The 116953-nt window shown below is 53.2% G+C and overlaps 6 protein-coding genes across 11 annotated transcripts; 3 read left to right on the forward strand and 3 right to left on the reverse strand.

Annotated features, from left to right (window-relative positions):
• Window positions 1–7524: 7524 nt before the first annotated feature.
• Window positions 7525–31626, forward strand: RASA4B (RAS p21 protein activator 4B). 4 transcript variants are annotated; one of them, XM_045204621.3, is made up of 21 exons: window positions 7525–7720; window positions 12462–12518; window positions 14061–14174; window positions 14665–14726; window positions 15950–16079; window positions 17925–18006; window positions 18546–18677; window positions 18916–19004; window positions 20313–20430; window positions 20684–20834; window positions 21143–21207; window positions 21521–21633; window positions 21863–22055; window positions 22299–22472; window positions 23026–23170; window positions 23429–23598; window positions 25280–25417; window positions 26544–26679; window positions 27650–27770; window positions 30766–30830; window positions 30991–31626. In XM_045204621.3, the coding sequence occupies exons 1-21, from the start codon at window positions 7656–7658 to the stop codon at window positions 31110–31112; spliced, it is 2442 nt and encodes an 813-aa protein (XP_045060556.2). In that variant the 5' UTR covers window positions 7525–7655; the 3' UTR covers window positions 31113–31626. The 4 variants fall into 4 exon arrangements, with proteins under 4 accessions (XP_045060556.2, XP_071075269.1, XP_024427328.2 ...); XM_071219168.1 differs by having other exon boundaries at window positions 22299–22436; window positions 30937–31626; XM_024571560.4 differs by having other exon boundaries at window positions 22299–22436.
• A 4578-nt stretch (window positions 31627–36204) lies between these two features.
• POLR2J (RNA polymerase II subunit J) lies at window positions 36205–40108 on the forward strand. Its single transcript, XM_024571541.3, has 4 exons — window positions 36205–36330; window positions 37513–37602; window positions 38915–39089; window positions 39879–40108. The coding sequence occupies exons 1-4, from the start codon at window positions 36278–36280 to the stop codon at window positions 39912–39914; spliced, it is 354 nt and encodes a 117-aa protein (XP_024427309.1). The 5' UTR covers window positions 36205–36277; the 3' UTR covers window positions 39915–40108.
• A 333-nt stretch (window positions 40109–40441) lies between these two features.
• Window positions 40442–47516, reverse strand: LRWD1 (leucine rich repeats and WD repeat domain containing 1). Its single transcript, XM_024571481.3, has 15 exons — window positions 47294–47516; window positions 46587–46821; window positions 46385–46501; window positions 45770–45910; window positions 45428–45532; window positions 45038–45160; window positions 44843–44957; window positions 44294–44403; window positions 43900–44107; window positions 43339–43411; window positions 43099–43239; window positions 41335–41426; window positions 40998–41153; window positions 40805–40917; window positions 40442–40707 (listed from the first exon to the last, which is right to left on the reverse strand). The coding sequence occupies exons 1-15, from the start codon at window positions 47371–47373 to the stop codon at window positions 40567–40569; spliced, it is 1950 nt and encodes a 649-aa protein (XP_024427249.2). The 5' UTR covers window positions 47374–47516; the 3' UTR covers window positions 40442–40566.
• Window positions 47517–47563: 47 nt separating this feature from the next.
• On the forward strand, window positions 47564–54463 carry ALKBH4 (alkB homolog 4, lysine demethylase). The gene is made up of 3 exons (XM_024571480.4): window positions 47564–47739; window positions 50111–50308; window positions 53567–54463. Exons 1-3 carry the CDS (start codon window positions 47617–47619, stop codon window positions 54152–54154), a joined length of 909 nt encoding a protein of 302 aa, XP_024427248.1. The 5' UTR covers window positions 47564–47616; the 3' UTR covers window positions 54155–54463.
• Window positions 50825–69060, reverse strand: ORAI2 (ORAI calcium release-activated calcium modulator 2). Of its 3 annotated transcripts, XM_053930323.2 has the most exons (4): window positions 68046–68177; window positions 64372–64658; window positions 59756–60291; window positions 50825–50869 (listed from the first exon to the last, which is right to left on the reverse strand). In XM_053930323.2, exons 2-4 carry the CDS (start codon window positions 64594–64596, stop codon window positions 50866–50868), a joined length of 765 nt encoding a protein of 254 aa, XP_053786298.1. In that variant the 5' UTR covers window positions 64597–64658; window positions 68046–68177; the 3' UTR covers window positions 50825–50865. The 3 variants fall into 3 exon arrangements, with proteins under 3 accessions (XP_053786298.1, XP_045060400.1, XP_053786300.1); XM_045204465.3 differs by lacking the exons at window positions 50825–50869; window positions 68046–68177 and adding an exon at window positions 68994–69060 and having other exon boundaries at window positions 59752–60291; XM_053930325.1 differs by lacking the exon at window positions 50825–50869 and having other exon boundaries at window positions 59752–60291.
• Window positions 69061–76800: 7740 nt separating this feature from the next.
• Window positions 76801–96129, reverse strand: PRKRIP1 (PRKR interacting protein 1). Its single transcript, XM_024571646.4, has 6 exons — window positions 95950–96129; window positions 95124–95202; window positions 93654–93754; window positions 91587–91672; window positions 90360–90427; window positions 76801–77263 (listed from the first exon to the last, which is right to left on the reverse strand). The coding sequence occupies exons 1-6, from the start codon at window positions 96073–96075 to the stop codon at window positions 77163–77165; spliced, it is 561 nt and encodes a 186-aa protein (XP_024427414.1). The 5' UTR covers window positions 96076–96129; the 3' UTR covers window positions 76801–77162.
• Between the last annotated feature and the right edge of the window lie 20824 nt (window positions 96130–116953).

Consider the following 116953-nt stretch of genomic DNA (forward strand, 5'->3'; position numbering starts at 1 on the left):
ATCATTCCAGCCACATAGAGGCCAAAAGCAGGCAAGACTAACGCACGGTGATCATTCGGGAGAGAGGTTATCCCTGAGGGTGGCAGTGAACCGACAGGGGCATGAGGGAGACTGATGGGGGCTGGACATGGTCTAGATCTTGATCTAGGTGACGGTCACTCAGGTGTAGGCATGTGTGAAAGTTCAACAAGCTGTTCACTTAGGATTCGTGTGTTTTACTGGAAGAAGCGCAGTCTGTTTATTCAGCAAGCATCTATGGAGCACCCACTGGAGCCCACCGTGGCCACACACTGCGAAGAGATAGAGGTCCCCTCCCCCGAGGAGCTGGGAGTGGGAGGAGCCGCCTGCCACCTTGGGACGCCTGGATCACCGCACCACTCACACCACCTCACTCAGGCGCAGGCCAGAGAGATGTGGGTGAGGAAGAGACTGTGTGGGGAGGGCGCACAGTCATACCGAAGATCTCAGGCAGAGCAGAAGCAGAGAGACCCTAGGAGGGACTGTGTGGGCCCTGCTAGAGGCAGCCAGGGCAGGGGGACCCCAGTGAGCTGAGGGCTAGGGGCTCCCAGAGGCCAGGGCCCTGAGTACCCACAGGGCACCTGGAGCTGTGGAACTGGAGAAGGGATGGCGGCTGTTGGGTATGCAGGGCGCACAAGGGCTGTCTGAGAGCAGTCAGGCTGAGGACCAGGACCCACCTCCACCTCCCGCCCTCCTACCCCGTGGCTCCAACTTTCACCCCAAGGCTCCTGGTTCCTGTCACCCCAGCCAGGGTTCTGTCTGGAGCAGGGAGGCTGTGGCGCCAGGAGCCGGGCAGGTTTACGTTCCAGCTGCAGCTACAGCTGCGCTGGCCCCAGGCCAGGTCCCCTGTCTGGCACATACATCCTTCTCCCCTTGGAGCCAGGAGAGCCTCAGCATGTGAATGTGCCTCCTGAGCTCTGGCGACATCAGCATGGTCTCTTCACAGCGACTCTGTGGGGTGCAGCCACAGTTGCCCCACTTTGCATATTAAGCATATGAGACCCAGAGAGATTGAGTTACTTGCTTGCAGTCATACAGCAAGTTCTATTGTATCAGAGGAGCCACCATTTAAATTAAACTCAGTGCTTTGGGCCCTGCCTAGGGTGGCCCAGTGGATTGAACACCAGCCTGCGAACCTAAAGGTTGCCGGTTTGATTCCCAGTCAGGTCCAGTCCCAAGCTGAGGGCGTGCAAGAGGCAACCAATCGATGTTTCCCTCCCTCTTTGTCCCTCCTTTCCCTTCTCTCTAAAAATAAATAAAATCTTAAAAAAAAAAAAAAAACCCTCAGTGCATCAGCTCAATGGCTCACACTCTTCATTGCAGGCCTCAGTTTTATTGTTTGAAATTGTATTTAATCCTTTCTGCTGCAGTGGAGCAGGTAGGGGATCAAGTCAGGCAGGGCAGGGGGACCTGGGCGCGGAACCCTATCTGGCCTGTGAGTGCCTCTCGGCTGCCCCTCCAGGCCTCTCACAATTGACGAGCCCAGACTCCTTGGCACACCGCTGTCACTCAGCCCGGAGCCTGCTGGGGCTCTGTGTGGTGTCGGGTTTGGTGCACACTCCCGTGTCCAGTGTCCACAGGTCCGTTGCTGGGCCCCTCTGACCTTGTGTGGGGGCTGCCGTCGAGGCTTGGTTGGCCCTGGCAGGACCGGCACTGGCTGCCGCATTCTGACGGGGGAGGCTGGGAGGATGTCATGAGAAGGCCTTTCCTCTGGGCAGGGACCAGTTTGCCCAGGAGGCCCCATGGGCATGGAGCCTCTGGCTCATCAGAATCCTCGGGAAGGGTGAGGCATTGGCTCCAAAATATTAAAACCACAAAATGTTTAAAAATAGTAAATGTTTATTTAAATGTCTTCCAAATGTAACACCACGTCAGCTTCACCCACTGTTAGATTTAGTGTTTTAAAGCGTGTCACTGCATGAAAACAGTTCATCGTTGGTCACGGGGTAAGAAATCCACGTTCCCAGGAACGCGAGATGTTCGTAGAGAAACCAAGGCCGGCAGTGAATCAAACCAGTTACTTGTATCCAACCTGTATAACTTAGCTTCAAAAGCTAAGTCCTAAAAATCTTTTCAAATATTTTTACATATAAAACTCACTTATGAAGTTGGGGTATATTTGCAATTTTGTGGTAAAAAACACATAATATAAAATTTACCATTTTCAAATGTATAGTTCAGCAGAGCTACCCGTATGCGCGCTGCCGTGGAACCCACCCCCAGGACGTCTTCCTTCTGCGAAACTGAAACCTAGACTCTCCATCCTCCCTCCCTCAGGCAGCCACCTGGAGCCCTGGCAGCCACCGCTCCACTTCCTGTTTCTGGGAGTTTTCCTGCCCTCGGCATCACGCGTATGGGGAATCAGGCGGCATTTGTCTGGTGTGCCTGAGTTGCCTCCCTCGGGACAATGTCCTCAAGTCTGATCCGTGCTGTAGCGTGAGCCGAGGCTCCCTCCTGTTTTAGGGCTGGGCAGCGCTCCTCTGTGTGTGTGTTTCACTGTCTTTGCACATCCTGCCTCTTGGCCATTGTGAACATGAGTGTGCAAATATCTCTTCGCGTCAGAAGTGGGATTGATAATTTTTAATATTTTGCGGAAGCTGACATGGGTGTATTTTTATTTATTTCCAGGCTCATTGAGATATAATTCATGCACGGCATTGTTCGTCTCAGGTGTACGACACGACGGTTCGACGTGTGCGTGCATCGGGAGATGACCGCCACCAGTTTAGTTAACGTCCATGACCTCGTGTAGTCACATTTTTTCCTCGTGATGAGAACTTTTGAAATCTACTCTTTTAGCAGGTTCCAAATACACAATACAGTATTTTTCACCATGGTCGCCGTGCCGCACATCACAGCCCCAGGACTTACTTGTAACTGGAAATTTGTAACTTTGGACCACCTTCGCTCATGTCACTCCCCCCTCCCCAGCACTTCTAAATGTCTGTTGGGTGTGGAGTGGAGCCCCGGCTGCTGGGCGAGGGGTGCAGTGCACAAGCGCGGGAGTGCCGGGACTGACACTTTATTTTTCTATCATTCAATCTTGATTGAACCTTCATTTCTCATCTCAGGCAATTTGGCCTCTGACCCCCATCCTGGGGTAGCACCCAGGGGACTCCCCCTTCTCTAAGGCTCTTTCCCTGCCACCACCCCCCACCCCGGTGGAGGCTGAGGGGAGAGATAACTGGTCCGTCCCAAGCTCCTCCAGTGCTCAAAGACGCAGACTGTGCAACTCAAACACTATTTTCTTTCAGCATTCGAGTCTGCCAGGAAGCTCAGCGCTCATGCGGAAACTCAGGAGCTGCTTCTGCCCCGTACCAGGGAGCGCTACGATGTTCACGAGCGCTGGGCGCTTTATTTTTATCCTCACCTGAGGACGTTGAGAGAGGACGGGAGAGAGGAGGGGAGAGAGAGAAACATGGGCCAGTTGCTTCTCATAGGTGCCCGGACCGGTGATGGTACGTACCTGGACTGGAAATTGAACCTGCCACCCAGGTATGTGCCCCAACCAGGGATCAAACCCACAGCCCTTCGGTTATGGGATGACGCTTCAACCAACGGGGCCACACCGGCCAGGGCGGCTCCAGGCACTTTTGCCTGGTGTGAATCAAGATATTAAACTTATATTTTAAGGCTACTTTGATATAAAGATGAATTGATGCAATCCAGGATGGATGCATCGTTACATATTCATTAGTTGGTATTATATCCATTTTTCCCTTCTGCTTCTAAAATAAGTGAAAACATATTTGTGGGTCCCTAAACAGACCCTATGAGAAAGGACATTCTGGTCAGTTGACCACGTGGGAGAGGTGCACAGGAAGGGGGGCTGGGAGGAGACGCACGCGCCGACACTTCGTAATGTCAGCCCACTGCACAGCAGCACCCAGTCCATCCCTGTCACTCCTCTGTTCAGCCCCGCACGGGAAGACATCCAAGCTCTTTCCTGGCGGTCCGGGTCCTTCATTGGCTGGTTCCTATCTGTTTTTCCAGCCTCAGGTACCATCCGCTTTCGAGACCTCCTTCTTGGATGTTTCCAGAACACCCAGCCTTCCTCACACTTGCACACCTTTGCTCAGGCTCCTCCCACCTTGACCACATCACGCACAACCGCACCCTTCCAGTTCCAGCTGGAATCACTTTGGCTCTGGAGATCCCAAGCCCCCTCTCTCCTCTATATTCCACACTTACCCTCCCTGCTACCTCCATCTGTTCCCTTCAACGTCGGACCCCTTGAGGGCAGGAACCGTGGCTGGCTTTTTCCTGGATACCCAGTGCCCAGCACAGGCCTGGCACACAGCGGGAACTCAGTGAATGCAGAACACACCAGCAGATGACTGAGTGACTGAGCGAATGGATGAATGAGGTGAATGAGGAGACAGAAAAGGAGGGTGGTGGTCTGCTCAGCAAAGGGGTCCCCTCTGGGGACCAAACCATTGTAGGGTCTAAGTCGATGGTGGAGCCAGCGCTTCCCTTCCCTTCCAGACCTGCCCGCTGAGTCACCCTCTCCCCAGGGGCTGGTTTCTGAGAATGTGCTGGAAGCTTGGCTCGCCTGCCTGGCTGAATCCTCCGTGTTGATCACGTTCTGCCCCAGGCATCTCTGTGCTTCCAGGCCACAGGGTCAGGGATGGGCAATGCAGAGGTTAAGGGCCTTGAGTGTCAGCAAGGATGAAATGGGGGCAGCAGCATGCACCACCGGCAGTCCCCCGGGGGGCCTCCTCTCTTTCTTCTGAAGTGGAGTTCATGTAGGATGCTAGAGCCTCACGGGAACACCAGAAAATGGGGGTGGCTGCACCTACCTCACAGGTTCTCATGAGAACCAAGTGAGAAAGCCATGGGGGGGCCTGGAGTCCAGGTGGCATGTAGTGGGTGCTAACGAACGTCATCTGGGGTGCAACACGGAGAAGTTCAGGGCCCTCACGTTAGTACTGTCTTTCTGGAGTGCCCAGCACCAGAACCCCTTTCTCTGCCTAGGCCCCCTCCCGCCTCCCCACCCGGTTCTGAGGTCAACCCCTGCCACAGAGGTGCTGATACGCTGTCCCAGCCTGGAGCTGATGGGGGTGCAGTAATCCAGCAGTTGGAGCGGCAGCTCCTGGTGTCCAGGGTCAGTGTGGCATGAGGGGTCTGTGGCCAGGGCTGGCACCAAGCCACATATGGCATGTGATTTGGGGCATTGTTCCTGGCCGGGGTGGCCTTGGGGCCTGGTTCTTCAGCCCTCTGAGAGAATCCGTGACACAATCCGTAGGCTTCTAATGAACCCCTTCCTGTTTAAATTAGTTGGAGCTGGTTGCAGTTGTTTAGGGCCAGAAACCAGGGAAGCATGGCCCAGCAAAGCTAAGGGGATGCGGTGGCATCGTGAAAGGTCCAGTGCCCAGAGGAAGAAGGGTTTAGTCTGCTCATGTCTGCCCTGCACAGCACAGAGCGCAGTGGGGAGGCCCAGCCCCCAGCCTCACTCTGGAAGCTACGACATTCCTGAAGGGAACAGGAGAAAGCGGAGGCTCGCTAGGGGACAACGACCAGGTCGGTGCGGGGTCTAGAACTCATGGCAGGGCAGGGGAAAGGGACACGGAGCTTGGAGCTGAGCAGGCTGAAGGCTTTGGAAAGAACAGCCACAGTTTAGGCCCCAAGGGCCACTCTGGCAGCTTTGTGGGGTGGGGTCCAGGCCTTGCTCACTGCTGGAATATTTTGAAGATAAACAAAGTTGACTTTGGAGGAGGTAATCTCCTCAGCACTGGAGGTGAGCAAGGACTGTGTCCTGAAGTGGACAGAGAAGCCCAGCCTGGGCCTCCCTGGCTTGGCCCACCAACCATCAACCAGACCTCATTAGCAGGGGTCACAGGCGCCATGCTGCTTTGGGGCAAAAACTGCTGCACACTCAGCGTGGTGTGGGCAGGTGTGTACATAAATCACCCATCATGAAATGGGCAAAGATGTTGTAAGTCTTCAAAAAAAATTCACTGAAGCTAAATGCCACCTCTCACAACAATGCCAGCTGGTACACTGATACAGATGGGTTCCTAGAACACTCACCTACTGGGGGAAGCCTGTGCTACAAGGGGCTGGCCTTCCAGAGGGTAATTCTGGTTTTTTGGCCACCCCCCCCAACCCCCCACCCCGGGTATGCTTACTGAGGCAGGGCGGACAGTCTGCTTCCAGAAGGCACAGGAACCAGGGATAGTGGACGCTTCAGGGGAGGGAATTGGTGTGGCTGGGAGAGAAGAGAGACTGCACTTTTCATTTTTCAATGTAAACCTTCAGTTTCTTTTGAATTTGGTAAAGTGTGCATGTAGTGTATAAACAACAAAATAGGAAAAGAAAACAGAATGTAACAGGAAATAGAACTTGTGCTGGCCCCCACTCTCCCTGCCTCAGTGTCTGCAGGGTGTCTTGGGCGGGTGTTAGTGCTCCCTCTTTGCAGGTGATGGAAGGGAACCAGCCCGCTGAAGTTCAGAAAGCTTCCCAGTGTCACTCAGCAAGGCAGAGGCGGACCTCTGTCTGAAACCCAAGTCTGCAGTCACGCTGGGGGCAATGTCCTCCTGGGAAGCCAGCGGCCCAGCTTCAGTTACCCCCGTGCCAGTCCTAGGACTGTGACCTCTAGGTGGAAGAGGCAACCAGGAAGGGGTGCCATTCTAGAAACTCAGCTCTGGGCGCCGTCTGGGAGAAGAGTCGTGCCCCAGTTGGAAAGGCCGAGGTCCTGGAGTACTGGGGAGGCAGGCCAAGCCCAGCAGGGGCCGGGGCCAGCTGTGTGACCTCCAGCAAGTAATTTCCCTCTAAACCAGAGTGCCTCCTCCAGGTTCTCCCTGTGGGGGACGTAGGAGGTGTAAATGAGTGATAACTGTGAAAGCCCCCACCTCCCAGGGAGGTTCTCAAAAATAATCCAGGTCTTCCAGGTTCAAATGCTTGGTCCTCAAACCTCTGGGCTGCCTTTGGTCAGGCAGCCTCCTTCTGGGTCCAGGCGGCGCCAACGCACACACTCATACCGTTTGTAAAACTCGTCCAACTGTTCATTCAGAAGACACCTAGGCAGGGCCTCCCACGCGCCGGTCTCGGGTGTCCAGGGCGGTCCTCCTGGCACGCCACAGTCCAGCGTGTCCCTGTATAAGCCCACGCCTCCGGACACACACACTCGAGCCCACAGCCCCCGCGCGCCTGGGTACTGGCACTCGGGCCACGCCCGCCGCCCACACGTACCCATGGCGCAGGCCACCCGGCGCAGATCATCCCCACTATCCTCGAGTGGTACCCCTGGCTCACCGTGCCCGCAGGGCGCCAATGCCTCCCCACCGGCCCCGCCCTACCCTGCCATAAGTGGCCAATAAGCGCCGCAGCCCAAGCCGACCCAGCCTACCCTGGGGAGCCCCAGGCAACGATTGGCCAGCCTGGGTGCAGTGTTCCCCGCACGTGGGGCGGGGGCGGGGGCGGGGGCGGGGGCGGGGTGAATGAAGTGAAAACGATTCCTCCGCCCCTGCGTTTACCTCCCGCCCCGGGCGCGGCCCGCCCCTCGGGCGCCCAGTCCAGCGCGTGGGCACCCAGTCCAGCGCGTGCCAGCCCGCTGGAAGGCTGCCTCTGCACCGGAGGTCTGACTCTACCAAGCGTCTGACTCTACCGGGGCCGGGACCCAGCGTCGCGGACCCACGATGGCCAAGCGCAGCTCGCTGTCCATCCGCATCGTGGAGGGGAAGAACCTGCCGGCCAAGGACATGTGAGCGCCGCCGGGGGTGGGAACCTCAACTTTCCCGGGAGGGGCGCTGCCCCTTACGCCTGACCTTTCCAGGGTCCACATGGCCTGCCCACAAGTAGAGCAGAGGAGAGGGTGTGGCGAATGTGTCCTCAGTAGGAGACAGGCAGAGAAATGGGGACACTGAGATTTGTTGCAAGCAGCTGACAGAGGGTGACCGAGTAGGGAGGGCCGTGGACTGGGGAGGGGGTGGGAATCTATAAGGGGCGCACGGCAGCTCAAGAGGGGAAGGGACTTTGACAGGACTGGAGCTGGGCGTGGAGGCGACGTCGCAGGGGAGACCTTTCCGTCAACTACGGAGGTACCGGTCGATTGCTGGAGGTGTGGCTGGAGGGGGTGGAGGTGTCCCCCCTAAAAATCAGGAGCCTTCCTTGTAGTTCCTGAACACGTTGTGTCAGTGAGGGTGCACGTGAAACAAGCCGGAGACCCAGGGGCTGTCCTGGAGCTTCCTGCTGTGCACTTGGGTCGGGAGGTACTGGCGTGAAGAGCTGACCTAGAGGGCCGGAGGCCAGGAGCAGTGCAGGATGGAGTGGCTCTGGAGTAGCTGTTGCTTGTGCCCTGCGCTTTCTGTGAGCCATCGCCTTTAATCCTACAGGCACGCAGCACTGCCGTTCCCAACACAACAATCCACAGAGGAGGAAACCCAAGCTCAGAGACGGGAAGTGCTGGCTCCGAGTGCAGAGCAAGGTGTTGAGTCTAGGGCTCCTAACAGGCACTGGCGTCCAGGGCTTTCGCTGGTCCCTGGCCAGGTTTCAGGAGTTTTCAGGGGTCCCTTGCCCTACCTTTCTCAGTAGGTCCCAGAACGGAGCTGCCCCACTTGATCCCTGGCTCCTTTGTGTGCAGCCCTAGGTTGCTTGCTCCCAGTCCCCTAAGCCTCAGTTTCCCCTTCTGCAAACTGGGGGAAGGAATCTCAGATATGAACGAACAGTGGAAAGCACATAGCTCCAGGGGCTCTGGCTGCCTGGAGGTGGGGGCAGAGGAAGGGGAGCCCAGAGGCAGCAGAGTCCAAAGTCTGCTGGGCTGGAGCCTCCCCACGCCCAGGCTCTTCACTGGGCTCCTGGATGCAGAGAGGTGGCTAAATGACGGGGGTGGGCAGTACAGGAGGAAGGGGTCAGGGCACCTCTCCTCCATGACCCATGGCCCCTACGAGTTTCCCAGCACACTCAGTGCCAGGAGCAGTTCCAGTTCAAGGCCCCCTGGGCCTGATGAGGCTGGGCTTCTGTTGCCATGACAATGGGTGAGGGAGGGTGGTGGAGGACCATCTCAAGGTGGGTTTCTGTGCAGGGGGGGTGGTAGGGTAGGAGCTGGGATTGTGGTTTCTGGGGTGGGAAGGCAGATGAGCTCTGAGAAGGGTCTCAGCCTTCAGGCCAGGCCTCTGAGCACCCCCACCCTCCACCCCCTGTGCTGGCACTGATAAACTAGGTCAGCTTGGCCTCCTCTGTCTGGGAAGAGCAGCTGGGAGGAGTGGCCCCTCTGTCTGTTGCCTCCCTCCCCATCCCGGAAGCGCTTGCCCTCGTGCCTGGCTCCAGGCTCTCACCAGCCCAGGGAGGTAAAGCTGTGGACTGTGCCTACCTGGGAACCAAGGTGCCCGGTTTTCCCTCACAGCTCTGGCTGAGGGATGCTGGGCAAGGTGCCTTTATTCCCAGGGGTGGGGCCATCCCTGGTTCGGTCTTCAAAATGTCTTTCCCTTGCCCTGCCCCACTTCCTGCCCTGCTCACCTCCCCTCGCATCCTTTCCTCTGCTTTTCCTATAGTGGCTGGTACACGCAGTTCTAACCTGTCAGCTATCTCTTCCATCCATCTATGACCTCCTCCCTCAGCCCCTCACATCTGGGCTTGTGCCCTTAAGAGCCCTGCTTCTGTGCCTATTTGGGGCCTTCCACTTCCAAGCACTCTCCTTCGAGTCCTCTCGAGAAACTTCTATTCATCCTTCAGGGTCCCTCTAAACTTCTGTCCAGGGCTTTTACCGGTGCCCTGTGCAGAGTTCCTCGCCCTTGTTCTGCACCCGGTAGCGCTTTGGGTCAGCTGGAATTAGGACAGAGCCCTTGGTAGCAACTGCTCCTTCCTGGGCTGCCTGTGCCACATGACTGCGAGGGTAGGGACTGTGACTCATTCGTCCTGACATTCTGGACGCCCTGGGGGACACCTGGACAGTAAGGAGTGTCGAGGATCTTCTCACTGAATCTTCTCATTAGCCCCATAAAGTAGATATGCTCAATTTGCAGATGGGGAGACTGAGGCTCGGGGTGTGGAAGTCATTTGCCAAGGCCACATAGGTAGGTGGAGAAGCCAGGACTCAAACCCACTCTGCCGCTGGCAGGCCGGGAATCCCAGCAGGGCAGAGGTTGCTGTGGCTGGGGGCTCGGTGGGGAGAGCCTCTCAAATGCCAGGCAGCGCATTTGGCTCCAGGATGGCAGGGGTTTGGAGGTCACAGGAAGGCCTCACTCAGTGCTGGAGGCAGAGGTGCTGCGGAGCCTGCCTCATTGTGCTCCATCAGCCTCCATCCTGTCTCCTGAGCAGCATCCCTTCCAGCCAGGCTTACATACTTCTGAGGAGAGGGAGCTCCCCACTTGTCGTAGTGGCCCATCTTGATGGAGACAGCTCTGAGGGGGGAAGCCCTTTGAGCGCAGCTGCCACCTGTCTCCAGGCCTCTTCCACTTCGGTGTTTGAGTCCCCGTAAGGGCACAGCTCTTGCAGCCCATCCGTTCCTGTCACGCCCCCTCACACTGTCTCCCATCCTTGGGGGCCTGGGTCAGACAGACAGGAGCAGAGTCTCATGGTGACCGCTGACCCACTGGCTCCCATGCCCAGTGACCCTGGGGACAGGCCCGGGGCTATTTCAGGGTTTGCCCTGATCCTCTCTCTTCCACAGCCTGGGAACTGCCAAGGCCCTAAATATAGAGGCCCCACAAGCAGCCGGGCTGGCCCGAGCCGGCAAGTGGTTCAGGGAAGGAGAAGTGGGAGAGGGGATCAGCCCAGGGGAAGGCATGGGGCAGGGCACAGGTCCCAACAGCTGGCCAGGGACCACGATTGGGCCCGGGTCCTTCAGCGTGGCCTTCGCCTACTCTTGACACTGTCCCCTTCACATCCCTTGATCTAGCCTCCTAGTGCATTGCTGCCCCTGCACACAGGGTCTGATCCTGCCCCTGGGCCTTGCCCCCGCTGCAGTCCTGCCTACAACCGGGGCCCCAGACCTCACTGCGCATTCACCATTCACCCACTGAGTGGGAGCTGCGCGGTGGGTGGTGCTGGGCTCACAAGGTTACACCAGAGGTTTCCTACCCCCGGGAAACCCCAGGGCCCCCAGGGCAGGAGGCAGAAGCAGGGCAGAGAGGGACCTGAGCAGGGGGCAGCCCACAGAGCTCTTAGCCCACACTGACCTCTCTCTGGTTCCGCTGAACTTCTTGTTCAAACACTTGTGCAGCTCCTGGGCCCTGTGCCTACTCCAGCCCCCGGGGTGCACAGGGATCTATTATGTGAGGCCTGGGGTCCCCTTGCCTTGGGGTGGTGGGATGCAAGCCAGGGTGTTCCCAAGGGGCTCTCTGGAGGAGGGGGATCTTGAATGATGGCGGAGGGGTTTCGGGCAGAGAGGCAATGAGTCCAGGGCAGGGCTAACAGGGATTAAACACCTCCCAAGGGCCTGGCCCTCACCTGTGGGGGGACCAGGGCCGCTCCCCAGGAGCTGGCGTGACACATCCCACTTTACGGGGAAGCTGAGTCTTGGCAACTGTTCTCTGTTGGCGTCCGTGAGCCTTCGGAGATGTTTGTGTCAGGTGGTTTCCTTTAGAAAAGAGCCTCTTTTGAGAAGGGAAATAGGGCTTGGAATTCCCCAGCCTCCAACATGAAAATACACTTCCTTTTTTTGAACACCAGGCCTGAAGCGCATTTCTGGAAATAGTCCTCCCCCCTCTCCTTGCCCACTGCCAGCCCTGGGCCTGGCTAGGGCTGCCCTCCACCCCAGAAACCCCCACCAGCGGGACGGGTGGGGCTGGGCAGTCCCAGGTTTGCCTTCCCTGGTCCTTTGTTCCCTGGGAGCGCGAGGGCGGACGGTTGTATTTGTTCATTCATTCATCCATTCATTCAGCAAACACTCACAGGACCCTGTCTTGTGCCAAGCCTTGTCCTAGGCCCTGGGGACACAGAAGTGGTCCCTACCCTCAGGTCCCTCAGTCCATGGGGAGGAAACTGACAGGATGTCACGAGCTTTCCTGGGATGCAGGGAAACATACTGAGGAGGGGCAGGCGGTGGGGTCGCAGAGGGGACCTTACCCCTCCCATCTGGAGAGGGATCTCAGAGCAGGGGCTGAGCTTGGGGCTGGGAGGGCATCCAGGCAGGAGGAACAGCAATAGTGAAGACTCAGAGGGCGGAGGAAGGGCTGCCTGTGGTGTTGAGCGTAGGGGTGTCAGTAGCTGGCCTGGGGCTGCTGTGACTGGTGACTGCTGTTTCTATCCCCCTGAGGTGGGGCTGTGGTACGTCCAAGAGCCTTGGTGTGGGTCCCTGCCTTCCCTAGCCATCCATCCCAGACGGAGGGCGAGGACACCAGTTTGGGCCCCAGCCCAGGGACCTGGTGCCTCAGCCTTGACTGTCTTTCTCCTGGGGTCACTGAGGGCCCTGACAGAGGGAGGGGAGCTGTCTGGGAGGCCCTGCCTTTGGCCCCGCCCACAGCATCCCCCCCAGACACCCTACTCCCCTGTCTGTCTTGCAGCAACGGCAGCAGCGACCCCTACTGCATCGTGAAGGTGGACAACGAGCCCATCATCAGGTACCGCCCCCACCCCCAGGACTGAGGCCGAGTGTGGTGGGCTCCCTCCCCCGGTGTCCCCCACCCCCAGCCCTTTTCAACACACGCGCCTCAGAGGGTTGTGGAATTTGTGTGGAGATGGACAACCCCCCCCCTCGGCCCCCACCACACTGTGACACCCCTACAAGGAGGTGCTAAAGACCAACCTGTAACTCACCCTGCGACTCCCTGACCCCAACACCACCTGGGCTTATCTGCTGCGGGTGGGCACTTGGCCAAGGGTCTCTGGGGCGGTCCTTGTATAGTCTTTACAACCGCAGGAGTGACCTGGTGATGACGACGATTAGTAGCTACAGCTGTAGCTTAAGGAGCGCTGTCTCCGCACCCTGCACGAAAGGAGGCCAGGCCATTTAATTCTTGCAATGAGCTACAGTTTAAATATCATTAACCCAGTTTACGCATAAGGAAACTGAGGCTCTGAGAGACTGAATAAGTTGCCTAAAGTCACGTACTTAGTAAATGGCAAAGTCAGACTGGAACCCAAGTCTGCCTCACCCCAAAGCCTGAGCTCCCTCTCCGCTCCCTGGTCCTTGCTCTACCTTGGGGCCCCCCTCCCCCTGGTGAGCAGAAAAACTGCCCCTCTCCAGGATGAGGGTCCCTAGTCTGCACCCAGAAAGCCCAGTTCCCCTGGGCCTCCCTTTCTCCGTGGGCTTTACAGTCCTGGGCAGCGTCTTGGCTGTGCTGTCCCTCCCTCACCCAGGCCCCTGCCTCAGAGTCCATGGCCAGGGCCGCCCCGCCGTGCTGCCCAGCTGAGTGCGTGCCCACGCTGGCCGCTGGCCGAGGCTGCCTGGTCCACAGTCCTTCCGGCCTGCAAGCCGACCCATCCTTCTTCCAGATTCGCTTCCTAACCACAGACCCCAGCTGAGAGGGACATAGTGGCTCTGTTTCAACACCCAGGGAGACTAAGGTCCCAGAGTTCAAGTGACATCTCTGGCAAGTGGTTGGGTGAAGGTTGTCCTCTGAGCCTTCACCCGGGTCCTTGGGGACGTCAGCTTCCCCTAACCTACATGCCTGCCGTGTCCCATGAGTTGAGGGCTTTGACCCAGGGGGTTTCGGCCGGAGCTGGGGAGGCCCTGTCCAGCAGAGGTGTCTCCGGGTCAGGCCTTGGGTCTTGGCTTCAAGGCCCCCAGGAGGACTGCCTGGTGCCAGAGTCAGCTTGGCCAGGCCCCTGCCTCCACCCTCAGCAAGTCTGTTCTGCTTCAGGAGCCAGGGAGTTCTGCTGGGTTACCTGCACGGCTGCCAACTACAGCCTCAGTTTCTCCGAGTGTAAAATGGCCTGATAGACGAGGTCCTGCGCCCACCCAGGGCAGAGAGGAAGATCAGCAGGGAGTGACTGACGGAGGGCAGGGGGTCTGGGGCATGGGAAGTGATCAAACGGAAGAGCAGTTGTTCTGAGGGGTGGAAGGGGTGTGGGGAACCGTGGGCTCAAGTCGCACAGCCCTACCCGCCTCGGCCTGGGGCCTGCAGGTGCCCAGGGCAGGTGCTGAGCGTCCTCTCCTACAGGACAGCCACCGTCTGGAAAACCCTGTGCCCCTTCTGGGGGGAGGAGTATCAGGTGCACCTGCCGCCCACCTTCCATGCCGTGGCCTTCTATGTCATGGACGAGGATGCCCTCAGGTGCGTGGGCCCCTCTCCTCAGCGGGGGCCTGGACCCCACCCTCCGCCCCTCCCTGGTCCACTTCACTGCGGGAACTGCTGGTCACTCTGCAGCCCCTTTATAGCCTGGAGGGAGAGGGAGCCCAGGGGGCTCCGGAAGGGTGTGGGGTGTGAGCGTGTGTGTGCCTGTGTGTGGCTTCACCAAGCACACACCGCGCCGTAGGTGTGCGTGTGTGGGAATGCAGGTGCACTACGCCAGGGCAGGGACGTGAGGTAGGAAAGGGGCCCCCGGAGAGCATGAGCTCAGCACATGTGTGGGCACATGCTCGGCCTGTGTGCGGATGTACATCACGTGCTGAAAGGCCGTGGTCCTTCCTGCTCAGAGAGGCCCCTGTGAGTGACCGGGGTGTCACCCTCCCTGCTCCCTACAGGGGCCCTAAACTGGGAGGATGGGGGGTGCCGGGCTCCCTGCAGAGCATGGCCTAGCTCTGGCTCCTTCTCCATTCTCCAGCCGAGATGACGTTATCGGGAAGGTCTGCCTTACCAGGGACACCCTGGCTGCTCACCCTAAGGGTAAGGTCCCTAGGAGGAAGCCTGTGGCCCACTACTGCTTCCCTTCCCTGGCCCCTGGCCCCTCGCTGGTCTGCCCAGTCCACAGCCTCTCTGCTGCTCAGAGACCTCCCTCCAGGCTCCTTCAGGCCCTGTGCTCAGGGAGAGCCAATTCTACCCTCCCAGAAGGGCCATGTCCTGCACACCCACTTCTGTGCCCTGGGCCCCCTTCTGCCTCCGGGTTGGGACCACATCCCCCAGAGCAAAAGGGCTGCTAGTGGTGGGGTCCAAGGCCTGTGTCTGCACCCAAAGGGGCCGCCTCAGGCTCCTGAAAGAGTCAGCCGAATGCTAGACCACCAGGAACCTATCCTCAGGCTCCTGAGATATAGGGACCCCTCTGCCCAATCCAGCTGGCTCCTCTGTACCCCTGCGGCCCCCTCAGCCTGCGCCCCAGTGCCACTATGTCCTAAGTCTGAGGGGTTGGCCTGGAGCTGGGCTAGGCTGGAAAGCCCCTCACATGGTTCCTGGGGTGTTGACATTGTTTTGAGGGGTCAGCCCAGCCCCAGCCTTGCTGTGTGACCTGGGGCAGGTGTTACTTGCTCTGGGCTGAGTCTCCATTTGCCCAAGAGCGTTCAGACCGGAATCTCTTAGAAGCTACAGGCTCTGCCGGCCGAGCCTGTGAGAGTCTCAGAGGCCTCCTAGGCACACACCTGCTCCTGTCTGTGAGGCTGGTCAGGCGTGTGGGGCCGGGGTGACTCTGCTAACTCATGGAGCCTCTTGGCCCCTTCCCGGCCAGAGGCCTCTCCTGTCAGAGGCCCCAGCCAACCCCTTGGGGTCCAGTGGCCCCAATGATGCCATTCTCTTGTCACTCTCCCTTCTGGGCTTAGGCCCTCCACCCAACATCCCTAGGCGAGAGCCCTTCTGCCCCTGTATGAAGATGGGGAAACTGAGGAAGAGGGCAGTGCTGTGATGAGGTAGGGCCCGGGCCACTGAATGCAGCGTGGCACAGCAGTGAGGATACAGGGGTCACACGCCTTTGATCCTAATCTGGGCTCTTTCAATGGCTCTTTCTCAGTTTCTGAGCCTCAGTTTCCCCATCTGTCACTGGGGACCACAGCCCCTGCCTCACAGGAGATTGAGAGAGTCCTGAGGGGATTAAGGAGGGGCCACGTGGTTCTTGATGGCGAGGAAGGTGAAGGGGGTGGGAAGAAAGGAGCCAGGCCGCTGGCTCAACCGCAGCCTTGCAGGTTTTAGTGGGTGGGTCCACCTGGCGGAGATCGACCCCAATGAGGAGGTGCAGGGCGAGATCCACCTACGGCTGGAGGTGCTGCCGGGGACCCGGGCCGGCCGGCTGCGATGCTCCGTGCTGGAGGCCAGGTGAGATGTGAGGGGCTGGGGCGTAGGGCAGCGGGCCCCCTGGACCTAGAGAAACCCACTGTGGGTGCTGGGCCTCCTCTCCCCCGCTACCCCCAGGCCCCATGCCTCCCCCATCAAAGCCCGCTTTCCGGCAGACTGGGCAGGTTTCCCTGGCCTGAGGATGCGTCCTGGATGGCCCCTCTTGGGAGGTGTGGCTCTTAGGGGAAGGGGTGATGTGCTAACGGCGGAACTTCAGGCATCACAGAGCAGTAGGAGGGGACCCTGAACTAGGATCATGGAGCCCCAGTGCCAAGACTGGGCTTTACATCATTATGAACTTGGCCTGCTCTGTGGTGGTGGGAGGGTCCTTGGCGTGTGGTTGCTGGGGCAGGTGAAAGAAGGTACTGAAAATCTCCAGTGGGAAGGGTGGGGTTCTCCTCAGGAGGAGCAGTGACTTGGGTGGGAAGGTGGGCCTGAGTCACCTGTGACAGAGACTCACCCGTCCCCCAGAGTATTTTTAGCTGCAGGCCTGAGTGTGAGTCACACACACTCCATGAGAAGCGCCTTCCTTTCTGGCTCCAGCCCACTTCCATGGGGTCTTTACCCGACACTGAGGCAGGCGAGGGCCCCCCAGCCTCTGCCTGCTGCCTGTGGAGGGACACTGGCGGCCAGCACCTTTGGGAGCACGCCCCCGCTGTGGAGTTGTTGGCCTCTCTGGGAGGGAGACCTGTCTTTCCTGAAAATGAGAGCTGCGGCTTCCCTGGCTTTGCTTTCTGTCCTGGGGCTGGGATGTGGAAGGGGCACGGCCAGGTGGAGAATGGTCAGACTTGGGCAGAGTCACGGTCACACCACCCGGCCCTTTCCTCACCCACTCACCTCTTCCTCAGTCGCACTGGCACCAGGCTCCTGTGGCACCAGTGCGCACGTGTGGACCACGCTCACTCACGCTCACACACGGTGCCCAGACTTCAGGGGAAACAGTGGCCAGGCCAGCCTGGCCGCCTCTTAGCAAGGCCCTGGGGGCTGGGAGGGGGGCTGATCTGCCCACGTCACTCTTTAGAGTGGGGGGGGCGGGGTCTCATCCCTCCTTATCCTCAGCTCAGACCCCTGCTGGAGTTCTGAGACTGCCCAAGATGCTGCCTTTGCTGTAGAGAGAAAGAACATTTTCCCCTTATCTTTCTGGGCAGCATCTCAAGGCCAGTCTCTGGAATTCTATTAGATGATTTGGACGAAGAAAGAAAAGCAAGCAGGAGAGGCTTCAAACTTAAAACATGGGAAAGAGCAGGAAATAATAGTGACAGCAAATGGAAGAGGGGTGGGCTCTGCTCTTCCACAAAGTGTCTGTGCTGGGGTCACTGCGACCGGACCTGGGCTTTGGAAGGGACCGTCTACACAAAGGGGATGATCAACCAAACCCTCACCCCAGACCCCCCGTAGAGGTCTGCCAGGGCAAGCCTTCTAAGAGCTCATTGCCTCAGTAATGGGTTTGTCTTCTTCGTTTTACTGATGAGGAAGCCGAGGCTCAGGGAAGCAGCTCCTGCCCGGTGCTGCCCTGGGAACAGCGGTCGGGAGCTCACGGCCCGGGCTGCCGCACGGCCGCAGCTGCTTCCTCTCCCACCACAGTCGGGCAACAGCCTCGTCTGAAGGGGCTGCGGCTTCCACCTGGGGGCGGGGTCCTGGGCCTGGTGTGGGGCCCACATGGTGACCGCTGTGGGGATGAAGGCCCAGAAAAGGGAGGGATGCTGTCCACAGTCACGCAGCTTGCCAGGGGCAGGACAAGCTCAGGCCTTTCTGGCTTGGTGTGGTAGTCCCACTGCTGGGGCAGCTTAAGTGACAGTGGATGTTTTGCTGCCTTCCCTGCCCCAGGGATCTAGCCCCCAAGGACCGGAATGGTGCGTCTGACCCCTTTGTCCGTGTGCGCTACAATGGCCGGACACAGGAGACCTCGGTGAGAAGGCCTGTGGGCTAGGGAAGGGGCAGGGAGGCTGAGGCCCCTCACTGCTTCACCGCCTCCTCACCATCACCTGGGAGGTCCGGCTAGGGCTGCCCTCTTACAGAGGAAGCCCAGAAAAGCAGGGTGGCCTCTGAGGGTGCTTAACTGGCCCCAGCCCTTCTGGCACCAAAGCCTGTGGCCTCAGCCCAGACAGGCTGCCTCCAGTGCTTTTCTCACATCCGGGAACAGCCTGGGCGGGGCGCTCAGCCCTGGAGGGGAGGACACGGAGACCCGGGGTCTCAGTGCAATCTAGCGCTTTTTGTTGTGTGGCCATGGGCAAGTCCATACTCCAGACCTCAGTTTCCCCACTGAAGAGATGGGTGGGGGCTCGGACAGGAAGTTTTTGCCTCTGCTGTTGCAGGGCCTCTGCCTGGACCCAGGAGAGGAGGCTGCTTCAGTGCCCCTGCGGGGAACCCAAGGGAGCTGCTTGGGGTGACTCTGCCCTTGGCTGGGCTTGGGGAGCCCATGAAGACAGCCCCCCGCTTTCTGGGCAGATCGTTAAGAAATCATGCTATCCACGTTGGAACGAGACATTCGAGTTTGAGCTGGAGGAGGGGGCCACAGAAGCCCTGTGCGTGGAGGCCTGGGACTGGGACCTTGTCAGCCGCAACGACTTCCTGGGCAGAGTGAGCACCCTACCTCTCCAGGCTGTACCTGCCACCTTCTGCGCCCACCCTCCCATCCCACCCTTCCAGCTTCCCCAGAGAGGGGCACTCAAGGGACCCAGGACCCCCAGAACCAGCAAATACCCCATCCCCAACTGCCCCTGGTGCTCAGGGACCTTCCAAGGGTACAGTAGTTGGCAAGGAAGAGACCTGAGTGGGTCCAGTGTGGCCCAGCACCCTGCCTGTCCCCTGCCTCCAGGTGGTGGTCAATGTCCAGAGACTGTGGGCCGCCCAGCAGGAGGGCTGGTTCCGGCTGCAGCCCGATCAGTCCAAGAGCCGGAGGGAAGAGTGAGTGCTTGGAACTTGGTGGCTGGGACGGTGGGCTCTGGGCCTGGGGGAGGCTGGGGTGGCTCCTGCAGGCAGGCAGGTGAACTGGTAGGGGTGGGTGGTGCAAGCCCAGGTTTCTTTTCAGCTCTCACCCACAAGGCCAGGGTCCTCCTCCCTCCAGGCTGGATCCTACCTCCTCTCCCTTCCCACAGTCCTGGGCTCAGCTTGGTCCTCTGAGCTCCGCGGCAGGACAGGTGTTCCGCTTTCCTTCTGGGAGTTTCTGGAACAAGACTTCAGACCCTTTCCCTTTAAGAGTTTCTGTACAGTCTCAGACTAGAGTTCAAGTCCCCAGAGCTCTGAGTCAGTGTCCCTGACCCAGAACTCTTACTTGCCCCCAAATTCTCTGGGAATGAGGTTGCCAGATAAAATACAAGATGTCCAGTTAAAACCGAACTGCAGATAAACAAGTAATTTTTTAGTATAAGTACGTCCATGAAATATTTGAGACAAACTTATACTAGACTTTTCAGATTTACCTGGGTGTCCTGTGTTTTTACTTTGCTAAATCTGGCAGCCCTATCTAGCAAGCCCTCTGGCCCCCTTGCCCACCCCTCAACCCGAAACGGAGGCTCAGCAGTGCCCCACCTTGGGAGGTTCAGCTCTGTCTGTCTGCAGCAGGCCCCGGACCCCATCCGCACCCTCAGCAGGACAGGGCAGATGGCCGTACCCAGCACCAGGGCACTGTCGTCTTGACGGCTTCTGCGTGGGAAGCAGTGTGCTGAGCAGCAGTGCTGGGTGGACTGCGCTGCGCTGTGGACAGCGGGGCCTTGGGGACTGTTAGGCTTTGGTCGGTGCCTTCCCCAGGAGTGGCCAGCACGGGGGAGCTTGGAAGGGGAAGTTAGATCTAGTGCGGCAAGTTGCTTAAGTGCTGGAACCTCAGTTCCCTTGGCAGGTTGTTCTGAGGGTTGGGGATTTGCTTCCAGTGTGAAGTCTGTAAGAGAAGGAGCTGTTCTCTGGGGGTTTACAGATGTGAGGCTGGAGACCCTAATGTGCACACGGGTCAAGTTCAGAGTCCACCGGAGTCAGAGGTGGCAGGGAGCGAGGCCTTGAGGACAGATGGAAGTTTCCATGAGTATGCAGGCAGGAAGGGCTTTCCAAACAGAGAAAACAGCTTGGGCAAAGAATGGGAGGTGGGGCAGTGCGGGGACCGAGGCGGAGGGTGTCAGCGGAGAGGCTGTGAGGCTGGCCCCAAGCAGGGAAGATGGAGGCAGTGGGGAGGGGCGTGGCCCAAGGGCCACTGGTGGAGAGGTCACATGCTTCCCGTTCCAGGGGCAACCTGGGCTCCTTGCAGCTGGAGGTGCGACTGCGGGACGAGACGGTGCTCCCCTCCAGCTGCTACCAGCCCCTGGTTCAGCTGCTGTGCCATGAGGTGAAGCTGGGCACCCAGGTTAGAGGGACCACTGGGAAAGGAGGAAGGGTCCAGGGGATGGTAGGCTTCTCCTTCCTGTCCTTCTAAACCCACTCTGAAGAGCAAAACACAGTTCTCAGGATGGTAAGGAACTAGCTAGTGTCCAGGGACCCTTGCCATCACTTGGGAAAGCTCCCTCACCCTCGCCGTGGCCCTCTGAGGTCCTCAGAGTGAAGGGTTTGGGTTCCCTTGTGTGTCCTGCAGCTGCGCTGCTTCTTGCTGCCTCCTGCAGGGCCCAGGACAGCTGATGCCACTCATTGAGGAGATGACCAGCACAGAGTGCCGCCAGGAAGTGGCCACCAACCTACTCAAGCTCTTCCTGGGTCAGGGACTGGCCAAAGACTTTCTGGACCTGCTCTTTCAGCTGGAGCTGAGTCGTACCAGTGAGGCCTGGGAGGGAGTGGCCTGTCTGAGGGTGTTGTGGAGAGTGGCGCAGGGAGCCAAGGACTCTAGAAATACTGGGACGGGAGAAATCCAGGAGGTCCTCCTGTAGGAGGTTGAGGTATCCAATTAGAAAAAGGATCAGGTTGGGAGGCAAGGGAAAAAGCAAAAGGCAGAGGTGGGGCAATGGGTTGGGTGGTAACAGGGCTTTTTACTGAAGGGCCAGCTTAGAACCCTAGGGTCCTCTGTCCTCTTCCCCAAAGGCTTGCTTCTCTCCCAGCCCCCTACCCACTGGAACCTCTGATTATAGGTGAGACCAACACCCTGTTCCGAAGCAACTCTCTGGCCTCAAAGTCCATGGAGTCTTTTCTGAAGGTGAGGTTGCATGGTGTTTTGTTTTCATAGATGAGGAGACTCAGGGTCAGAGAGGACAAGAGACAGATTCAAGTCTTCTGTTTCCGTGTCCAGGGCTCTTTAAGGCTAAGAGTTTTTTTCTGTTCGTTTGTTCGTTCATTCATTCATCCATTCATGTAGCAGCAGTTTGAGCTGCATTCCTTGTGTGCCTGGCTGGTCTTGAGTGGACACAGCAGGTAGATGGTGCACAGGGTGGCTGGGAGGCCAGCTGCGGGGACATGTCCGTCAGCTGGAGGTGGGAGACAGGACCAATGCTGCTTGCGGTGACCCTTAGGTGGCTGGGATGCGGTATCTGCATGGTGTCCTAGGCCCCATCATCGACAAGGTATTTGAGGAGAAGAAGTACGTGGAGCTGGATCCCAGCAAAGTGGAGGTCAAGGATGTAGGGTGAGATCAGGGGCGATCCCTGGGGGAACGGGAGATTGGGGTGGACGGGGACAACCATGTCTGCAAGTGTATGTTTATGATTCTTTCTGCCCGGGTCTACCTTTCGTCTACTGGCTCACCCATGTATTGTCTCTGTGCCCTTATCTCGGCTGATGGCTTTTTGCACCTGCCCAAGCAGGGTGTGCGGACGCTGACTGCGACCCTCTCTGTCTGCCCCCGGACCATGCAGGTGCTCGGGGCTCCACCGCCAGCAGACTGAGGCCGAGGTGCTGGAGCAGAGCGCACAGACGCTGCGCGCCTACTTGGGGGCGCTTCTGGGTGCGCTCTGTCGCTCTGTTCGCGCATGCCCAGCGGTGGTCCGAGCCACCTTCCGCCAGCTCTTTCGGCGCGTGCGAGAGCGCTTTCCGAGCGCCCAGCACGAGGTGCGCCCTCTGCAGGCCGGGCTGGGAGAGGGAAGAAAGCAGGAGGGAAAGGGGAGCCTTGGGGCCTCAGGGCCCAGTGGAGAGGGGCAGCAGGGAGGGTGGTTGTGGTGGAATTAGTAGCCAAGGGCGGGAAGAGGGACAGGGTCATGGGGAGAGACGGGGACAGTGCCAAAGGAGAAAGGGCTGTCCAGGGCTCGCTCAAGCCTGGGGGAGTCCAGCCCTCGCTCTCCCGCACTCCTCCAGAATGTGCCATTCATCGCTGTCACCAGCTTCCTGTGCCTGCGCTTCTTCTCTCCTGCCATCATGGCGCCCAAGCTCTTCCACCTGCGGGAGCGACACGCAGACGCCCGCACCAGTCGCACTCTGCTCCTACTGGCCAAGGTGTGGCTGCACCCTCGGGCGGGGATGCCCAGTCAGGTGCTGAACAGGGCTCCTTGCCTGGACTGCATTGTGTTCCCAACTGGCTCCAGAAAGGCCTCGTGACTAGGCCACTGCCACTCTCACGTGGCACTGCACTTCACAGTCTACAAAGATGTTCAGGGTCACCCCATCTCATGGATAAGGGAACAGGTCTGCGAGGGAAGCAGGTTGCCCAAGGTGCACGGCGTGTTGGTGGGGAATCCTGGGCATTTCAACCCCAGATCTACCTACTGGCAGGCTGTGCCTCTCTGCCCAGCACTGGGCTGGGGCCCCATACCTCGTGAGGCAGAGTCCCATGTAAGACCTGCAGTGGAAGGGCAATAGGCTGGGCCTAGGTAGCCTCAACTCTCAGGTCCTCAGATGCCTCAAACTCCGTGATCTGTTCACCTTTGATCCAAGGTGGGGATGGAGTGGGCCTGTGAGTAGAGCCTATGCTGCCTCTGCCTCCATTTCTGCTATGGGAGGAGCACAGACTTGTTGGGGGTGGGGTGGGCTTCAGTGGTTGGGCCGCTACCCAGCAGAGCCTGGCCCTTTCTGCTGTCATCTCCAGGCAGTCCAGAACGTGGGCAACATGGACACGCTGGCTTCCAGGGCCAAGGAGGCTTGGATGGAGTCGCTGCAGCCCACTGTGCACCAGGGTGTGGCCCAGCTGAAGGACTTCATCACCAAGCTGGTGGACATCGAAGAGAAGGAGGGTGAGCACTTCCTTGAGGCCCCGCCCACAGTTTCCTGTCTGTGCTTGTCCTGCCTCCTGCCCAACGGCCCCATCTACCTGGGTGCCCCTTTGGCTGCATCCACAGCTCCTAATCGGGTTTGCTCCTCCCTGTCGCATGGATCCGTCACCTGCATGGCCTCTGGAAGTTCCTCCTACAGCCTGCTGCTGCTGTTTGCTTCGCCCCCACCTCATGTTAGCCACTGAGCTCACTTTTTGCCCTACCTCCCCCGCCTGGTAGAACTGGACTTGCAGAGGGCGCTGAGCTTGCAGACACCGCCAGTGAAGGAGGGGCCACTCTTCATCCACAGGACCAAGGGAAAGGGCCCCCTCATGTCTTCCTCTTTCAAGAAGCTCTACTTCTCCCTCACCACTGAAGCCCTCAGCTTCGCCAAGACACCCAGCTCCAAGGTGGGTAAGGAGAGAAGCCACCAAGTAGGGTTCTGAGGGGTTTGTAACATCCTGGAGGCACCTGTCCCTTCCTCAGAGCCCATCCCAGGGTCCACCAGGGTCAGACAAGAAAGCCAGGCAGGACTAGCCTTCTGATGTCAGCTATAAAGTCACTTAAGACCCATGAGGAAGAGCTGCTCTGTGAAGGGGACGTGGCAGCCACTGCGGTGTCCAACTCTGGCTTCTCGGTCAGTTGCAGGAGCAGGGTAGGGGCTGATGGGTGCTTCTGGGAGAGCAGCGAAGCTGAGAGGGGCTAAAAGAAGGCCTAGGTTTCAACCCTGTGTACCTAAGGAGGTGTCTCAACCTCTCTGGGCCTTGGTGTCTTGGCCTGTAAATTAGAGATTGTGGCCCCTACTTAAGAGGTTGTTGAGGATTAGATGAGATGACCTTTCTCAGGGCCCAGAGCAGGACCTATAACTAAAGACACCTTGTCCCCTGGGCTGGCCTCCTCGGAGTGCTCGTCTCCCAAGAAGGGCTTAGTGCATACTTTCTGAGTGGACCACCTGACCCCTAGTCAGCCAGGCTCCGGGGGTGGTCTGCCAGGGGCGCCCAGCCCAGCCCTGAGCAGTCGAGGGGTACTGAGGGGGTGAAGGGGCTCCTTGGGGTGACCCCGCAGCTTAGGCCTCACCCTTTCCAGCTTCTTTTGCTCTGGGCAACTGCCCAGCACTCAGGTCCCCTTACCGTTTTCTGCAGCCTCAGCAAGGCCTGGCTCCCTGGCAGTGCCCTCTCTCACCCTGCTCTGGGCCCATTTCTGGTCCTTGGCATTGAGCTTGCCTCTCTGTGGGCACATCTGTGTACCCCGCTGTGCAGTGCCACCACCGCCGCCTCCTTTGTGCTGCCTTGCCAGCACGCACGCCCCAGCACGCAGCGCATCCTGCGGGATGTCCCTTCTGCCCTTTCGGAGGCCCCACGCTGAGATGGCTCAGACCCTGTGTCCCCAGGGCTGCCCTCCAGGTTTCCCCACTCCTCCAAGAGATGGCACTGCCCCTCTCTGCTTGTCATGGAGGCCAGTGGGGGGGTGGGCTCAGATGCCAGGCTGGGGAGTGTGGGCATTATCCCAGAGGCCGTGGGACTCTGACTGATGAGAAGCCCTGGTGATGGGAGGGTATGCAAGAGGCAAGGGGAGCAGGGTCTGGGGGTCGTAGCATAGATTCATCTTGAGTGGACTGGAGTTCTCTCAGGGATGTGGATACTTTACATCCAGAGCTTCTCTCTGTCCCATTTGTACCTCATTAGGTTCGAGGGTGGTGGGAGTAGGGGAGGGGTTAGGAGGTGGGATATGACTTTTAGAGCCTGGGAAAGTAAAGGTGAGCTGGGAAGTTAATAACTGCAGAGGCACACGGCCTGGTCCACAGCAGTTATTACCTTCCAGCCCCGGGGAATGCTGGGTGTCCAGAGACTTCTCCAAGATTCAGACCTCCCAAGACTGCGGGGAGCCCCTGAGAGGCCGGGCACTTGGGCAACATCTGTCTGCGTTCTGTCCTGGCTGAGGTCACTCACTGAGCAGGCTCCTGGAGGGACAGGCACTCTGAGTCCCCATGTCAACCCCCTGGTTTTGTAGGAGGGGAGACTGAGGCCCCAAAGTAGGAAGTGGAGTGGCTTCAGTTGGGACCCTGAGCCCCCCTTCCCCTGCCCTTCCCAGAAAAGCGCCCTGATCAAGCTAGCTAGCATCCGGGCAGCAGAAAAGGTGGAGGAGAAGAGCTTCGGCAGCTCGCACGTCATGCAGGTCATCTACACCGACGACGCAGGCAGGCCCCAGACCACCTACCTGCAGTGCAAGGTGCGGCAGCGTGGCGGGGGCACCCTCCGGGAGGGGTGCTGCGGGAGTCCCCGGGGTGGGCCGGAATGAGGAGAGGGTCTCTTACGCCCTTGTTGGCCACGTCAGGCACAGCAAGACATGTGAGGTTTGATGTGAGTGCAGTGTGCGCACGCGCATGTGTGTGTGTGTGTGTGCGTCTCCGTTGGCCTGCCGCACCCCTCCAGGTAGGTCTGTGCTTCGCATGGAACACATTTGTGGGACCTGTGTTCCCAAGTGTCTGAGCTGGTTCGTGTCTGTGCGTATCGCATGTTTCTGCGTGTGTGTGGCTGTGGGAGCACGCTGTCACATCCCCTTCTCTGTCCAGGTACTAACTCATTCGTCCATTCATTGAGCACCTGCTAGGTTCCAGGCACGGTTCCAGGTGGTGGGGGTACAGCCACAGGCAAAACAGGGTCGCTGCCCTAATGGACCTTATGCCCCAGGGAAGAGGATGAAATAATAAGTGTTTACAATGTCAAATAGCAAATAGTGCCTTGAAGGAAACCAAAGGAGAGTGAGAGAGAGAGGGAGGGGACAAGTAGGGGGCAGCAGGGAGGGGTGCTGCTTTGTAAAGGGTGGTCAGGGGGACTCTGAAAGGCAGTATTTGAGCGGGGCGAGGGGCAAGGTGCGGAACGGAGCATCGAGGGGAGACCGTGTGGAGGAAGGACACAAGCAGGAAGGCTGGAGGGGCCTGGCTTGGCCCCGAGAGGAGGGACTGCCATGGACAGGTGTTAGGAGGTCACAGACGTGTCCCATGGGGCCCTGCCCTCTACAGGCTCCCTGTTGGGTTGGAGTGCAGAGCCACAGGGGAAAGGTGGTGACAGCAGGGCCACAGCATATGGCTGGCAGGTTGTGGACCACCCAAGGGCACGGCCAAGGGGACCCGTAGCAGCTGGAATCCAGCCCACACTCTGCTCGCTGAGCCGGGTCCCCGGGCGTGGGCTGTATCCATGGGAGAAAGGGCAGTCTTCCCTAACCCTGAAAGCTGCTGAGTGTGCTAGCAGGGAACGTGTGGTCCCCAGTGGCGCAGGAGCTCCAGGGAGGGAGGACTTCCTGGAGGGGGTGACTTCTGATCAGCCCTGTTCCTCCCACCTTCTGGTCCCTGCAGTGTGTGAACGAGCTGAATCAGTGGCTGTCTGCGCTGCGGAAGGTGAGCATCAACAACACCGGCCTGCTGGGCTCCTACCATCCTGGTGTCTTCCGCGGGGACAAGTGGAGCTGCTGCCACCAGAGGGACAAGACAGGTGGGAGTGAAGGCCTGGGCCCCTCTGGGGGGCATCTGTCCACAGCAGGCAGCCTGGTACTGGAGCTGGCGGGGGGGACTCTGGGCCTCAGGCACTGGAGGGGTGGCGCAGAGGAGCCTCTATGAGAATTTTCAGTGATGATGGAAATGGTGCGTATCTGTCCCCTAGGCACGGGCACAGGTGGCTGTTGAGCACTTGGAATGTGGCTAGTGCAGCCAAGGAGCTGAATTTTAAGTATTTTTAATTTCATTTTAATTACATTTAAATCTCCTTACTTAAGTGTGGCTAGAGGCCGTTGCAACATGGTCCACCTGCTCTCGCCCAGCCTTGGACTTGAGGTTGAGCAGTGGGCGCGAACTGGCAGCCCCGCGCAAGGGTGCTGCTGGCTGGCTGGCCTTCCCGAAGCCTCTGATTATACCCACCCCAGCGAGAGCCCTTGTCACTGGTGAAGGGGGGCTCCCCAGGGCACTGTGAGGCAGAGCCTGGCAGCACCGTTTCACGGAGGAGGAAACTGAGGCTTAGTGAGGGCAGATGCCTCTGCCAAGGCGGTAAAGCCAGCGAGGGGCAGGGACAGCTCACTCCAGGCACAAACGCCCTGTTGGTTCCCTCTCCACGGTACTGCGTGCTGGGATGCACACTGCTTCCTTCCTGGCAGGCACTTCTAGAAAGTGGTCCAGCTCCCCAACTGTGCGCTGTGCAATTCCCAGGCTCTGCAGTCGTGTACCCCATGGCGCAGGAGTGAACCCGAGAGAGGAGCCGCTGCCCCCGGAGGGTGGGGAGCCATAGGCAGCCCTCGGCCACACTTTCCAGGCTGGACTCCCAGCCCGGCTCCATGCTGGAGCCCCTGAGTCCATCCCTTTCCCTCTCTAGGCCTCTGTTTCCCCATCTCTAGGCCTTGGTTTTCCCATCGGAACTACAGAAACTTGGACATGAGCCTCACAGTGCCTCTGTACTGTCTCTCTGCCCCTAGATCTGGGCTGTGATAAGACCCGGTCACGGGTGATGCTGCAGGAATGGAATGACCCTCTTGACCATGACCTGGAGGCCCAACTCATCTACCGGCACCTGCTGGGCATGGAGGCCGCACTGCGGTGAGGAGGCCTGTGTGGGGGCAGCGAGTCCCACACTGGAGAGCTCGTGCAGCCCGGGAAACGTGCCAGGCAGCGGGCAGAGTGGGGGTTCAGGCTAAGGATTGCTCCGAGGTTCTAATCAGGCCCAGCGCCTCTTGGCCTTTGGCAGCCACACTTGGGGAGGGGCACCTGGATCTCTGCAACATGAGGCCAGCTCATGTTAGGATGAAGGCCCCGAGGGCTGCAGAAGCCCAGGGTCAGGGCCATGGCTGCCTCCTGCCCCAGGCTGACGCAGCCTCCCCATCTGCCCCACCTTCGCGCGGTGCCCTCAGACCACAGGGATGGTCCTCAGCCAACTCCCCGAGTTCCTCAGCCATCTGCATTAATTAATCCAGTGGTTCTCAGCCTCGGCTCCAGTGTAGGAAAAAGCAGGATGCTTTTCAAACAGAATTTTAAAAAGCAGGATGCCCAGGCCCTACCCCATTGACTAGAATCTCTGGGGTGGGGCCTGCATAGGAATATTTTAAAGAGATCCAGGGCCTCCCCAGAGCACCGCGGCCCTGGGCGGCTTCAGCCCCCACACTCCCACACCGGGGCCTGGAGGGGTACTGGCGTCCTCCTTGCCCTAAGCTACTCTGCCAGGGTTTAGCTCATCAAAATCCTTCAGAGTCCATGCTGTCAGACCAGGACCACTCACTTCCCTGTGATCTGTAGTCACCAGTAGCCTCCAGGCCACTCTGCAGCCACCTCCTTCCTGACAGGGTGGCTGTGTCACCAGCTTTGCCTCCACCACGGCCCCTCGCTCCGTGACATCATCCTCCGCCCAGAGGAAGCAGCCCCCACCCTGCTGCCCTTTGTCGGAACTCCACGCTTCCAGAGAGTTACTCTTTCACCCACCCGGACCCTCACTCCCTCGGCCACACCCTAAAACCTCCCATTCCTCCTCCTCCTCATCCTCACTTTCCAGGCTCCACTTGAGTTTCACTTCTCGTACAAGCACATTTAACATGCACAGCCATGGAACCAGGTAGGTGCTCTTATTCTCCCCGTGAAGCCAGGAGGCAGTGGAGCCAAGATTTGAACCCAAGCCGACTGGGGTTGAGGTGGATCCCACCACGGGACCAGTGCCTGTAGTTCTTAGCACCACAACTGCCTTAAGGACCTCCCCACCTCCAGGACCTCTCGGCCGCCCCTCCCCTCATCCCAGCTCACCTCCTCTGGTGTCCAGTGCCAGCAGACCTCCCGCCCAGCAGGGCCTCGGGCCCACGGACCCTGCCACCTGCTACATCAGCTTCCTGTGGCTGCTGTAACATTCCTGCTACTTGGTGGCTTAAAACAGCCTAGATGTAGTCTCTTACAGTTCTAGAGGTCAGAAGTCAGAAATCAGTCTCAATGGGCTACAAGCCAGAGGGGCTCGTGGCCCCTTCCTCCATCATCAAAGGTACATCACTCTAGTCTCTGCTTCCACCAGTACACCGTCACCATCCGCCTCTGACCTTCTTGCCTCCGTCTTATAAAGAACCTGTGATTACACTGGGCCCACTTTCCTCACCTCCCCCAGCCCCACATCCAGCCCTTCCACCAGTCCAGCCCCTCGGCGTTATGTTCAGAATAAGGCCACATCCGACCCCTTCTCACATCTACACTGACTCTCCCTGGCTGAGCCTCTCACATCTTCCATTGTGGGGGTGACACAGGAGCCTCCTAACCAGCCATTCTGCCTCTACCCCTGTGTCCCGAGGGTCTGTTCTCCGCACAGCCCTCAGAGTGATCTTCGCAAACATAAAACAGATCACATCGCTCCCCTACTTAAAATCCCTAGTGGCTTTCTACACCCTTGACGCCCAAAGCCTTTGTCTGGGCCACAGTGCCCGAGTGCCCTGGCGGACCTGCTTCTCAGCCGCAGCTGCCACCAGAGGCCCTCTGAGCTAAGCTTGGTGAAGCTGTCCTTGCCTTCTTGCTGTCTCTGGGTGTCTCCACCACAGGACCTTTGCACTTGCCATGTCCTTTGCCCGAAGGTTCACCCTCAGGTGTTCACATGGTTTGCTCCCTCGCCTGATACAGGCCCGAGCTCAGATGCCACTCGTCAGACAGGCCTTCCCTGGCCACTGTTACTCTAGAGTGTTATGGAACTCATCAGTGTGTGCTGTTTACTCACTTCCTGCCTGTCTCAGTCACAGCACACTGGGCTTCCTGAGGGCAGGGTGGTGTGCATTCCCTCTCTGCTCTAATCCCAGTGCTGAAAACAGTGCCTTTCGAGTTCCAGAGTAAGACCCTGAGGGGAGGAGTAAGGGAGTGATGTTTGAGCTGGTCTGTGAGATTCGGCAGGATCTCGCAGAGGGCGAAGCAGGGCAGGGGATTCTGGGCAATGGGGGCAGCATAGAAAAAGGGCCAAAGTGACTGCACTGAGGGAAGCAGGGAAGTGGGCGAGGTGACCCCACAGGGCCAAGGAGGTGTCTGAGGAGGAGGAGGAGCCTGTTAGACCTTAGCAGAGGGAAACGTCTCTCCCAAAATAGATCAGGGAGACCGTCCAAAGGGCTGAGCCAGAAAAATTCCTAAATAAGGAACTTCCAAGCACTGGGTCCATGCGGCTGCTCCCCTCCCTCCATGAAGGCACATGGGATCAGACCCGAGGGGACCGGGACCCTCGGTGGGCCCAGTGGGAACGGCGCTTCAGAGGCCCCTGGCTCCATGGCCAGTTAATACCAGGGGATTTTCAGGCCCCGTTGGCTCTTTTCCCAAGGGCCCTCCAAACAGGAGTGATGTGGTTCCAGCTTGGTGTCCAGGGTGCCCTCTGCTGGGGCACAGTAGGGAGGGTGGGGAGGGCCAGAGGAGGAGGCTGGAAGAGGGAAAGCATGTGGTAAGCAGGAGCCAAGACCTGGGCCCACGTTCTTTCCCATGGACTGAAAGGGTCAGCCCTGGATCCCCAGAAGGCCCTCCAGTTCAGGAGGCCCACACCGGGTCACCCAGCCTTCCCAGCAGGGTCAACAGGAGTCCCCGTCTGCCCTCCGCACAGGGAGAAGCAGCAGGAGCTGTGTGCAGGCACAGAGGCAGGCTCCGGGTTCACAGGCCCTGGTGAAGGTAGGTCCCTCCCACCTGGACTCTCTAGGTGGTCTGAGCCCCCTTCAGGGATGCTGTGGGTGGGTCTCCTGAGACCTGCTTCCAGGGGCCTTGACCTTCTGGACAGGCAATGGCAGCAGAGGCCCAGCCTGCTCTGCCCTCAGTCTGCACCTGCTTTCAGCCCCGGAGGACCCGCTGGCCCAGCTGCTGCAGGTGCTGCAGGACCTCCAGGAGGCGCATAGCTGCAGCCCCGCCAGCTCCCCACCATCAGAGCCGAGCTGCCTCCTGGACCTGCAGACGTGAGGCCTGCCCCACACTCCCGCCATCAAGCCCCCGCCAGGTGCTTGGATACCCCGGTGCACTCTCGGCTCTTCACCTCAGTCCCTCTCATTGGGGTGCAGGGCCTGGGTCTCTCCTGCGCTGGGTGAGCTGGGACCAGGGGATCCAGAGCTGAGAAGGCTTTGGCCCATCACCACTCGTATGAAGTCTCTCGGGGAATCTGGGGGCTCCGGCTCCTCTGCGAGGCCTGGCTGCTCCCTGTGGTCCCTGCAGCCTTCACCACCACTAGCCCAGACTCTCCAGGGACCTCCCATCCTGCCCGGGGCAGACCCCTGGATGGTCCACACCCAAGCAGACCGACACTTGCTTGGACCCAGAGAGGCAGGAGGGAACACAGGGCCCAGGAGACCAAGTCTTGACCTCGGCATCCACTTTGCTCTCGGCCACAACTGTACCCGCTCTCCTCCCAGCCACTGGCTGTGCCCCTGGGAGAGCATCGCGGTGCTCTGCTGCCACCAATAAACCCGCAGTGACTGCTGCTCTGGGGTCTCGTGATGGGGGGTGAGAAGGGGAATGGGCCTGGGGACCCCAGCAGCTGCTGGCGGTGGTGGCCAAGGACGGACCAGCATAACCTCTGCATCCCCATCCCTTCTTTGCTTTCCCCACTCCTGGGTGGGATGGGGGCTCCTTTCTTCTCCGAGCTGCTGTCCCCACCACACCTTTGGGTCCCACTCCCCCATCTCCCACAGGCTATAGAGCCTGACCTGGCTCTCTAGCTGTCCTCTCCTTGCAGCCCCCAAACAGGCTCCAAGTGTCCTGAAGGCTGCACAGCAGGGGCGGGTTCAGAACCTGGAATCATGAGGCCGGGCCCTGGAAGCGTTTCTGTTGCCAGCTCCTTCCGTCAAAGCAAGGCCCCCTCTGGTCATCCCCTCCCTGCCCCCATTCCAGTCTGTCTCTGGGTATATGCAGCCTCCAGCGTGATTAATGAGGTGGAGGAGGGGCAGGAGCTGCCAGCACATTCTTTAAAACTCACCCAACCAAGGTCGGAGCCAGGCCTGTGGATCCTAGGCCTAGGACAGTCGCCAGGGGCTGGGTCACAGGTAGGACCCCTAACCCAGCTGACCAGCCAGGTCCTGGGGCAGGGCCATCTGGACAGGCTGCATAGTGGCTTCTTTGAGGAATGGCAGAGGAAGCAAGGGGAGATGAAGGAACAGGGGCTGCATCCTTCCCTCTGCCCTGTAGCTTTGGGGGCTATGTTGACCTTTTCTCCTGGCAGTGTGCCCCCACAAGAAGCCCACCAACCTGACCCCTTGGATGCTCATCGCTTCTTGGTCTCAGTGCTACTACCCTATGGGACTCATGAGCCTTTCTGCAGGGCTACAAGACCCCTCTCCCTTCCTGGTCCAAGGCTTGGGGCCAGGGGTGGCTGGGCCTGCCCTGCGCCGCCTAGTCAGGAACACCTGGCTCTCTGGCTGCTCCCGTAGAGCCTCACACAAATCCTCGCGCCTGTTGGGTCTTCTTGGGTTTCCAGGACCTCATGATCAGGACGCACGGACCCCAGGGTCTCCCGAGCCCTAGTGCAGGGAAGGAAGGGGAAAGAGAGGTGTGCAGTTATTGGGGCTGCAACAAGTAGAATTTTGGGCTTTAATTGCACACAAACAGCCACCCGCTGGCAGCACCCACCACCGTCTTCAGTGGATGCTGGTGTGGACATGGCCGCCACAGCCAGAAGGGAAGTTAAAACGAGTAAGTGCCTGGCACTGCCCCCACCCCAGGGTCTCCTCTCGGGCTCTGAGCAGAGCTGCCTACAGCCCCAGACGCTGCATTCTCTTCGGAAGCCACCTGGGAAAAAGGAGAGGGGCAGACCAGACTCCTGTCTGCCAGTGACACAGGAGTGCCAGAGGTCACACTTTCTACCTGCCCCGGGGGTTCTACACCAACACCATACCCCTCATGATTGCCAGGCCTGCAACCTACTCGGGTTCTGGGGCAGGCCCCCCGGATGTCTGGAGGTCTGCAGTCCCGGGCGCTGGCAGTCAGCCCAAGGCAGACATCCCGGGAAGCCCTGAGTGGGTCCCGCTCACACCATACATGCATCTCTCATCCTCTGGGCCTGTCCCTAGGAAATCTGGGCAAATTCCCACCAACTTGCTTTTGGGAATTCCTGTCAAAGTATAATTTGTAGCAAAGTATAATTAAAAACAAATGTGTTTTTAAATGGCTCATACAAATATAGAATGAACAGACACCAGATACCCATTACACATCAAGGAGAGAATGAGTGTGCGGCAGCGCTGGTGACAGAACGTTTTGAGAAGCTAGGCATTCGTAAGCATTCTGAGAGAAGAACGCTAGGGCGAGATTGTGATGTTCTCCACGGGGTAGAAACGTGCAAGTCCCTAAGTAACTGCAATGTCTGGGCTCTAATCGGATAATAAATGTCAAAGTCAAACACAGCTCCACTCTCCAACATCAGTGATTGGCAAACTTTCTTTTCTTTTTAATAAAAAATACATTTTTTCAGAAAGAAGGGCAGGGACGGAGAAAAAGGGAGAGAAACATCAGCTGGTTGCCTCCCGCACGCCCCCCGCCAGGGACCTGGCCCGCAACCCAGGCACGTGCCCTGACTGGGAATCCACCCCGTGACCTTTCTGTTCACAGTCCTGCGTTCAGTCCACTGAGCCACAGCAGCCAGGGAAAACTTTTTTTTTCTTTCAAAGATTTTATTTATTTTTAGAGAGAGGAGAAGGGAGGGAGGAAGAGGGAGAGAAACTTCGATGTGAGAGAGAAACACCGATTGGTTGCCTCTTGTGCGCGCCGCAACCAGGGACTGGGCCCTGACAAGGAACCAAATGGGGAAGCTTTCACTTGGTGGGATGAAGCCCAACCGACTGAGCCACACCTGTCAGGGCGGATTGGCAAACTTTCGGAAAAGGTCCAGGCATGCAAGTTTTGGCCACAATTACTCTCAGAGCACAGAAGCAGCCACAGACAATGAGTAAACAAATAGGCTTGGCTTATTCCAATAAAACTTTATTTACAAAAACAGGCAGCAGGCTTGGTCTGCAAGCCAGCACAGTTGGAGGCACTCTGCCCTAGACAATTAAATGACCCTCCGTCTGGCCCGCCCAACAGTGCCCCCGTAGGGCACTGAGAGAGCATGCTGCACACCCGCTCCCTTAACCGCCCTGCCCACTGGGCCCCGCACCTATTTCTAAGGCTGAGCATTTATTTTCATTTTTACCCAATGTATTGGGGTGACGGTGGTTAACAAAACTATACAGGTTTCAGGTGTATAGTTCTACATCACATCATCTGTACACGGCATTTTGTGTTCACCACCCCAAGTCCAGTCTCCGTCCATCACCATTTATTCTCCCCGTACCTGCCTCCCCCTCCCTTCCCTCTCCCTCCCCCCCCCCCCGGAAATCATCACACTGTTTTGTCCACATCCATGAGTTTTTTTTCTTTTTTGCCCAATCCCTCCATCCCCACCTCCTCTTCTGCCCCTGACGACTGTCAGCCTGCTCTCTATGAATCTGTTTCTATTTGGGTAACGTTTCATCCCAGCAGCCCCTTTCCCAGTTGTGCCAGGCAGGCCTATCTTATCAGAAGATGGGAAAGGCCACTTGGCCTCCTCTTGGGGCACATCGAAATCGAGCCTCCGAAGAGTCTTTGGGGATCGTGTGTTGGTTTGGGAATCAAAAGGCAAGTGTGACCAGAACTCCCCAAGAGAGGGCACATCCACAGTGGCAAGGAGGGTGAAGCCCCTGCTGGGTGAAAATTACCCCCCTACCCTAGCCCAGTTAGGGTCAGCCGGTCTCCGCAAGTCCAGGCACATGCAGTTCTGGCAAAGGTCGTATCCTTGACCCAAACTTTTCCAGGATGACTCAGAAGTTGGGAGTTACAGCCTCAGGGCATCGTTGCCTTCACTGCCTCCTATTCTGCAGCAGTTAAAGAGGTGCCCACCAACTGAACCTGGAGAGTCAAGGTTGGTGTGGGCCTCCTGTGAGTGACACTTCCTCTCCTCTCTACAGGGCTCAAGGCTCCCATAGGAAATTGCCCTTCCCAGGAAATGGTAGTGGAAGCTCAGATTTCTTTGGGGGCTCCTTGGCTGCTGCCCAGACCTAAAGAAACAGCTGGGCCCTGGCTGGTGTGGTTCAATGGATTGAGTGGCCTGAGAACCAAGGGGTCACTGGTTCCATTTCCAGTCAGGGCACATGCCTAGGTTGCAGGCCAGGTCCTCAGTAGGGGGCACTTGAGAGGCAACCACACATTTATGTTTCTCTTTCTCTTTTTTCCCTCCCTCCCCCTCTCTCTAAGAATAAACAAATAAATAAAATCTTTTAAAAGGAAAAAAGAAACAGCGGGGAAGCTGTTAGGACTCCAGTCCCTGTTTTTTCTACCTCAGGTAGGGCTTTTATACTCAGCTGTAGTCTGCGTAAGATCAACCAGTCAAAACTAGGACTGATGCACTCATCCCTCCCAGAGCCTCTTTCACACCTGCATACATGCTGCCTCCTGCCCCAGCCCTCACACAATTGTCCCCATAACAAAAAGCTCACGAGGCCACAAGCCCACTTGGTAAACCAGTACAATACCGTGAAGGGTCTTGTAGCAAATTGCCCAGGCGGCCTTGGCAGGGGGCTTATCCTTACCCAGCCGTCCACTTCAAGGAATGGACGCCCATGAGCCCTGAGGTTTCTTCCGCCCCCGCCGGCCACACCTGCCCCATACCCCATGGCTCCATTCTCCGTTCAGGGGCTGCTTATGCCAAGGGCACATTTCCAAAGATACAACGGGTGTGACTAGCAGAGAAAGGCCGAGCTCTGGGTTGCCACTTAGTCTGGACGAGGCTATCTCACTGCGTAGAGCAGCTCCCAGCTCTCCAAACACGCGACAAAGAGCACCCACGAAGGGACCTTCTGGACTCACACATGCTCATCCACGAGAGGATGGCTTGGACTCAAGCTTGCGGAGAGCTACCAGCCTCCCTAGGTCCCTGCCTTGGGTTCTAGCGCCTGCGCAAGATCCTCCAGGCCGGTAGGGGGCAGTGGGCCAGTCCCCACACGGGTTTGGCACCGTCGGCGAACGCATAAGTAGGTGCTAACCCGGAAGAGGTTGCAGTAAAGCATTTTGGAGCCGGTGGTGTTGGCAGCCGAGACTTTGAGGGCGGCTGCGGCGCTAGGATGAACGCCCCTCCTGCTTTTGAGTCCTTCTTGTTGTTCGAAGGCGAGAAGAAGTAAGTGGAGCCGGCCGGGAGGGGGTCGAGGGTCGCGGGGCCCCAATTGTCGGTCGTCAGTTCCTGCAGGATGTGGGGCGTCTGCCCTCCTCTGCCGCGGCGGGGAGAGGGGCGGGTGATGAAGCGGCTTCTGCCTGAGCGCCGGCTCGCACAGCGTTTCGCGCCTGTGCCTGCCAAACTTAAGATAGCCTGCGAGACGGGGGCGAGTCTCCCTTTTGCAGGTGAGGACGCCGAGACTCAGAGAGATTCCCCGGGCACACGGGAAGTGCCGGGTCTGATTTGGAACTCGGAATGTGTGGCTTCAGATGCCTTTTCCTTTGGGTCTGGTCGCCTCCTCACTCGTCTACTGGCCCGCCACCGTTATCCTCCTTGCTGCAGCCAGAGTGATGGCTCTTAGACTCGTATCCGACTTCCAAACGCCTGTGTAAAACCTGCAGTGACTCCTCATTGCTTGCAGGGTGAAGGAAAGTGCTGCCTAATGGTCAGACAGCCTGGGCTTGGCTTCTGCACCCCCCACTTAAGAACTCTGTCTTTGGGCCAGTAACTTAATCTGCCTGAGGCCTATTTTCCTCATCTGGAAAATGGGCTTGTTACTGCATTAAATCACAGTATGTAAATCTGGGGGCAGATTAAATGACGTAATTTACGTAAAGTGCTTATAGCCCGGGGCTCAGCACCTAAAGACCCTGTTAAAGATTGGCTTTGCAAACTTCTCTTAACAGACTGGTTATGCAGGGCGCTACGGCCTAGCCCTTTGCCAGCCACTTCATTCCCCCTTGAGAGCAGGCTTCTCAACTGGGGCTACCCCCGCCGCCCCCAGGGAAGTGTTGGCCACGTCTGCAGACAGTTTTGGTTGTCATAAAGGGGGTGCTGCTGGCATCTAGTGGGTAGAAGCCAGGGAGTTACCCAGCCTAAAATGTCGGTGGTGCCAAGGTTGGGAAACTCTGCTTTAGGAAAAAGGAGCAATCCGAGTAGGCAGGGGTCCCACAGAATCGCGGGACTGGGGTCAGGGTATAGACACACTGCTGCTGAGTCAGGGAGGTCTTTCTAGAATGAAGAGATTGAGAAAGGCTTCCAGGAGTAGGTGGGACTTGAGCCTGCCTTAAAGGGTAGGGTTTAGACTCAGGGAGGAGGGGAGCCCTGCCCCTCCACCCCCCATCTCTTGTTTCTGCCTCTTCCTAGGATCACCATTAACAAGGACACCAAGGTACCCAATGCCTGTTTGTTCACCATCAACAAAGAAGATCATACACTAGGAAACATTATTAAATCGTAAGTTTCAAGTCAAAGGCTTTCAGGTGCTATGTTTAATGGGGCTCTTTGAGGCAAAGTACAAATTCCAGAAGATTTTCTTAAGGGTCTCTGAGCTACAGGAAGTCCTTCTGGTTGCTTGCTCTGGCAGTTCACTCATTCCACTATCTTTTGTTCAAAATGGAACTGACCGATATCTCTTCCCTTAATATGTTTCTGTATTGGCTCATTTATCTAACGTAAGTGAATATGCAGGAAGCCACAGAAAAGTAAGCCTGCTTGTGTTTTTGTGCTAATGAGCATGGAGGAGTAGTGGAGGTTAGCTCCCGCCCACCCTGCCTGTTTGTGCAGTGACCTCAGCGACACCTGGCATTCCGAGGTGTGTGTGCCAGAGATTGTAACTGGGAAGAATAAGGGGAAGAGGTAAGAGGGGCTTGATGGTGGTTTTCCGGTGCCCCTGGTGGGAACCTGACTTTGGTGGGTGGGTGCTGGTTTGCACCAGTGAAGTCCTGGCCAGGTAGGTGGCCGGCAATGCAACTGATGCTCTGGCCCAAGGGCTCATCCTTGCACTGCTGGAAGGCACCATCAGTGAAGCAGGCTCTTCCCAGGTTTGTGTGTTGGAGCCTGGGCTGAGGCCTGCCTGGTCTCCTGGTGTAAGTAGGGGGTGGTGTTGTCCGTCTTTGGTTTGGGTGACTCCCACCCTGAACCAAACCAGTGGTGCACCCAGGCTCTTCTGGGACCCTGCTGTTCTGTTGCTGTGTGAGCTGTGTCCGCACCTATGCAGGGCCCTCCCTGTAGTTCACGCCTGTCCGAACTGCTCCGGAGAAAAGCCTCGTGTGCCCAGCACACAGCACTGGCTTCCCTTCACCACAACTGAATAGAGCAGGACGCCACGGGGCGGACAGCAGCTGCCTTTAGTTGCTGTGCCAGATGCTTTTTGGGCTGGGAATGGGGCTTTTGTGTTCTGGTTTACTGAACATTGGCTGGATTTTCACTGCCTAGGGAGGTCTCTTTCGGGGCATTGCAGGGTCCCTGACTTCCCCGAAGGGAAGAGGTTATTGGAAACCCTTTTTACCAGCCAAGGTTCTTGATCTTCCTGGATATTGGGGTGTGGGGGAGGGGGAGAGTCCCCATATGGCACATCTTCAGAATACCTTTTTTTGTGTGTGTGTGGGGGGGGTGGTGAACAACTAAAAATTAAGAGCAGGGAACTACCTGGTGCCAGCTGCGAGCTGCATTTGCTTATAAACAGGAAGACCCTTTAGCTAGAAGGCCTGGTAAGCTCCGAGGGCACTGAGCCGGCCCACTCACACTGCTCATCCCTGTATCTCAGACAGCTATTGAAGGACCCCCAGGTGCTGTTTGCTGGCTACAAAGTTCCGCACCCCTTGGAGCACAAGATCATCATCCGTGTGCAGACCACGCCAGACTACAGCCCGCAGGAGGCCTTCACCAATGCCATCACAGACCTCATTAGCGAGCTGTCCCTGCTGGAAGAGCGATTCCGGGTGAGGAGCCAGCTGTGCGGGCGTGGGGTGGGGCGCATTGGTCTGGACCCTGTATGCCTCAGAGATGTGGGTTCTCATGCCCACACCTAGGACGACCCGAGTTGTTTTCTCTGATTTGTTTGAGGGGAAGGGACGGAGGCTATGAGAGAGCAGGGACTTCCATCATAGCCTCCGAGGAGCGTGGATGAGGTTGTGGAGTTGAGGCCTGGGGCCTGCTGTCTGCATCCGTGGGCAGGAACCTTGCCTAGCGCTCTAGGGTGTCCTTGCGCACTCTCGTGGTCCCTGTGGAAGCACGGGGCCCCCTGCCTCTCAGTGCCGCTCCTCCAAGTCTGTGTTCAGGTGCTGGCTGCTCTGGTTTGCAAGGCCTGGCTGTGTCCAGGGTGTTTGTCTATGTAGAGGGCAGCGCATCCCGAGGTGGGGCCACACCTGTTCAGGCAGGGAGCCTCCAAGTCTAGACAACTTAGAGTGGGAAAGACCCACAGTCTCTCAGATTTGTCACACCTTGCCACATACCCACCAGGAGGCACCTCTGCTCCATCTGACTCCTGTCCTAGGCAGCAAGAGGTGCGCCGTGGAGCAGCGATGGGGTGGGCGGGGCCGGCTCAGAGAGTCCCCTGGGTTGCTGGCTGCCCGGCCCCTGGAGCTGTTCAGGGCCTGGTTTACTGCTTCTCTCCAGCTCGTGGCTGCACTCTGGAGGCTTGGAAGCAGTTTCCTGGCAGACCTGGGGCTGAGTTCCCACACCCTCACCCAGCCACTCCAGCTAAGTGCGCTGCCTTTCCTTCCCCTCAGGTGGCCATCAAAGACAAGCAAGAAGGAATTGAGTAGCAGGCTGGAAGCAGTCTTGGTTGGCCAGTTCCTACCCTGCACCAGGCCCTTGTCCCGGCACCAAGTAGAAGACAGAAGCTTCTCGCAGCTGTGGTCCTCTCTGGAGCTATCCCAGAGAACCCCTCACCCCGACACCGACGTGTCCTGTACATAGATTCTGTTTCATCTTCTTAATAAAGTGTGGCTGGCAAAGACCCGGGTGTGAGCTGAAGCAGAGGTGACTTCACAGCAAATGGACTGTCAGGCTGTGGAGGTAGCTGACCTGTCTTAGGGCTCCTCTGGGGCCACCCTGCAGTGGACTGGCCCAGAGATCCAGGTTTCTGCCTGCGGGGGCGGCAGGAACAAATGCATGCCGCACCAACTGGGAGCCTGGGGGGCTGCAGGGAAGGCAGGCTTGAACAGAAGGGAACCGCTCGACCCCTGTACTCCCGTGAGTCGCCTCTGTAGGAGCCCCAGCGCCGGCTCAGCCTGCCTTGCCCCTATCAGCAACCAGATGGGTCCCACAAACAGCTCTCCCAGGCTGCTGCTTCAGAGCAGAGAATTTAATAAAAATATTCACTCCTAGAAAGATCCCCATCCTTTGCCCAAAAACTGAATAAGTTAAGTGGTATCCCTGGCACTCTGTGGTAGAGGCGGGAGCTCCCGCTGCAGGCTAGTGTCTCTTCCAGATAGCCACAATGTTGGAGTCCGTCAGGGCGGTGAGGTAGGTGAAGGTGGGGTTGGCCACCGCCGTGTTCACCATAGTCTTGGTCACTGTCTGGCCGAGGGCCCGGGGCTGGGGCCACTTCAGGATCTGGTGGGAAGAAAGGCCGGGGCTGGGCTCCTTCTTGGATACCAGGCCCTCGTGCTGCACCAGTCCCCCGAGGGGAGGAGGGCCGAGCTGTGCGTACCTGCGTGGGGGCCTGCGGCGCAGCGGGCAGTGGAGGCTGCTGGGTCAGCACTTGCCGGACATCATAGATCCACACGCTGCCTTCCTCGTCCCCGCAGAGCACGATCCCCTCATCTGCGGGACAGAGATTGGAATCTGAGGTGGGGCGGGGCTCCAGGAGGCGGGAGGTGGGGCAGGGTGTGTAGTGGGCTTACCAGGACAGGCGCTGAGTGAGAAATAGGCCAACTCCGTGGGTGACCACTGCAGCTGAGCCAGGACGACCACCGGCACTGTGGACCGGCTGCCCCGGCCCAGCCACGTCTGGCTCCAGCTCCACAGGCAGATGGTGCCCAGGTTGCTTCCCTTGGAGGCTGTGAGGGAGAACGGAGGACGGTCTGGGGGGGCCTCTCCAGGCAGTTCTTGTTTCACAGTGGGATCCCCCAGAAGCTCTCGGACCTAAAGCCTAGCCCAGGGAGAAGCAATCCATGAAGGCCTTGTTGGGGCCTAGCGGGGTCCTAGGAGGCCAGACTGCCCCAAGCAGGGCTTGCTCACCCACGACATCCTCATTCACAAATGCCAGCCCGTCCACTCTCTGGCCAGATGACTCCGAGCCCTCAGAGAAGACGAACTCCGCTTCACACACCCTGTGGGGCCACAGAGGATGCTGGTCAACTAACCTTTACAGGTACAGAGTTTCTCATTCACTCAATGAGAACCATTCGCTGGGCCCCTATTCTGGGCCCTGCTCTGTGTGGAGGCCCGAAGATGCAACCGAGAATATCTGTTCCGGGCCCCGGTGGGGTTGGGTCTCGCCCCGGGAGGGGCAGCCAGCACCTGAGTACACTGCATCACAGGTGGTGGGAGCTCAGAAGCACCAGGGGCTGGTTCTTCCAGCCTGGGGGGTGGAGTGGCCTGGGCGGGCTCTGGAGAGAGGTGGTGCCTCTGGGACTGGGAGACGAGCGGGAAGGCATTTCTAGCTGAGTGCTGGGGGCCTGAGAAGGGAAACTGGGAAGGGGGTGGCTGTGACCATGAGGACAGTGGGGAGTGGCTGCTCAGTGCTTCTAGGCTGAAAGCGTGTGTAGCGTCCCACTGCCTAGAAAGGCCACCCAGCAGCTGCCCAGAGTCCTGGATAGGACGAGAGGACATTTGGAAGGAAGGCAGCCAAGTACTAACTGAGGAAGCAGACACATCTAGGATGTGGGAAAGGAATGCCACAGGACTTGTGGACCAGGCAGATGTGAGTGGACAGGGAGGAAGGAGACAGGCCTGGGCTTGACTCCCAGGGGTGGCACAGGGCCGCCAGCAACACTTGGCTGGATGACCGCCAGGCTAGGCGCTTCTACTACTCCCTCCCTGTAGTGGCTACTTCACGCCTGCCACTGGTCTAAAGTTCTCCCTAGGCTATTGGCTGCACTTAAGGAAAATTCAGAATCGTACCATGGCCAACAAAGCCAGTGCACTCTGGTCCAAGCAACCATACCACCTCGTCTTATACCAAGCCGCGGCCAGACCTCCCTGGTCAGCCAGTTCTTCCTACCACTGGCCCTTTGCACATGCTGTTCCCTCTGTGGATGCACCCTTCCCTCTTTCTAGCCGCCTGACTCCCTCACAGGGCTCACGTGGAGAGCACGAACCTGCGAACTTATCCATCTGCCACTGGTCACCTCTTCAGAGTCCCTGGGCCCTCCTGTTCCCTTCTCAAAGCAGTAGATTCTCTCCTTCATAGCTGACATGACACTTTGTGGGGTTTTAATTGGCTGCATTAGTTTAACGTGTCTCTGCCACTAGGCTTGTGGGCCCCAAGAGGGCTGGGACCCCACGCTGTCTCGGGCTTTCCAGGTGGCATGGAAGAGCCACAAGCCTTGACCTGGCCTTCTAGGGCCTTGTCCCTGCCCAGACACCATCCCCCTTGTCCTCCACTGGCCCTGGCATGCAGGTGACTCTCCCAGCTCTACGGATGAGGAAATTACGCTAGGACGGGAATGTCACGTTGCTGCTAAGTGACAGGACATGGGCACAGTGAAGCCCCAGGTTGATGGTGAGGTGATCACAGCCCAGAGAGGAAAGTGACCCAGCTCAAATTCCACAGCCAAACATGAGGGAAGGAACGGGTCACAGGGACCTTTACTCAGAAGACTATCCGGAGGCAGGGACAGGCCAGTTCTGTGAAGAGGACCCTGAAAACAATCTCGGTGCTGCAGGGCAGCGTGCATGGTTTTGGCACCACCTCTGGCAGGTGGGCCTGGGGTCAGACATCTGGACTGGCAGCTGCCTAGCTCTGAGGCTTGGCCTTCAAGGCTCCCCCATCCACCTCACCTCCTCTTTTGAGGCTGGTCCAGCCGCACATCCCAGCAGCAGCAGCCACCCTCGCAGCCGGCCAGCAGATGGGCATCTGGACAGGAGGCCACAGGGCAGAGGCGCAGGGGGGTGGAGGTGGTATCGAGTGTGAGCAGCTGGCTGTCGGCAGGTGAAAGGGAGAGCGTGAGGCCACGGACCCTGGTGTCCACGCCCCCTGGCAGCCAGCCCTGCTCAAACCAGCCCTGCCCAAATCATCACCTGGCCTGGAAATTGTAATCTTGGTCAGGAACCCCGATGTCCCAGAGGATGATCCTCTTGTCGTAGGAGGCCGCTGAGGAAGAGGTACGAGGGGAGAGGTGGCTCTGAGGAGGCCCTGCTCCCTCCTAAAAGGCCGAGACTGTGGTTCCAGAGCCAACCCCTCTCCAGCAGAGAGGGAGGGCCGTGGCCCCAGTCGCTATCTTCCTCTAGCCCAACGAGTGCCACACCCAGCAGCTACCCTTTGCAGGGCTCTGCTCGCACGCCACACTCACCACACCTGCAGGGCCAGGGGTGTCCGCCCCGGTCACGAGCAGAGTGGCGCGGGTTGTCGGAAAGCTCCAAGGCCACAGAGCAGGTTGTGGGAAAAGCCAGGGTCTGAAGCCCAGCCATTTGTCCACAAAGTCACATTGCTTCTATCACGGCCGGAGCCAACCCTGGCAGCCCGGAGTGAGACTGCCAGCCACAGTAGTCCCCTAACATCCCAGGGAGGGAGCACTGAGGTGTCCGGCTGCAGGACAGGGGTGCTGGGGGATCCCCAGGGGAGTGCGGAGAGGGTCTTACTGAAGAGGTGGGTCTCGTGGGTGGGGCTGAAGCAGAGGGTGGCGATGGCCTTCTTGTGGGCACGGATGACCCCGCAGCAGAAGCCAGCACGCACGTGCAGCAGCCGGACCTGGCCCCGCAGGCCTGCAGCTGCCAGTATGCTCCAGCGCCTCTTGTGGCCTGCCTGTGTGACCACGGTCAGGGCTGTCCAGGCCACTGAGAAGAACTCCTGTGCGAGTGGGGGGTGGAGCAGTCACCAAGGGACAGAACTACATGTGTGCACATGCATGCAGGATCAGATCTGGGAAACTGAGGCCCAGCATCAAAGAAAAAGGTCACCTGGTGAATAGGTGGCACTCCCGCCCCCAGGGCTCTGCCCGCCGCCGCCCTGCAGGAGCAGGGCCCTGGCACTCACCTCGCCAGGTGCCTTGTACTTGTGCAACACGATGCCCGTCTGGCAGTCTATCACACACACAGCCTCCCCGCCGCACGTGGCCACAGTCTGGGATGTGGCTCTTGTAGGCCCTGTTTTGAGGGGTTAGCCTAGTGAAAACATTTTCTGTAAAGCTTCCCCCTGCAGTGCCCTCCACCTGGCCTTGATGATGTTTTATTTTTTCCTTTTAAGATTTTATTTATCTTTAGAGGGGAAGGGAGGAAGAAAGAGAGGAAGAGAAAATTGATGTGAGAAACATTGATCAGCCATTTCTGGCACACACCCTGGCTGGGGATTGAACCCGCAACCCAGGCATGTGCCCTGACCAGGAAGTGAACCCGTGCCCTTTCCCTTTGTGGGATGACACCCAACTGAGCCACAGTGGTAGGATGCCCAGACATTTTTAAGCTCTCTGCCCCTCCTGATTTCCCCATCACCCAGGCAGCACCCCCCGCAGGTGGCACCCCTGTCTGGGAAGCTTGTTCTGCTTGTTCCCTGAGGCCTTGCTCTGCCTGCCCACCAAGGGTGTACCCTCGTTCCAGGCTGGCTCGAAGGCGCAGGCCCAGAGCTGGGTCTCCAGGTCCTGAGGACTGTTGTTCTTGCTGTGGCACTGGAGGAAGTGCAGGGGCTCCAACTTCGGGGCAGGCTGTGGGGGCAGAAGGGGGTCACACCTGCCCCAACCCTCGCTCCCAGCCACATACTCCCTGCCATCTTGCTAGAGCTTACCTGGTTGCCACCAGAGCCCACGGGGTCGCCCTCCAGGTGGGCCAGTGGGGAAGTGCACACCCGCTTGTTGGGGAAGAGGTTGAGTGGGACGTCACTTGGCCGTTTTGAGGCCACTGGCCTGGCCTGTGTGGGGGAAGGGGTGGCTGAGAGCTGGTGACCCTATTAGGACCATCTACCCAGGGCTTCTTTCCTCCCTATCACAGGCTGGTCTGCACCTCCCATGGGTGTAGCAGGCGGGAACTGGCCCAAGGTCAGAGGGAATTAGCTCGGGTATTGGAGGCTGTCTCCTGGGCTCATTCCCAGGACTCTCTGCTTCCCTGCAGCCTTCCGAGGTAGGAAGGGCCAAGGCAGGCTCTCAGAGCCCTGGTAGCCACTCAGAACCACACTCACCCTGGGCTCCTGGGCAGCTGTGGCTTTTAGGGACTTCTCCGGGACGTCGGCCTCATGCATTTGGGTCCCACCAGAGGCTACCAGCTCCTCAGAGATCATCCGCACCTGGGTGGGGCCAGGTCATCAAGAAGCTGGGCACAGTCCTGGGGCCCCTCAGCCCCTCCTCAGACACCCAGTCAGAGGGAGCTTGTGCTTCCTGAGTTGAGAAAGGGCCTGTCCAACCAATAGGGGTGCCTTTCCTGACCTGCCCCACTGCCCACAGTCCCTCCTGGCCAGAGGCCTCCACGGGAGCCAGCAAGGAGCTGGGGAACAGACTTTCAGTACAGTCGGGTGAGGGCATACCCGCCACTGGGTGAACTCGCTGAGGGACTCAGGCCCGTAGTGGACATCCCTGACGGCGGATCTCACAAAGTCCTCCTGGGCCTTCTCAGCTCTCTCCTCAGGGCTCAGTGAGGCCATGAACTTCTCCCAGTGAGCTGTGACCTGGAACAAGAGCGGCCAGATCCAGGCCCAGCCCACCCCTGGACCCTCCATGGTCCCTCTGCCCCCAATCTCATGGCCACAGATGCCTCAACCTCACTGCCTCCTAGAAGCCTCCCTAAACCACAGCCTTCTTAGCTGCATGTGGCACAGATCTAAGCCACACACACACACACACACACACGGGTAACAGCTCCAGACGGGAGAAGGTGGTCTGTCCCAGGTGAAGTTGCTGTGGAAGTGCCTCAGCCTTCCCTGCTGGGCCCTGCACACACGGAGACCAGGACACCACCCAGGGACAAGAGGCCTCGCATCACAACCAGGCTCAGAGCACCACATCAGGCTAAGGGCTGCTAGGTGTCAGGGAAGAGGCCCCTGTAACCTCCCTCAGTGTCCTCCAAGTGTCCAAGCCTGCTGCTCACTCCTCAGGGCTCCCGACTGTTCCCACGCCCCAGAGATACCTCCCAGTCCCCTTACCCTGCTGGTCAGCTCCCGGTTCAGATTCTCCACCTGGGAGGAAGTGGAGGAAGCATCTTTGCCATTGACCTTACGCAGCTTGGGCAGGAGAAAGGAGACTTTCAGGTTGTCACTGACCTGGAGAACGAGAGAAGAATGGCTCCAGGGTCCAGGGTTGCTGAACCCAAGTCCAACAGAATGTCTGCTAGGCGAACTCACTTACTGTCAGGAAGGGGTTGCCCTCCAGGCTGAGCTCCTCCAGCTGCGGAAACTGGCACAAGGCAGTGACGTCTCCCAGCTGGTTGTTGGCGCAGCGAAGGATGCGCAGGTGGGGCAGTCCCAGGTTGGCAGGCAGTGTCTCCAGTTGGTTGTTGGAGAGGTCCAGCTCCTGCAGCTTCTTCAGACGGCTCAGGAGCTTGGGGTCCAAGTGCTCTGACAGCAGCTTGAGCCCTGACAGGCTGGGGTGGGGGCAGAGGCGAGCGCTCAGAGGGCGGGCAGGCCCCCACACCTCCTGCGGCCCAGGGTGCCTCCAAACGTTTTTCCACCGGGCATTTGTTGGGCGTGCGCGCCTCTCCCCAACACCCTACTTTTTAAAATCTTGTAACTACTTTAGAACTCGGGGCAGCTGGCCCTCTCCAAGATGCTTTTCCTGATCCTCTGGAGGGAGAATTCTCTGTGTTCCCCAGGCCCTCTGTAAATTACTTCAACAGGCTGCTCAATTCTCTTTCTGCACGACTGTCCTTTAGCAGCCCGGGCCCTCTTCAGGGGTGAGGCTACTCGGAGCCAACTCTGCCCATCTCCTGAAGAGAGGACGGCGTTTGGCCCGAGAGATTAGAGACTCCGCCCAACCGACGGGGAGATACCCGGCCAGGCAAGGCTCCCGGCCTCGCTCCCGAACCTCTCCCTCGTCGCCCCCGGCCCGCCTCTTACTCCAGGCTCCGGATCTTCCCCAGCCGGTCGGTCTTGGGTCGCCCCCGCTCCATCAGCAGCCGCGCCGAGAGGGGACCCATGGCGAGGAAGCCCGGCCCGCGCTGGCCGTATCGGGGACACCAGCGACCTGCTGAGCCCGCGACTCCCGGAGTCCGCTGCTGGCATCCGCGACTAGCGGGGCCCAGGAGGTGGCGCCCCGCAAGTCCCTCGCTGACGATGACCGGAAGGAAGCGGCCCCGCGGGCCTCGTGCCCCGCGTGCGGACTACAAATCCCATTGGTCCCCGCGACCCCGCGCCTGCGCGCTGGCCGCCAGGACACAGCGATGGCGGCTGCGGTGGTGGCGGCCCCCGAGGTCCTTCGGGAATGCGGCTGCAAGGGCATCCGGACCTGTCTAATCTGCGAGCGGCAACGCGGAGGTGACCCACCCTGGCAGCACTCCCCACAGGTGAGGGCTGGGTGAGGAGGCGCGCCCACAAGTTTATTCTTCACATGAGGAAACTGAGGCCCAGACTGAACGTGAATACGGTCCTGGATCAAACCGTGTTAGGGGCCCTCGCCATGAGGACGTTGCGGGGGCAAGGAGAGTGGGCTTTGAGGAGTGGGTTTGGAGTGGAGAAGGGATTGGGACGTGGGTGCAGTCCGACCCCAGCTCATCTCTGGGACCCGGGGGGAGTCTAACAGCAAACCTCTACATAACATCTCCCACCCCTACCCCCACCCCCACCCCGCACCGTCTGGGCCTGGGAGCTTCACGGGCACGCGGGGAGACGATATGGAAAGAGTAGAGGGTGCTGAAAACCAGGACAAAAGTGCCCAGAGGCCTTGGACGGAAATGAGTAAGGAGGAAATTAATTCCAACTAACTAACGAAAAACACCCAGCCTTTGAACTGGGCCTGGATGAATTTAATTGGTTGAAAGGGCGTTCTAGCAGGGGAAACTGCTTGAGTATAGGCCTGGGCTAGCGGCCTGTGGTTAGAAGGGGGTGATGCCTCTGGGGAGGGAGATGAGGTCCCTGGGGCCTGACCACAGAGGGCCCTGTGTGTGGCCACTGGGCTGGCTGGAACCTGTCCTGAGGTCATAGAGAGATAGGGAAGGGCTTTAAAGGAAATTACATGTGGATTCTAGAACAGTCCCAGGAGCTGGTAGGAAGGTATGAAGGCTGGGAAGCCAGTGAAGAAACTGTTGCAGTGTTCCTGGTAAAAGTGTGGAAGATCCTGTGGAAATCAGTATGAAGGTTTCTCAAAAAAATTAAAAGTAGAATTACCATGTGATCCAGCAATCCTGGGGACATACCCAAAAGAATTGAAAGTGGGATCCTGACGAAATATTTGCTCGCCCATGGTGGAAGCAACTCGAGTGTCCACTGATGGATAAATGGGTAAACAAAAGCAGTACATACAATAGAATATTATTCAGTCGTAAAAAGGAGGGACATTTTGATATATGCTACAGTGTGGGCGAACCTTGAAAATATTTTGCGAAGTGAGATAAGCCAGTCACAAAAGGACAAATGCCATTGGATCCCACCTATACTACCTAGAGTAGCCAACATCATAGAGACAGGAAGTCAGACAGTGGCGGCGGGGGGCAGGGAAGAAGGGGAACTGTTGTTTAAAGGGCGCACAGCTTCGGTTTTGCAGGGTGGGAATGTTCCGGAGGTTGGTGGCACAACTGAGTGAATGTATTTAACACACTGAACTGTACACAGAAACAATTTTTAAAGACGGTAAATTTTATGTTACATATATTTCACCACAAACACCTTTTGTAAAAAGTGCCAAAGGTCCGGACTGTGTCTGTGGCTGTGGGTGTAGAGACACAGGACACTCTGCGGGTAGCAGCTTCCCAGTCTGATGGCTGAGGGGGGAGCAAAATGTCCAGGGTGCTTCCCACTGTTAACATGTCCCTTGCGAGGTTCCAGAGACAGGGCATGGCGGTTCCGGGATGGTGTGGTAGCAAGGCCTGTGGAACACGAAGGGGAAGAAGCGGGATTAATTGATCAGGGAGGACCGCAGACTGCCACATAAATCTGACAGAGTCGTGGCCAACGCGGTGGGGGCTCCAGAGCAAACACTGCCCGTAGAGGAGTCCCAGGCCGGGCGGAAATGGCCTGGTCCGTGCTGAGTCACTGGCCGGGAGTGGCGGGGTGCTGCCTGGGACGCGGATGGCCTCCAATCAAAACATGAGGCAGATCCTGGCAGCACTGTGGCAGGAGACTGGCGTCTCAGTGACGGGCAAGTTCTGCTCTTTTCTAAAGGGAAATTCCGGCAGTGCCTCTGCCTGCCACTGGATGGGGCAGGGCCCAGAGACGTTCCCCCTGGACTGGAGAGGGCCTCTTTCCTCTGGCCTTCCAGCACGTGCTGCTCACGCCCTGGATGGCCACAGGGTCTCGGCTTTAGGGCTAGCCTGTTTCTCAAACTTCTGGTCCAGCTGGATGTTTTTACACCCATCTCCTCTAATTTTCACAAGGCAGAGGACAGGAGACGCCCTACAGTGACACAGAAGCTGGGCTAGCAGGCTGTTCACCAGCTGTGCAGCCTCTGGCTAGTTCCTTCACTTTGCTGAGCCTTGCCCACCTCAGCTATAAAGTGGAGAACGAAAAATGGTTGTGCAGATGCTCTTCCCTTTAATGGATGAGGAAAACGAGAGCCTTCCCCAGGAGGCGGCCCCAAGCAGGGGTCTGACCTCTCTCTGGACTCTAGCTGCCTTCCAAAGTGGCATCAGGAGTGGATGAACCACTGGGCAGGGCCGCTGCCAGGAACGCCTCCAGACGGCAGGCTCCAGTGGCTCCGGGACCGCTGTCTTTCTTTTACAGAAAACACATCGTTTTGTTTACTACTTGGACACTGGCTGGGCTGTGGGGGCCGAGGAGTCTGACTTTGAAGGCTGGGCCTTCCCCTTCCCTGGTGTGACACTGATAGAGGACTTCGTGACCCAGGAGGAAGAAGCTGAGATGGTGCAGCTGATGGACCGTGAGCCCTGGAGGCTCTCACAGTCTGGACGGAAGAAGCAGGTAGGGTGCCCAGAGCTAGGGAGGAGAGGTGGGGCAGTCACTTCGCTGGGCCCCTCTGCTCACCGCCACTCAGTGCCCTCCTCTGAATGTGCACCAGGGTGTGCCCAGCCTGCTTGGCCTGCTCACCGTCCCGAGAGGATGCCAGTGAGCCAGGCCTCTAAGGCAGATGGCCTGCAGCTCTCCCTGCCCTCGCCTAGCTGGCCCAGACCTGGTGACTGTCAGGGAGGGTTTCTTGAAGCCTGCCAGGTGCCTTCCTGTCCAAAGTTCGTCTATGGTCTGTCTCAGGTATTTTCAGGCCTCCAAGTCCCAGACCTCCTCTTTGTCCGGGATCACGGCCGGACAGAGTCCTGCTCCTCCCCGTCGAGGTCACTCCTTCCATTCCTCAGCTCCAGCAGTCCTTGCTGCCACCAGAACCTGTGAGCCACCCATCTGGCCACCCTTCCCCTTCCCGGCCTCTTTCCTTACCCTGTACCACAGCCAGTTACTACAGTTACTTCCTCAGGTGCCCCCTCGACCTTTTGTCCTTTGCATTGTACTCTTTGAAATGTTAAAGGGACTTACCTAAGAAAAAGAAGATGAAAAATATGAACAGTAAAATGACAGCAAACCCACAGTTAATAACAACCACACCTAAAACAAAGACAAAAGCAAACTAAGCAAACAACTAGAACAGGAACAGAACCACAGAAATGGAGATCACATGGAGGGTTAGCAGCAGGGAAGTGGGAGGGGAGAGAGGGGGAAAAGGTACAGAGAATAAATAGCATAAATGGTAGGTAGAAAATAGACGGGGAGAGTAAGCATAGTATAGGAAATGTAGAAGCCAAAGAACTTACATGTAAGACCCATGGACATGAACTATAGGGGGGGAATGTGAGAAGGAGGGGGTGTGCAGGGCAGAGGGGAATAAAGGGGGGGAAACGGGACAACTGTAATAGCATAATCAATAAAGTATATTAAAAAATAAAAACTAAACCCAGTGGCCGGTTCTCAGGCTCAGTCCTTGGGCCTCTCCCAATTCCTGCCTCAGACACCCCCCTGCTGACCTCGGTGAGTCAGGGGCCTCTACGCCGTCACCGTTCGGGCTCCCATGTTCGTAGCTCCGCCCCCCCCCCCCCCCCCCCCCCCCGCCCCGGGCTCCTACTTGCCAGACCCTAAACCACGCGGCCCGGAAACGTGCATCTGTCCAGGTTTCTCTGTCTCGCTCTCACTCCTCTCAGCTCTTCTTTCAAAACCCATCTGCATCTGAGAACACGCTGCCCGCCGCTGCCACCGCATGCTTGCCAGCCCCGGGTTTCCTCCCTGGGATTCCTTCAGGGGCTTCCCGGGGTGGCCCTCACCCCTCTTCAGTCAGTTTTCAATGAGAGGAAAGTGACTCCAGTGAAGCCTCACTAGCCCCTGTCACTCTCTGTTACACCCTCCAGGGCCCCACCCAGCTCAGACACAGCGTCCTTACAGTTCAGTGCCCAGGAAGGCCCTGCGGGGGGCTGCCCCTGGTGTCCCTCACAGCAGTCACAGCAGCCACCTTCGCGTTCCTTAAGGGTCCAGCTTCTGGGCCCTCTGCTGGCCGCACTCCCGTCTCAGGCTCGCTGCCTAGCGTTGCCCTGCAGGAGGCGCTCACCCACGCACTGTGAGGCATGCCCCGAAAGAGACAGACCCTCCGGATGGAGCCACCCAGTATCAGAGGGGGGGCCGAGAGGGTAGGAGTCGGCAGATGAACGCTCTCCTTTTTCACACCTCAGGCCAAAAATCTGAGGTGTATTCCAGAGGGCTCCTCCCTTTTTTGTTTTGTTTTTTGTTTTTTAGATAGAAGCCACATACCATAAAATTCACCCATTTAAAATGGACAGTTCAGGCCAGGCTGGGGTCGCTCACTCTCAGCTGATGACCTTGCCGAGAGCGCCAGCCTGCGAGCCAAAGGGTCGCCAGTTTGATTCCCAGTCAGGGCACGTGCCTGGGTTCCCGGTCAGGTCCCCAAGTAGGGGGCACACGAAGGGCAACCACGCATTGATGTTTTTCTCCCTCCTTTCCTCTCTGTCTAAAAATAAATAAAATCTTTAAAAAAGTAAAGTAAAATATAATTCAGTGGATTGGTTTTTAGTATAGTCACAAGGTAGCCCAACCATTACCACTATCTAGTTCTGGAACATTTTTCTTTCTTTCTTTTTTTTTTTAAGGTTTTAGTTATTTACTTCAGAGAGAGTGGAAGGGAGGGAGAAAGAGAGGGAAAGAAACATCAGTGTGAGAGAAACATTGATCCCCTGCCTCTCATACACGCCCTGACTGGGGCTGAACCCACAACCCAGGCACGTGCCCTGCCTGGGAATCAAACCAGCGACCTTTCACCCTGTGGGACGATCCCCAACTGACCAATCCACACCCGTCAGGGCTAGTTCTGGAACATTTTCACCATCCCAAAGGAAACCCACACTTACTAGCAGTCCCTCCTACTCTCCCGTCCCGGTGACCACTCATCTGCTCTCTCTGTCCCTGCGGATTCGGCCTTTATGGACGTTTCGTGTCAACGGGATTATGCAGCACACGACCTTTTGTGTCTGGTGTCTTTTACCGGGACGTTCTCAGGGTCCGTCAGTTCGCAGCATGTGTCGACGCTCTACTGCTTTCCGTGACCGCCTCACGTTCCCTCGTACGGCCGGCTGTGCCACCATGTGATTATGCATCCATCTGCTGGGGGACACTCGGGCTGTTCCCACTTTTTGGCTGTTGTGAATAGTGCTGCTAGGAACGTTAGTGTGCGTGCTTCTGTGAGGACTTGTTTTCGTTTCTGTTGCGTGTGTACTCGGTAGAACTGCTGGGTCACGTGGTGACTTGTCCCTCCAGGTTCCGCACCCCTGTTGTGTCCAGTGCTGCCCACCTTGGCAGCGCCACCTTGGATTGGCCTTCGCTGCCTTGCTGCACAGTCTTCCCAGATCCCCACTCCTCAGCATCCTGTCCGCGACACACTGCCTACACGTGGGCCTCTGTCTCCAGCTCTGCCTTCTGGGGTGCCGAGGCTGAGACACCCCCCAGCGCTGTGTGCCCCCTTCCCTGCTTTGTTATTTTCCCTAGCGTTTACTGCCATCTGTGGGTTGCTCTTTGTGTGTCTGCACTGCTGGCCTCTTCCTGCCGGAATGTCACACCCACGGAGTCAGAAATTTCTGCTCTCGGTCGCTGTGACTGAACCCTTTAGGCCTAGTGTGTGATCACATTTCTGTAAACTCAGTCACTCCTCCACTTCTCTTTGTCCTCATCCTTCAGGACTATGGTCCCAGAGTCAACTTTCGGAAACAAAAGCTCAAGACCACTGGCTTCCAAGGCCTCCCCAGCTTCAGCCGGGAGGTGGTGCGGAGAATGGGCCTCTACCCCATCCTGGAGGACTTCCGGCCCGTGGAGCAGTGTAACCTGGACTACTGCCCAGAGCGGGGCTCAGCCATCGACCCCCACCTGGACGACACCTGGCTGTGGGGGGAGCGGCTGGTGAGCCTCAACCTCCTGTCTTCAACCGTGCTGTCCATGTCCCGGGAGGCGCCCGGCAGCCTGCTGCTCTGCCTGGCCCCGTCCGGCTTCCCGGAAGCCTTGGTGGAAGGTGTGATGGCCCCCAGCAGGTCCGTCCTGTGCCAGGAGGTGGAGGTGGCCGTGCCCTTACCCCGCCGCTCTCTGCTCGTGCTCACCGGAGCCGCACGGCACCAGTGGAAGCACGCCATCCACCGCAGACACATCAAGGCCCGCCGCGTGTGCGCCACCTTCAGGGAGCTGTCCGCCGAGTTCTGTGCTGGGGGCAGGCAGCAAGAGCTTGGGCAGGAGCTCCTGCAAATCTCTCTCTCCTTTCAGGGGAGGCCCTTGTGAGCCGCCTCCCCAGGGACAGGAGCTGGCACTGGGTGAGGCCTGGGATGCCAGCCCAGAGTTGACCCTTTGTCAGGATTGAAGCGGGGAGCCCAGCACAAGGGTCTCCCTTTGCAGCTCATCAGGTGTTCAGAGAAGACTGCTGACCCCTGGCGCATGGCAGCGCAAGCCCTGCCGGGAACTGGTTTTGATGGGCACGTGCCTCGGGTCAGCCCCTTTGAGCCACACCGTGGCCACTCATTTGGGTTAATTTGTCACAGTTTGAGGGAAATGGCATAATTTGAGTTTAAAAAATATTGGCATCGCTTAAAACCATTTTTTCCTTTATCCATCTCTCTCAGGAGGTTTCCCGATCCCCCCCTGTGTAGCACCTCCATTTGGGTAGCGTGTGGGATTTGAGAATGGAACTGGTAGAAGATTTGAAGTTATTACTGTTCCAAATTTCAGAGCTGGTGACAGCTTCTGAGTCAGACTCTGCCTGGGTCATGCCTAATCCAAGCTTGGGGTGCAGGGTGCAGTGAGGACAGGGAAATCTGAGAGTCCAATGCACACACAGCCCACCCCACCCCCGCCCCACACAATGGTGTTAAAAAGTTGGGGGGGATTCTCGTCAGCTCCCAGGACAGCACGGGGTAGTTCACCGCCTGGTGCTGCGTACGGTGCTCACCTGCGCGGGTGGCTGCACCTGTGCGTCTGCAGCCAGGTGTGCAGGCCGTGGAGGTAGAGGGCGATGGCAGCGTTCCCTGGGCCTGCAGGGCCAGCCTCTCTTGCTGCTTACGTGACAAAGTACACTCAGCTCACCCGCCACGTGCTGGGAGCCAAACTTGAGTGACTAGTGCTCCAGCACAGCCTGGAAAGTTCGTGGTCAGCACTGGTCTTAATAATCACTCTGGAACTTTTCAAGAGCTGGAAGATTGGGGGAGCCACTGGCTTGGACAGGAGAACACTGGGAAGACCCAGTGGAGAGGCTGCTGGGGCTTCTAGTGGCTGCGTGAGCCCAGCTGCTGGGTGGGGGCTGGTGGGCTCCCAGATGCCTTGACTGCCACTGAGTCAACTCCCTTGGAGTAGGAGAGTGGAGGGCAGCTTCTTCCCAGTTCTTGTAACCTCCACACAAACCCTCATAGATCCTGCTCTGGGTCCCTGATACCAGGCATTCAGATACAAGTCTGGGATTCCAGCCAGTCTTGCTGTGTCTGAGCAGCCAAGCAGATGTACAGGCATGGTGGTCTGCTCCACAGGGCCCAGTGGGGGCTGGGCCTTAGAGCAGCCCACCCCTGGGTGGGTCCTGCAAGATGCTCAGCCAATAAAGGTGGGAATGGGTGTTTGGGAAATGCTGCACCCCAATACCTGTCTGGGAGAGGCCTGTTAAGGCTGTGGAGTCACTCAACAGAGAAGCCTGCTTCTCCTGGAATCTAGTGCTTGCCATGTGCTTGACATTTGGCCTTTCCTACAGTCCCGCAGAGCACACGCTAGGAAATGCTCCATCATGTAGTAAAGGTGATCCTGTGCCGAGTTGTCCTTGAAGCTGCTCCATGAAGCCCATCAGGCCCCAGGTGGCCACTGTCTCACCTCGGCTACCCGCTGGGATGGGGCTGGGGAGTCTCCTCCAGAGCCACTCCTAGGCACCACTGCAGCCGCAGCCTGGGGTACAACATCTGCTTAACACCCGTATTTTAGGGAGCTGTTCCTGCTTCCCTTGAACACCCAGCATCTGTGGTGCAGACTGTTCGGTCTGTGCTAATGTTCTCGGGCCTCGGACTAGAAGGCAGGAGCCTGCAGGAGCATGCTAATAGAAGCACCCTCTTCCCGAGCAAGTTGGGGGGAATCTGCTGACGCTCCTCAGCCCACCCTGCTTTGGAAAGACGTTGGGGAAATTTGGGGCCAGTTATGTGTTCACAGGGTTGGTAAGGCCGAGGCTGGCCCTGACGGGGCTGAGCTCAGTCCAGGGAGGACCCTCTGGGTGAATTCTGCCGAGATATGCACAAACTGCCTGTACCGTGCCCCCAGCGTCTTGTGGGGGCAGCAGAGGCTGGGAAGGGCTCGGCACGTTCTAAATGGGCCTAGAGTGGAGTAGGCGCAGTCCCTTCCCACCTCGCTCTGCCGGGCCTTACCCTCAACCTTCTAGAAGCATCTGAGAATGAGTCCTCTCGGCAGGTCAGCTGGATGGTAAGTGGGCCTGGCCACCGGGGGGTTGCTACATTCACTGGAGAATGGGTCCATAGAGCCAGTGTGCTGGCCGGGTGCTCTGTCCTGAGCCCAGGCTGGGGAGTCCTCCCCCGGGGCTGTAGAGGCAGGCGTGCGCCTGTATTGGCAGAACTGTTCCATGTAGTGGTGCCAGCTGCTTTGCACACCTAATTGCTAGGAGCATCGGGTTGAAGTGCCAGAAAACTACTAATGGACAAATTTGCCAAGAAGGGGGCCTCTACTTCAGTGGGTGACTGTTACAAAACAGGTCTGGGAGTTTTCCTGAGTGCCCCGGGCAGCGGGAGGGATCTGCATTACTGCCGCCCAGCTGGATGCCTGGCCTCCCCAGAGCCCCACGTTCCTGGGGTTGGAGGAAGCCCAGTGGGGCCGGAGCTTCAGTGGCTCCTCTCCTGGAGGACTCCGAGCTGCCCCTGTCCAGGTGGCCCTGTTGGCACTCGGCTGGACTTGGGCTGCCCCTTGCTGTGGTTCGGGAAAGAGAGGGCCCTGCTTGGGAAGAAAAACTGCAGGAAGAGGGCCCCCACTTGGCAGGTGCTCATGGCATGTCTGGGCCCTAGTGCCCTGTCAGAGAAGTCCCACACCTGGGAAGCCTGTTAGGACACTGGCTGGTGACCGAAATTAGGAGGCAGGAGGGGCTTGAGGATCCAGGATGCAGCAGACACCAGGGAAGGACCAAAGACAGAAAGAGTTTATTTGATCCAGAGCAACTTTTAAAAACCTGTGCACAGGACAGTGGTCCCGCATACCACACGTGGTCTGCACAGTGTCATGCATAACGAGCCGATGAGCACAGGACAGGGAAGACGGCAGATGAACCTGCTCCACTCGGGCTTTGGGGCTTTATCCTCCAGACCTTCCTAGAAGATACGAGCTACATTCTGCCCTCACCGTTTCTGAAGTGGAAATACTTGAGTTTTGACGCTTCTGGTCAGGTACCGAGTGGAGACTGTGCCGCACTTTGGAACGGGCCTCCAGTACTTGCAGGCAGTCGTTTGAGCACCGGGAAGGTCTGTTCAGAGGGGACTTGGCGAGGCCACGCTGGCCCCCGGTGGCCCTCGGCACCTTGCAGAACTGCTGCCGTACTGGGACACTCAACCATCCCATGCAACAACAGTCACATTCAACCTCCCGAATCCACGGTTCTAGCCTGTAATCTGCCAGCCCCTTCCCTACACTGCCCTGCTGAGCTGTTCCTGCAGCTCCAACAAATTCTCTGGAAGGCTGGCGCTGGGAAAGCATTCTGGACGAGAGAACAAGGAATTAGAAGAGTACTGTTCTCCCAGTGTTTAAACATGGTACGTGGCATCTTTCCTGTTCACATGGCACCGTCTCTGAGCACCGAGTATCTGACCCTGTTGCGGCCACAAGCTCTGCCCGCAGGTCAGGCATCACGATGGGCCCCCTCTGGCACTGGGGGTGTGCTTTCCAGTCTAGGGAGCATGGCACTTCAGGGGGCCGGTGGCTGGCATCCTTGGGGCAGGGCTACCAGATGGCCCAGGAAAAGGGTGGCAGGAGTGAGCCCGGCATGGCCCCTCCCAAAAGGCTCAGGCCAGAGTAAGGGCTTGCTGCCTGCTCCCAGCTGTGGGGAAAGCCAGTTGTCTTGTCACTGCCAGGACCCACAGTGGCTGTCTTGCTGTGATGCTGACATTCCTTCGCAGAACAGACACATTAAGCCGGGTCAGCCTCCTCGACAAGGCTGTGGGGAAGAGCAAACATGCACTAGAGAGCAAGCGAGTCACACCAGATGTCTGCAGAAGGTGCGAGGACACAAACCCCTTAGAAGACGGCGGGCTCTACTCTGGCCGGGCGGGACGCCCTGTCCAGGCTACCACTGACGCTGGTGATTGTCAGCACAGCGCCAGGAGGGCCCCTCAGCATTCCCGAGTCACAGGTTAAGGTTCATGTTCTCACCGGTAGGTCACATTCCCAGAAACCTCGTCCAGGCTAGTCGGGATTTCTTGACAGAAATGCCATCAGAGCATGAGACTCAGTGACGATCTGTGAAAACAGTCTCCTCCTCTAGGTGGCTGCTGGCCAGTGCGGTAAACATGGTTTTTAAAAGCAGCTCAGGTAAGCAGAGACACTGAAATTAAATGGACAGTAACCAAGAGGGGAGGTGGGAGGGGACAATGGGGGGAAAAGGGTGAAGGGTTTTCAGAAACTACTATAAAGGACCCATGGACAAAACCAAGGGGGGCTGGAATCAGAGGAGAGTGGTGGGGATGGCTGGGGTGTGGGGGAGAGGTAAGGGGAAAAGGCAGAAAACTGTACTTGAACAATAAAATTAAAATAAAATGAGGAAAAAAATAAAAGCAGCTCAGGGTGCAGCATGCTCACACAGACGCTGAGCTGCAGCCTGCATGTGAACAGCCAAGAACACCCACTAGGGCAGCCAGATGCCCTTGATGAAACACCGGCCCCACACTGTGAAGGCAGCCAGCTGGGCTCCGCTGTGCTGCTGAGGGGCCTGGGGGCCCAGGAGGGGGCACTGTGTAGGGTTGTGCCTTCTCTGTAGTTGTTCCATGTCGTGAGACCTGCACGTGGCCAGGGCTGGGCCCTGGTGCCACCACCTACAGACAGGAAGCCCCCCAAGCTGCCCCTTCCACTGCCTGGCACCACGGGGATCGGCAGGCTCTGCCATCTGAGCAAGTGCCCCTGGCCTTCTGTGGCCACAGCCCAAAGGATCAGCTGACTCAGGCTCAGAGGGCATCCTGTAGCCAAGAGATGGAGGCCTCTGGACTGTGGCCCTTCCTAGCCTTGGTGGCCTTGTTGGGTCAATTGGCCAGAGCTCCGGGCCGGCCAGGAAGAACGAATTTGAGCCCAACGTGCTTCGGAGCACCTCTCTGTTAACAACCTCCTCAAGGGGGCTGCTCCCAGACGTGCCTCCCCAACCCTGCCAGACCCCCACCCTTGGGAGTCTGCCCCAGGCACCGGCCTTCCCCACAAGCCAGGCCACTCAACGCACCCCAGGGCAGGGGAGGGAAGCACCAGGCCCAGTGCAGTCCTGGGCCCATCTGATCACCACGGTCCCCACCCAACCACAGCAGGCCAGCACTGCCACATGTGCCACCCAGCTGCCACGCAGCCCCTCAGTCATGGGGCGACCCTTCTGTGCCTCCTGTCTCAGGATTCCCCAGGGCCAAGGGCTCAGCCTTTCTTTCCCCTAAGTTCTTTGCAACAGAGTCCCTCATTTAAGGATTTCCATTTCCTGAGGGAAAACGATCCAGGTTTTACAGCATGAAGACAGGAGTAAAACTTTGGTCTTGAACCAGCTGGCAGTGTCTAGGCGGCCTCATGGCAATCTACATTTTTGAAACTCCCTCCCACGCAGGCTGTTCCAGTTGGCCCCCTGGCCCCGCCCCTGCGCCCCGGCCCCCCATCCCCGGGACCCCGCGCCCTCACACGGCCTGTAGGCTGCGCTCGTGCCCGTCCAGCTGCACCTTGAGCTTGTGCAGCTCCTCGATCTCTCGGTTGTGCCGCTCGGTTTTGTGGCGCACCAGCGAGCGGTAGAAGTGGAGGGTGAACACGACGAAGATGAGGCCCACGGGCACCATGATGATGGTGGACACCAGGGCAGCCTGCCAGCCCGTGTGGCTGCCGGGGCCGGGAGCAGGGCCGGGTTGGTGGCGCGCGTCCACAGGCAGGAACTTGATCCAGCAGAGCATCACCACCTCAGCCAGGAAGAGCAGGATGCCGAGAACGGTGGAGAAGCCCCAGGCCAGCTCGATGTAGGGGTGCATGCGCTCGTGCGGCGACTCGCTGATGGAGTTGAGGTTGTGGATGTTGCTCACGGCCTCCACGTTGGGCAGGATGCACGTGCTGATGAGCAGGGCAAAGAGGTGCACAGCCACCAGCACCGTGGTGCAGGCGCTGAAGGCGATGAGCAGGGGCCTTGGGTACTGGTACTGCGTCTCCAGCTGCACCTCCACCATGGCCACCTGCAAGGCAGAGAGGGTGCTGCTGGGCTGGGCACCCAGTTCCAGACCCTTGAAAAGCACAGGGCATCCTCCTTGCTGTTCAACTATTTTGGCCCTGGCTGGCATGGCTCAGTGAATTGAGTACCGGCCTGCTAACCAAAAGGTTGCCGGTTCAATTCCCAGTCAGGGCACATGCCCGGGTAGCGGCCCAGGTCCTCAGTAGGGGATGTGCGAGAGGCAACCACTTGATGCATCTTTCACACACCAACGTTTCTCTCCCTCTTTTTCCCATTCCCCTCTTTTTAAAAATAAGTAAATCTTTTTAAAAAATTCAGGTAAAAAAACCTATTTTGAACTTTCCTTTTTTCTGATTAGCTAAAGAAGATCTCACTGAGGAAAAAAATCTCGAAGTACAGAAGAGACTAGAGAAGCCCGGGGTGGGGCCACGCCTCGGAGGCCTCCCCGACACAGAACACAGGGTACACCTGAGGTGCTGAGCTGCAAAAAACTGTTTTAAGAAAAAATAAAAACTGACCTTTCAAAAGGTAAAAAAAAAGTAAAAACGGAGGTTCCTGTTGGCGCCCAGACTCCAAGCTGCACACCTGGACAGCCTCACTGAGCCCACGGGGTGCTGCTCCCTGCCGACACCAACAGCCAGCGAGGGACGCCTGCGTGTCTGAGGGCCAGGGATGGTGGCGGCCATGAGCGCCATGGTGAGGAGGCGCAGCTGTGGGCAGGAGGCCGGGCTGGGAAGAGTGAGCTGAACCACCAGCCAGTCACAGGATGCCAACGGGTAACGTCGAACAGTGCAAATCAAGAAACCGCAGTCTCCGAGTGTTATTTGAAAACACGGGGACCGAGACAGCTGCAAGAGGCTGCCCTCAGGGAGTGGGGAACACAGCCCTGCTGGCGCGGTTCTGGTCTTGTCCCTGTGCACTGGGCCCTGGAATAGCACAGGAGCATTGGGGGCAGCAAGGGAATATGAGTGGACTCGTGCAGTTCGAACCCATGCTGTTCAAGGGTCACCTATGCTTAATTTTTAAACTGTGCGCATGTAATAACTGACAAAATAGAAATTATTTTTAAATGAAAGGGGGGTGAAGACCCACAGGGGGAACCAGAGGAAGCCCCAGCTTAGCTCGAGCAGTGAATGCCTACAGCCATTTACGCAGTGTCTGCTCACCCCAGGCCTAAGGGGCTTTCAAACTATGGACTGAGCAACGTGCTCCTGCCCCGACTTCTGCCCCTGCCCCCGCCAGGTCAGACGCCGCTCAACAAGAATAGCTCCCTCGGAGGCCCCAGCCCCTACCACCCCCTCCATCCCAGCACTCAGCACTGTGGATCCCCAGTGGAGGATTTAGTCCAGGCTCAGCACAGGCTCTGGGGCTCACCAAAGAAGGGCCTTCTCCCAGGTAAAAACCGGACCAGGAAAGGGGCGGGAGGCAGAAAGAAGCTGGAAGAAGGCTCCCCCCTCCCGCCCCTCGCTGTGTTTGCCTCCTAGATCTGAGCCATCCCTGTTTTTAAAAATTACCAAGAAAGATTTCACAACTTGTAGCAACTGCCACCTCTTACAGCGAGCACGTCACCCGCTCAGAGGAGATGGAGCGCTCGGCGGCTACAAAGCAGAGAGGGCAGTCCCAGTGGGCCGCGCCTGAACGGGGACTCAGCAGTGACTGCTGCTCCGGAGGGCAGGAGCCAACGACAGGGGTTGAGGGGTCTTTTCTTGGTGCCCCTGTGGCCTGGGTGGGCTCTTGTTGCCACAAAGGATAGGGCCCACCGAAAGAATGTAGTAACCCCAGAGGTCACCGAGATAAGAACCAAAGATGACTAAAAGGCCTACAAGGAAGCAGTTCTGTTCTGCCTCAGGAAGAGAAAAGGCCAAAGGGCCATTTTCCCTTGTGTTTGTACAAAGATTTTAAGAGGGGGCCTCAGTTCCCTGGTTCTCTGTCGGAAGAAGGCTAAACACGAAGAAATACGCTGCAGGTTGGGCACAAGTCCCCACTGCTGGACGAGGAAACGGCTTCGCAGTTCTAATGAGGGACCACGTAACATAAAGAGGGGCCCCACCTTCGAGCAGACTGCCTTTCCTCCGTGTCCCTGCCCTTATCTGCCTGGGGTCCCCAAGGCCTGAGTGCTTGCTGATAGCACCGGTCACGTCCTCTCCCAAGCTGCTCCGCAGTCTGAGCAGCTGCCTGACTCACTGGTGGTCTGTTAGGCTGATCAGGCGTCACCGCTCTTCCCTACCCCGCCGTGGCTCCGCTCTGTTTCCTTCGCTTCCCAGTTTTCACCGTCACGGTGGCGTCTCAGCTGCATGTGCGGCTGGGGCAGCCTCCCTAACAGGGACCTTCTAGAAGAGAAGGCAAAGACACTGCGTGGCTTCTAAAAGGTATCCCCAGGCTGCTGACTGAAGCCCTTGCTGGGACACAGGCGATACTCCATCAGTGCTGAAGAAATGACTTCCTCCTGGGAAGTGTAACTGCCATTGGCGCACTAAGGACGGCAGGCGCTCCGGGGCCCGCTTCCGGGATCCTCGTGTGTCTGTGTGTCTCTGTCTCTGTCTCTCTCTCTCTCTCTCTCTCTCTCTCTCTCTCGGTGGTCACTATCCTCATTCTAAGACCACTTCACATCCCTGAAGGCCAGTACATCTCAAACTACTCCTCTGGAATTCACTCATTGGTTGAAAACTTTATTCAAGAGCTCGTTTTCAAATTTTGAATGAGTGCTTTTAAAGCCTTCAACCTGCACGAGCATTTTGTTGGCTGGAAAGCAGAGACGTTGGCCTAGGTTTGGAAATCCCAGTGTTTGGAAGGCCAGGGTCTAAAAGACAGGGGCGGACAGGACGCGACTCCGAGACTGGAGCCCCACACAGACGGGAAGCCCTCGCTGCCCCGCGCCCGCCGCGCTCCGCAGAGCTGGGGTTTCTCCAGAGGTAAAAAAGTAATGACGCACAGGCCAGCAAAACGCAACGCCACGCTGCAGTTCTCTTGTGGTGCAGAAAACAAGCTCTAATTTTAATAGTGATGTTTAAACTCCCCCTTAAAATACACATTCCTTAAAATTAAGCTTGAGAAAACTGTGTTTTCCATGTGACAGGAGCCACAGGAAGAAAGTCACCATGAGCCAAAGTTGGACCCCATGTGATTGTACACTTTTGTAAAAATGCTTAAAAAAAGAAAATGCAAGGCCTAATTAAGCCTTTGTTTTAACTAGACCTAAACCCAAACTTACTGCCTCTTGGTTTGGTGCCCTCTGCCGCGCCCTGGATGCCGTTTTCCCCAGGGTGGCCCGACCAACGACCTCGCAGGCCCTTGCCAGAGCGGCCACAGCGGCTCCTCCCGTAGCTTCTTATTTTCTGCTCGACCAGTTGGACAGCCGAGGCTCTGGACTATGGAAAAACAACAACTGCTTCTGCATTTAAAAAAACCTGCTTCCGGCCCAAAAGGACCTCTGAGCATACGAGAGAGAAGTGGCTGCAGCCCCAGGAATTCTGACGCCTGACATCTGCGCCCTGGGGGACAAGTCCCTAAAGGCATGAGGGTTGAGGGCTTTAAAGTCAACCGTGCCTGAGCAGGACTCTTGTCCTGGAGGGTGACTCAGAAGAAAAGTCACAGCTGGGAGACTGGGAATGAGGCCAGAGGCTCTGCTTAGTCATCCCGGAGGCTACATCTGAGGGCATCTGCACCCCGGTGGGCTACACTGTGCACACCCCAATCAGACCCACAGTTCCTGCTAAAGCCCTCGAGATTTCCAGACCTGGGCGGTGCCTGACATGGACACATGTGGGTACTTTTGTCCAGGAAACCCTATACCCTGAAGCTATTTTAATTACCACCCTAACTTCCTTGCCAAACACTTTATGTAAATGTGAGAGTGGTGCTTCCTGTGGGCTCTGAGGCTTGGGAACTCCCCTGTATCTCCCAGCAACCCCTCTGGTTGACAGAGCAGTCACCGTGGAGATGGGATGTGGGGAAACTTCCTCATGGTCCATCCTGGCTGCCAATGGGGCCCAGAGGGAGTGCTTTGCTCCCTGAAGCATCACAGGATACTGATTAGCCAGACCTCGTTTTGCAGGCTACGTTCCCACCAAGTGTTTGCACTCACCATGGCGAAGCCTGAGAGGAGGGCAGAGGTGCGGCTGGAGGCTTTCAGTTTGGCCCTGCTCAGGTAGAGCTTCCGCCAGGAGAGAGCCTGCACGGAGTGGTGGTTGGAGGTGACCAGTTCCAGGTAGCTGCGGCGGACCCAGTCCCGGTAATCCATGCCCTTGTGGCCCGGCTCAGAGCAGGCAGGAGTGGACGGGTCCACAGGCACGCTGAGCTCGGCACTCATGATGGGATCCAGGCTGAGGGCAGGGCAGGGATGCACTCAGGCATCCCAAACGGTTCCAGGGCCTGGAAAATCCAGAATCCAAGCGCAGTTAATTTTCTCTGGGGCCTGCCACATGCACCTTACACTAGAGCTGTGGGGGCCAGGGGCGTGTGCGTGGGGGGCCTGGTCTACGACGCAGTCCCTACACGGAATATAGTGACCATCTACAGGACAGGGGGTCGGGAGTGCATTTCCGAGCACCACCGCAGTATCCAACATTGTTCCTTTGCAAAGCAGGAATTCGGCCTCCCATCCCGAGTTCTCGGGTGAATGGAATTCCAAGATGCACCTACAGACCTAAGACGATCCTCCAATTTGTACCTATCACCAGGGACTGGCGAGCTGTAGCATTTAGAAAGATCCTAGGACCTCAAGTTACCAAGTCTGGATTTGACCCAACTGTGTGACGCTGGGCATGACATCTGACCTTGCTGACCTCACTCGTCTTCAAATGAGGACATCCCCACCCTACAGGGATCTTAAACAAGGTAACGGACTCAGAACTTCCTTTCAGTGTTCCCGTGTCAACAGTGAAATATCTTTCCAAGCAGCTGCTTAGTCTCTCAAACCCAACTTAAATTTTAATCAGCATGGTTCACCTTAAAAAATACTTGGTTATAAACCTAAAGTATTTTTTTAGGTTTAAGCCACATCCAGGCTGAAATGGAAACATTTAACAAAATGAAAAATTAGCCCTGTTGGTGTGGCTCAGTGGATTGAGCGCTGGCCTGCAAACAGAAATACTGCCAGTTGGACTCCCAGTCAGGGCACATGCCTGGGTTGTGGGCCAGGTCCCCAGATGGGGGTGCGCAAGAGGCAATCGATTGATGTATCTCTCGCACACTGATGTTTCTCTCTCTCTCTCTCTCTTTCTCCCTCCCTTTCCCTCTCTCTAAAAGTAAATAAATAAAATCTTAAAAAAAAAATTAAATCCGCCAACTGACATGAGAATGTTTTACGAACAATGGAGACTGGAGACCCCTGGAGTTATCCCAGGGAGACATCTGGTATGACAATAACTCGGAATGAAGACCAGAAAGACTGATCTGTTCAGATTCGTGAATTTGAACCTGAATCTCCACTAATCCAGACAGGGACTGGTGGTCTCATGTGGCCCCAGGGCTGGCTGTGTGGCTGCACGAGGGGACCAGCTCTAACTGATCTGCAGGGCAAGCTTCAAGGGCACAGGCACCTCAGCTGGCATCAGACATTAACTTGTGCCTTTAGGCCCGAAAGAAGGCCCCATGAAAAGCCTACTTAAAGCTCCTATAAACAGACCAAGGAGCATGGCTGGGGATGGATGGGTGGGGTCAGGAGTGCTTCCCAGGGTCAGCAGCTGGGGAATGCCCCACACCTGACCCATCCATGCCAATCTCTGAAACAGTCTACAGGAAGGCCCTGGAAGTCGGAAGAGTGCTGTTTTGGCGTGCTTTCCTTTTTGTTCACTGCCAGGCTGTGGAGGCACAGCTTTTACTGGCCAACAGGATCCCGGGAACAGTTCTGTGCTCTCCTATTTCTGCTAGGGATGTCAACTACTAGGTCAGCCTTGGTCACCGTCCCTTTGCCCAAGTCTGCAGTCAGTGGCACTGCTTTATCAATCACTGGGAGATCCCTTCCCTGGGGGAGAATTCAGAGTAATGCTACTCACTAGCCAAGCCCTTAGTTAGCTCCAAATAATTTAGAATGGCATTATTTGGAAACGTACTTTTTCTTTCTTTTTTCCATGTAACAGAAGTGGGCCTACAGGAATGACAAAGACAGGGTACTGCATGTGGAGGGCTGAAAGGCAAAACCTTTGCCCCGTCAGAGCACCTGTCTCTCCATCCAACATCCTGCATCAAAGAGATGCTTACTGGGCCCTAAAGTAAGACAGCACTTGGTCCCTAGGCATCAAAGATGAAAAAGGCGAGGACCCTGTGAATTCCTGTGCCCATCGTGGCAGCAAGATAAGGGGGTGATTCTCATCCAGTGAGCTAAATGCTTTAGTGGAGGGGGTGTGAGAGCTGAGAGAGCAGAGGAGGTGCTGGCTGCCTCAGCTTCGGGTAGGGAGAAGGTCGCTTTTAGGGAGCAAAGATGGGGGACAAGGACATAGGTAGTGAAGGCAATATTGGCAAGAAGGGAACCTCCCTCAGAAACAAGACACTCCCCTCGTGGGAGGGTTCTGGGAGGCAGGGGACATGGCAGGAAGGCTGGCTGTAGAGAGGGTCAAGGAAATGGGGGGTGGGGAGCGCGGAATACAGGGACTGCTGGATTCCAGCGCAGCCCAGGCAGTGTGACTGTGCTGGACTTTGTCTGGCAGTGCCTGGCGTGAGCCGGGGAAGGAGTTAATGAGGGGAGGGGAACAATCTGGGGTCAGCCTAGTCTGCATGCCCAGTGAAACGCAGGAAGGCCTGGTGGCCCAAAGACAAAGGGATGGATGTGCTGAAGGGGAGGAGAGCTCTGAGGCCGACACTGAGCAGGGAGCTGGGCTCAAGTTCCAAAGTGGAGATGGGGAGTTTTCAGGACAGCGGGTCTGCTGGTGACCTCCTGGGAGTGTCCAGGGCAGTCCCAGAAGCCCTGTAAACATCCTCAGAATGGCAGGGATGGGAAGGAGGGCTGTCTGTCTGCTTGGAGCCTGGGTCCTGAAGATAGAAAAGCCACTTCCTGCAGAGGGAGCAGCCTAGACCTGATTCAAATTCACCCTATCCCTGACAGCCCCGCCGTCCTCCCTGGTGCCAGGCGTCCCCTGCCAGAGGAGTGGCAGAGTCTGGTTCTCACACTCAACTCAGGATGCGGGTAGGGAGGGGCAAGATGGAGCCCGACATTTCAGTCAGGTGGCAGGGACTCCAAAGGATGCTCTCCTGGCGGAATCGTGAAGGGTTTTCTTTTGTTTCTATATAAGGGAAGTCAGAGAAAGGAGGTCTGGTACACTGACAGGGACTCCCTCTGCATCAGTTATTCTCCTTGGCAGGCCTGTCTGAAACATACAGGGGGTGGGGTTGGCTGTCTTAACTTCATTTAAGCATCTGGGGCGTGAGCAGTGGCGAGTGTCTCGCAGAAACGTCTGTTTCTCATTCTCTCTTTGTCATACCCGTGGCGGGCGGGGGCCCAGCAGCCCCCACGGAGGTCTCCCAGAGGCATCCATCTGTATCTCCGTTCCTCCCGCAGGGAAGCCCCAGCGGCCGCAGGACCCGGACTCGATCCGCGCCCCCAACCTCCCAGTCCTCTCGGCACCGCACCCCGCCTGGGGATCTAGTGGGGTTGGGGTCACCTGCCCACCCCCCACCCCCCACCCCGCAGCCGTCCCATTCTGAGCCTGCCCAAGAGAAAGCGCGTCCCCTCCCCAGTCGAGACTCCTGGAGCAATTCAGGTCCCGCCGTTGAGGCGGGGATCCGACTGCCTCCTCCAGACCCCCACCGACACGCACTCACCGAACTGCTCTGCCTATCCGACCCTCTGGGCTCCGGCGGCTATAGCACTGCCCGCGGGACTGGCCAGGGTGCAGAGCGCGTATACCTCTCTTCTTCCGCCGGTCCCGTGGAATACCCCTCGGCCCCGCCTCCACCAGCTTCCCCGTCCAGTGGGCAGGCCGTAGCCGCTGCCAAGGCAACGGCGCGCTACCGTCACGTGACCCGCCCGCGGGGGCCCTGCATGCCACGTGACCCGGTGGGTAGGGAGGGGCGGTGCTTGCGGCCCTAATTGGGGGTCCTGGGACCCCTGCCTGGTGGCCCTGCTCCCTCCTAGATGTAAAAGCCCTCAAAAGGTGCGCATCTCTCCTGTCCCCGGGCGCACCTCAGGTAGCATGGGACAGGGATTGGCGCAGTGACTGCCAGACGAGCCGGAAGCCCGAGCATCTCTCGTTCTCTCGCTCACTACCCGGCCGCGCGGTCGTCCTAGGCCCATTAACGGAACTACGAAGCTGCGCTGTCTCCCCCTAGGTCTGGGAGGCAAGTCCTGCAAAGGGTAGGTCCTGCCTGAGCCGAGGTGTGAGGGTCTAAGACCAAAACGGGGTTTTCAGGGTGAGTTCCGGAAGATGCCCAGGCCTATCATTGGCCGTGTGGAGGGGTGGAGGGAGACCACAAGTGCGCATCCTACAGAGAAGGAACAGGCAGGGATCCCATTATCTGACTACAGGGCGGGTGGGATGAGGTGGGGACGTGGGGAAACGGGTGGAAGGGCAGACTCTTTGGGAAGGGCCGTGGCAGCCAGGTGCGAATTTAGGTGGACTGTGACCCCGCGCAGATCGCTAGCTGGGGCTGTCAGGTGGCCTCCCAAAGCACCCTCCCCTCTCCCAGGCCCTTTGAAATCCGCGGGGACCCAACCTGGGTACCGCACGCTCGGAATTCTAACCCTGGTGAACGCGCGCGGAGAGCTGGTACCTGGGGTGAACATGTCTCTTCGGTGCCCCTGCGCCTTCCATCCGCTGCAGCAGGGAACCTCTCGCCTGCAATGGTAAACTCCCCGGTATTAAAACCGAGATATTCAAACAAGAACGTTCTTTTCAGGAAGTGCACACGCATGATTCACTACGACGCGGGACCAGACGGCCCCTCAGTCTGTCCTGCGTGCCCTACATAGGATTTTTCCATCTCTCACACTGCACTGCACCGTGACACATTTCTCCAGAAATGATGCCTTGCGATCCAGGAGGACACTTACAAAGCGGACTAAGCCAGTCCCCCTCTGGCTACTGCCCTAACAAAGGTTATAGGAGAACCTGGGGTCTGATTACTGTCCCACCTCTGTGGCTGCAGGAAAGGGGTCATTTGAATTTCAGAGGGCAGAATCCGCAGAAGGCAGCCATACTGTGGCTTTCACACCTCAAAGCCCTTCATTAAATGACCTGGAAAGCAAGATGAAAACCACTGGAAACTGCAGTAGTTGTGTCATAGAGGAGAATTCTTTCAGCAATGAAGTCATTTGCCTGATGAGTTCTCAGCCTTGAAGCCCGAACACACATTCTTCACAAAGTCCTGTGCTAGTGGGCGAGGCCTCCCCCCAGGCCCACTATCCAGTGCGCCTGAACCGAAGCAACATGTGTCGTCGTTACCAGCGCTTTTCAGGGCGAGTTTCCCACCACAGAGAAAATGCTTTCCCCCAGCCCCATTGGGGAAGGTGCTGGTGCCATGTTGACAGAAATGGAAGGATCGCAGTGCTAATGGTTGGAGGTGGCCAGGTAGTTGAGTGAGGGCTACATGAGGGGTTAGGAGGTTCAAACAAAGGCCCACAAGTACCAGTCCCCCAGCAAACGTCTGGGCTACAGCTTGGGCTCTATTTTCCTAGTTGGTTGACCTTGGCAAGTGGCTTCCTCCGCCAAGGCCTAAGCCACCCACATTTGAAAAAGTCCAATTCTTTGAGGCACACCAGCAGGGTGGACCACCTGCTAGTCCTCCTCATGCACAGATGCCCTGCCTTCAGTGAAGACGTGGTCCCTGCTTTCCTCTCCGCCCCAGGCCTTAGCATCCAGCGTGGCCATGACCACACCGCTGGTGTGAACAACGCATCCAGTCCCCACGCATCAGGTGTCCCCTCGGCCATTCAGCCCAGCCCTTGTCAGCACCCTCTGTGAAATCTTAAATTCAAATATCATGCTTTCTGACCCTTTCTCAGGTAGTTCTCAACCCACTGCCTCTCTTCCTGCACCCTGCTGAGACCCCCCCTTCTCCCTCTCAGCCTCCTTTCCTGTTCAGCCCAACCCCTTCTTGCCTCCATCTTCCCCACTTCAGACCAAACTTCGTAAGAGAGCTGTCATCACCACTTCCTTCTTTTCTGTGGTCCACTGACACTGCGTTGCTACATCAGATTTCAGCCATGGCCTTTCCTGTCATTTCTCCCTCTAGCTGGAGATACTTTTTTTGCTCTGGTGATCCCACCTCTTTTTCCCCCCCTGTACAGGGCCCACTGCTGCCTGTCCCCTAGCCGTGGGCATTTCTTAGGGTTGTCTGGGTCCCCCTCTGTATACCTCCTGATTGGTAGCACTTGCCCAGTTCCCTGGCTTCAGGAGCCTGCTCAAATCATCACCTCCAGCCCTGACCTTTTCCCAGCCTGGCAAGGGGTGCCCCAAACTTCCATGTCCACAGCTGAATTCCTCCTTACCTCCTAGATCACCTGTCTCAGGGGCTGTTTTGTCATCCATCCAGCTGGTGACACTACTAGAGATCTGGTGTCATTCCAGACTCCTCCCCTTCCTATCAAGTGCAGTAAATCCTCCTGCCTGTGTGTCTCTGGAAATTTCCCCCATCTCTCCCTGTCCCCTGTGGCCTCGCTGGTAACTCAGGCCATCACTTCCACTCTGCATCATGGCAAGAGGCTTCCACCTGTCCCCTTCCAATCTCTTCTTCACACTGCAAAGTGAAAAATCCCCTTGTGTCTCCCCACTCCACCCCCTACTCCCAGCCCTTCAGTTTCCTTGGGGCCTTGGCCCCTTAATGGGATTTAGAGGCAGAGCATCTTCTCCCTCCGCAGCTTGCTTTCTTAGCAGCCCTGCATGTGGAGGCCCGAGTCACATGCCCACATAGCACTGTGTGCTACCTGCATTGCCCTTTTCTCTGACCAGATCTGGAGCTTCTAGAAGGTGAGGGCTCTGTCTTGCTTACCATCATTCCCACTGCCTAGCAAAGTGCACTTAGGAATCCTTTTGGATTTAGTTGGTGTCCAGTAAACATTTGCTACATTCTATGGAACAAAACTGAATTAGCCCTGACTGATACAGCTCGATAGATTGGGCATTGTTCTGCAAACTGAAAGGTCACAGGTTCGATTCCCAATTAGGGCACATGCCTGGGTTGAGAGCCAGGTCCCCAGTTGGGGGCATGTGAGAGGCAACCAAATGATGTTTCTCTCCCTTTCTCCCTCCCTCCCCTCTCTGTAAAAATGCATACATACAGTCTTTAAAACAAGAAAACAGAAAACTTACCACTGCCTGACAGGACCTGCCCTAAGTTAATTTCTGCGGTGTCTTCATTGAGATGTTAATACATGGTAATTGTAGCCCACTTCAGTGAAGTGCGCCTCACAGTAAACATCAATCAGCTTACAAAGGGGAGGAGAAGACACGACTTTTTCCAGTGACGATTCCAAAGGAAATATTTCCACACAGCTCTCTTTCCATGTAGTCTGGAAACAGGATTTAGTTATATTCCTATTTCCAAAAGTCAACAATAGAACATCACTCCTCTAACTCAGTTTAATTATTTTTTTCCAAAAGATAAATGTTGGAAGCTGAGAAGTAAATTTAAAATAGTAACAATATTTAATATGCCCCAGACCAGTTTCTCAAGGTATGGGGTGGGGGATTCGTAGTGCAATTTCCTCAGGTGCCTGTTCAAAATGCACAGGCAGGGCCCTGGCTGGTGTGGCTCAGTGGGCTCAACACCGGCCTGCGAACCAAAAGGTCGTTGGTTTGATTTCTGGTCAGGGCCCACGCCTGGGTTTCGGGCCAGGTCTCCAGTGCGGACATGTGAGAGGCGACCAATCGATGCTTCTCTCCTTCTCTAAAAGTAAATAAATAAAATCTTAAAAAATAATAAAATGCAAGGGCAGGGAGTCTGGAGTCTCGGGCAGGCCCCTCCTGCCCTGGGCCTCACTGCAGCGGTCTCCAGCGAACTAACGCGCGTGCCTCTAGTCTCGGGTTCTTCCAGCCACAGAAGCGGTTTTTCAGGTACAAACAACTTACGCATTTGTCTCAGTCACTGGAATCTGCTCCATCGTGACATTTACTGAGCATCTATTATGACCTAAGCACCGTGCGGGCATAGGGGCACAGCAAAGGGCAGGATGGGCAGGGCCTTGCTCTCGTGGGACTTGTAACAAAGAACTAGGAACTAGGAGGGAGAGCGGGTCCAGGATGTGAAGACTGACGGGTGCGGGGAGGGGTGAGGGAAACAGCAAAGAAGGATGAGCTTCACTTCTAGGCCAGGGCATTGAGCCTCTGGGTGGATGGCGGCATAGTTTACTGAGTAGGAAGGAAGAGCAATGTGCTTAGGGGGTGAAAAGCTTCTTTTCTTATACGAAGTGCAAGATGCCCATGAGACACCCAAGGGGAAACGGCAGGTGGACACACGTCTGAGACTCCAAAGGGAGGACGCAGCACAAACCCAGAAGGCGTCAGTGAGGACGGGTAAAGCCGTGGGCTACACAGATCTCCTGGAGCCTGAGTTCGACAGAAGACAGCCCTCTGGGTCACCCCAAGTGTGAGCAGAGAAGCAAGGGAAAGACAGTACTGTCAAGAATGAGTAGTTTGGAAAACTACAGATGGCCACCAAAAGCTGGAGTCGGCAAGCCCAGGATTTCAGTGGATGATGGGGAGGAAAACTTGGAGAGGGATGAGGGAGAAGAGGTGGAAGTGAGCAGAGAACTCTTGGGGTGCGAGGCTGAGAAGGGAGAGAAATGGGGGGGAGTAGGACACAAACACAAAGGCTTCTGCTTTGTTTTTTCACCACAGGCACCTCGAGATGCTTGCCAATGGGAGGGACACTGCACCGGACTAGGAGACACAGCAGGGCACGCTGGCTCCAGTGCGGGGGCTGGTGGGTGGGGTGGGGTGGGGGTCTAAGGAGAGAGGACCTGTAAAAAATGCCTTTCAGAGTCAGACAGTTACTACGCTAGGGAAGATCTAAGAGGTGAGAAGTGCTATGTGACCTGTGAGCCTACCTTCAAAGTGGGGTGGGCCGGCCCCACTGCCCAGGTCTGCAGGTGAGGCGCAGTACTGCTAGCACCAGACACAGCCATACGGTACAACTCCTTGCTTCAGGAAACACATCTCTGTCATTTCAGGACTGCTCATGAATGTTCATTCTCTCTCCAAACACATACACACGACCGATTCTCATCATTCACGGGAGTCATGTTACATAAAGTCGAACACCGACGAGTACCAAACCACTGCTGATCAGAAAAGAGAGGGCTGGGTTCCCACGAGCCTCTAGTCACATTAGCTGATCAACACATAGCCTTATTTTGTTTGTTTAAAGACACCTTTGCCAATAATAAATGTGTATTGTCGATTAACATTGAGCTCACAGCCAACAGCGCTGTAACTCATGCCTGAATGATGGTTATCCAAGGCTCATTCATCATAGTCTTCTTGTACTTAAAAACACTGGACAGCTGGCCCTGGCTGGGTGGCTTAGTTGGCTGTAGCATCATCCCGTGCACCAAAGGTTGTAGGTCTGATTTCCAGTCAGGGTACATAGATCATGGGTTCAGTCGTGGTTGGAAGCTGTATGGGAGGCAGCCAATCAATGTTGTTTCCTCTTTCTCCCCTCTTTAAAATCAATAAACATACCCTTAGGTGAGGATTTAAAAAAAATAATTTACACACACACACACGCCCTGACAGTTTGACAGTTGGCTCAGATGTTTGCATTGTCCCGAAAAGTGAAAGGTCTCTGGTTCGATTCCTGCTCAGGGTACATGCCTGGGTTGCGGGTCCAGTCCCCCATCGGGGTGCAGACGAGGGGCAACTGATCGATGATTCTCTCCCTTTCTTCCTCCCTTCCCCTCTCTCTAAAAATAAATTAATCTTAAAAACACTAGACAGAACTTCAGCACTACATTTGGGGGCCATTTTATTTTATATATTTATTTTAAATGACAGAAATTTACTTTTCATAGTTCTGGAGCTTGGAAGTCCAAGCTGAGAGCTGGCAGATTAGGGATCTGGGGAGACTCACTTCCTGCGTACTCACATGGTAAAACTGGGGGCCGTTTTAAACAGCAACCACCAGCAATTAGCAAAAGTGCAAAAAACCTGCCACCAAATAGGTCAGTTTGAGATGAAACACGAAGGCAGAGCCTTGTGTAACCCCAGCTGGGGATGTGCGCATCGGGCAACTCAAATTTCTACTGCTCTGTGCGTGTCTGAAAACCACCGCAAAAGCACGAGTATTCATTTGGGATTACAAATGAATTTCAGTGAAGTCACAAACATGGCATCTGTGAAAAATGAGTATCAGTTATACTTAAAACTACGACATTTTATGATTATTTTGTACACACACACACAAACACACCAGGGGCGTATCAGAGGCAGGGCCTGCGGCCTGCAGCCCTGGAAACGGAAGAGCAGCCCTGGGAGCCCCGCCCCAGCAGGGGAGGCTGTGCAGGCTCCTTCCCCAGAGCAGCGCAGCGCTATGGTGTGGGGGCCAGGGTGATGGATTCTGGAGTCCCACTGAGTGGGTTCAAAGGCTAGCTCTACCACTTATTTGCTGGGTGACCTGGGCAAGTTTCCAGAACTCTGTGTTTATAAATCTTGTTTGGTAAATCTATACTGGATCTCCAATTAAAGGGCAAACAGTATTCTAAATACAAATAACTAGGCACAGGGCTGCCACTAAAAGTTTGTGCTCAACATATGTTTACTGACTTACTGAGGGAATGAAGGTCTTGATGTCTGGTGAATTGGAATTCTTACGCATGAGGTTTGCCGAGACCACCAAGTTGTGTACACCTTTGTTGTCTAACACCTCCCACCCACAAGCTAATCATTAGGGCATTACTTCATGATTCTCCCCAATCGTGGCTCTTTTTAGGGGGGGCTGTCCTCTCAGCATCACCCACTGCCTTCTCACTGATGACATCTAATTGTTCCCTTTCCCAAGTAATACTCTACAGAAGAAAGACTGAGTCCTGGCTGGTGTGGCTCAGTGGATTGAGTGTGGGCCTGCAAACCAAAGGGTCGCCGGTTCGATTCCCAGTCAGGGCACATGCCTGGGTTGCGGGCCTGGTCCCCAGTTGGGGGCACATGAGAGGCAACCACACATTGATGTTTCTCTCCCTCTCTTTCTCCTTCCCTGCCCCTCTCTCTAAAAATAAATAAAATCTTTACAAAAAAAGTAGTTAGTAGTTACATTAAAAAAAAAAAGAAAGACTGAGTCACTCAACCTAAGGTATAGGTGACCCCTTAAAAACTGTCAGAAACTGCTACAGGATGTTTCCTACCTAAACGCTCTTCTGGTACCTAGTAAAGGCATAGAACACAAAGACCCCTATTTGTTTAGTCTTCCACCCACCTGTCCAACATGTGTCTCACTAAGCTCTTGGCCAGGTGCACCAGGCAGAGGCAGGAAGTGACTCGCCCAGAGTCCCGTTTCCGGCTCCGAGCTCTCTGGTACACTCCAGTCTCCAGTGAGACACAAAACCCACGAGATCCAGGCTGGACTCAAAGCAGTAGCTGTGACACATGCATTCTGCTGGGAGACAGGGAAACCAGCAAGTCACAGACAGGGAACAAAAGACAAAATGCAAATGGACCAGCCAGTCCCTGACCGAAGGGAAACAGGGGTTCCCAAATGCGCAGCCAGGGTGTGTGCCAGTTTATCAGGGTTAGCTTTCCATTCCAGCTTCCTGGAAAAGAAAAATTCCTGTGAATCACTTAATGAATATTACCCAGACTTTGATGTATTGCAATTTAAGGGAACTGTTTAAAAAAAAAAAAACCCATAACTTCACTGCTGAAAGGACAGAAGTCACCACAGACGTCACCTGGCTCAGGGCAGGCAGCGCCAGGGAAGTCAATCCCACAAAAGTGAAAGGAGAGTAAAACGGCCACGCAAAACCGTAATTTCCATAATTGTATCAAATTCCATAGAAGCCACAAAATAGTCTTAGAAACTTGGAGATGGAGAAAAATAATCCAAATAGGGACCAAAGGCTCTAATTAGAAACCGTCTCTGGCCCTCCTACTGTCTGAAAGGCAGCCTCAGATTTTCTGTTTAGAACTCCTTTGACCTCGGAATGGAAACGCAGCTTCTGGCCAAAGGATCCCCCCTTCCAGTTTGGCTAGGGTTCCCCATGCCCTCTCCTTTGGTTCAGCCCAGCCTGGATTCTCCATCTGCTTCTTTTTTAAGTCTCCAATTCCTTTCCCAAAAGCTCTTTTCACACACACAGTTCCCGTTCTTCTGGCCCAACCCTCTGGTCACGTCCTACATCTATCTCCCTCTGCACGTGCCCAGGCTTCCCAAAACACACTTGTGTACTGGGAGCTCACCGGGTGGGAGCATGTGTTCCGGGGTGCAGTCTGCACCCTCAGCTGGAGGAAATGAGGGTCAGGCGCCCTGCAGTGTGAAGTCAGCTCCAGAACCACGGCCACTGCCCTCTGTGAGTCTGGGAAAAGGCCTCATCCCTATCACCTCTTTCACAGACCTGCCTACAGCCCCAACATTTCACAGGTCCAAACAAAACCCAAAGTTTTTCTGTTCTTTACTAAATAAACATTCCTTTCACAGAAATCAGCCCAAAACTCACCAATGACCAAGTATGTGAGGACAAGCACCAGGGAGAAGGTTTAACATTTCCTGCCTTTTAGCGGAAACATTAACGAGCTCTCCTTGGCACTGCCCTTGAGAGTCCAGGAGACAGTCCTCTCTGTCCCACAGGCTCTGAGTCCTGCCTACTGGCAGGGCCACAAGCAGTCGGGATGGCTTCCCACTTGCTTCTGTCCAGCGAGGCTTGGGAGAGAAACCGAGTTCACACAGCCTCCTTTCTCCTTGGGTCATGTGGAGGGTTTTCTGAGGCCCTGGGCTCCAGACAGCCACGGTGACCCGCAATCATCGCCCCATGATGAAGCTAGGCGCCTCCTCTTCCTCCTCCTCTGTCTGGGATGCCTCCTCAGAGCTACTGGACGGCTGTTCTTCGGATTGACTGGGTCCTGCAATCACAGTACATTCAGATAAGAGACAGCCAAATTTACTGATAATCAAGGGCACTTTGCAAAAGGAGAAGCACTGTGAAAACATTAGGAACAGACAGGGAGGAGCCAGAGGAGGTCCTCACATCCATCAGCCCTCAGTGGCACTGCCCAGTACGAACAGTCAGTCAGTCACAGCCCTGGCCAGGTAGCTGAGTGGGTTACAGCATCATCCTGATACACCAAGGGTGCGGGTTTGACCCTGGGTCATGGTGCATACGAGAATCAACCAATGAATGCACAAATAAATGGAACAACAAAATCAACCTTCATCTCTCTCCCTACCTTCCTTTCTCTAAAATCAAAGAGTCGGTCACAGAACTTACCTACCACTGCTGGCGGGTGGATCCCATCCTTATTAAAAAGGTCCTGCAGCACACAAAGAGCCTGATGCCCCGCAAACTGAGCCTCATGGACTGCTTTTATATGGCAGGGCAACACCTCCAACCAGATCTTTAAGATTTAACATTCAATGGTGACAATACTCTGCTGCTGTCTCAAGCGCTCACACCGCAGTCTGCAAAAGGATTTTCTAAACCTGTATAGCAGAGGGCTCTGCCTACACCAATATGCCGGCTTCCCGGCTCTTCCCACAGACCCAGAAACCCTCTCTTGACACTCCACATGTAGCTGTAAATTCCAGGTTTTCCCTGGCATGGCTGCCAGTACCCACAATGCCACTGAGCTGCCCAAAAGCAGAGCACAAATACAACTTGTTCTGAACTCCTCCTCCCTTTTCTTGGGAGCAGGGGAGTGGGTGAGAGCTGGAACAAGGCAGAGCCAGAGCCCCCAGAGGCAGCACCAGCCCTCCAGCTCACAGTCCAGCTCCTGGGGCCACTTGCGGGCTCCGTGGACTCACCCAGGCCCACTAACAGGCCTCCTCCCTGCAGATGTGCAGGGACTCCAGCACCCCAGAGCCCACAGGCACCCAGAGATTTTCCTCCGCTGTCGTCACCAGGCCACAGAGCTTCAAGGCAGGAGGCCTTGGGGTACCCAGGCACTGTGTGTTCTAAAAATCACTTTCACACCTAGGATGAGACACTAAAGAACACTCAAGGCAATGAAGTCATCTCTAAATTTTAATTCAATTAATTTAGGATATTCCTCCTCCTCAACTTCATGCCCAAAAGAATGAGAAGTTTAAAAGTACAAATGATGACTTCTGGTCAAGATGGAGGTGTAGGGGGATACACTTTGCCTCCTTACACAACCAAAAGAAGGACAACAAATTTAAAAACAAAAAGTAACCAGAACAGCCAGAAAATCGAACTGTATGGAAGTCCAACAACCAAGGAGTTAAAGAAGAAACATTCATTCAGACTGGTAGGAGGGGCGGAGACGGGCAGCCAGGGTGGAGAGGACGCATGAAAAGGTGACGGCTGGTGGTCCTGGCAGTCCCACATCCACGTGTGGATAAACCAGGAGCAACAACTGGGGAGCGAGACAGATGTGCAACCCAGGGCTCCAGTGTGGGGAAATTAAGCCTCAAAACCTCTGGGGGTTGCAGAGGTGAAAGAAACTCCCAGTCTCACCTAAGAGTTTGTTGGAGTGACCCACAGGGTCCTAGAACACAGACCCAGAAACCCTCTCTTGACACTCCACGTGTAGCTGTAAATTCCAGGTTTTCCCTGGCATGGCTGCCAGTACCCACAAGCCCACCCATCTGGGAATCAGCACCAGAAGGCCTATTGATTGTGGGTAGCAGGGGAAGTGACTGAAAGCCTTACAAGAACCCAGCAAGTGGCACTGTTCCCTCTCGGACCCCTCCCTCCCAGACAGTGCCATAACACAGGCTGCCCTGCTCTGGTCAATACCTAAGGCTCTGCCCCTTACAATGTAACAGCTACTTGGAGATGAAGAAAAATGGCCCAAATGAAAGAACAAACAAAAGCTCCAAAAACAGAACCAAGTGATGAAGAGATAGCCAACCTATCAGATAAGGAGTTCAAAACACTGATAATCAGGATGTTCACAGAAATGGTTGAGTATGGTCACAAAATAGAGGAAAAAGGAAAGGCTATGCTAAGTGAAATAAAGCAAAATATATAGGGAACCAACAGGAAGGGAAGGAAACCAGGACTCAAACCAATGGTCTGGAACAGAAGGAAGAAATAATCATTCAACCAGAACAGAACGAAGAAACAAGAATTCAAAAAAAATGAAGAGAGGCTTAGGAACCTGTGGGACAACTTTAAATGGTCCAACATCCAAATCATAGGGGTGCCAGAAAGAGAAGAAAAGAGCAAGAAATGGAAACCTTGTTTGAAAAAATAATGAAGGAGAACTTCCCCAATCTGGCAAAGGAAATAGACTTCTAGAAGTCCAGGAAGCTCTGACAGTCCCAAAGAAGTTAGATCCAAGGAAGCACACACCAAGGCACATCATAATTACATCACTCAAGATTAAAGATAAGGAGAGAATCTTAAAGCAGCAAGAGAAAAGGAGACAGTTACCTACAAAGGAGTTCCCATAAGACCATCAGCTGATTTATCAAAAGAAATCTTGCATGAAAGAAGGGGCTGGAAAGAAGTATTCAAAGTCATGAAAGGCAAGGACCTACATCCAAGATTACTCTATCCAGCAAAGCTATCATTTAGAATGGAAGGGCAGATAAAGTGCTTCCCAGATAAAGTCAAGTTAAAGGAGTTCATCATCACCAAGCTTTTATTATATGAATGTTAAAGGGACTTATCTAAGAAAAAGAAGATGATCAAAACTATGAACAGTAAAATGGTAATAAACTCACAACTATCAACAACTGAACCTAAACAAAAATGAACTAAGCAAACAACTAGAACAGGAACAGAACCACAGAAATGGAGATCACATGGAGGGTTATCAGTGGAGGTGGAGGAGAATGGGGGAAAAGGTACAGGGAGTAAGAAGCATAAATGGTAAGTACAAAATAGACAGTGGAGGTTAAGAATAGTATAAATTCTTTTGGTTGTGGAGAAGCCAAAGAACTTATATGTATGACCCATGGACATGAACTAAGGGATGAGGGGAATGTTGGAGATGGTGGGGGGGCTGCAGGGTGGAGGGGAATAAAGGGGAGAAAAAGTGGGGGGAAAAATGGGAGAAAAAACTGTAATAGCATAATCAATAAAATATACTAAAAAAATAAATTAAAAGAAAAACAAAAAAATAAAAGTACAAATGATGATGTTTTATTAGCTAACATTTGTTGAACACCTAATAGATGCCAGGCACTGTGCTGTGTCTTTATTGTCGTGTTTAACTCTAAGTACCACCACCACACACCCATTTCACAGATGAGGAATAAAGTGCAGGGATTCATTATTTATAATTACTGATTATGAGGGTCTCACAGCCAGTAAAACAAGGATCCAGGATTCAGACCTGGAGTATTTGACTCTCTAGGCCTCTAACCACCGTGTCAGCAGAAATAAATAAGGGAACTCAGGCAAAAGAAAAACCAGGTGGAGACAGCAGTGAGGCGATCACACTGAAGGGATAATAAGCAAAATGCGGTCGAGCCATACACTGGATTATCACCCAGCCTTAAAAAGAAAGGCACCCTGGCCGGTGCGCCTCTGGTAGCTGGAACGTCATGCTGTCAACAGAAAGGTCACGGGTTTGACCACCTGGTCAGGGCACATGCCTAGGCTGTAGTTTCCGTCCCGGGTTGGTGCATGTATGAGAGGCAACCAATTGTTGTTGTTTCTCTCTCTCATTGGTATTTCTCTCCACCACCCCCTCCCCGCCACTTCCCCTCTCTCTGAAATGAATAAGCATGTCCTTGGCCGAGGCTTGAAAAAAAGGGAGGAAATCCTGACATGGGCTACAACACAGATGAACCTCATGGACATTATGCTAAGTGAAGCAGGCCAGTCACAGAGAGAAAAATATTCTGTAATTCCTCTCATAAGAGGAATCTAGAGCAGTCAAAATCAGAGAGACAGAAGATAAAATGTGGTTGCCAGGGGCTGGGGGAAGGAGAATGGGAATTACTGATTAATAGGTACAACTTCTCTTTTACAAGATGAAGAGACTTATGGGGACCGATGCTGGCAATGATGGCATGATTTGAATATATTCAATAGCAATGAACCAACACTTAAAATAGTTAAAATGGTAAATTGTGTGTGTGTGTGTATGTATCTTCTCCCAATAAAAAGGGTATACTGTAGAGAGAGTGAGGGGAACACGAGGGATCAAACACCTAGCTCTGAGCACCCTGAGCTCTGAGCACCCTGGACTCATAGGGCAGCACCGCCCAAGCTCGCTGCTGTCATGGCACACGTGGAAAAGAATAGTATTTCTGGGGCACACAGGGCAACTGGTCCAAGGCCTTGGGCACTGTCTCCACCCTGAAGGCTGAGGGTCTTGCCACTTGCAGTTCATTACCCGTAAGCCAGCTGGGGAGTTCTGCTCTAGAACTTGGGCTCCAAGGCTGAAACTGCTTAACAGTGGATGGCGCAAAGCATTCCTTTTCGTCGGAAAGCCCCTGAAAATGCAGTACCTCACCAGTAAACACAACTGATTCCTGTGTGGGGAACATGTTGGAAGGACCTAGAAGTATCACCCTCAAGGAGGAGAAATCTAGGAATCTGGCGACATTCAAATCATTCGGTAATTCAACAGAATTATTTCACCCATTTATTTTTCCAACATAAACAAACAATAGATAAGCGCTTATTACTACTATGTTTAATGTTGAGAACATAAGAGTTTAAAAAATGCTGTCACGCCCTGGCTGGTGTGGCTCAGTGGATAGAGCACCACCTGGGTGGCAGGACAGGTTCCCTGTTGGGGGTGTTCAAGAAGCAACCAATCAATACATCTCTTACACACTGATGTTTCTCTCCCTCTCGTTCTCCCTCCCTTCCCTTCTCTCTAAAAATAATAAAGTCTTCTTAAAAAATAAAAAATGCTGTCACAAATTAAAGCGAGATGCCACAACATACATATTAACGTGGCTAAAATTAAAAAAAATTAACAGTACCAACTGCTGGCAAGGATGTGGAGCAACGGGAACTCCTATTCATTGCTGATAAAAATGCGAAATGGCACAGCCACTTTGGACGACAGTTTGACAGTGTCTTACAAAGCTAAACATACTCTCATCATATGATCCAGCGATCATCTTTCTAGGTATTGAATACATATTCAACAGATTTGAAAACTTATATCCACAGAAAAATCATCACATAAGTGTCTGTAGCAGCTTTATTCAGAAACTCCCAAAACTGGATACAACCAAGATGTCCTTCAAGAGGTGAATGGATAGTCTGTGGTACATCCAATGCAGTGAACTACTACTCAACAATAAAAAGAAATGAGCCAGAGAGACACGCAGACACGAATGGATCTCAAACGCATTCTGCTAAGCGAAAGAAGCCAGCCTGGAAGGGCTGCACTCTGCATGATTCCAAGCGAACGACACTGGAAAAGGCAAAATTCTAGGGAGGGTACACAAATCAGTGGTTGCTGGGAATGGGGAGCAGGGAGAAGGCTGAATAGTGAAGCACAGGGTACTGTATTTGCCATGTATACTGCACAATTTTTTGCCCAAATTTTTGAGGGAAAAATTAGGATATGCATTATACATGGGTAGCACTAATTCCATATCTATATAAATGTTTTTAATCCTTTTATTTATGCTTATGCATTAAAAGCGTAACTCTAGAAGCAATAATGATATCCATATGAAAATAATACCCTGGAATACAATAATTGGTTTTGTTTCTAAATATAAATAAAAAAATGAATTAAAAAAGTAAAATGATTTTTTCCTGAAAATTTGGGCCAAAAATGTAGGTGCACATTTTACACAGGAGTTCATTATACATGGCAAAATATAGTATCTTTTTTAAGGCAATGAAACTATTCTCCGTAATACTGTGATGGTGGATACATACTATACACTTGTCAAAATTCACAGAACTTTACAGCACAAAGAATAAACCTTAATGTATGCAAATTTTAGGATGTCAAGGATCCCAGGATGAAATGCAGAATGTGATATGTGAATCCAACTGTATTACACCCTCTGCGAAGGGGTTGCTGACCTAAATAATTTTGGAGATACTGGAGTCTGTAAGACGGAGGCAAAAGGGACTGTATGTAGCACTGAACTGTAGTTGATAAAGTTGTTGCTCAGGTAACAGGTTAATGATTCGGGAACCACTATCAATGTATACCGGAAACGAACAATTAAATGAACGGATGGCAGATGGTGGGGAGCTGGGTTACTAACGGTCAGAGCGGGAGGTTACAGGCAAACAAGCTCAACAGGCTGGAATGCACGTGGCAAAGGAGAGTTGGAGGCGACAGTATGAACTCATGTTTAGTTTACTGATGGTTATGAGGAGGAGTATCACTTCCTTGCTTTATTAGTTAAGAGGCCTAAAAATAAGAACACCCTAGTAGTACAGAGTTCTCAGTTGCCAGATCTTGGTTTCTAACATCATTGTCTGATAAAGGGAACCAAGACTTCCTGGAGAAATGGCTGTTTTCAGATCTGGGGCAGGCAACGTACAAGGGATCTGGGATATCTGGCAGTGCCAGAGTAAGGAAATGCTAAAAAATGACGACAAAATAAGCACCAATTCCCTTCCCCCACAAAGATACCCCCCCAAACCCCACGATGATGGGCATATGCAAGAGGAACACGGGGGCCACATGAAAGTGCTCCCAACGGCCAGGCTGGAACAATTTCAGGCTGAGCAACAAAACAAAGCACCGCTGGGTTAAATCTAAAGTGTAAGCACCCGTGCGTCCGTGCTGATATAAACAAAAACAGGGGAGAAGAAACGCACTTGTGCACAAGGATCCCAGCAGAAAACCCTGACGAGCGCTGTCGCAGCGGGGCGATCGAGGCCAGCACTACAGTGGCGAGTCCTGTCCAAGTGCTCAGCCTGAGGTGATGACAATGGCGCTTTATGTCTGTGGTCTTCCGCCCGCAGAGACGTAAGTCCAGTCTGACCATGAGAAAAACATCTGACAAATCTCAACTGAGGACACTCTGCAGAGCCCCTGACCCTCAAAACTCTCACGGTCATCAAAAAGAAGCAAAATCTAAGAACTGTCACAGCTGACGGGAGCCTAAGGAGACGCGATGATTAAATGTAATGTGATATCCTGCACAGAATTCTGGACCAGGAAAAAGGCATTAGGTGAAAACGAAGGAAATCTGAATAACGTATGGACTTTAGCTAATACATGTATCAATGCTGGTTCATTACTGTGCCAAATGAAACACATTAAGATATAAACACTAGGGGAAACTGGGTGTATGAGAAGTCTTTGTACTATACTATCTTTGTCACTTTTTTATAAACCTAAAACCATTCTAATATGAAAAGCTTTTTATTGAAAGAAGGCACTCTTCTACCCTCATGGAACTGAGACTACAGCTGAACAGATAAGCATGTTACGTGATTTAGCAGATTACCAAAACGGAGGAGGAGGGGAAGGCTGGGTCAGATTGGCTGGGGTGGGGAGGGAGGTCAGGAAAGGCTTTACAAAGACAGGAATCATTCCAAGAGGAAGGTGTAGGATGAGTAGGTCTTCTCCAGGTGGATGGAAAGTTAGGTAGCATAGAAAGAGCACAGAGGCCTGGACATGCGCAGCAAAGCGGAAGAGCACAGCTGTGAGCTTGGCAAGAGCAGAGGACGTACAGCAGGGAATGATCAGCCCAAACTGGTGGAGAAGAGAGACCAGAGAGGGCCGGACAGGGAGTGTCAGAAATGCCAGGGCTGCTGACTAGGCTTTAAGCAGAAGCACCTGTGGGTAAGCCCACAGCCAGCGGTGACACATTACCTGGGATCAAATCCCACCCTTCACTTGCTCCCTCTAGCTCTGCAGGTATCATCACTGTAGGATAACACCGCTCTCACAGGGCTGCTGTGAAGAATGTGTTACCTAATTCCTGCACAACATGTAGAACTGGGGGGACACACGTAAAACGTGTTCAACAAGTATTAGCTACTGTTATTACATAAGCGAAAGAGCAAATGACAATCCCATCTATGTTTTAAAAAGAGTTTTGGAGGCTGTACACAGGTGGGTGGCAAGGTGGAAAGAGAGTGGAAGCTACTGTGGTCCTGTCTGATGTGTGTGTGTGTATAATATTTTAAAAAATATTTTATTTATTCTTAGAGAAGGAAGGGAGAAAGAGAGGGAGAGAAACACATCGATAGGTTGCTTCTTGCATGCCTCAACTGGGGACCTGGCCCACAACCCAGTCATGTGCCATGACTGGGAATCGAACTGGCGACCTTTAGGTTTGCAGGCTGGCACTCAACCCACTGAGCCACACCAGCCAGGGAAAAATTTTTTTTTTAATATACTGATTTTAGAAAGAGAGAGACAAAGGAGAGGGAGAGACAGAGAGAGAGAGAGAGAGTTATATATTTGTTGTTCAGCTTATTGATACATTCACTGGCTGATTCTTGTATGTGCCCTGACTGGAGAATCGAACCCACAGCCTTGGCTTGTCAGGACGATGTTCTAACATATGAGCTACCCAGCCGGGGCAAGTGAATCTGTATTTTTGTAAGGTTTTTACTAAATCCTCACTAGGACTGTAACTTCTTCTGACGTCACATTCTTATCCATATGGAGGAATAATTTTTAAAAGCCAGTGCTGGCAAGGATATGGTAAAAGTGTACACGCTTGTGTACTGTCGCTGACAGTAAAAACTGGTACTACTACTTTGACAAGAAACTGGCACTACATTCAAGAGCCATGAATCCCTTTTATACTCTGATCTCATCATTTCCACTGCTGAGAATTTATCTTGAGGAAAACACCCAGAAAGGGGGAAGGGAGACAGGTACATAATATTCACTCAAGTGTCTTCTGAAGGAGACAAAAATGGAACCAATCTAAAGTCTAACAAAAAGGAAAAGGTTATGGATACCACCCCAGGTCAATCGCTGGACATTATCAGTCACTCGAAAAATTATAAAGGACAGGATTATGCTTATACTGTTAAGTAAAATTGGGAAACTGTTCATACATGTTATAACTATATACAAATGTATGCATATGAAGAGATTAAAAGAAAATAGAAATGTGATCTGTTAGAATGATATCTGAGCTTTTCCTATTACTCTATTTATTAACTGCTATTTCTTTTCAATTTTTATTTGTTTCCTTTCAGAGAGAGGGGAAGGGAGGGAGGAAGAGAGAGAAACATTAATGTGTGGTTGCCTCTCACGTGCCCCCTACTGGGGACCTGGCCTGCAACCCAGGCATGTGCCCTAAGTGGGAATCGAACCAGCGACCCTTTGGTTCACAGACTGGCACTCAATCCACTGAGTCACAGCAGCCAGGGCTGTTAAATATTTTTTGATACAATTTTAATTATAAAATTAGGACAACTATAAATGTAGTATACATATATAAACAGATTTATATAAAATATATTTGAAAACTGAGATTTTAAAAATGTCATTAAAATATTAAAGCCATTATTTTTTATTAGAATTATGAATGTTTATATTTTATTATTTTTGGCATATTCAAAAATTACCAAATGGTCATTACCTTTATTTTCAAAAGATACAAAGGATATGAATAGTTTTCCAACATGTATCAGAATTTTGTCATTGAAGCAAACAGTTCTATCCAAAACACATTAGTGAGTGCTTTCTGTGCTCCGGATGCCAACTGAGTTTCAACTGGAGGTAATTTTGTCTCCCTCCCCCGCTCGGGAACATTTGGCAATGTCTAAAGCTATTTTTGCCTGTCAGTGACGGAGGGGAGGACGGGTGCTACTGGCATCTAGTGGACAGAGGCCAGGATGTTGTTAAACATACTACAGTGAACAGGACACGCCCCTCACAGCAAAGAACGACCTGGCCCAAAATGTCAATTCAACAGTGCTGAGGTTGAGAGACTGCTCTCAAGGTACCTAGTGACAAGTCACCTTCAGGTCATCCTGGGTTTCTTTGGTAGGCAGGCCTATGTCAGGATAAGTAACACTGGTGTTAGAATACTAACTGCTGTTAGAATTGTTTTGGAAGTTCAAGGCTTCATAATAACCCAAATTGGCTGAATGCGATCCCATGGTGTCCTTCAGACACGAGTCCCGTGCCGCATGGAGTCTTCACTAAATTACTGGACCAGCACCAACAAGTGGGGACACTTCCTCTCCTACAACAGAACGGAACTCCTAGCCAGCTGCCCCTTACTGCTTTTTAGGAGCGAGCCAAAAAAACTTGGGTAGCGTACATCTCAGTCCATCAAGAACCCAGCAGCACACAGAAGCCACCTTGTGGCCCAATGGAGTATCACAACACTGAGTTTCTACTCATTTCCACCAGCTAGAAAATCTATTTTCTCTTTCACAAAATGAAAACTGAGGAAGGAAACCAAGTCAGTGAGGTAAAAAGCACACAGACCTTTTTTTTTTTTTTTTTTTTATGACAGTTGTCCTATAGCATTCTCTACGCTGCTCATTTGGTAGGAAGCATATGCAACCATGTATGATTACTAATCATTTAAAAATACCCACAGGTGCTAACTTCACAATTACGTGTAAGAGCAGACAGGGCCCATGCACTATACAACGATTTTCAAATCTGTCTGACTGAAGCCCGTAGGCCACGGCCCACGTAGAAACTGAAAGAAATTTTCACAAAATACCGATTCCGAGTGTAACGCACTCTGATATCTTCTCACCTATTTCGTGTTTGAAAACAGCAACCACCTCTGAGACGGTTTCGGGACGCAGTGAGTGAAGGGTCGCAGCCCTCAGAGTGGAAACAGCATCTGCTACGACGGTGGGGCTCCACCATGTGACGGGACTCGGACCAGGGGCACCGAGTGAAAGGGCATGTGGCCCTTTACACAAGCTGAAGGCTCTGGGTAAAATCTACTTGGAAGTACTAAAACCTGTTACGTAATCTCAACTACTCTTTATATCCTCAGGCAAATCAATGTCTCCAAAGGGTTAGGGGACGAGAATTTGGGAAACCCAGCTTTGTGATGGTGCCGCCTGTCTCTTCCAATTCTAGGACCAACTCCTAAAAAGTTAATACGCAATTCCAAAGATCCAACACAGGTTAAGTACTAACTCAGAGCAAAATAACCTCAGTGTCTTGTTCTGAAAGAGGTCTTAGATACACTGGTGAGGGAAGCCCCCCTCTGCAGTATGGCATATCTTAATTATAGCAAGACATATGGCAAAGTTACCAAATTGCAGAATTTTAGACCTAAAAAGAGCTTATCATTTTAGAAGCTGAAAAACAAACCTAACAAACTGCTCAAACAGAAGCAGCCAGGGTGAGCCGCAGTGAGAGCTGAGCTTAGAACTCACATCTACTGTACTTACTCCATGACCTCAAATTACCTCTTCGTTTCTCAGGACCCCTCGCGGGTAAGATGAAGGAGTCTAGCCGACTCTCAGCTGGAGAATCACTCCACCAAAAGAGTTTAATGGAAAGGTCTGGGCCAGCCTCGATGGGACTTGCTAGTGGATGCCGGAGGGCTCCGGCCCCAGCCCACTCTGGCTCAACGTTTGGAGGTGTGTCTACCAGACCCATCCATAACACCACAAAAAGCAACATGATGAATTTCAGAATCCCAAAGGATTCTGGAAACCTGAATCAAAAGAGCCAGTGACATCAAGTTAAAATGCAGAAGAGGTAAATGTAAAGTCCTGAATTTGGATTCAAAAAACCAAAAAAGGGTTCCAGGTAAGACACCGGAAGCACATTCAACCCTGTCTCTCCACGGAATACGACTACAGAACCTGGCCAGAAAGCACGGATTCTAAAAAGCAAGCAGATTGGAGAAAGAGAAGAATATAGTGTCCAGAAACAGTACCAAGTTTGCAGTTTTTTATTTTCCCCCTGCTATCCCCTAGCCTGGACTTGGGGTGAGCCAGTACTCAGAAGTGGGGACTGGGCACAGACAGAGACCCAAGAGAAACCCTCCGGTTCTGGTTCAGCAAGTAAGAAATTCTTGTGCTGACTCTCCCCACTCCTGCACTCTGGCCCCCAGGCAGTCCCACTGGGGTCACAGCGACCGCAGCACCTGCCACAGTGGTGCGAGCTCACAAGCAAACTTTGCAGGGGAACCTCATCAAAGGAGCTGTGGCCTTCAGATGGCTGGGCAAGGGCCTGTGGCCTTTTCTTCTGTCACCCACTGCTCGGCCCTGGTGCCAGTGCGGTTGTAGAAGTGTGTGGCAGAGAAACTAAGGCCCCAGTTTCCTGGACGGCCCCGGGAGACCAGAACCCACTGGGGAGATCAGGGATGGGGGGAGATGAGACAAGGCCCCACAGAGCTGTGGATGAACTCCTGGGCTCACTCAGACAGTGCGTGCCTGAGTCTGGCCCTAATCACCACACCCAACACTCTGAGAACCAAACTCAGAGAACTCGACCCTGACGGGACACTGTGTGGCACATGCAGGACACACCTGGAGAGCACAACGAGGCTTGAAGACTGAGCTCGCACTGGAACCACAACCCACGAAGGCTGGGCAGAAGCTATGCTCCGAACACAGCCAGGCGGCCGGCCTGCTAGATAAGTACCAAGACGCTCAGAGCCCCATAACGTGCCACCTACGACCAGGCTTCCTGCTATGTACGAAAAATGAACTCCTTTTTACCTACTGCTCGTTGGGACTTCTGTTTCTTGTAGCCAAAAGCATTCTTAACTGACTTGCCATATGACTCAGTCAGGGACAAAGAGATACAAAAACACTTGTTAGGGACATCCCCCTACTTTTCCCTATTGGACAAGAATGAGGCATGGTTATAGCCCCCGGGAACCTCACAAGCATAGGGAGGACACCCTGAGGACAGGTGCCAGGAGACAGAGGGAGACCTTTGGGAAGCTCTTTTACTAGTCATCCCTGCAGAAAGCTCTGTCCTGGACTTACCACGAGCTGGTATCTTTCTTTCCTGCTTAACCCAGTTTGGCTTTCTGACACCTGCAATTCAATGAGCCCTGACTAACAGAAATAAACCCTCATTACTTCACTGGTCAGTTTCAAATTCTAGATCGCATTCTTGACAGGTCAGCCTTTGCGAGCAACACCAACCAAGGTCACGACCAAGAAAAGTGGGTACCACTCACCTTCTTTTTGTTTCTTCTGTTCAAGTTTCATCTTCTTTGCCAATAATTTCTTCTCTTTTAACTTCTGGCTACAAATGTAATATACATACATTAATTCCTTAGCTACCTTATTGTGTATTTTAGGAACATCTACTTATAAGATCTTTATAATTACATAAATGCCAATAATAAAATGAAAGAAATACTTTCTTTTCATTCTGCTACTCCAACATCAGCGTTATCAACCTGTTTTCTTCATGAATCAAGACAAGTCCCCAGGAGTCCCGAGGTGATGGCAGCCATCTAGAAACACTGGCGGGCGCTTCTTCATTCTAACACATGTGGGGCCATTTTAAAAACCCTGTTCGGCTCTCTCAAAGCTGTGGGAGTGGATAAAAAGGGGTTCTACTGAAAGTAACATATAGGGTGATCTGATCAGAGATTCCTAATTGGGCAGTTCCTGGGGGTAGTCACACCCCAGGCACGTAACTTCTTTAGTAAAAGGTTTATCTTTGCCTTAAGCAAGTCCTGTCCATTGTTTCAGTGTATCTAAATTAAGGTAATTTGGGAATGTCTCTTTTTAGAAGTAATCCCAGCCCAGGAGAGCACATAATCTGGTTAAATATCCTGCAAACAATCCAGTTCCACCTTGCTTTCTTCCACCTTCATTTAACCTTCCTTCCCTCCTTAATTTCAAATGCGTAAAAGAAGCTGCAAACTGCCATTCTGGGGAGCATTTAAAATCTTGTTTCCCAGCAACTGTTATCAGTTTGGCTCAAACACATTCTTGTAAGAATTCCCTACAGGTCTGGATGTTTCTTACATCAACAAGAGAGGGTTTATTAACACACACAGGCAACCTGTACACTCACACAGTCACATAGGGAGGTCAGAGACCCCAGGGAGAAGCTAAATGAGAAGTTCACTCACAGCACTCAGTTAAACCTGACACTAAAATACAGAAGTGAAGACAGAAATCCATGTGATCACAGAAGTGCTGACCTCCGAGGTTTGGAGACTTTGTAACAAGCTGGGGGAGGAGCATAATCAGTGACTTGATTTCTCCCCAGGTACTGGGGAAAAAGCCATTCCTCTACTGGATTGCTCCACGGTGGGCTGTAACACCCAAGACCTCTACAGGTTATACAGGTGAACTTTTGACTGCAAGGACCATTCACCACCAACCATCTATTTTCCCATTTCCTGCCCTTAAGTCTCATTAGTTATGGGAGGCCACAAAGCCCTTACCGCTTTTTTCGACGCTTTGCAGTCTGCTCCTCGGCAGCAATTTTATTCCTTTCCAGTCTCTTCTGAAACTCTACATCCAATTTTTGCTGCAAAAAAACCCACGGCACTTAAACACACTGTGAGTCGTGTATGGGAGCTACAGAAGTCAGTCCACCAATGGGAGTCTACAGGCATATGTCCAGGTCTCCAGAGCCACTGTAAGTGGTTGCCCCAGAGATGGGGGTGGGAAATCAATACCAGGCTCTCCGATGGTGAAATAACTCTTTCAATTCATTAAGATACTAAGGCAGGTTAGCAAGAAACTAAGAAAATTCCCTGTCAAGTGGAATGAGGAAACTGAGACAAATAGTTGAACACACAGTTGGAATGTCTGAGCAATTAACAGCTGGCTAATAAATCACCAGACCCCAGCCTCCCTAACCGAAGGTGCCTGAGAGCAGGTGGTTTAAATCACCAGTCAGGGAGCCAGACAACAAAAACCAATTAGAGCCAGACTAATCCAACATAAAGGTAAAACGAACCAGAAAATGATCCAGACCCCACTGTACGCTCATTTTAATGCATCAGCAGACTTAAGGACACACCAGAATTCCAATACTTGTCCCAGGCTTACCCCCATCCTGTCAACAGGGGCCCTTACTTTCCCTCACTGTCCCAAGCTTTTTTTGATAGATTTATTTATTTTTAGACAGCGGGGAAAAGTGGGGGGGAAGAAGAGAGAAACATCAATGTGTGGTCGCACTCGCGCGCCCCCTGGTGGGGAACTGTCCCACAACCCAAGGCATGTGCCCCCACTGGGAATGGAACCAGTGACTCTCTGGTTTGCAAGCCAGCAGTCAATCCGCTTAGCCACACCAGCCAGGGCTGTCCCAAGCTTTAATAAACTTACTCTCACTTCCACCTGGACTCGTGTCTTGAAACTGTTTCTGCATGAGTCAAGAACCTGGAGGTCGCCTGAAATGTGGGCAAATATAGGAGCACTATATAAAAGTCAGTATTTTGCCCCAGCTGATGTAGCTCAATGGATTGAGTGTGGGCCTGTGAACTAAAGAGTTGCCGGTTCAATTCCCAGTCTAGGGCACACACCTGGGTTTGGGGCCAGGTCCCTGGTAGGGGGCATGCAAGAGGCAACTACACATTGATGTTTCTCTTCCTCTATTTCTCCCTCCCTTCCCCTCTCTCTAAAAATGAATAAATAAAATCTTTTTTGAAAAGTTTTTTTTTCCTGCATTTGACTAATATCAAATAATAAAATAAAGGATCAGCTAGCTACTGCAATCAAAAAGCTGAAAATATCTTTGAACAAATGTGGTGAGATATATATAAAATTGCCATAAATCATCACTAATAGAAGATGATTTAAACAAATGAAAAAGATAAAGTTTCTTGAAGGGATGACTAAACACTGTAATATCCAATCGCACTGAAGTTAATTTATAGACTCAACAAGTAAATAATCCAACAAGATTTTTGGTGTGGATAAAATAACTCCAAAATTTAGTTAGAAAATAAAACAAGTGATATGTCCCAAAGAATATTTTTCTGAACAGGAGAGACTTCTGGCCCTCCCAATCAAGTAATAGAAAGCTCTATAGTTCTTACAGTACAATCTCTAAGGCAATTCTCAATTTTTACTCAATTATTATTGGACACTGGTCATGAAGAAATGCCTGCCTCCAAGCTAGAAAACTAAAAGAAGGAGACACCTATAAGCACACCACTATTCACAAAATACACTGCAAACTGGGATTACAGGTATGCAGCCAAAAAGAGAGAGAACAGTGGTATGTGGGAGATCCTGCTTTCTATTCCATTTCATGCCAAATGATCTGGATGGGAAAGGGGACTCTCCCTCCTCTCATTCATCTCCTAGTGTGATTATCTTGTGCTGAGTCTGACCGAGGAGTAACCTGGACTGTACTTGATGTCTGTTGCCGGTGTTGACTTTAAAAGGTAGCTTGTACACAAACCAGGTGTATCTGCTCTGTTTCAAAAGCTTTTTTCCTAAAAGTTGTAAGTACACATTGTCCGAACCCAAGGGTTCAGGCAGCCTCCTTGCTCACCGACCTTCTCAGCCATGGCATCCATGTAGTCCTGTCGCTGATATTCTCGCCGGCGTAGATGCCTATACACGTGGAACTCTCCACTTCCGGCCCCAGCACTTGAACCTATAGCCAGGACGGTTCAGAGTTCTTAGTGAGCTCCAGTTACCAACATAGGCTACCTTTCATTAAAAGTGACCAAAGATCCCTGGATGGGATGGCTCAGTTGGTGGGAGCATCATCTGGTACACCAAGAAGGTGGCAGGTTCAATTCCTGGTCAGGGTACATTCAAGAGACAGCTGGTGAATGCATGGGTAAGTGCAACAACAAAGCGATGTTCCTCTCAATAAAAGTAAAATAAAATAAATAATAATAAAAAGAAGTGGCCAAAGAGCACCTTGCCCAGGTAGATCAGCTGGTTAGAGCATCTACCTGGCCAAGGCTGCGGGTCAGATCCCTGGTCAGGGCATACACAAGAATCAACCAATGAGTGCATAAACAAGTAGCAAACAAATTGATGTTTCTCCCTCCCCCTTCCTCTCTAAAAATCAATAAATAACAAAAAATAAAAATAAAAGTGACCAAATAAACTCAAATAATGCAAGGGGCGGCCTGTCCTATTCCCCACCGTACCACAGAACCTAGCCATTAAATACTTGCTGCACGAATGGTGAATGTGAAGTCACTAAAATCCCACGCTAATGCACTACTGAGAGGACCAACAGAATGCAGTCCAGTGGCTGAAAACCTAGTTGAGGGCTATGCCCTTTCCCTCCCAGCCAGATGATCTGGCATTTGACATGCCAAATTTCTGCTAAGCTGAAGATGTCCATGATGTATTAAGTGACAAAATTTGGTTACTATTAGTATGTGTAAAACAGTATTTTTCTAAAAACATTTTTTTCTTAAGCAGCAGTGGTTTTGGCTATAAAAATGTTTGGAAGGCTGTATCAAAATGTTACAAGTAGAACAATGAAATTACAGGTGGTTCAAACTTTAACAATTCTATTATTTATTTTTCTTCCCTTTTTAAAAAAGGTTTTATTTATTTTTCAAGAAAGGGACAGAAAGAGGAGGAGAGAAACATCAATGTGTGGTTGCCTCTCGAATGCTCCCTACTGGGGACCTGGCCCGCAACCCAGGCATGTGCCTTGACTGGGAATCGAACCTGTGACCCTTTGGTTCCCAGGACGGCACTCAATCCACTGAGCCACACCAGCCAGGGCTATTTTTCTTTATAATTACTATATGTTAATTTACAACCCAACAAAATAAAACTATTCCCATTTAGAAATAACCAATATGAGACATTATTAAAAACAATGTACAAGAAAATTCTCTAATGCCAAACTCTTTCACTGTGAAAGCAAACTATTATACCAGTGAACACTTCCCTGTTAGATATCTAATTAACATATACTAATTGCAGGGCTTTTATATCTACACTTCAAAAGAGTATATTTACATAAACACATACTCCCCAAAACACATTACCCATTACATCTCGGACAAATTCTGGGGGAGGCCGAGGTGCCCATTCACTCATTTTTTCTGGAATTGGAACTGTTTTGTCCTGAAACATTTAAACAGGAAAGCATTTGTAAGTATAAACCTGCTGACAAAGTGACATCTCTTACAACCAAAGAATTTTAATAGACAATGGAGTAAGGCTGCTTTGCTTCGGGGACTCAAAGCTCGTTTTATCTTCCTCCCTGTCTTAGCTTTACTTCATTCTGTATACTTTGGGGTCTATCACAGCCCACCGCCTTGTCAAAGCTACACTTAACTTTCCAGAGAAGAACTCAGAAACGTTTAGTCACCACGTACGTTGGGAAGCTTCCAACTTAAACCCTACTACACGAGAAAAGTCAGTCCTTTCTGGTCAAAGATGACACCTTCTCATCCAATTGTTTTTATGCCTGAGAGCACTGAAGCCTGGGCGGGGGGGGCGTGACTTGCCGCAATACCTCCAACAAGGTACTGTTTAGAAATAGATAACCCTTTACTAATTCAAGGGCTCTATCTTTCCAGTCTAACGTTTCTGACACCTCTGTTCATAAAAGGTTAAACTGGAAAAGGCCCTGGAACAAGGAAAGCCGCTCCACAGCGCCCCCCTCCCACCCCGCAATCCTGGCTGGGCCGTGACAGAACGGCAGAAGGCAGCTGTCTCCGGGGCAGCCTACTCCCGCGGACTGACTGCGGCCCGGACACTGAATTCCTGAGTTTGGAGGCGGGGGAGGTAGGCCAGGGGGCTCCTAGAGGCTCCTGAATGGAAGGGGCTGGGACTCGGAGGGGCCGACGAGCCCGCGCCTCGTCTCACCGGGTTTTTCATGAGCCGCTCCAGCTTGAGCTTCTGCTCCTCCGCCGCATTCTTAGGGATGACGAGCGCCTGCGGCTCTTTCTTAGGCCTCGGCGGGCGCACCGCGGAGGCTGGGGAACTCGCCATAATACCTTCCCTGCTTCCCTAGCCGGCGGTGGCGGCGCGCACGTGTGACGACAGAGCCGAGCGCCAGCTACGCAAGCGCAGTCTCCCAGCTGGGCGGGACTGGGATAAAGTCGCTGGCTGGAAGCAGGCTGCTGAATATTCATGAGTCGGAGTCGGAGTGGGTTGTTTTGATCTTCGCTGCTTGATTTCATTTCCTGTTTCTTGGCAAATCCCGGCAACGGAACGCCCACGGTCCTGGGCGGGAGGAGGTCGTGCCTTCCCAGCCTACCTCTCCAGTCGCGTGCGGTCCGGGCTCTGTTGGCTGTCCTGCTATTGTCTCTCTGCCTCCCGCCCTGGGCCTTTGTCCTGATCCTTGGGTCTGGTCCACTTCCCCTGTTCATCTCTGACAATCTGTTTATGTAAGATAACGCAAACAGCTCCCTAAAGACTGAGGCCTGTGTCTTTCGCCCACCTCCAGTTACTTTGCATCTGGCACCCAGCCAACATACCTAGTGGAGTGAATGAAACTTCTTTGTGGGAAAGAGAAAAGCTGCTCCTCACATCTAGGAGCAGACCTGGCCCCAACTGCTAGGCCTTGGTGCTCTCCTGTTGGACGGCAACAATTTCCCAGAACACCAACATCACACTAGGCCATTCTGTGACCGTGACAGAGCAAGATATAAACAATAATGCTCTGTAATCGCGTTTGAATTCAGAAGAAAACAAGAATATCTTTGAAACCAAGAAAAAGACCGAACATTTGCGCCATTCTGGCTCATATGAGTAACTGCTGCTTCTTTTCAGCATTGGCCTCCATTCATTCCTCTAACTTTAAATGTTTAAGACATCCAACCATGGAATTGTCTCTGCTTCCTGAGAGCATCTAATCCACAATGGAATCCCAAGTACTTGAGCCCTCCCCCAAATCACTTAACCTAAGCCCGAGTCCTGTAAGTCCTTTTTACCACTCTCTTGCTGAAGTGCAGTTTTCCTAGAGAGAGGTAGTAAACCCAACTTGTTCAGCCACAGGTATGTTCTTGGTGGTCTTCAACTGGTTTTCTCATTTCTCATTTGCTGCCTGCTAGAGAGGGAAAGTTCTGTCTTGCTCACTGCTGTATTCCCAGTGTCTGGGGCAAGGCTTAGTTAGCTCACAGTAAGGTACTCAGACATTTGCTGCATGGCCACGGGATCTTGGCGGCCAGGAATCAGATTCTGTCAATGCTTCGGCCTGCTCAGCCCAGGATAGCTCGCCCACTGAGGGTCCAGGGGTGGAACAGCTGACTGCTGTGACAGGGTGCTATATTAGCACTCTCAGACCATTCTTGGCTGCCTGATAGTGGGTGATTTTTCGGGGGCCAAGAGTGATGATTTAGGGGAAGTTCTTGAGTGGCCCAGGTCTGTCACTGGAACCTAGGAAGGGCTTGGCCTAGGTGTGGTCAGGGACACATGACCCTATATCACCCACTCCAGCTACCCAGGCACCTCACTTTTCTCCAAACACACCAAAAACTAACAAACAAACAAACGAAAAAAACATACGCTTTAGGGGAGTGTCCTTTCCTCCCTGGAGAACTCCCACGCACCCTTCTTAGTTCAGCTGAAATGCTACTTCCTCCTTGAAACCTTTGCCAAGCCCCCTCCTCCAGGCAAACAGTTGCTTTCTTTTTAGTGCTCTACTCTGATCTGGGTCCCGGTGGCAGGTGTGTCCTCACCATCTGCCTACCCCCAGGTCTGGGGGGAGAGCTGAATCCCAGCATCTAATCATGGCCTAGCGGCCACGGTGCTTCCAGAGTGCTTACAGAACTGGGGAATGAGGCGGGAGGAAGGGAGGGAGTCAACAACTGCCTGAAAAAAAAAGAATGAATGAACATGTAAATGAGATGATCAAATGATGAATGAAGGAGAAGTTAAATGAATGAAAATGAGACAAAAATGAATGAACACTATAAATTAATATCGACTGTCAGTTGTAATGGAAAACAATGAACAATAAATAAATGGATGGATGTGTCATGGTGAATGAATGAAGGGAGGAAGGAATAAACACGTGGGACAATTAGTGTAGAATTACAGAGCCAGGAGGGCAGCCGTCTCCCTGCACCCCCAGCTCAGGGAGTGGCCCAGAGCGGGTGCTTGGTACAATAGATAACTGCTGGGTGGAAGTGAAGTGAAGGCATGAAGTGAGTGAGTGCACAAAGGTGGGGAAAGGTTAAGGCATGTGTGTATGCAGGAGCTGGTCACACCCTCAGTCCACGTCTAGTCTAAATGTGTTGACATGTTTGTCTCCTTATTTATAGAGAAGGAACTGAAGCCCAGAAGTGTCAGTGACACCCAGGGTCACACAGACTGAAACCCAGCAGTCTGGCCCTGGGTCTGTGGGGCCCTAAGTGATCATGTGACTTATGGATGGCTGAGCCAAGACCCCCAGCAGACAATGAGGAGAGGCATCCCTGTGGCACCCTTCTAGGGCTGAGGCCAGATCTGAGGTCCTGCTCCCTGGGAGGAAGGGGTGCCTTGCCGGCCTCTCTGCTCCACAAGAACGGACTCATACCCAGAGTGCTACAATGTCTGCCACCAGAGGGCAGCAAAGCTCCACCCAGGCTCACCTGCTGGCCCATACCTGTAGGGCCCAAACTTCAGCACCTAGGCAATGAGGTCTCCTGCCTCTGAAGACACGGGTGTTTTGGAGCCCGGTAGGCCTGTTGCCAATGTTTGGTTCTATGTATTCTGGAGTGTGAGCTGGAGAATCAACTTAACCTCTCAAAGGCTATTTTCCTATGCTCTAGATGGGACAAGAAACCCTACCCTTGACACTAGCCTGCAAATAAAATGATGTGATGGAGGCACAGTGCCTGCCCCAGCACCTGACACCGATAGTCAGTGATCACCTGTCCCAGTTTGGTCCCAGGACTGAGGGGTTCCCCAGGACGTAAGACTTTCTGCGCTAAAACCAGGAGAGTCTTGGGCAAACAGGGACAGTTGGTCACCCAGGGGGGATGGGTACTCCTTCCTCAATCCTTAAGGCTGTGGTTGGTGCTTAAAGAACTAAAACAGAAAAAATTTGTACAAATATTTCATAACTTGAGTTTCGCACGGAATTAGTGAGTTAGTGGCCTTTCCACAGGGGTCCTGCTGTTGATGTCAGGAGTTCAGTTCCACCCATGGGAATAAAAACAAACATGGAATAAACCCGCTTCGGCAAAGGGCTTGTGAGTTTCCGTGAAAGATAAAGACACATGTACCATACGACCCAGCAACCTCACTCATCCACCCAAGATAAATGACAATAGGCGTCCACTGAAAGACCTGTGTGTGACTGCATGGAACAGCTCGCGTCGTAATTGCCAAAACTGGAAACAGTCCAAACGTCCACCTAATTGTGATATATGCATACAGCGATACACCACCGAGTGAGAAAAAGGAAGGGGTTATTATACGTGCAACCACACCGATGATTCTCAGAAGCAAATATGTTTAGTGAATAAAGCCAGATTCAGGCTGCAACCTGAATGGTTCCATTACTTGACATTCTGGAAAAGACAAAACGATAAGGACAGAACACAGACCGGCAGTTGCCAAGGCCAAGGGCTGGAGGAGGGGATTGACTCTAAAGAGCCGAGGGAAATTTGTGGGAGACAGGCGTGTACATCTGGATTAGGGTGGTAGTTATATGAACATACATATTTGTCAAACTCATTGAACTATATGCTTTAAAACGGTGTATTTAATTGTATACAAATTATACCTCCATACACTGACATAATAAACAAAGGCTGCCTTGCCAGGTTACAAGGGAGCCAGCCCCTCATTGTCTGGGTGGCTTCGGGGAGCACTGCAAGCCGTTAGCCCGTTGTGCCTGCCTGCGGCAGCTCCCACCCTCCAGATCTTCCCTGACCTGCTCTGTCCAGCGTGGGGTGGCAGTGAGAGGCTTTCTGAAGCCTAGAGGCAAATGTGGATGAAGCCCCCACACTTCTGCCTCTGGACTCACAACGCGTACAGCTCAATGAATGACCACACCGAGAGGACAGGGTCCTGGCCGCTCTGGCCAAGGCTGATCAGCACACACAGGCCAGGGCTCTTTCTGAACCAGGCCTCACTGAGCAATGGTAAGAGGTGGTTAGAGCTACAAGTGGCCAGACCTCATCCTCCAGAGCTTTCAGTTTGACTCACTAAAGTACCTTCCTGTACCTGAACTTGGACTCCCATGTTTGGGGGCTCCCTGGTCTGCTGGCTGAAAGATTCAGTGGGAGAGATGCGTCGCCCTGTCCCGGCTGGCCTATGGCAGCCCCTGACATTGCGCACCCCACCTGTGCCTCACACTCCTGCCTGGGGTGACCTCCCGTGATTACGTGGGCCACCCACAAACCCTCTGCTGAGCTCTACATGCACGAGCAGATTCAAAACGCCCCCGATCCAGTGATAATTAGAGTCACTGGCTTTAGTGGGCACTTTTCATGTGCCAGGCTCTCTGCAACTGGATCCTATGAACGATCTCACAAGAATCTTACGAGATAGATACTATTTTAAACTTTTATATCATGGAATAAAATGCACATACAGAAAAATGTACGAAAACAAAGCATGCAGTTCAATGAATGCTCACAAGCAAACACCAGTGCAAAACCACTCGGGTCACGAGGCGAAACACGGCCAGCCCCTGGAGCCCACCGCCGACGCCCCGCACAGCTGTGCTGTGCCTTCCCTCGGGGGCAGGCACTCTGAATGGTAATTGCGCCCTTGCTCTTCTTTATATTTTTATATGTTTACCACCGAACCATGAATCTCTAAAGCTCATTTAGTTTGTACTGTTTTGGGAACTCTACATACACTCAATCAGAATGCATTATTTTTATTGTTTTTAAAGTATGTTTTATTAATTACGCTATTACAATTGTCCCATTTTTTTCTTCCCTTTATCCCCCTCCGCCCTGCACCTCCCTCCAGCATTCCCCTCTCCCCTTAGTTCATGTCCATGGGTTGTACATGTAAGTTCTCTGGCTTCTCCATTTCCTGTGCTATTCTTAACCTCCCCCTGTCTATTCTGTGCCTACCATTTATGCCTCTTATTCCCTGTACCTCTAAATATCTTCCTTTTCCTCTGGGCTCGCCTGCTTGCTATCTTCCTAGCCTCAAAAACAAGCTCTTCATTTGAATGCAATCAAATTTATCACCATTTCCTTTGTTTAGAGCTGTTTGTATCCTAGTTTTAAAAATCTTTTCTTATCCCAAGGTTATCAAGATGTACAATTCACCTCCAGTTGTTTTGGGGGTCTGGTGTAAAATAAGGGCCTAATTTCATTTGTTTTCCCTATCGATATCTAATTTTCCCAGAACTATTTATTTATTTTTAGAGAGAGGACAGGAGGGGGAGAGGGAGAGCAACATGGACGTGAGAGAGAAACATTGACTGGTTGCCTCTCACATGCGCCCCAACCGGGGACTGAACCCGAAACCCAGGCCTGTGCCCTGATGGGGCATCACACCAGCACCTGTTGGATTTTCTGGACCACTGGACCCAACCAACTGAGCCACAGCGGCTGGGGGCCCAGAACTATTTATTGAAAAAATTGCTCGTCCTCACTGCTCTTGTGCTTCACTTGAAATCTTCTCAATCCAACTTTCATTCCGGGCATTTCTAACAGCCCCTTGCTTCAGGCGCATTGCCCATCCCTCGCTTTATGCCCTGGGGCCCACTCGGTGCTCCCCACCCAGAGCTGGCCGTGCCAGGAAGTGAGCGTTGCCTGTGAGGGCTTAAACGATGGGCCCGGGAACAGGTGGCTAAGTGCTTCTCTCCCCCTCCTTGGGTGGAAAATTCTGAAACGTATGCTGTATGGCTTCTCAGAGGGTCTCCGTGGGCTCGAGCCCCAGCCAATGCTCACAGCAGTGAACAGCTCAATAGTCCCTCTTGTATTGGCTTATTTTCCCTTCACTATTTCAATCTTCTTAGTCTTGTACTTCCTGCCCCTTTGGGATCACCTCCCAGAATACACTCCTCACTTTTCAGGAGGAAACCCAGGCTGAGGTAGTTGGTGCTGGGAATGACCCAAGAAAGCAGTCCCTTCGGATGGGGTTATGGGAGTGGACCGTTCAGTGGCCGGGCCCCTCTGCTGGGGGTAGCAGGGTTGGTGAAAACTCCTGGCACGCAGCAGCAACCTGATCGCCGATACTCTCTGCTATGATTGAGCTGAGATTCAGGTAGAAGGTGAAGCCTTGGCTTATGTGCACTGATGACACTTGAAAGGCACGGGGCAAGGGAGAGCATAAAAACTGTGCTGTCGGCTGCTCTCTGTTCACTGCTTTAGGAGCTTGAAAGGAGAAGATGAAGGCTCGGGTTAGCCGGGCATCGACTCAGGGCGGGCTCTGAGAGTCAGGAGGCATCCAAGGGGGTAATCAGAGGAGGCCTTCGACGCCAGGTAGACAAGATGCTTGTCCTGTGGAGCTCACCCAGCTTCCGCCCTAAGCCTCTCCGCTGCCCGTGCGGTTGGCCCATGAGTAGCTGTACGCAGGGCTGAAGGCACAGTCTTTGTCTTTTAACTGGAGATTAAATTTATGTAATAGAAATTTATAGACTTCAAAAGTTATTACTTTATCATGTATGTACTTTTTATTTATCCTTGTAGTTCTATGTTTCTTTTTATTTAACTTCTTTTCTTGCCAAATGTTTATTGTGTTTTTACTTTATTTCATTTTCCCTCCTCTGTTAGTTTGGAATTTTTTAAAGTTTTTGTTTATTGGGGTGAAAATGGAGACAATCGTACTTGAACAACAATAAAAAAAGGTTTTGTTTATTGATTTGAGAGAGAGAGCGAAACATCGTTTTGTTGTTCCACTTATTTGTGTGTTCATCAGTTGCTTCTCGTCTGTGCCCTGACCAGGGATCAAACCCACGACCTTGGCATATTGAGACGACATTCTAACCAACTGAGCTACCAGACCAGGGCAGTTTGGAGTCTTTACACCTTCCTTGTTCTTGTCGTGGTTGTCCTAGAGATTGCAGTATGTGACAGACTCATCTAAACTTAAATGGTGCGGTTTTACCCTCTTTAGAACAATGCAAAGGCCTTAGAACACTTTAAATTTTGGTTCACTTCACTTGGAGTTTGTGAGGTTTCTTGATTTGTGACTTGCTGTGTTTCATCACTTTTTCAGCCATTATCCTTTCAAATTTTGCTTCTGTTCTCCTCACACTTCGCTCTGGGATCCCAGCGTCACGTATGTTAGAAGGTATGTCACAGCTCAGGACGTACCTCCATATATCGCATTTGCACTTTTGTCTTTTCTGTAATTTTATTTCTCCATGTTTTAATCTGTATGTTGTCTTCTGATGTATTTTTCAGTTGACCTCTACTCTCTTCATAGGTATATACTTTGTCATGAAACCCATTCATGGATTTCTTAATTTAAGTCATTGTATTTTTTAGTTCTAAGTTTTCTGTTTGATTCTCTTTCAATTTGCTATGTGTTTTTTATAGTGTCCAGTTTTCCGCTGAAGTCTTCAATTTCATCTTACATAGCATATTAAACGTTTGTGTGCGTGTGCTGTTATTTCCAATATCTGAAGGCCCCACGCACCTGTTTCTATTATCTGTTGTTTCTTCTGGATTTCCTTCGTGATATCTTATCTCCTAGTATGCCTGGCTATTTTTAACTGGATATCTAGGGTTATGTTGACTACCTCCAGAGAGGATTCAGAGTTGCTTCTGCCAGGGTACATGTTGTGAGTGCTTGAAAATTCCAGCAGTCCGTGACTATTATAGCTCAGTGTCAGGAACTCAGGTGATTGGAAGCTGGACTCCAGGCCACGTGAGAGCTGGTTTATTTCTGGTTCACTCTGACTCTTAAGATGTCCCTTTGTGGTTTTCACTTCGAAGCAAAGAGGCTGTAATAGCAACCCCTGTCCTGGCGGGTCCTATATTCAAATAATTGTTTCCTAGAAAAACAAGGCGGTCCAAAAGCTCCTTAGGCCCTCAGACGTTCATCCTCTGTTTGCAAATTGGCAATTTTAGGAGAAATGCTGGGCTCCTCTCCGGATTCCTGATGTCTCCCAGACCTCGGCCTCATTTCTTTAATACCTCCTTAACACTCCGGTGCTTCCAGCAGATTTAAACAAGTACGTTGGCCAGCTCTTCTAACTTCCTTACTGAGGGGGCTGGTTGAAGTTACTGTGTCATTAGCAGGAATGGAAATCTTAGTAATAGATAGTATTTTTTATCTTCGAATTTTCGGATACAGAAACCAGACTCCCAGAGGTTGAGTGACTTGCCTCAAGTCGCATTGCAGTACGTGACGGGGCTGGGATAACCCCAGAGTCTGACCCCAAAGCCTGTGTTCTTAACTTGCATGCTCTAATGCCACTAGGCAACCCAACTCCTTAGCTTAAAGTTCTTGGCACGTTGGGCTCTGCTTCTCCCCTGCGGCTTGCCTCTCCTCTCCTTTCTCTAACGTCCACAACTCCCACAGAACCCAGCCGTGCCTCCTTGGCTGTTCCTTTGGCCTCTTCCCCTTCATGCAGGCCTCGACCCCGGGGCAGGGCATACCTGTGCAGACAACAGAAGTTCAGGTGCAATCGAGCATGATGAGATGGGGGCAGGCTTAGACATTGCTTCCCCTTACTGGGGCTCTGAGTAGCCGCTGAGTTAGCACGAACTTTATTTGGAAGCCTTCCGCCCTTTGCTGACTCATAGGCAGCTTGGGTCAACTCACACTCTCTGTCACTGCATCTACGTCTTCTGAAGCTGCTGCAGAGTGGGAGGGGGCCATGTGAGGGGCCCGATCATTCTCTTGGTTGAATTTCCTTGTTGGGACACCTCTGTCTTACTGGCTGGCCCATATAATCTTGGACTAGCAACATGACTCACTCCCCCTCAGTTCTCCGGAAGCCCCCAGAGTGATCAGCAGGGCCTGCGCTGTTGTCCCTGAGAGCCTCCTGCTCACCTTCACGAGGAAAAGAGGCCATCAGTCTTGAAGGCTGCTTTTTCTGCCTCCTCTTTCCCCTCCAGTGGTTGACACTTCATCACTCCCTTTCCATCCTTCTCACAGCTACAAAGACCACACACAAGCTTTGGAAGCATAGCAACTTAGCTTTAAATCCTGAGTCTGCCATCGGCAGGCTGTTTGACCTGGAGTGAGGCATCGATCTTTCGTATCTTAATTTCTTATCTCTAAAATGGGGATGATTATACTTATCTCATGCAATGGTTGTAAGGGCCAATTAAGATCAAATGGGTGCACAGAACTAGCAAGCTAGAATTTAGCAAATGGAAGCTGGTGTGTCGTGGTCACCCTTGCCGTGGCCAAGCCTGCCATCTGAGCTCTGCATCCTGCTCCCCAGGCCCCTCCAGGCCCGGCGCCACCCGCAGTTTCTCCTCCTCCTGGTATTCCTGCTCTCCCTCCGCATGCAGACACGCTCCGTCTTCCCAGAGTCTCCATCTTCTCTGGGGACTCTCCTTCCCTTCACCATTGGCCTGCTGCTTTTGAAAAAATTTTAATTATGGATATAAAAATAATCTTAAGAAGAGAATCTACAAAGTACTTCCATGTACCCATCACCTTACTTGAACAATTATCCACGTTTTTTGTTCCTCTCTCCTGCCCCGCCCTATGGAAGTACCGCAAAGCAAATTCCAGCTATCATATTGCTTCACCTGTAAATACCTCTGGATGTGTCCCTAACAAACAAGAACCTTTAAAAAATACATAAGCCATCTAAAAATTAACAGTAATTCCTTAGCTTCATCCAATACCCAGTCAATGTTGTAATTTGCCTAATTATCCCAAAAACGGTTTTACAGTTGGATTATACACTTAGTTCATGTCTTGGCTCACGCTTCAGACTTTCCTAAAATCTCCTGAACAAGCAGCACCTGGCCTCAGTGTGTCTTGCATTTTTCACTGAGCAGCTGCAGGCCTGGCACCAGCAGCAGCTGGCTGTGGTTTGCAGCTTGGCCTCTCCTGGGCACCTACAAACCCAGATCAAGTAGCAGTCAGCTGTAGATCACTTGGTAGTTCAAGCCAGGTGTCCCTGGGTAGAACACAAGTGGCAGCTGACCTTGGCCTGCGCCTCCTGGGAGGCTCAATGAACTTAGGGGAAGAGTAGTTGAACTTAGTGAGAACTTCAACAACATAAAAAAAAAAGGACATGGAAACCATAAAAAAGAATCAGTCAGAAATGAAGGACACACTAACTGAAATAAAGAACAATTTACAGGGAGTCAACAGTAGAGTGAAAGAAGCCAAGAATCAAAACAGTGATTTGGAATATAAGGAGGCAAAATACCCAATTAAAAAAAAAATCCCCCCAAATGGAGATAATGTAAGGAGCCTCCAGGACAAGTTCAAATGTGCCAGAAGTTGACCATGGGGGTGGTAGAAGGAGGAGAGAGAGAGCAAGAATTTGAAAATGCATTTGAAAAAATATTGACAGGAAACTTCCCTAACCTGTTTAATGAAATAGTCACACAAGTCCAGGAAGTACAGAGTCGCAAACAAGATGAACCCAATGAGGCCCACTCCAACACACACCATAATTAAAATGCAAAAGGTTAAAGACAAAGAGAGATTCTTAAAAGCAGCAAGAGAAAAGCAGTTAGTTACCTACAATGGAGCTCCCATAAGACTGTCAGCTGATTTCTCAACAGAAACTTTGGAGGCCAGAGGGATTGGCAAGAAATGTTCAGTGATGCAAAGCAAAGACCTACAATCAAAATTACTCTGCCCAGCAAAGTTATTGTTTCAAATCTAAGGACAGATAAAGAGCTTGCCAGACAAGGAAAAGCTAAAGGAGTTCATCACCCCCAAACCAGTATTGCATGAAATGTTAAAGGGTCTTCTTTAAGAAGAAGAAGAAAGATAAAAAAATATGAACAACAAAATGGCAATAAATACATACCTATAAACAAGTGAATCTAAAAAAATACATGAAGAAGAAGAACAGAAACAGACTCATAGATACAGAGAACATTTTGATGGTTGCCAGATGGGAGGGGATTGGGAGGGATGGGTAAGAAAAAGGTGAAGGGGTTAGGAAGTATGAATTGGTTGTTACAGAATAGTCATGGGGATGTAAAGTACAGCATTGACTATAAGGAATATAGGCAATAATATTCTAATAACTATGTATGGTATCAGATGGGTACTAAATTTACCAGGATGATCAATAGTAAGTTATATCATGTCTAGCCCTGGCGGGTATGGCTCAGTGGATTGAGTGCTAGCCTGGAAAGCAAAAGGTCATCAGTTTGAATCCCAGTCAGGGCACATGCCTGGGTTGAGGGCCAGGTCCCCAGCAGGGGACGCATGAGAGGCAACTGATTGCTATTTTTCTCATACATTGATGTTTCTCTCCCTCTCTTTCTTCCTCCCTTCCCCTTGTTCTAAAAAGTAAATAAATAGAGACCTGCAAAGGAGTTCCAGTTTGACTATCAGCTGATTTCTCTAAAGAAATCTTGCAGGCAAGAAGGGGCTGGAAAGAAACATTCCAAGTCATGAAAGGCAAGGACCTACATCCAAGATTACTCTATCCAGCAAAGCTATCATTTAGAATGTAAGGGCAGATTAAGTGCTTATCAGATAAGGTGAAGTTAAAGGAGTTCATCATCACCCAGCCCTTATTATATGAAATGTTAAAGGGACTTATATAAGAAAAAGAAGATAAAAAGTATGAACAATAAAATGACAACTAACTCACAGTTATTAACAACTGAACCTAAAACAAAACAAAAGCTAAGCAAACAACTAGAACAGGGACAGAATCACAGAAATGGAGATCACATGGAGGGTTATGAGCGGGGGAGTGGGAGGGGGAGAGAGGGGGAAAAGGTACAGAGAATAAGTAGCATAAATGGTAGGTAGAAAATAGACAGGGGGAGGTTAAGAATAGTATAGGAAATGTAGAAGCCAAAGAACTTACATGTATGACCCACGGACATGAACTAAAGGAGGGGAATGAGGATGGGAGGGGGTGTGCAGGGCAGAGGGGAATAAAGGGGGGAAAATGGGACAACTGTAATAGCATAATCAATAAAATATATTTTTTAAAAATTTTGAAAAATAAAATGACATCACAAAGCAAAAAATAAAACTAAAAAAGTAAATAAAATATTTTTAAAATAATGTCTAAACACTGGGGTATACACTTGAAACTAATATAATATTGTATGCCAATTGTAATTGAAAAATAATAAATGATTTAAATTTAAAAAAAAAGTTCTTTGTAGTTCTTTTATCCTTAGGATGAGCCCTCTGGGAACGTGCTAGCAAATTACTGTGTTTAGTTGTGTCCCTGGCTTGACACACAGTTAGAGTATTTGTTTCATTTTTTGTCCACTTTTAGGAATTGCTCTGTGGTATTTTTCTTTTCCATGGCTTTCCAGACAGATGGGTAACAGGCTCAAACTGCTGGCCCGAGGTGCCTGCTGAAGAAGTCTTTTAGCTCTCAGTTCACAGAGGAAGCACTCTCCAATCAATGCCAATCAAACTTCCACGTGCCCCCCACAAGACTCCCACCTCTAGAGACAAGGTTCCTCGGAGGGGGGCAGTGAAGGTGGTTGATGGATTTCTGATGGATTTCTGATTTAGCATCAGCCTAAACACAGTTCTGAATCAGAACTACTACGTGCCCTGGCTGGGTGGCTCGGCTGGTCGGAGCATTGTCCCGTGCACCAAAAGGTGGCGGGTTCGATTCTTGATCATACCTAGGCTGTGAGTAAGTTTCTCTCCCTTTCTTCTTTCCTCTCTCTCTAAAGTCAATAACATATCCTGTGGTGAGGATCAAAAAAATTACTATGCACATTAGAACAAAACCACTGTGCTTTGTCTGAGAACAGCTTTCTGAAACATTTAACATCACCTTTGTTTCTCAAGGAGGAATTCTAGTAGATCTGGTAACAGAGTTGAATGATAAAAACTTATCCAGTGGGTCATCTCTCCCCTGCCACAGAATGAAAACTTAAGCAGATGCCATTTTCCTGTTTGCCCCTGAAGGGTCCTCTTTGGCAATGTAAGTCACAAAACACAGTCTCAATTTAGATGAAGTTATGACTCAACCTCAAACTCACTGAGGGGTATCAAGGAAGGCTGACAGATTCGGCTGGTAAAGAAAAAAACAAGACCTTTTTAGATTCGGGCAGTTTCTCATTTACATAGAGAGCAGAAGCAAGAGCAGCTAAGGTGTCAGCTCCCTGAGCCCCTGCAGAGCAGGAGAACAAGGAGACAAACCGTGACGATGCTACTAGAGGGCCCGGGCGCCCTGCTGCTGAGGAGCCAATTCCACGCTCCACCCCAGCAGCTCCACGGCTGTGCCTTAGGACGGGGCAGGCAGAAAACCTCAGGCCTCATTAGAACCCAGGACGGCGGATGGAAATCGGGCTCCGGCCAGCCTTCCTGGGAGATAGGGAGGCAGCTCCTCACACTCTTCCTATGTTCTCGCGTCCTGGGAGGGCCTCGGGGCATTCTGCCAAGGTTCCGCGTCTGTTAAGCCTTGTCCACCTGGCCCACGTAGGAACATGCGTGGCCACCAGGGCACATTTCCCTTCTGATTGTTAAGACTTCTCTTCCTTCCCCAGCTCAGGCTGGTGGCAGAAAGAGAGCCTTCAGTCCAGGAAGGAGACTGTGGGTGGATTCGGCCCCATCTCCTTGCTTCCATCCTTCCCCGCTCATTAGTGGCCCTGTTAAGGTAAAAAAAGACGGAATGTAGGATATGTAAGGCAAGGAGATGGCTCCTTCGTGGCTGGGTGCTGTGGCGTTTTTGAGCCTGGCCAAAGTGTAGAGGTGAGTCCCCTCGTGGGCATTTTCTCGTGTCCCTTGGAGGACCCAGCACTGGTCTCTCTGTGACCCACAGGAAGTACTCATGTCTCTCTTCCTAGAGTTGCTGCAGAAGGGCAGCCTCCTCTACCCTGAGGTCACAGACGGCTTTAGTTTTTTTTGTTTTTCATTTTATTTTATTTATTTATTTTTAGAGAGAAGGGAAGGGAGGGAGAAAGAGAGGGAGAGCACATCAATGTGTGGTTGCCTCTCGCACGCCCCTAACTGGGGACCTGGCCCACAACCCAGGCATGTGCCCTGACTGGGAATCAAACCAGCGACCTTTGGGTTTGCAGGCCCGCACGCAGTCCACTGAGCCACACCAGCCAGGGCAGGTTTCATTTTTTCCAGACATTGCTAAGAGAACAGTTAACTCTTCCTGAACTCCAGCCAGCCAGCGTGAGGAGCGCCGCCCTCCCCTGCCTCCTCGGGAGGAGCTCAGCAGTCACAGCTCCCATTCCCCTTTTCCTTTCTCTCAACTCTTCCACCCGACTCAGCAGACACGGAATCAGCCACGACCAAAGTTTCCTCTGTAAATCCTCTAGTCTGTAGTCTGCTTCTGGAATTTCGTATCTATCACAATTTTTAGGCTCAGTGGAAATTGTTAACATCATGTTACTCACATCCTAAAATCTTTGTCCCTTTTGAGTATCATAGACTTGGGGTCTTTTGTAGACTCAACTTAACTCATTGACCATCATTTTATTATAATTTTTGTATTTGATTGCAGTTGCCACGCTTTGCCCAGCAGCTGTCCCTTTAAGCTGGCTCTTCATTCTTTGTGGTGACGTATCCCCAGTTGGCCTGGAAAGCATTCTGTCTTCCTGGGAGCAAGACTTTTCAGGTCCCGCCTGAGGTTTTCTTACTTAAACATGGAATCAGCTATTCTTTGCGAGGAGCCTTGGCCTTGGATACTCAAATACTGTATTTGAGACCAACGTTCGGGCCCTAGGAATGCAGAGGTGTTTATGGTTCCTTATTAGCACGGAGGCATTGCAGGACGACAGAACAACAAAACTATATTTTATTCAAAACCAAAAAGATAATGAATTTATGTAGATATGTCAAACACAATTATAATTTCCTAAGCCCCTTTTTGTGCTGATAGGAGTCCTTTAATTTGTTTTCTCCTTCTTTTGGATCAATTGAATGTTGTCTGTTATTCCATTCTACCTCCTTTCCTGGCATTTCAGATATAACCGTGTGTTATTTTATGCTTGTGTTGGGATGTAACTCATCACAGCCAGTCTCCAAGGGGTATTACATCGTCACCACACCCCCGTCCACCCTGGAGCTTTACAGCAGGCACTTCCATTCTCACCTCCCAGCCAGTGCGCTGTTCCTACATTTCCGCTCTACATCTCTTATAAACTTCTGTTGTAGCCTCCATTATTGTGTTTGCCTTGCATAGTTGGTGATCTTTTATTTTAAAGATTCTATTTATTTATTTATTTGGAGAGAGGCGGAGGGAGGGCAGTTGAGAGGGAGAGAAACATTGCTGTGTGAGACACTTCGATCAGTTGCCCTCACATGCCCCCAACGGGGGACCTGGCCCACAACCCAGGCCTGTGCCCTCACTGGGAATCGAACCAGTGACCTTTTGGTTGATGGGCTGGAGATCAGTCCACTGAGCCACACCAGTCAGGGAAGTTGGTGACCTTTTAAAGAGCTTTACATAATAGGAAAAACCTTCATATTCACATAACTTCCATCTTTGGTGTTCTTCATTCCTGTGCGCACATCCAGGTTTCCAAAGTGTCATTTTCCTCCTGCTCCAAGAACATTCTTATTTCGTGCAGGGCAGAGATGCTGGTGATGAATTATTTTAGCTTTAATATGTCTGAAATAGTTTTGTCTCTTTTCAAAATTACGGTAAAACGTACATAACATACTATCTATCATTTCAACCATCTGTGAGTACAACTCAATGTCATTAAATATAGCACTGGCGTGGCGCGCCCATCTCCACCGCCTCTACCCAAAACCTTCCCGTCCCCAGTGTAAACTCTGACACCGCAGTAACCGGTAACTCCCTGTTCCCTTCATCCCCAGCCTCTGGCCTCTGCTTTCCGTCTCTATGCCTTTACTTATTCCAGACCCCTCATACAAGTAGAGTCATATACTATCTGTCTTTTTGTGTCTGCCTTATTTCCCTTAGCATAATGTTTCAAGCTGCATTCACGTTGTGTAGCACGTATCAGAATTTTTTCCTCTTTAAAAAGGCTGAGTCATAGTCCATTGTACGGAGAGGCCTTTTTCCATTCGTCCCTTGATCTACGCTTGGGTTGTTTCCACCTCCCTTCTGACTCTGGGTACCTCGTGTGTCTTTTTCACTACGGCTGTTTTTAAGATTTTCTTTTTATTACTGACTTTATGCCATTTGATTATGGTGTGTCTTGATATACTTTTCTCATGTTTCTTGCACTTAGGATTTGTTGAGTTTCTTGGATCTATAGGTGTACCGTTTGCATCAAATTTGGAAAACTTTTAGCCATTAGTTTTTCAAATTTTTGGTTCCCTTCTTTCTCTTCTTTCCCTTCCTTTGGGGACTCCAATTATATGTAGATTTAGCTGCTGAAGTTACCCCAGTTCACTGATGCCCTGTTTATTTCTTATTTTTTTATTTAAAAATTACTTATTTTTAGAGAAAGGGGAAAGGAGGGGGAAAGAGTAGGGGAGAGAAACATTAGCATGTGCTCTGATTGGGAACCACACTGGCGACCCTTTGGCCCACGGGCCAGCACTCAACCCACTGAGCCACATCAGCGAGGGCTTAACAGCGATTTGTTGTCCACTTATTCATGCACTCATTGGTGGAGCCCTGACTGGGGATTGCGTACACAACCTTGGCGTATTGGGATGATGCTCTAACAGACTGAGCTACCTGGCCAGGGCTGCTTTGTTTATTTTAAAAACAACTTATTTTATTTAATTTCATTGCTTTTTTGTGAACATATATTATAAAATTTGCCATTTTAACCATTTTCGAATGTACAATTCAATGGCATTAAGTACATTCACAATGCTGTGCAACCACCATCATTATTCATTTCCGAAGTTTTTTTATCATCCCAAACAGAAACTCTGCAATGAGTAAGCAGTAACTCCCTCTCCGTCCTCCCCTGGTAACCACTAATCTGCTTTCTGTCTCTCTATATTTGCCTATTCTAGATACTTTATTATTATTATTTTAAAGATTTTATTTATTTATTTTTAGAGGGAGGGAGAAAGAGAGGGAAAGAAACATCAGTGTGTGGTTGCCTCTCACGTGACCCCCACTGGGGGCATGGCCTGCAACCCAGGCATGTGCCCTGACTGGGAATCGAACTAGCAACCCTTTGGTTCTCAGCCTGCACTCAATCCACTGAGCCACGCCAGCCAGGACGCATTCCGGATACTTTATATAAATGGAACCATACAATATTTGTCCTTTTGTGTTTCACCTGTTCATTTTTATTCAGTCTTTTCCTCTGTGTTTCACGCTGGATGTTTCTAGCGCTGTGCCTTCAGGCTCACTCACCTTTCTTCCACAGTGCCTGACACGCCCTCGGTCTGACCTCAGGTATTCTCCTCAGTCAGGGCAGTTTTCATCTCCAGAAGCTTGATTCGGGAACTTCGCTCTGTCTTCCACATTTCTACTTGGCGGTCCCATCCTTCCTCTAGCTTCTCGAGCATATGGAGTCTGGTTATAACAGCTGTTTTAAAGTCCTTCTCTACTAATTCTATCATCAGTGTCATTTCTGGGGCAGTTTGGTTGAGTGATTTTTCTCCTCATTATCAGTTATATTTTCCTTTTTCTCCACATGCTTGGTAATTTTTAATTGGAAGCAAGACCTTGTAATTTTTACCTTGTCGTATGCTGGATATTTTTGTAGTCTTCTAAATATCCTTGAGTTCTGTTCTGGAACACATTTAAATTACTTGGAGACTTTCGTTCCTTTCAGGTCTCGCTTTTGAACTTTCTCACGTGGAACCAGAGCCGTTTTGTCTAATTATTCTCACTACCGAGGCAAGACGCCTCCTCACATGTGAAACTGATATCCTCTGAATTTGAGGTTTGCAGTCTGGCTCGCGGGAGCCCCGGGCACTGTTGCCACCTCTCGGGCAGTTGTCCTCCCGGCCTCTGGGGGTTTCCCCCGATGCTTGTGCTGCCCTGCATTCCACATCCTTGGCTGAATGCGGGGGGGGGGGGGGGTCCTGCAGGGGTCCTGTGGGTCTCCAGAGCTCTCTCACTGTGCAGCTCTTTCTCCCTGTTCCTTGCCCTGCAAACTCCAGTTGTTCTGACTTCCTGGACCTCTGGTACGTCTACGCAACTTCAAGAGACTGTGCGTGCTTGCTGGTTTTCCCATCCCTGCCCCACGGCCTGGAAACTTTCTCCAGGCAGTAAGCTGGGACCAGTGCAGGGCTCCCCTCGTTGGCTTCCTGCCTTTCCGACACCGCTGTTCCTCACTGCCCCGTGTCCGGTGTTCTCAGCGCCCTTGCTTCAGGACGGAGGGTACATTTGGCCTGTGTTACCTCACCTTGACTGAAGCAGAAGTCTAGACCCTTAACTTTGTCCTTTCCTCTATGTACCATTGCATTTGGAGCTTTAGAAGAACTAACGTGATCTAATATTTGGTTAAATTCACACTGTAGAACAGAATTGTTAACCTGAGGTCCTGAGATGGTTCATGGAGGAAATCATTCACTAAGTCCACGAACTTGAATGGGAATAAAATTCTGTCTTTTAATTAACCTCTAACTAAAAACTGTATTTCTTTCATTGAAGGAGAAGCCGCAGCAGTAGTAGAGGCACGTGTCTCTTTGCCACGAGCAGGAATCAGGGGGATCTTCCCATCACGTCCTGGTTGTTGCAGAAACTTTGAAGTGTTATTTACACTCATCACTCTCGGAAACTATGCTAGTTATTAGAGCTGCTGCTAGAACTTGCTATTTAAAGTTAATAAAGAAGCATATATTCTACCACATCACAAGTTAAAAATATATTTTAATTACTTTTTATTATATTTAATGTTTTGACTGAATTTCAGTAGAAGTGGTTTCCTTTGCAACTCTATGTATTTATTTCATAAGTTTTACTTCCTAAGTTTTAAAACATTATTCTGAGTGAGGGTCCCTGGGCTTCACCAGACCACCAAGGGGTCTGAGGCACAAAAGGGACTAAGAACCCTTGACCTTTTGGGGGTCACTGCAGCGACTTTCTCCTTCTCCCCACAGCATGGCAGTTCTGGTCAGATCCAGCCCCCCCCCCCATTTTTAAAGGGTTTGGGGAGAATGATTGAGATTTATTGCTCAAAATCTGTATTAGGGCATCGCTTTACTATCTCTTAATACCAAGCATGTAAGAACCCCTAGGTCCCAGGAATTCTGTTTCCTCTGCCCCCAAAAGCCTCACACTTGCTTGAGTTAGGGCACCTGCCAGAGAAAACTGTCTATGCAAGACATTTATTTGAAATTCTTTCTTTAAATCGGTACATCAGTTTCATTTCTGAAGGAATGTCCACTTCCAGGGCCATAAAATACCCGGCTCTGCGTTTTGATGGGGCAGACACAGGTGTGGACACCGGCCCACCCCCACCGGCCCCCAGCACACACACCTGCGTTCCCATGGCAATGACCTCCTTGGAGCCAGTTTAGCTTCACATCTGGGAATGGGACACACAGCACTTTCCCATTTCTTGGTCTGGCTGGTGGGCTGAGCAAGGGAAAACCCTTTCATGCGGTCAGGCCTGGGGGCTCTCCCAGGGAGACCCTGTGCCCTCAGTTTACCCTGTAGCCCTTGGAGACCAGATCACCCTTGGTCAAGCCCATGGGCCCCGTCCCAGCCTCACTGTGGGTCGAGGGCCCCTCCCAGGAGAGCGTATCCATGGCGGTGGCTTACCTGTCCGTGGCTCTGAGCTCTTCACCTTGGAGACTTTGGGTAGTCAAAATTACCCTTCTGTGGCTTTGACAGGGGACACCTCGCCCCACCTCTTTCCTGAGGAAAGAACTGGGGATCTGAGAGCAGTTTGGATGGGGTTGTCCAGGGCTAGAGAGATGCTGACAGTTCCGAGGGGTCCCCTGCTGGAGATAGCAAGATGTGTCTCCCTCCTCTCCCACGTGTGGGACTGAATTCTGGGTTCTCCACAGCCCTTCTCAGGTGGACCTATCCAAGGGAATCCAGCAGAGGCCCTTCTGGCCTCCAAGCCAGAGATCCTCCATCTTTCCCCACTTGCCCTCCCCTCAGCCTACGGATGATCTGTCCTCTGTCACTGTTCTCTTCCTCCTCTTTCACCCTGGCCCAGCTTGTCGCCCCTCCCTCAGACTTAACCCAGCCTCCCTGAACCCCTGACCTCAACCCATCCGCCCACCCCTAGCCCTGACCCCAGAGTGTTCTGTCTAAAACACAACACCGACCCCATCCCAGCTTCCATTTCAAACTGGCTCTGGCTCCCTAAAGCCCTTCAGTTCTGGTCTGGCACTCAAGGCCCTTTCAGCCTTGCTGGTCTCGTGCCCCTCTCCTGTCCCTTGCAGCTGCAGCCCCCACCCCAGTGCCCTCAGTCAGCTGGGCACGTCCTCCATATGGCCTCAGTGCTTGGCCAGCCCTCTGTGATGGACCTGCCTGGCTGCCTGCCCAACTACCCCACGGGCCTGGCCTGGCACAGAGCAGGCACCTGAAACGCTTGCTGAGGAATAAAGGAACCCCCATGAAAATGCCACGGCCATCTGTGCAACGGCTGTGGTTTCTCCAGGGTCCTACTGAGTCTGGCTTTCTGGAGCACCACTCTGAGTGACAGGTCTGAGCGTTTCGCTGTGGGACCACACTGTGAGGACAGCCTGCTTTTCACTTGACCTCGTGCTGCTGGGTCTTGGTGCAACATCCCTTGGGAGAGCCTGGGGTGGTGGCTGTCATCTCCTCCTCTACTCTCCCCCGAAATCATTTTAACCTGGGAACACCCTAGGAACAGTGCCTGGCTGCCACCCTGGGGTTGGTGCAGGCTCTCCAACGTTCTCACGCCCTGGACCCCCAGTTCAGCAGAGCAACAGCTGTCAGTACCTCGCGCACGTCCGTGCCTAGGTGTCTGCTCTGGGTGCTCAGCAGGTAAAGTGACCCCCACAG

Source organism: Desmodus rotundus, chromosome 1 (genome assembly GCF_022682495.2).
Source record: "Desmodus rotundus isolate HL8 chromosome 1, HLdesRot8A.1, whole genome shotgun sequence".
Classification (NCBI taxonomy): Eukaryota; Metazoa; Chordata; class Mammalia; order Chiroptera; family Phyllostomidae; genus Desmodus; species Desmodus rotundus.

Bases quoted from the DNA above. Each gene is read 5' to 3' on its own strand.
- ALKBH4 (XM_024571480.4), top strand. From the start codon at position 47,617: ATGGCGGCTGCGGTGGTGGCGGCCCCCGAGGTCCTTCGGGAATGCGGC. The intron at 47,740-50,110 runs GTGAGGGCTGGG...TTTCTTTTACAG, and splicing joins CCTGGCAGCACTCCCCACAG to AAAACACATCGTTTTGTTTA. The intron at 50,309-53,566 runs GTAGGGTGCCCA...CTCATCCTTCAG, and splicing joins AGTCTGGACGGAAGAAGCAG to GACTATGGTCCCAGAGTCAA.
- POLR2J (XM_024571541.3), top strand. From the start codon at position 36,278: ATGAACGCCCCTCCTGCTTTTGAGTCCTTCTTGTTGTTCGAAGGCGAG. The intron at 37,603-38,914 runs GTAAGTTTCAAG...CCTGTATCTCAG, and splicing joins CTAGGAAACATTATTAAATC to ACAGCTATTGAAGGACCCCC. The intron at 39,090-39,878 runs GTGAGGAGCCAG...CCTTCCCCTCAG, and splicing joins TGCTGGAAGAGCGATTCCGG to GTGGCCATCAAAGACAAGCA.
- RASA4B (XM_071219168.1), top strand. From the start codon at position 7,656: ATGGCCAAGCGCAGCTCGCTGTCCATCCGCATCGTGGAGGGGAAGAAC. The intron at 14,175-14,664 runs GTGCGTGGGCCC...TCCATTCTCCAG, and splicing joins ATGGACGAGGATGCCCTCAG to CCGAGATGACGTTATCGGGA. The intron at 22,437-23,025 runs GTGTGGCTGCAC...TGTCATCTCCAG, and splicing joins CTCTGCTCCTACTGGCCAAG to GCAGTCCAGAACGTGGGCAA.
- LRWD1 (XM_024571481.3), bottom strand. From the start codon at position 47,373: ATGGGTCCCCTCTCGGCGCGGCTGCTGATGGAGCGGGGGCGACCCAAG. The intron at 45,161-45,427 runs GTGAGTGTGGTT...TCCCCCACACAG, and splicing joins CAGCTGCCCAGGAGCCCAGG to GCCAGGCCAGTGGCCTCAAA. The intron at 40,708-40,804 runs GTACGCACAGCT...TCTTCCCACCAG, and splicing joins CGCCGCAGGCCCCCACGCAG to ATCCTGAAGTGGCCCCAGCC.
- PRKRIP1 (XM_024571646.4), bottom strand. From the start codon at position 96,075: ATGGCGAGTTCCCCAGCCTCCGCGGTGCGCCCGCCGAGGCCTAAGAAA. The intron at 93,755-95,123 runs GTAATGTGTTTT...TCCTGGCTATAG, and splicing joins ATTTGTCCGAGATGTAATGG to GTTCAAGTGCTGGGGCCGGA. The intron at 91,673-93,653 runs GTCGGTGAGCAA...GTTTTTTTGCAG, and splicing joins TGGATGCCATGGCTGAGAAG to CAAAAATTGGATGTAGAGTT.
- ORAI2 (XM_053930323.2), bottom strand. From the start codon at position 64,596: ATGAGTGCCGAGCTCAGCGTGCCTGTGGACCCGTCCACTCCTGCCTGC. The intron at 60,292-64,371 runs GTGAGTGCAAAC...TCTGCCTTGCAG, and splicing joins TCCTCTCAGGCTTCGCCATG to GTGGCCATGGTGGAGGTGCA.